The 129,041-nt window shown below is 34.5% G+C and overlaps 7 protein-coding genes and 4 long non-coding RNA genes across 14 annotated transcripts in view; 5 read left to right on the top strand and 6 right to left on the bottom strand.

The window, feature by feature from the left end:
• The first annotated feature begins 11,678 nt into the window (after positions 1 to 11,678).
• Positions 11,679 to 12,278, top strand: LOC144344479 (uncharacterized). Its single transcript, XR_013419191.1, has 2 exons — positions 11,679 to 11,778; positions 11,960 to 12,278. It is a non-coding gene; the product is annotated as an uncharacterized LOC144344479 (long non-coding RNA).
• Positions 12,279 to 19,187: 6,909 nt separating this feature from the next.
• On the bottom strand, positions 19,188 to 23,267 carry LOC102800870 (2-hydroxyacylsphingosine 1-beta-galactosyltransferase-like). Its single transcript, XM_085506128.1, has 5 exons — positions 23,239 to 23,267; positions 22,159 to 22,992; positions 20,971 to 21,190; positions 20,417 to 20,636; positions 19,188 to 20,286 (listed from the first exon to the last, which is right to left on the bottom strand). Exons 2-5 carry the CDS (start codon positions 22,960 to 22,962, stop codon positions 20,034 to 20,036), a joined length of 1,497 nt encoding a protein of 498 aa, XP_085362254.1. The 5' UTR covers positions 22,963 to 22,992; positions 23,239 to 23,267; the 3' UTR covers positions 19,188 to 20,033.
• Positions 23,268 to 29,219: 5,952 nt separating this feature from the next.
• Positions 29,220 to 37,971, bottom strand: LOC100371086 (L-lactate dehydrogenase B chain-like). Its single transcript, XM_006825837.3, has 9 exons — positions 37,884 to 37,971; positions 34,537 to 34,675; positions 34,000 to 34,117; positions 33,659 to 33,769; positions 33,134 to 33,196; positions 32,176 to 32,349; positions 31,309 to 31,426; positions 30,838 to 30,961; positions 29,220 to 30,389 (listed from the first exon to the last, which is right to left on the bottom strand). Exons 2-9 carry the CDS (start codon positions 34,660 to 34,662, stop codon positions 30,210 to 30,212), a joined length of 1,014 nt encoding a protein of 337 aa, XP_006825900.2. The 5' UTR covers positions 34,663 to 34,675; positions 37,884 to 37,971; the 3' UTR covers positions 29,220 to 30,209.
• Positions 37,972 to 40,422: 2,451 nt separating this feature from the next.
• LOC102802771 (2-hydroxyacylsphingosine 1-beta-galactosyltransferase-like) lies at positions 40,423 to 47,847 on the bottom strand. 2 transcript variants are annotated; one of them, XM_085506127.1, is made up of 5 exons: positions 47,785 to 47,847; positions 44,754 to 45,665; positions 43,265 to 43,484; positions 42,646 to 42,865; positions 40,423 to 42,494 (listed from the first exon to the last, which is right to left on the bottom strand). In XM_085506127.1, exons 2-5 carry the CDS (start codon positions 45,585 to 45,587, stop codon positions 42,242 to 42,244), a joined length of 1,527 nt encoding a protein of 508 aa, XP_085362253.1. In that variant the 5' UTR covers positions 45,588 to 45,665; positions 47,785 to 47,847; the 3' UTR covers positions 40,423 to 42,241. The 2 variants fall into 2 exon arrangements, with proteins under 2 accessions (XP_085362253.1, XP_006825899.2); XM_006825836.2 differs by lacking the exon at positions 47,785 to 47,847 and adding an exon at positions 47,368 to 47,444.
• Positions 47,848 to 67,605: 19,758 nt separating this feature from the next.
• Positions 67,606 to 72,146, bottom strand: LOC144363016 (uncharacterized). The gene is made up of 6 exons (XM_078013930.2): positions 71,894 to 72,146; positions 71,108 to 71,579; positions 69,901 to 70,177; positions 69,642 to 69,792; positions 69,294 to 69,429; positions 67,606 to 68,441 (listed from the first exon to the last, which is right to left on the bottom strand). Exons 1-6 carry the CDS (start codon positions 72,140 to 72,142, stop codon positions 68,290 to 68,292), a joined length of 1,437 nt encoding a protein of 478 aa, XP_077870056.2. The 5' UTR covers positions 72,143 to 72,146; the 3' UTR covers positions 67,606 to 68,289.
• A 9,041-nt stretch (positions 72,147 to 81,187) lies between these two features.
• Positions 81,188 to 82,689, top strand: LOC146735512 (uncharacterized). 3 transcript variants are annotated; one of them, XR_014931096.1, is made up of 3 exons: positions 81,188 to 81,402; positions 81,926 to 82,111; positions 82,571 to 82,689. It is a non-coding gene; the product is annotated as an uncharacterized LOC146735512 (long non-coding RNA). The 3 variants fall into 3 exon arrangements; XR_014931094.1 differs by having other exon boundaries at positions 81,922 to 82,111; XR_014931095.1 differs by having other exon boundaries at positions 81,188 to 82,111.
• A 329-nt stretch (positions 82,690 to 83,018) lies between these two features.
• Positions 83,019 to 83,468, top strand: LOC146735511 (uncharacterized). The gene has a single exon (XM_085505886.1). The coding sequence runs from the start codon at positions 83,019 to 83,021 to the stop codon at positions 83,466 to 83,468; it is 450 nt and encodes a 149-aa protein (XP_085362012.1).
• A 370-nt stretch (positions 83,469 to 83,838) lies between these two features.
• Positions 83,839 to 86,210, bottom strand: LOC146735510 (uncharacterized). Its single transcript, XR_014931093.1, has 2 exons — positions 86,003 to 86,210; positions 83,839 to 85,573 (listed from the first exon to the last, which is right to left on the bottom strand). It is a non-coding gene; the product is annotated as an uncharacterized LOC146735510 (long non-coding RNA).
• A 14,272-nt stretch (positions 86,211 to 100,482) lies between these two features.
• On the top strand, positions 100,483 to 106,246 carry LOC100372357 (sialate:O-sulfotransferase 2-like). Its single transcript, XM_078013934.1, has 5 exons — positions 100,483 to 100,541; positions 101,443 to 101,528; positions 104,050 to 104,205; positions 104,402 to 104,602; positions 105,879 to 106,246. The coding sequence occupies exons 1-5, from the start codon at positions 100,483 to 100,485 to the stop codon at positions 106,244 to 106,246; spliced, it is 870 nt and encodes a 289-aa protein (XP_077870060.1).
• Positions 106,247 to 120,333: 14,087 nt separating this feature from the next.
• On the bottom strand, positions 120,334 to 122,644 carry LOC144363055 (uncharacterized). The gene is made up of 2 exons (XR_013422662.2): positions 121,914 to 122,644; positions 120,334 to 121,662 (listed from the first exon to the last, which is right to left on the bottom strand). It is a non-coding gene; the product is annotated as an uncharacterized LOC144363055 (long non-coding RNA).
• A 2,250-nt stretch (positions 122,645 to 124,894) lies between these two features.
• LOC102802804 (UDP-glucuronosyltransferase 2C1-like) overlaps positions 124,895 to 129,041 on the top strand; it is a 10,023-nt gene continuing 5,876 nt past the window's right edge. Inside the window, exon 1 of the mRNA XM_085506126.1 lies at positions 124,895 to 125,059. Within this exon, the coding sequence (XP_085362252.1) occupies positions 125,039 to 125,059 (21 nt within the window). The 5' untranslated portion in view covers positions 124,895 to 125,038. The remainder of the gene's footprint in view (positions 125,060 to 129,041) is intronic.

Here is a 129,041-nt window from a genome sequence, read left to right as displayed (position 1 = left end):
TATAAGCTCAACTAGCGTACATATTCTGTGATAATGACATACGCAATTTGCTCACAAGGGCATATACATATATTCAGATAGACATGCAATAAAACAGCAAGGCATATCTATTAAACAATTTGAAGATAATTAGACATATGGGAATGCAATGAATCCGGAAAGCATATTCATTAAACAATTATTAGAAATATTCAGAAATTCATATATATGATATGCAACGTCTTACCTGGAGAGAACCTTGCAAGCTATCAAGTTTGAATGGTGACTTCAAAAGTGAATAACTGTACCTAGAAGAACGCGGATATTCATCGACAGAGACATTGTGTTACTTTTCCTATAGAGAAGAAAATGATATGTCTGATATTACTGTCTCCAATGCAGTTTCTATATAATCCTACGATTTCATTGTAGCGTGACGTCATTAACCACGTGAAACTACTGCTATATTTGCATGGCTCATCGACGATAGATTGTGATATCAATAACATACACATTTATTATTATACTCTAATTCAAATCAGTGAAAAATTATTCTAAAAAATACACTTTATTATCATTAAATAGTTATTTCAATTTATTATAATTCCAATTAATCATATAAATTTTATTCATGTGATACGTTTTTCCAATGTGGCAGAATTATTTTCATGTAAACGCTAAGAAGATATTAAAAAATATGAATCCCATCTATTCAGTGTGTATTCAAATACAACTTTGGATCGCCGATACACATATAGAAATATCCTAATTACGATAATGGATTGTGAACTATGTGAATATGCCCCGATAAATCAAGTTACACAACAAAATCCCGACTGCCGATTAAGTCTCTCCATTCCATCGTATTTCAAACGTATTGAACTTTCAATCATTTAATATGCAGATGTAATCAGGCTCCTCGATTTACTGGATACACTTTTTTTCTGAACGCCATCTCCATATTTCTAGAAGAAGAAACACAAATGTCCCTCTATACTCAATGATGGCAAAAATGCTTACCGAATTTGATTCACCTCGAAAGGTATCAGTTGTCTTTGTGTCTTTTACATTTTACATTTTAAAAGCAAAATGTAATAATTAGTTTTTCAAAAATGTACAAATCACAAGTATTAATTATTACATTTAAAATAACAGTTGTGTTAAATACATCGTCAACAATATTTATGACATTTACATACTGTAACAATATATGCCGCAGTCTTGGTTACATGTTGCTTTCACTGGTGAAAAAACAAACATTCACATTCTATATCTTCACCAATGCATAGAAAGTATATATTTTGTGTAGCTTTGTGTTTACTTAAGGAATAAATTGTCCACACTTATTACCAAGTATTAAAGGACACCGTGTATTGCCGTGGTGATTTACAAAGTGCTGTGCATCCATATTTATGAACATTACATTAATTTAAAAGGTTTCAGGCATGGAACTGCAGACATGAACATCATAGGCGTCATTTCAATCAATGTAAGTGATAGAAACTGAATATCGTATATGATTGGAATCAAAACTTCAGCTTCAATATATATTCGCGGAAATTTCCTCACCAATTTCACCAATCACCTTATATTCCTTGGATCGTTCAGTCCCCTACTTATGAATAAATGTTTATATCATCATTTCGTTTTCTGACCAATGATAGGCTTGGTAATATCCCATCAATCGTGCGCCTCCTTGCATTATGTAATGAATTTACTCTTAAACGTGTATACACAATGATTGCACAAATAGAAGTATAATGTCCCCACAGTGAATTGTTCATGGCTCAATATAGATTTTGTCACATGGAGACAATATATTGTTTGGCAATATATATTTTGTCACATGGGGACATTATTAGAGGTAATTGTATAGATTACATTAATAAAACTCAACTACATTTCACGACTATTGAAACTAATAGTAGTGGTCTACGTCGCAAAGGAATTATAGAAAACTGTTTCTAGTTATCCCCTAAAAAGACAGCGTTACCTTTGATGAAGTCAAAATGTTAATAAACATGTCATTTTATCTTTCAACATGGGTCACACATTACAATACATATGACATCGAAAATATTTCAATTAGTGGCCCGTCAACACCCATAAGCATGCGTTCCAATGTGATACGCATGCGCTGCATGTACGGGCATCACTTTTCCTTTTACAACAGATGTAATAATATTGTACCGCGTAACGTGAATGCGAATGGCAATCGAGTGACTACACAACGACGATCGCATGAATACTTGGTTTCACAAATCAAATGACTTTCTCTCTCATTTTAGGCTGTTTTCTGCAACCTGCACTGTGAGCACATGCTTGGAATGATGATATCACAATATGTAATTTGGCAGTGCAGATCGCAATCACCGTAAATACTTAGAGATAATATAATATAATAAATTGTACTTGTCAACATGACAGACGTACATACGTATATTCATCACAGACGCATTAGTAAACTACAGGGACAGCTGCGCCACCACGATATGTGGACGTTGTTATCGATCATCTGATAGTCTATCAATGCATAAAGGTTAATATTTGTGCGAAACTATTTTGAGTTGGTGTTGAAACATAGAGAACAAAACTTTAGTACTAATAACATGGAAGATCACTCTTGCCGGAAAGATAGATGTTCGTATCTAATAAATGCCGTTAACAATTTCTCGAGATGGGATTTGAATGTATTTTTTTTCCGTAGAAATAAAATATTGAATAACAATATTGATAACAATATCATCCGACCATTTCACACAACATTACGATTACACGTGTTGTTTTATGTTAACTGTGTACATGAGCGTAAAACGTGCGATTGAAGTGGAAATATAAAGATATACACATCCGTAATCAATATGAAATTTACAAATCCAAGAACACTAAACAAATCACTGCCAAACTATCCACAATGATTGTTGTTTAGTATAGTTAAATCAGTAAGACAAGTCTATGTGACAAATTGAAATTGTCTGTTTGAAAGATGTTACGGAACAGTTTTCCAACTCTTCTTTGAGTTATAATCACCCGTTATACATGCCGTAGTTATCCGAGTATAAACCCCTGCTCGAGTATAAGCTTCCAAATTTACAGCATTTTACAACAAGTCATTTATCCCGGTCTGGCAACGTTATTTGGTATATGAATAACGATTCCCTTTCTGAAGGATGTGGCGGCCCTGAAAACGGCCGTTTGATTTGTGTTTGCACAGTATACCAAAATGTTAATTTTCCTGCACTTTGAAATGCGTTCCGTGTAGTACCGGATTCTGCCGTAGATTTTTCGGCAGTTTTTAATTTTTTTTCAAATATTATGGCGTCATATCGTTTTCCCATCAAAATCCATGCCAAAAGATCATACTATAAACATCGGCAAATCTCTTTGCGTTGCGTTCAATAACATTAACATATTTAAATGAGCTATGGTAATTTGAACAAGTTGGCATCATCCAGCATTTTGATTGGTTAATAAGCGATTTGAGCTATTAGGTAAACTCCTGCAAGATAGAGAACATGGCGGACCCCGACAACATCGAGCGTTTATATGCGGCCGGAATCATTTGTTTACGATAAAACTAAGTTGAATTTTATTTGCATTTCATAACAATTCAACGAATTTATTTTTTTGTACGTTATTATAATCGCTACTGAGTATTATATTATAGCATTGTCAATACCAGTGGTTTTATGACGTCATTGGAGCAGATTATTCGCGATAATGTATCCCAATATTGAGCACCAAGGCCCTGTGCCATGGATATAATGTTGTTGCCATGGATATAATAATACAATGTTGTTTTCGAAAACGAATAAATGAGAAACTATTGAAAAAGAAGAGAAATTGCTAGATAACAAGTATTTTAATACTAAAATCAGCATCAAATAAAACGGTCAATTTCCAATAACAGCGGATTTCATTATCGAAATCAGACAATTTTGTGAGGGCATCGGCGTCTGCTCTGTACGTTTAATCTAGTACGCGCGCTTCTAGATCTCGCAACTGATGCCAATGTCCTAGTGGCCTCCCGATTAGTTCGCCCTATTGTATTGATGAAGTGAGGTTATCAGAGGGTGATTTATCAAAGCAAATGCGATAAAAGAAATGAGGGTACAATGTATATCTACGAGTACAGGATTTATTCTGTTTTTGTAATGAGTAGTACCATTCTCCCAGAGTTCTTTGCGGTTAGATCACCGAAAGTATCTCTGCCACCACACACCGCCATTTCGTGATGAAACACCACAAGACTTTTACTACGCCAATTATTTGTGTACTTTTGTTATTAGAGGGTTGTTGATTAATTCCTACTGATAAACAAGTTTTAAAATATTTTCATAGATAACTGATAATGATTTTTTTGTGAACGCACTGAAAACGATGAAATAGTTATTATTTACAAAAAAAATAATTCCATTGCGTAATAACCGTTACTAAGGTGTTACTCGGTTCATCAAACTTACCGTCCTGTCGATTGCCAGGCGAAACGAAAGCACTTTGTAGTATTGACGACTAAATCGTCCTACTACCACACCGTTTGTGAAAAAAAAGCTTCTAACTTTGAAAACAGGCAAAATCTGCAAACAACGCGTACACATTCGTCGGGTTCGAAAATCGAACACTTGCATGGTAATGTTTTGGTGAGAGTCTTTGAAAGAAGTACCACAAATCGACCAACCAACGACAATCATAAGATCGAATATGGTGTATGAGTATCATTTGTATTCATGCAACCAGTCAATGATGATATTTATATTACACATGAAGTTGTAAAAGACTTCTTTCCCCTTCTGAATTAATTCATAATTCAAACAGTACATTTGCTATTTCTCATATTAATATCCGCTCGTTAAGCAAACATTTTGCAACTTAAATAAACCTGTATACAAAAAAACTTCAGTGACATTGGAATATCTGAGACGTGGCAGATTAATAACCCCAATTTGTTTAATTTACCGTCATACTCTTTTGTATGCAAAAGTGAACCAAATATTCACCAACACAAATATGAACAACAATCCAATTTATTTTGCCATTATATATTTTTTCTACTTTAATTTGCTTGTCAATTTTGTTGTTTTCTTGTATGTTTTTTATTCTCACTTTATTTGTCTGTCTTTCTTTCACATCTGTACTGCATTTTATTCAACATTCTAGTAGAAATACGAACGCAATAAAGATAATTATTAAGATATATCGACTTGTCTGATCCGGTCTTCGTTGCAACAAACACATAGTTTCCCTCAGATACAGCACTAAGCTCTTTTTTTGATTGTCAGTAAGCTCGTTCACGGAGAAACAACTAGCAACACGTTAATTTATATATTCGATCATATTATACCAAGTAATGCGTAGTTTCTATCGTGAGTTATGATAGGGTAATGAAAATGAGCCCAAGTGAATCTTATAATCGTTTGAGGGCGTACGACATACAGTACATTGCGGTGAAATATGCCACTGGTTAATATTGATATTTTTATATATCGATGTCTTTATTGATACTCACACTATAGTATGTTGTATGTGATACAAGGTAACTTTTAATTTTGAGGGAGCCAGGGATCATGAACAGGAAATCGTATTTTTCTTTTGCGTTGTAGTTAAGATTAGGATTTGACGCGTCTTCATCTGTTCGCAACATTTTTGAAACATCATCATCATCAACTTTATATGATTATTTTGACTTTTAAATCGATGTTGATATTATATTATATTACACATTACATTATTATATTATAACAGTACAAAAACACCCTGGAACCCCGTAGACAGAAACACAGAACAAGTAACATAAAACATATATGCGCTGCTGTAAGTGTGTGCAATGATAGCCCACCAAGAGGACAAAACTCTTGGCTCCTGTGCGTGTGCTAAGTTTGCTAATACAATGATGTTCGTTTGTATCGATGTTTAACAACAAGACAATGCATCTCCCTGTTTTAAATAGATCATACCTGCCACAATTACAGTAGAATGCGAAGTGTGTTATCCTTGATTTTACATAGTGCATCCTCTGCCGTCCACATAATTTCAAATTCAGGCAGTTGGTTCGTGATCCGGGAACATTCATATTCTGTTTCAGGCCTCGACTTAATGTTTTGAATAAAAATTTCTAGAGGCTCACTCGAGCCTTTGTTTTGCCTTTCATTACGACGGCTGACATGAAGTGCAACCTTAGCCATGCACGCTAAGAAACAAATATACCTTGTGCCTTGCTCGACTTAAAGTGTATTGAGCGATAGGGTGGTAAAATGGTGAACCACCAAATAGGCATGCGAAAATCTGATTGAAGCAGTCGCGACGTGATGTTATTAAAATAATGGAGTAAGGCGCTATTTGATGGACAATCATAAAAAATGTGTTGAAGTGTGTCAACTTCATCACAAAAAGAATATTTATCAGAATTGTTCAAACGAGCTTTGAACAGAAATCTCCCCGTTGGAAAGGCACCATGGGCAATACGCCACTGCAGATCCCCATATTTGTTAATGACTGGTGTTTCATAGCAATCCTTGAAGTTGGGTTTAGCGCTTTCAGGCAGACTAAGGATGTCCCGCCAAAGAGTGTCAAGTTTTTGTAAGTGTTGTGTTATTGACTGGACACGTATTAGATATTTATAGATTGCGCCTTTTTCAAACTTATATAGTGGCAAATTTAGTAAATCAGAAAAGTGCAGTTCAAAGCTATGATGTGAAAAAGGTTGATTACACTTCCCGTTCCCTTTGAAGTAGGTGTTGATAGTATCTTTCCATTTGGTAGGAATAGAATCGCGAATGACCTTGATACTGAGATGGAGAATACGCTCCGAATGGATTTTAATTTTATCCGACATATCAGCGGCCTCCAACCAAGTTTTATTCGTTTCTGATACCAAATCACATACTTTGGTTATCCCCGCGTCAACAAAATGTCTGAGCGCAAAAGGCTAAATCTTATTGGATGTATGATGAGTGGGTTGTTAAACAGTGGCTCATTACGAATACCAGTTACGTTATTATCATTGAACTTACGCACTTTATCTACAGATTTCCAACACTGGAGGAGCTCACAATAAAATAATGGCAATCTTTGTAAAGGTGCTTTGATAGTGGTGCATAGAAGTTGACTTGCATATGACATATTACTCGCTTGCATAAAAAAGTAGTCTGTGAACTTAAAACAGGGGTGGTCATGATTATTATATAGATATCTTTGAATATAGGAAAGTCGCATGGTACTTATGCGTGTTGGAAGGTGTGTAACATTTTGTCCACCTCTTTCCAAGGGGAGGTACAGTGTTGCTGTTCCATTTGATATTGAGAGGGGAGTAGGTGATGTTGCGCCAGCTACCTACCCATAACCCTTCTGATTTTTGGAGATTGATTTTAGAGTTTGACGCAAGCTCGTAGACATGTAACCAGCGACTTAGTAAGCGTAAGCGGTGAGTTTAGAACGTTTGGTTTTTGCTGTGAGGTATAACCAACCCTTCAATGTTTTCATCATTCCTGATTTTATGAAGTAGTGGTTCAATGGCAATGACGTAGAGGGCAGTGGACATTGAACACCCTTGCCCAATGCCACGGGCCACTGTGATGGGTGTAGTAAGGGCGCAGTTAACGCGGACCAGGGACTGGGCATTGGTATACATGAAGCGAATGTAAGAAAGAAAACGGTCACCAAAACCAAAGGCACGAAGCGTATTAAAGATGTATCCGTGATGTATCTTATCAAATGCCTTTTCCTGGTCAATAACAACAATAGCCAGGGGTGAGTTAGTTAAGTTAGCATAGACAATACTGTCACGAAGTAGATTTATATTGTCGTGAATACTATGCCTGTTTGGTATGCTGCAAGTTTGGTTTGGATGAATAATACTGCCTAAAACACCGCGCAAACGCAATGCAAGCGATTTAGTGAACATTTTGTAATCGCTACATAACAGACTCACAGGTCGCCAGTGTTTTACGTTGGTAACGTCACCTTTTTTAGGGAGAAGAGTGACTACGGCCCTTGTGCAGTAAATACATCGCACAGATCACTTCCAATGATATGCCAAAAGGTTTGGTAAAATTCGTTTGGTATTCCGTCGATACCGGGAGTACGCCCATGGGGAAGTAGTTTGATCGTGGCACTCAGTTTGTCAAACGTGATTGGTTTGTCAAGGTCATCACGATCTGTTTCATTTAGTTTCGGTAGCCCTTCAAGGAGGCTATTTCGAGCTTTAATGTCAATGTTAGCTGTATACAGGTTATTGTAAAAGGTGTTTATGATTTTCTGTATTTCAGTTTGATTTTCAGTAAGAGTGTTATCCTGGTACCTCAACTGAAAGATCGCCTTTTTGGTCCCCTTCTCTTTCTCTAACTGGAAGAAGAAGGAATTGCAAACATCACTTTCATTTAAAAACTTATGTCGCGCACGCGTAGCACTGCCTTTGTGTTCACGTTGAACAAGGCATGCGAGAAGGTTTTTCTTTTCAGTGTAACTGTTTAAGAGCGGTGCATCGTGTGCAGTACAACGTTCGATGGTTTTAATTTCCATTTCCAATGCTTGTTTTTCGATTTTGTATTTATTTTGTTTGAGTGTGCAATACTGTTGTGTGAGTAACTTTATTTTATTTTTGCCAATATCCCACCATGTCTGTATATTTACATAATTATTTCGAAGTATTTGCCACTTCGCCCAAAAATCAGTTAAGATTGCCACATGCACTTCATCGCGCAGAATTTCTGTATTCATACACCACACTGGACTTTTGTTTTTACTGTCGCCAATAGCGATGTTGATGTGGACAAGAGAATAGTCAGAATAGGCTAATGCGCCATTGCTTATGTCAATATTCTTAATTTTCCCACGCATACATTTGCTGACATAAAACCTATCAAGGCGCACAAGCGTACCACCCCGCCCCCAAGTAAAGTTTAATGTGTTCCCGTGGTATTGGCGCCATGCATCAAACATTTTGTGATGATTCAGGACAGATTAGAGAAGCTTTTGAGTGCGCATGTCCGGTTCAGTCCCTCTATTACGGTCAATGTCGGGTTCAGTAGTACAATTCAAATCGCCTCCCATGATTACTGGGTCATTATTTAGAGAACTGACGAATTGTTCAATTTTAGTAAAGCATTCCACACGCTCAGCGCCATTAATAGGTGCACAGACATTAATAATGTCAACAAGATTTTGATTAATTTGAACATGAGCGTGCAACACGTATCCAGGCATGATCTCAGATTGTGATAAAATATTCACAGTTGCTCCTGGCGAAAACAAAATAGCCACACCCGCACGATTAACAGTGCCATGAGAAAAAATACCAAGGCCACGCCACACAAGTTTCCAAATATTTTCATCGGAGACAAGAGAGTGTGTTTCTTGTAACATATGAAAATTACAGGGATGATCACGCTTAAGATAATTGAACACACTGTACCGTTTGAGGGGTCCCGGCAACCATTGACATTGTATGTTGCGCATGTCATTGTGTTTGCCATCATAAAAGGGGAAATTAAAAATCAGCGATAAAGTTACCCGTTTTGATTTGCTGTTTAATTTTTTTTAATGAGTCTGTGCATGCGAGATTTATCAGATGTGTTCAACTGCTTGGTATTGCGGCAGTTTATCAGATGTCGGACCAATATTTTAAGATTGGGGCAGAATTCAAAACAGTTGTCTATAAATCTACGCGAGTGCAGTGTAGACGTTTGATATTGTTGAATCGCTGCTATCAGTACATGTTGAAACATCTGAAATGATAGACCCCTCATTCTCACTACATTCACTAGCAGTTTCCTCCATGTCATCAGCAATTTTATTTTGTGGCATAGGTGTACTGGAAAGGTCTTGTGATTGATCAGTTAAACCACTTAAATCAATGGGGAATTCGGATAGTGGCGAGTAGCGCGGGGATTAAACTGTGAACTCAAGTGAGGGAGATGATGGAAATGGGGTTGACTCTGTAAGCTCGGGCTGTGGTTTTGGATTACACACTGTTACATTGGCATAGACGTGGGGAAGGGGTTTGTGGGGTGAAAGGGGAGGCGATGGTGATGCAATGGAAGGGGAAGGAGGGGTTCGTACCCTCTCTTCATCAATCGGACAATTTTGTTCAACAATTTCGATTACATTTTCATCATTACGCTTTTTAGAACTTGGTTCACATATATTTTCGTCATTCAACTGGTCATTGTTTTGTTCTTCTCCATGATTTAGAGCGCGTGCGCTTTTTGCTCATATTTTTGGATGAATCTGTGTCCATTTCAGTTTCAATTTCAATGTTATCTGTTGTACCATCGGTCTCATGTTTGTTTATCTCAGTATCTGGTGCTTGGGTGTTAATTATATCAGTTATGTCATCGTCTTTGTCGTGCAATGTGTCAGGAGAATTTAAATTAGTTACTACATTCACCTGTTGAGAGTCTGCTGGAGTGCTATTTTGAGCACTATTGTTTTCACCATTCATCATTTGCATATTCGTTGTTTGAGAGTTTTACGAGTATGTCCCTTCATGTTACATGAAAAGCAAGTCAATTCGTCAGACGAAACGTAAATATTATATGTCCGACCTTGAAAAGTAATAGGTAATAAACCGTTGATATTGAGATCTTTTAAATATACATAAACTTGGCGGCGAAAAGACTTTACGTGTTTCAGTGCTGGTCTTTTGCACCCGAGTGGGATCGCTCGCACCGCGCTCATTACACGCCCGTATTTAGCTAAGGCATCTGTAATAAAATTGTCAGGTAAAAAAGGGGGAACATTTGATAGCACAATTTTTGTAAAGGGGCGGACAAGAGGTTCAACAGAAATATGGAGGTCTCCAATGTCAAGGCCAGCGGCAGAAACCATGTCGACCCATGTAACCTTATTTAAAAAGACAATAACCGATCGGTTCATACGGGATGCAGCCACAATATTACTGGCCCCGACTAAATCTGCAACCGACTCCACATAAGTTTCAACAGGAATGCCATCAATGTTTTCACACCGTACCGCATGGTTTCTAGTGAGGTGATCTGTTGGTGTTGACGGTGGCCTTGTGTGAGCGGCAGCCATCTTGGTTGCCGACCACCTTGCCAAGGCAAAGACAAAAACACTCCAAAACCACAATAATAACAAAAACAACAACTATAAATTACTCACGTAAAAGGTAGACACACTATATATACAACTGTGTAGAAACACGGGAACACAACGAACGCAAAAACGCAAAACAGGCAGAAAATCGGGGAGCGCTGAAAAGCACAGCGTTCACCCGATTCTATTATATTATATTATATTACATTATATTTTATTACTTAACTATGGCTGTAATCTTGAAATTCAAATTACGTCATATCTAGAATTCTTTGTATCTTAAACATAGAAGTTTCCAACATTTTTAATCTTTGATTATGTTTATGATTTATTTTATCTAAACTTTATAGGTCATCACAAATATATTTGCGAACGTTTATATGTCATTTGAGGAACATTTTTAAAGGTATACTTAACATTATGCTGTACGAGTTAAGTAATATGACGTTGTTACGATGTTGCACGCAGACAGTACAGCGTATCGACCGATGTGTAGCGGTAATAGTGTAGTGTAATAATCTTAATATTTCAATTTGTTCTTCTCAGGAATACATCATGGGAATGCCAAAATCTACAACGTTTAGAACAGATTTTTTTAAATTTTTTTTTGGTCAAGCTAAAAAATCTTGGGTACAAATATGTTGATGCGGTCGATGGAGTATTGCTTACAAGCTAAACTGAAAAACTGCTACAAGAAACTAATCTGCGCCAAACTGGATGAAACATCAATTGGGATTATTAAGCCAGGTGTGTATCTGTTAGCCAGCATGTATCATTTGTTCATGTGGAATGATTAACATAAACAAACAATACCCAATGTTAGTATATTGAAATATTTTATGTTTGTTCGCTTAAGTCAAAATCACACCCACAAAGCATCCCCCTTACTCTCCTGACCTTGCACCATCTGACTTTCATCTCTTCCCAGCCATAAAGTTTTTGAAAGGAAAGCGATTCCCAGATGATGCAGCCTTGATTTTTGAAATTACGACGTTGTTTGAGGACCAGCCTGGGCGTTCTACAAAAACGGTATCCAGAGCTGCATCAAAGATGGTGGAAACTCTGGGTGGTTCCTATGTAGAGAAGGATTGATAACTGTGCCAAGTTTCATGAATCTCCTGCTATGGGAAATGGATCAGGGGCATTACTTATTGAACGCCCCTCGTAGTTTACAGATTACACTGTATGTAAACTAAATCTGAATTATTCACATGTGAACTATGTAAAGTAAATTCTGGAATGACATAACCTTACACATGTTCTCCTGTAAATTGTATTTGCAACTTTTTTTCTTTGATTCAATCCGACGATTACTAAACACTATAATATATAGCCACACATTTAGTTAGAACAAATCTTAAACTAATTAAATGAATTACCTTTGGTTACTTTTTTTCTACTGTACCAAGGGACAAATATTTGATTAGTAAATCGAATAGGTTTTGGTTAGGCGCGTGACAAAAAGCTATTTGAATTGATTCGAAAATCAGTAATTCTCTTAGCTTTGTAAATAATGCTAGCCTCATCGCAATAGTGTTACATAACAGTAATCGACATTCATACCCGCTGATCGGTTAAGTAAACTATAGTGTACGCTATAGGATATTTTGGAAACGAACTCACAAACCGTGGGGTTTAGAAATATTCCCAAATTCGTTTGTAATTGTTAATTAGTCATAGATAATTCATTTACTCCTTATTTAAATCATATATTACACCCACTCCCATATATCTACCTGCAGTCTACTTATTTATGTTTCCATTATTGTTATTGCTTGTAATGTTTATGAAACAAATATTGCTATTTGAAAATGTGTATCATACACGGTAACTAACGCCGAATAGTATACAACAGCACGGCCATGACCCAGCGAAATGACCAGAACGTAGAACAAATATTTGCAGCTTTCACTGCGACAGCATCAAGCAAGTAATACTCGATAACAGAATAGTGTTTCCTATGAAGAATCAAATGTTAGATCACGTGTTCAATCCGGAAAACGGTGCCGATAATTCGTAGCTCTGTACATCGAACAGTTCAAATTAAGTCATGAACACATCACACTGATTTGTTCATTCTTTACCACTCTATAAATAGACAATAGTTGAGACACACAGTGGAACAAATCGCCCTCTCTCGTTAAACAGAGAACAATAGTGACCGTGTTGTTGAAATCAGTTATCTATATAATTTGCTTGCATGTAACTATTGCTAGTATTGACCATCAGCCAACCACAGAAGATGTCTGACTTAAATGGATTATCACTGTCACTGTCAGTAAATTTTATCATTTTGAAAATAGGATTCAATGAGAAGCACTGTTGTATGGATTCAATGCCGTTGTTGGAGCAGCTTGACCCATGCAGTATAATGGTTGATACCTACATATAAATATACGTTTACAATCATTGTTTTCATTTTTAAAATATTACACTAAATCTTAAGTAACAAAGATAAACAGAAAAATCACAAAGTCAATATTTCATTTGTGGAAGTACAGGTATGCACAGATGCGACACCAGGGACAGTATAATTGTCTTGCTATAGCATGTAGTGCTGACATTGGATAGCTTGGGTTGCGTCAAAAATACACCTTCCTTGTGTTCCTTTTGTAGATGTTTTTGTAGGTCATACATTTTCTACTAGATCAAAATGTTACGTCTATTATTAGTAGACAAAAAGCTGCTGTGAAATTGTGAGAACGTCTAATGAACAATTCATTAGATTATGTGGTTTAACGGCTAATTTGCCTAAAACTAAAATAGCTCCACTATTTAAAACCATTATATGACCTCTATGCAGATGCATGTGCCGTTAATAGACGTTAAGTATTAACGTACACCACTTCGTGAAAAGGGATTACACTACTTGCAAAACGAGTCATTTCGACCCAATAATACATTTGATTTGATAGATTTGAAGTGACATCAGAATTAATATCTTTATTAGCATAATTTTAAAGATGCATCATTATAATTGCATTTATAAATTAAAAACACCCGCAGCCCTAGAAAATGGACTCTCCCATAAATTTAATATGAATATATTATTTTGTATTAGCACAGTTTACAGTGGATACGAAGAAGGTGAAATGTTGTGTGTTAGCCGTAGTTGTACATGCAATCTTTATTATAGTTACTGTGACAATACAGATATATCTTATATCAACACAATTCAACACGAGTGATGACCCGCCCAACGCTAAACTGGTGAGTATTGTACGTCATAGTCACAATATTGATAATAAAGCAGTGGGATTTTCTTCATTGATATACATGTATACCAATTATTTAGAACAAGTTCAATAAAACATCGAGTTGTTTAACTATTTGTAATGAAATCATGTTTTATCATGTGAGTCAGATATGATAAACATCGACATGCAATCATACTGCAACTACCAGCATTTGGTAAATGTTATACATTTAGTATTTTCAACGTATTATCTTTACCTGTGCCTCCCAACTAAACCTATTTACATGTAGGTGTATATGTCATAAGCTTCGCAAACATTTCTATGTTGAGTCTATTTTTATTTAATTCTACGTTGAATTGCATTGCAGTTGCATTGCGACCCTATATAGAGTTATATAAAAGTTAATTATATGTGTGTCGTTACAACGATGGTGAGACGTGTATGTGCGTGCGTGTGTGTGTATTTCGAGTGTACATAGTGTTGAATCCCTAGCCCTGCAGATCAATTATCTAATTTACATAACTATACTCCAAATTTTCATCTTCTTCACGGCTTTGTCAATTACCGATTATTAAATTTAATGAAACGGGACAATTCACAGACCTGATTTGCTATGGGTTAAATCTATTCACAACTATCATAATATTCAGAAAATTTTAAACTTTTCTACTGTCATTTCATGAACTAATAGTAACATATAGTAACATTTTTTGTACATTGCTGCGGACTAAGATATGCAGCTAGCGCTATACCGGCGGCAAAGGCATATTAGGTTATGTAACCTTGTGCGAGCATATCATATTCATAGGAAGCAGCTCTAGATGTGAATGTTAAATAATATTTGAAATACAAATGTACCTCCTATACTCTCAAAGCGTTCTTTCGATGTTTTTAATATTGGCGCCTGCTGCGTGACGAAGAGCCTGTCTGCCAACAATCTCGAGTTGGAATCACCTATTTGGTCTCATATCGTCAAAACTATTTTAATTGCCTGCAGAGTGTAGTGCGATTGTTCTTAGACATTGCAGCAGCACACATCACTACAGTATTTTTGATTTACAAGCTGTATTAGATGACAAAGGAACCGGAATATCAACAGCAGAAAAGTGTCGGTACTTATGCAGTGAACGATACGTGACTACATTTGCTTTGGTGAACATAGAATGGAGAACCCAGGTAAAGAATGGATTATTTGGAATCTTAATGAAAGACCAGAACCTGAGTTGAGGTACATGTATTAATTTAATTTCCCTTTTTTCAGAATGACTTTCTCAATGACATGAAGCGAAGTGGTTTTACACTGACCTCTATCAGAGCAGAGGATCCACGGCAATTAAACATAGCAGATTCATCACTAAGAAAAATTGTGCTGCACCATTTGTTTGTCAAATCTAGATATATCCTGCATTTAGTATTATTTTACGAAAGGGGTGATCATTACTGGTGGCATAGACCAATTAACATGCACACTACATCGATGCTGGATTCTGACTACATAACGTTGTGATTGGACATCATGCAGGTACTTTCGATAGGTATGTATTAACAAGTTAGTAAAGTGAGAGGATCAAGTAAATGCAAATTTTGTTAGCACGCAATATCGACAATTTGGAATTAAAGTACAGAGTCTCACATGTGAGGAAATTAGATACTATAAACTTATTACAGTTTATAGTTAAGAATTTCAATGGAACATACAGTAAATCAAAGTGTTTTTAACTATGACATGTCGTTTAAATTTTGTATAATCAATGCAAGAAACTGTTAAAAAATACATATTTTTGTAATTGTAATACTAATTTTAGAATATTACCCCTATTACGTTGGATAGTATCATAATGAACATACCATCGAATTCACAGTCGTTTTTGGAGAAATTATCGAGTTCAAAATTGAATGTAACTACAGAAGAGCAAAACGATTCAGAGAAGAAAATGGGAACTACCCTGCTGCTGAGGCATCTATGTTTAGAAAGGCAGCAAAACATACACTCAAGAAAGGCAAGAAGGTATTGGATGAACTCGGAATTCGATTTTGGCTGGGCTCTGGTACATGTTTAGGTATGAATATCGATAAAAATATATTATTTTATTACAATAATACAGTGCGTTACTCATTATTGACGCAATGCGTTCTCAATGATACCACATGCAACCTTGCGATGACTGTTCGGTGATTGAGGTTATTGCACGAATATCAAACATGAATGGATATGGATTGTGAACCAGCCATATCAATCTGAAATACAAGAGTTTACGATGGACATGTTTTCGAATTCGTCATCCAAAAAATACAAATAAACGTATCTTTCGATATTTGGGCTTACTATAATTAGAATTTGTCTCTAAAAAGCACGCTCCACTGCATCCCGCCCATTATCGAGCCTGTCCCTGCCAAGTTATCACAAAACATTAGTCTACACTTGTAGTCCTAAATTAGTTTTAATATAATATAGTACATCAACATTTTCTAATTTAGAATGGTTTCGAGAATGCGACACAAAAGGATATGACGATTATCTAGATATTGAAATGTTAATTAAGGATTACAAGCCACAAATGACACATGCTTTTGAAAACCCTGGCTTTTGTCTCTTTAATCGCATTGGTAAAGTAAGTATACTTTGGAAATATTTCAATACTAGTCATCTGTATATATATATATGTTACGTTTAGTTATATCCAGGAGATTGTCTTTACCAACCGTTGTGAATACATGCTAAAGTAGTAATTTGTGTCCGTGACACTGGGAAATATGTTATGTTTGTATTGAAACTGGTGGAAAAAAGATATGCAATGTTATTTTGATAGTGACTTCTTTTCATTTTATTGTTTTTGCAGATTGAGAATGGCTTAATGTTGTCATTTCTTAGTGATGCACAACTCGACGTATTTTTTTACTACGAGGAAGACAATGGAATGTGGTACTCGGTGCCCTTTTTTCTATCTTCTCACGTAAATTACAAGTATGTTATGCAGTCAAAATTATGATTAGGTTTTGGTCGTTTATGTTTCGCTGAATATTTCAATCATATTTTCCAGAACAGAAATTAATTGAATGACGTTGTTTAACGTATGGAATGCGTTTGTCACCCACAGGAAATTGATTCTGCTGGACAGAATTCTTAGGAATGAAGGTCAGTGTACCATGCAACACTCAAGAATATATTGAAACAATGTATGACAAAACCTGGAAGCAGAAAGTGGAAAAGCGGCAGCTTCGATATAATGCATTGGGTTTTGTGAAAGATGGACAATGGAGTGAAAAAGAATGGGATACATTTGAAATACATAGCACATGCGAGGGGAATCATGTGTATCCTTGAATGTTGCTATTGCTATTTATTTTTTAAAGGATTCACCACAATTGCACTAAATGAATTACTCAACAATAACATATGTGAATATTGATTGCGACATAAAGACAATGAAGGGGCGGGTTTCATCTGTTTGCTATGGTCAAGAAGTGTACTCTCCGCAGGATGCACGAGTTGTGATCTATGACTTGCACGAAATACTGATGTGTTGTCTTTCGATGAAATCCAATTACCCTATGATTTACCTAGTTAAACCATTGGTACCGTTTTGTGTTTATTTGTGAAACGATCTAAATATCTGTCTCTATTTTGAGATGCACTTGTTGCTATGTGCCATTTTAAGAAGATTGTCCATTATATTACAATTAATGTGGAATCTTGATATTTAAAGCACTTTGATGGGATATTTTTTCAAAAACTTTACTAGCGGTAATACCTACCATAAACTATTTCAGCGCATAAACGAAGCCGAAAAATCAAACAAACAAACAATGTTTTTACTTTTGAATCTTAGTTTTTCAGTCGATTTACATATGACTCGCCAGAGTAACAGAAACAAACGTGTCGATGACTTCACGTGTTTGAAACGGGCACTATACTGAAATAAACGCGTGAGTTTTCGGCGTTATATTCTCACAAAATGCGTATTTTTTTACTATTTGACAATCTTTCGTATTAGTACTTCTTCCTGGTGTATTAAATTGTAGAGTGATTCAGAACTAACCATACACAAACAATTATATTTTATATAATCAGATCGATGTGTTATCATTTACATATCATGAACAAAATGTTTTATTTAAAAATAAATAATAATATTGTATCGAAGTAAACTTGTTGGTTTGAGATACTAATACATATTTTTTAATTTATTGCTATACAATTTTCGAAAAAGTCAATGTCAATGTAATGGGGCTATCGAGGCGATATTTATAATATCTACTGATATGTAAGATTTTGCTGCAATAATACATAATAATGCATTTTTGGAACTCAATCTAAAAAATAATGGTTGGGTTATGTTCAATATACTCGTCTCTCTTTTCATAAAATACTACTAAATGCACGATATATCTCAATTTGGAAAATAAATGGTGAAATGTCCCTCGGTGATGAATTTGTAATGTTTGATTGGCGTGGCTCCTCTCCTGTTATACAGGCCAGTGTAAACCACCTTGTTTCATTTCATTCAGAAAGTCAATCTGCAAAAGGGAAATTGAATTAATACATATAACACAACTCAGACTCTGGTGGTCTTTCATAAATATTCCCATTAATCCATTTCAGTGCGAGATTAATCTTTACCTGTTTCCACGATTCTGTGTCCACTAAAGCAAATGTAAACCATTACACATGCAAAATTTCATCTTGATCAGACAACTGGAAGTGGGTCAGAGGCATTACTTATTGAACGCTCCTCGTAAGACGTCATTTCTTACAAATATTCAACCTCGATTTAAACAATAACACTTTTTAGTTTTGCATAATTATGATTGAATTTGAAAAATTGACATTAACAACAATTTATAAATTGCATGCATGATATCATATAGAAGCTATCGGCCTTTTATCACTAAGGATGATTCACTGTTGCATTTATGTCATTGTGATTGCACGTCATTATGAAACAAAAGGTAGAAATGCTTGTATGTTCATGCTATCATAAATGAGCCTATTTAATATTGATTCTTTGAAATATATTGAACAGTTTGATTAAAGACATTTGAAGAAGAACGATAGCGAGACATTCGTGGTGGGGTGGTGAAACTCAATATTGACTGACAATTAAAAACAAGAATGGTATGGATGAATTGGCTTATACAATTCTAAGCAAATGTATTCAAATATTAGCTTTTATAATAATAAATCATCCACGGTGACTAAATTTATCATTATTTCATTATGTGATAACAATTGTGGCAATCGGACTGATTAATGCAAACAGATTGGCCTCTTGACATCATGGCTCGCTATGGCTAAATAAGCTAACTCAGTGATTTTACAAAATATTTTTGAAATTAATTTGGACGTCCGGAGGCGATATTAAGACTTCAACTTCAGCTTCTTCAAGCACATGATTTTGCCACTAATTTCCCAAATCGTAAACATGGTGCTGGCCTCCAAAATAACTCTATTTCATAATTTATTTGCAAATTAGCCAACACACTGCAGGGATACTTGAGTACGCGTTACAATCTCTGCGTTAGTTGTCAGCCTTTACACTCATGTTGTGATTTACGTTTTTAAGTGAAAATTTTTACATTGTTAAATAAACAAATGAATAAAGCACGTAAACAGAAAAAATATGATTTAACAATTTAGGAATAATGTAAAATTCGTCAGATTTCCAGATAAATGTATCCTTTTCATTTAAATTACTTTTTCACTCCCATATATACCTTCATCCCACATATTTATGTTTCAAATATTATAATTGATTGTAATATTTATGACAAAAAAAATATAATTTTTTTTGTCATTTCAGTTGACTAACGCCGAATACCACGCAATAACACGGTCACGAACCAGCGTAATGACCAGCCTGCAATACACATGATTGTAACTATCACTGCAATCACATCAAGCAAGTAATACTCTATAACAGAAAGATGCTTTCTATGAACAGTCAAATGACTGACACCATATTTTGTCACGTGTTCAATCCAGAAAACGGCGGTTTCTGTTGCATTCATCGGAACATCTTTTACAGCGGCTGACAACTGATTAGCTCTGTCACTGTACCTGCAACAAATTAAAGTAATTCATGAACACATCACATATTGATTGTCTCAGTCTTTACCACTGTATAAACAGACTATTCAGACTATCCTATTCAACTGTATTTGTACATATTATATGATAGAGGACTTACTTCTTATTCGATAACACCTCCACCATGGCTTCGTACAAGTTCTCATTATTCAGTGACTTCATTTTGACGTATGTGCCAACCCCGTTAGATACAATTTTTGCAGCAGTGTCAAATTGATCTATCATTAGTGGTATGCATACCATTGGAACACCATGATACATAGCTTCACGATAACTGCTTAATCCGCCATGAGTTATGAATAATCGTGTTTTCGGATGAGCTGGTGAAAATACAGATCATAATTACATATATATATGACACTTGTTCGCATGATATATAAATAAAATCAACGTTATATTCAAATAACCAAATCTTTTGTAAAGATATTTTAATTTCCATTTTTTACAATTTTTCAAATGAAGTGATGGTACATACTTGAGACATCACCTTACGTAATGATTAAAATGTTGGATTTCTGCGTTATATTCAAATAACCAAATCGTTAATGGTATCATGTAGTCTCAATTCAATAACACAACACATATAAATATTACAAATTTATCATTATGAATTACGTTGTTTACATACCAGCATCACATACTCACATAGCTCACCTAAAACATCATTCTGGTTGAACCATTGAAAAATGTTTATGTTATCACCAATATGTCGAGGAGTTGATCCACTGTAACTGAATATTATTTCGTGGGGAAATCTGGCAAGTGTCGTGAGTATTGTGTCAAGTGTTTTGCTTGGAAGAAACGTTATAAATGACCCAAGTGCTACCACTATGACACCCTCATCGCCAGAGTTCTGCATTAATTTATTCAAATCCTGAAATATAAATAAACTCGTGTTATTCTTTTCATTCCATTCAATGCTTACATATAGTTGCACTGAAATGTAACAAAGTACTATGTTTGGTTGAGAAAAACAGGAAAACGTACGTTTTTAATGTTGAACTGCAAAGTAATATGATGGAACAACAACAAAGATAATTTTAGGCAACATTCTTGGATATTAGTTGATATTATATTAGTTGGTCTTTCTTAGCGGTATTTTATTTTGTTTATGCATTAGTGTATAAATCGATTAGCACAACACTCATTTCCTTTATATTCATTGTATACAATGGACGCACAATTTAGACTGCAATAAACTTCAGTTACAAACACAAAATAATATACTCAATGAATTAGAAGGTTTTATATTTGACTATATACTCCTAGTGTCAATAATGGAAACGTTGACTTCCATTATACTGGTTATTCTTGGCTATTATGCCACTCGAAAATCAAAAGCTTGGAATGGTAGTCAATAAAAAAAATGTGGAAATAAAATCAAGCCAATATGACTGTGCATGACTTTATAGTTTGAAATATATAGTTTAATTAATAAGGTGGTTCATACACGCATAATGTAAGTATGCTATAAATACAGACAACAAAAAGTATCTCTCATTGGAAAAATATATTCATATGTAATATTACTAATACAAATAAATATCGGGCATAAATATTTAGCAAACTAGCCAGTGTGTCGCTACTTCTTGTGAACTTAGTTCAGTTTAATATATAATGATTGAAAACAATCTTATCCTGTCTATGGATCAACATGTAATATAATGACATGCTATATGCTGAGTATTTTCTATTCGCAAGTGTGTCATTTAAAGTGAGTTGTCAACCATTTGAAGCTTATGAGTAGTGAGCAATACATGACAAATTGCTATAGTTTATTAAAAACAACGTTGTAAATATTTGCTAGTTGCATCTAAAGCTGATTGATATATACATACTCACCGTCGGCAAGTTGTTAGGATGTTTGACAGTGAGCGGTCCAACTGGAATGACATTAGGAACTAAGGGATGAACATAGCCAATAGCAAAGTCTGTCACCAGAAGATGCAGGATTGCTTGTTCAAAAGGATGTCTTTCTGGAGTAATGTTGTGTTGGTGATGCAGCGTGACATATGACATATCCATGTTATTTGGTAACGTTGATGCTAAAAGGTTTTGAAATCTCGATAAAAACGTCATTTCATCTGAAAGCATCATGGTTGTCCGTTGAATGGGATAGTAAGATGCAGGTGCACCCACATCGGTTATGTATTCAACATCTAACGCAGTATGTATAACAACATACGGAATGCCAATGTATTTTAATAACATTGAGCAACAGTAACATAAAGAGTCTGTAACTGCTATGTTGTAGGTTTTCAACGAATTTCGAATGTATACTTTTTGATGGAGAACTGCATTACAATAGACTCCATGCGATTCACTTATTTTCCTGAAAAGCACGTCATGGGTCATGTCATTGTTGTAGTAGTCGGAGAGAAAGTCTTCGTTGACAAAATTTATGATCACTGGTTTCAAAGTGTGTATACCCAATTCTGTGTACACGTTATTGAATTTGTCTGTCGAGAATGTTAGTACATCGACCGAGTGACCGTGCTTGATTAGCCCTTCTCCTATGTAGGCTATATTTTGAGCGTGACTTTTAGATCTATGGAATCCATAAATAATTATATCAGCACAAAGAAGTTCCTGGAATTTATGGGTCAATATAAATAAAATGGCCAAAGTCTGCAGATATCTCCTCATTTTCCAGAATAACTTTGCTCTCCAGGTATGCTGCTCATAAAAAGAGAAAAACGGAAACAAATTACAGTGTGATAATCAGTATCAGTATTCGTTTCCTCGTGTTCAACCACTGAAACCAGCTCTGAAATAATTACAGCACGATTGATTTTTTGTCCAACCAAGCATTACAATTGTTTGCAAAAAAAAAAATTCCAGACGACTGGTTAATCCAGTAAGCAGTAAATACAAGTACAATTACAATGTGTAGTGTAAATTCAATGTTGATATGTTACTCACCAATCGAGCTTATGTTACGTCTTCCTAACCTCTAATGTAAAATAAAATAGTACTGTTTACCACCAACAATGTATTTTGTGTAGTATATTTTAAAACGTTATGATCACTCATTCATAAAACAGGATTATTTGTAAAATATAATACACGTCTGCTGCAATATTTTGAATATTTTTTTTTTGAGACAATGCACATAACATTACTCTATATTACTAATGAAAATATTAATTACACTGTAACACATCAGTACACTCCGAGACAATATTCACATTTGTACAGTTCTGATTCCCACATGCGTGCAGCAGCGAATGGGGATTATCTAAATACGGTTTATTGACTATATATATATATATATATATATATATATATAAAATAAAATGTAGGAATGAATATGTTCGTATCGATTGAATTGACAATTTGTCTGATATTACTGATGAACTATGTGGTATGCGCTACAATAGGTGACAAATGACTAGATTACAAAATAATTGTTTTCGCAATAGGTGTGATCAAATTGATTTAGTATAGAACATCGGCCAACTACAGAATACGTCCGACATAATCACGTCATCACTGCTATAGTCTGTATATTGCATTAGGTAGCACTGAAAAATGTATATATATATATGTTATTCATATGCATACATACATTCCGCAAAGCAATATGGCAATGACGTCACTGTAACAATGTTGACTCGGCATATATTACATTTATTAGTATCGTTAATAACAGTGGCTCCATTACAATTAAAATATAAGAAACACAACAAACCCCAACACCGTGAGTCATGCAGGATCTTTTCAAGTCAATAAAGCATAAGAATGAACTATATCCAAAAAATGTTAAAAAGTTAGACCCATGTGTTCAAAAAAATATAACTTGCACCAAAACCTCTGTAAGTAGTGAATCTAAAACATATTCCTATTTAGCTCAAGTGAGTTAATATAAAAACAAGTCTTCAAACTATGGGAAACTATGAATGAGTTGACTAGAAGAGCTAACACTCTATCACGCTAAACAAAATTAATGTAACAACATCAAAAAAATGTTCAACCAATATTGATCTTTTGATTTTACTTCAAAAAATCAAATCCTAGTTCTTTCTTTCTTTCTTTCTTAGTCCCAATGCTGCAATAATTACACCATTCTATAATCCCTCTTATCTTATCAACTTATATCCATTCTGTCTATTTTCAGCAATATAATTAAACGTTGAAAAATTAAATATTCTCTATACAAAACAATATGGATATCGTAGTAAAAATACAGCACTGAACTCGCACTCATTGATCTTGTCAACGAAAAGCTTCACAGCAATGATAAAGGATAATTCATTATGCAGATTTTCTTTTGATCTGATCAAAGCACTTGATACTATCACTTATAATATTCTTTTGACAAAATTGCAATTATGTGGTGTTACTGCACTGGTTTGTAAACAATGAATAAACAATGAATATCGTTATGCCACTCTTCCAGTCACCTATGTTGTACCCCAGAGATCTATACTGGGACCTTTATATATATATATATATATATATATTAGTGTCATTCTTAGATGACCATTTTTGCTCTTTCTCAAATAACATGCTTCTCATTCGTAAGCGAAAGCTAATCTCAGTAGATTATTTTCTCTTAATAATCTGGTTTTACACCTCTAGGGGAACATCTATAACACCACTCCCACCCTCACTGCACTTTTGAAATTTTTCAGCAATATCACCAACCTAAGGATTATCAAAATACGTGTATGCTACAAGATTCGTTTTTTATCTAACTATAATTATCCCACTAAATAATCTGCTAATTAGTTGTAATTTTACCATTGTGTTATTGATGATTTTGTTATGATGATTTGATTATGCATTGGTTTTTTCCTCAGTATACATTAATTCAAAAAAACAAATTCTACTTCCCAGTCATATCTGCATTATAGTATATTCTGTAATATAACTTTTAATAACATATTAGTCTTGTTTGCTGCTGTTATTAAAATCCGTGCATTCTTTAATAAACCGATTTGTTCACGGTTTGACATTTTATATCGACAGCTAAATTGTGAAATAATTTTAAACGTGCATAAATCTACTCATGTTATAGATTTTAAATACCCTTAAAATAGTATTATTCGAGTTTCATTGACAAAGAATGAAACATTTCCGACACTAAAAGATACAATTTGTTGTGTCCTCAACTCGACGACCAACGCCCTTTCATTGCCTTCATGTCATAGTCAATACTGCGAATATTAGTGTTGTGTAATTTATTTATTGCAGCTGTGACGAATTTAAAAAAAGAATGTATAAAAACATTACGGTATGAAGGTTAGCCACAATTTTCATGTCACTTTGTTCATACAACTGCTTTAGTTAATAATGTGCCTACAGCAAACCTAATTTGCCATAGAAGTAATTACAATCAATTACAATACATCAATTTTCCAGGAAACGCATGTTATCTTTCACATGTGTTGTGTTTTACAAATGTATCCTATTCTTGTTGACTCCAATGACCATATTTTTCTAAATTCGATGCATTATATCGAAGCTGCCGCTTTTCTATTTTCTTCTTCCAGGTTTTGCCATATATTGTTTCAATATATTCTAGGGAGTCGGATGGTACTCTGACCTTCATCCCTAAAAATCCAGTCAAGCAGAGTTTCACCCGTGGTATGATTATTATTAATCATAATATTTACTGCATACATACTTGTATTTCACACGTGGAGAATTCCAGAAATGTACCGATTACAGTTTTGTTCTGTAAATAAATCTGTTTGTGCACCACTAACAAAAGATAACATTAAGCCATTCTCCATCTGCAAAAACAAGGATAACCCGAAAACGAAAATTAGTCACTATAAAACCACTGTGGGAAATTAAATATGTGATTCCACGTATCATATTTCATAACAAATAAATCTTTGGATTCAATTCACAGCAGTTGGTAAATAGCTTTTATGTTCATTTTTGCATTTTCACCCAACATATACACATGAGTCTAGTTTTGAAATGTATCAAGCTTTTTATTTACAAATGCTATTAGGAGACAAAAGCCATAGCTTTCAAAAACCTGTGTAATCTGTGGGTTGTATTCATTAATTAAGATTTCAATAAAGAGATCATCGTCATACCCAATTGTGTAGCATTTATGAAACACCCTATATTGGAAAATGTTTATGTACCATAATATATTAATCTAACAAACACTATATTCAGTCATTAGAGTTTGATGACTTGCAGATTATTGCGTGATATAAAAGCAAGTGTGGAGAAGCGCTCAATAATGGGCGGGATACAGTTGATCCCATAATTTATGCGACCAATTCTAATTATAGGAACCCGAAATGTCAAAATATATACGTCTATTTGTATTTTGAAAATTATAAATCGAATATGTAGTATGTGCATCGTAAACTTTTGGCTGATTCACATATATTCTCGTTGATATTCGTGCGATGAACTTAATCACAAATCATCCACGACTGAACGTGATATCTATCACCCATTGCGAAAGTGGCGAGTCATTAATAAGCATCACATTTTATTATTATATATACTACATTTCTATCGATATTCATACCTCAACATGTATCAGAGCCCAGGTATAATCGAATTCCAAGTTTATTAAATACCTTCTTGCTTTTCTTTAGTGTATATTTCACTGTAATTCTAAGCATGAATGCCTCAGTAGCAGGGTAGTCCCCATTTTCTTTCCTTCAATGAATTTTGAGCTTGATAAATTCTCCAGAAATGACTGTGGGCTTGATGGTATATTCATTTTAATACTGTTAACAGGGGTAGTGTCCATTCTAAGATACAGTGGTTGGGTTTTAGATCGAGAGTCAATAAATAATAACAAGAATAACGACATGTCCTAGTCAACAATCTAGGTATAATAGTAGCTGCAAACATTCGGATTCACTACAAACTTCATTAAGTTCACATATATGACGCTGGACTAAAGTGTCGATATTGCGTGCTAAACAACATCCGCATTTACTTGACCCTTTTGCTTTGATAACTTATTAATACATACCCATCGAAAGCGCCTGCATGATGTCCAATGACATCGTTTGTTATGTGTTTCCATGTAGGAAAGATGTCAAAATCCAGCATCAATGTCCAATGTCATAAAATACTACTAAATGCATGATATACCTAGACGTTGAAGAACAATGCCCCTTTGTGATGTATCTGCTATGTTAAATTGGCTTGGATCCTCTTCTGTGGCAGAGGTAAATGTAAACCACCTTACTTCATTTCAGGGAAATTAAATTAATACATACAAAACAAATCTAATTCTGATCTTTCATGAAGATTCCCAATAATCCATTCAAGTGCGAGATTAATCTTTACCGGGTTTCGCCATTCTGTGTTCACTAAAGCAAATGTAGTCCTATCTTTCATTGTTTAAGTACCGACATGTTTATGTTGTTGATATTCCGGTTCTTATGCCATCCATTACAGATGGTAAGATACAATCTTGTGTGCTGCCGCAATGTCCAAGAACAATCGAACTACACTTTGCAAGCAATTAAAAGAATGTTCAATATACGAAATCCATGTTGAAATAATACAAGATACGCAGTAGTAGAAGTCCAATAATGGCCAACTCAACTAATTTGTATGTATGATATAGTGTTATTTAGTCTTGTTTTTGTGAATATTTATCATTGTCTATAAAAAGGTCGTCGGACTTGAATTCGTTGTCATTCATTACAATACCTCGCGTGGTCTGCAGGTGTGTCAAGGTTCTGGTGTCGCCATGTGGCGTTTGAAATTGCGTGCTCATTCACCACCTGTACTTCAATACCGCCTCGTTAACAACGCTGTAGTTCTGATATGTGTCTTTCCGCGCTACCGTAGCCAGGTATTTTTATGGAACTGACTGTGTTCACGAACTGAGATAAAGTGTTTGCGTACATATTTGTAATTATATTGAATCCCTATGATTTGTATTTGCATGACAATATATTGTAATTCCGAGATTATTTTGGTCTTTGAATAGAGTACTATTTGTTGTAGTGATTATTGTGGTGTTTCTGCAGCCACTGTTTAATTAGTTGAATTGAATTGAATTGATTGTAATTGAATTGGAGTTTGTTGTTGTGAAACCCAGCTGTAGTCTGGTGTTAGGATAATATATTCATGTGATTTTCCCAACGATTTGAATACGGCGTGAATGCCGGTGATATTATGTATATTGCGTTTGACCAATATTGAAATTATAGTACTTGATTGTATGTACCTTTTCATGTACTGTACAATCCAGTGCTATCTCATTCGAACACTATATACATTAATACGAATACAATATTTAGTTCTGATAACAACGTGTTTTTGTGTCGTTTCTTGTTGCGATTCCCTTGTTTGAGGTGGGGGTCAATGGAAAGACCCGTATCTGACCATCATTCAACTTTAGATTCAAACTCGGCCGTAACAGTAAAATAAATCGACTATTGTCCATTTAAATAAACATATTTCGTTTTTACGCATTTTGATTGATATTCCGTGTTATGGTGCCTTCATTTGGCGAATGTGAACAAGAACAAAATCGTTGAATTATTGATTTATATAAGTTTGCCTAACCTTTTTCAAATAATAGTTTTTCTTAAACCTTTGATAATGTATAATGTTTTAAGTATATCCCGGATTACATGAACTATCCCAACGAAAAATTGTAGATGTTCAAACTAATTGTTGTCTAATTTGCGGATTTTAAATTTATGAGTAATTTGAACATCGGCCTTGATTATGCACTTATATTTGCGCACGGTTTATTCCCTGCTAGGTAGAAGGAAGTATGTGTCCGAGGCGTTGCAGTGCTGGACAGATGGACGGTAATAAAGATAGCTATATATTTATTTGGAGCAACACTCCTGTGTTTCCTTTGATGACGTCAATGCAGGTAATGGTAAAATACAGTTCGCAAGGAATGTGAGTGTTGAAATCTGAAATCAAAATGTTGACGAGACATTGCCTGAGTTTAGAATAATTTATTTCTTTAATTTAAGTGGATATATTAGCAGCATTATCCCATTAAAAGTCATTATTAAATTGAGATGTATGTTTGCGTTAAGCAAATGTTAACATCTCCATCGCTTAAACTGTTCTATTTGTTACGATACTGTTTGTAAATCATTCAATTTTGTCTTGTCTCTTCATACATTGCCTAAGATTGAGGGTTGATAGAGAGTGTAAGATTCTGGACTACTTTTGTTTATTTCACATCAAGAAGAAATGACCAACCGTATATTGAATATAATAAAAATAAATAACTTTTTTTTTGTATTCAAAATTTAATTAAGCATAATCGTAACAACGTAACAACGATCTAGACCCATCGTTACATGAGCTTACCTTAATCAGTATAATGATTTAGTGTTATCCTTGTTACGAGTTTAAGCCAATAATTATACAAACTATACGACATTTATTCATGTTACGATATAATTTATGCAATAATCTAAATCATGGTATACAATGTATCCACTTGTATCAAAGTGAATGACGTCACAATGAAATGCAAATAAATCGTGTTATAACAATTGCATGTATTTTGTTCTACCAAATTTAATTCTTTTTCTAAAAGTTTAAGTAAATGTTTTTGAATTATTAGGTGTGTTTATAAAAGAATACATTTTAAATTATACAAAAGTTACCTATTACTGTTATTACCTACGATTTGATAACTGTTATGATATAATATTATACATAAAGGGGAATTCCACTATCATCAAACTTACTAAGTTCTAAAGGGTAAGTAAAACAACCGCTAGCTAGTAGATCTCGAATAAAATAAAGATAAGTCAACAACATAATGTCTTCAATCCAAAATTAAAATTGCGGGAATTTTGAAATTGATATAAATATCATGAATAATTTAAGAGAAATCGTGAATATTTATGAGACAAACAAAACTTATATTGCCCGATGTAGAACAATGATTACATGCTGTTGCAAACGCTCTTTTACTTTTCTGGGGTTTTAATGTCAATTCTATTTTGCAATGCAACAACAATCGATACACTATTTTTCAGCTTCTCGGCTTCGTCTTGAGATAAATGCTGGTTCAACACTCCAATTACACCAGATGAACCAAGTATACATGGCAAACTGATGAATGCTTGGTCCTTTATTTCACGAAATCCCTAAATAAAACAAACATTGATTCTAAACATTTCCATTTAATTTCATGTTTGTCAGTTCTGATGACCTAATTGTCTGAATAAAACACCTATTTCAACAATGCATCTTTTGTAATACGAACAATACGCAACAATACAATACTCCATATTATTCAGATTATCAAAACATGCTAATTCGAACATTTAAATAAAAATAAATAATTAAAATTAAACAAACAACTATCGCTTGTCGAGTTCAAGAAGGTAGTTTTGAGAATGATAAACACTCAGTATGTATGTGTATGTGCCAGTGTGTTTTTTTGTTTTGTTTTTCTCTTTGTCGGTAAGGGCGTTATTCAAATTATATTGTTTCTAAACGAATATAGTTATAGTACTTTACAAATATGTTTTTAACATAGCACAATGCTGTTGCAACTGACAGAATATATAGTGAGATAATGGAATCACATACCTTAATCAATGTAGACACGGCAAAAACTTTGTTTTCATTTCTCAAAATAGATTGAATTAAAGTTGCCACGCTAAGACCAATGGCCCATGATGTATACCCTTTCAGATGAATAATCTGATATGCGCTGTGAATATATTGAACGGGTATATATCACTTATTAAATGACAATGTGCTTTAGATTACAGCCTTTTTATTGCAATGGTTTAATACATCACACACATCCGCACAGTCTCTAGTATAGTGTACAGTTTGTTTGTTTTACTCGATTTAAAAAACAAACATATTCGTCTCAGATGAAATGTTACACCATCTTCATTACGTATTTTTGGACAAAAGGAAGAATGTGCCGAGTAAAACTTCGTTTATCGAATAACGTGGCTTACTAGAGAATTCAACATATTTGACATTCACGTATTACATTTCAAAGTATTTTACTAGATAAATGAATACAAAACACTCATCCATACCAACCTATCAAAAACTTTCTTATGCAGACCATCCAGTTTCCTAGCACTAGCATCGATTCCCGCATCAGCATTTAAGGATTTCAGTAATGTACCAGCTACATTTACCCCCGACCATACTGGCACTGTGAAAATCAAGAATTCAATTAAAAAAACCTATAAGGTTTGAAAATCAACAATTAACATCCTGGCTCGGACACTGGATCTTCGGGATAAAATACTGTTTAGATATAAAATGCTGATTATTCGTCTGACATGTGAAAAATGTGAGAAATGATTTTGGGGAAAAATCATACAGGGTAAATTTGTTTCTGGTTTTAATAAAATCAGTGCAGTTTTTCTTATGGACATCTTCGAGATATCAAACTATATTATCATCCTTATGTTTAGGAATACTACTTTTGGAAAAAAAATTATGCTTTTCTCATTTAAGACGGTACCAATTAATAGCAATTATTCAACAAAATTATATTCAGAAATTATATTTTCAGTTTTTACATTAAGTTTACCTCTAACATATATAACGAGAACGCTGACATAATTATGTCATTGAAAACATCCATCGAAAAATGGATAAGTGAAATTTATATTTTATATTTGAGAGTAAACATCATTGCCTAATAATCTACATCTGAACTCATATCCCGGATAAACAAAATAATTACACAAAGCGGACCGAAATCTGAAGACAATCAGAGTTGTAAGATTATACACGCAAGATTTTTTTTACTCAATTTAAGATGGTAACGTGTTATGTCAGATAGTTGTAGTTGTTTCCAATGAGCCACTGGCGTTTTTTTCAAGATTTGTCATACAATATTTGTAGAACATATATAAACTAAATAACAGATTGAACTGTTCATAGAAGACTCACCACTTGAATCTCCATGCTCTCCAATTATCCACGCGTGACAACTAGATGGCGCTATTCCTAATTCTTGTCCAAGAATGAATCGGAACCGTGCAGAATCAAGGTTTGTACCGCTTCCAATTACGCGATTATGAGGCAGTCCACTGATCTTCCACGCCACATAAGTCATTACGTCAACTACAATTAAAAAAATAGTAGATGTGAAAAAATAATTTACAGCATTTCGTTGGTTCTCGCCATACAACGTATATCAACAACATACACGATATTGCCCGTCAATAAATATGTAGTGTTCAATAATGAATGATATGTGTATGGTTTAACTGGATGTAAAGATGAATATGACTTGTTTTAGTTGTTGTTAATTCACAAACAAATTTACATTCCATATAAGTTACGCCAGGAACAATGCGATTATATGGCGTAATAATGACGTATGTTGATGAAACTAATGTAGTTCTTAGTTGCGAATGCAGATGTTTATCATTCTGAATATTTTTTTCAAAGCATTATTTTTAAAGATGGACATCTACAGATCAAAACAATAGAAAACTTGACAATTCCAGTCAACAGTGTCCGTCACAGAAACGCGTCTCCACTTTAAGACGCGACATATATGAGATGTGTATTGCACTACATATATTGACATCCATCGAACAAGGAAAGTGAAAGTAAACATATTGCTACTCACACCCGTACTGTTACGTGGACATGTTGCGTTATTGTTTAAATCAATTCATTGTGTTCAGTTTGAATAACCCGTAAAGCATCAACCATTTAGAATACGTCATGCAATATATGACGTCAGGTATTGGATTTGTAACAATAACATAAAATGTACAATAGCGCGTCTTTATCATATGCGATTGAAACATGTTGAGAATGTTGAGATTGAGGTTTGGCAGTCATACTTATTTTCAACAATTGTGAATCCGGATTGTCAATCCGTAAAAGTTCATACCTGGATTGGAAACCACCAAAATGATAGTTTCTGGACTATACTTAACCAATTGTGGAATAATAGCTGTGAAAAAAATATCAATATAAATAAATCTCATTAAATTTGCTACTCCTAACTTGAATACACTACATATTGTTGAAATGAGAGATGAGAAATAAATGACAGAATATGAATTTAAACGGAAGTATAACATTGTTATTCAGTACTTTCAAATGTAAATGTGTAAAAATAGCTGACAGAATATATGCTTTTGATTGTTCTTGTTTGACAGTAAAACAACATTAATTTTACACATTTACATGTGTTAAGCTTGGTTGGGGGTGATGTGTCACATCTTTAAAATGACAAAAAAAGATGGAGGTACATTTATGCTAATATATAATTCTTATTTTTATGTCCAGGTCATGCTGGCCAATACATGATAAACATGTTGCTAGTGGCATGTGACAATCTTTTACACTTGATGCAAAAACTAAAACTAGAAATTGCAAAATTAAAAGACTTTGGATTTTTAACAGTACTTACATTTGAATATTTCAACATTTTTGTTAACAAGATTGGGTCTGCTTTCTCCGACACGTTGCCTAACACCCGCAGTGACAATACAAACTTTAGAACCAGCAGTTACTTTGTAATCTGAAGTACAACAAAAACAAAAAACTAATCCTATATTAGTTCGGAAAAATATGTGCATAATTTAGGCATGTCTTGACGGCATTTTGTATTTGGTTTTGTACATTATTTTGACCCACCATGGAATGATAAAGCCTGAAATCTCGTTGATGATATGACTGCTGATGTGTAATGTTTTCAGCTCTGCCTTGTTTCAAACTGTCAAACAAGGGCGTAACTCATTCTCGACTCACCTGTATCAGCTACAATATTTACCGGTTTTACAAAAGCCATGCTATGTTGTAAATCCATCATCTCGCCTTTCAATTTGTCCTGAAGTATATCAACCAAGACAAGGTCTGATACCAACCCCTAAGATGAAACAACATGTTCCTAACTTAAATATGACATTTTATTAAAAAAGCGATTGTGAATAAGAACAATCATCATATACTTGGTTTTTCAATCTACCGAGGAAATATTTAGATGTTTATGCATATATATGTTGTTAGTTATTTTCAATAAATTGTTACAGTCAACAGGAAAACAAATCAGATTAAACCCCTGCTTTCAAAAAAACGGCTAGATTGTGATATATATACCCTTACCAAACGTGTATATCTACTTTAAATTTGTTTGTGAATGTCCAAGTAGTTTCTCTTGTATATAAACATTATAACTACTGTAGACATGCTACTAATAACAGTAATAGACTAGATAATCTTGTAATCACAAAGGCTTTATGTTTCAGCATTATATGTGCTCAAATAAATACATACGATTCTTCTCACTTTTTGAACTAGAGTAAAAGCACACGCCATACCGACGTCCCCAACTCCAACTATGCTAACTTTGTTCGGGGACGATGTTAGTTCTTTGTCGGTTTGTATCACCAATTTGTCTTTGAGTGTCGACATGCTCGCAATTAATCTATAAAGAGACACAATAAATATTTGTATCACTGTCAATGTTCATCATGAATATTAATATCATTTCTAAACACTTTTAAGTACTGTTTATTTAAGTTTATTTCAAATGTTTCATGGTATTTGTTAGATGTCGGTATCTGAACTAACCCGGTATTTACCTAACTATTACATTCCACATTTGGTGACTTGCAGCTCCCGGAACACGTCTGCATTTAAAGGAATATTATTCCTTATATGGACGTGATCTGTTTATGGACCCCGTAATTGTTTTTCTTACAGAACGATCATCGTCTTTTAGATATGAATATACATGGGTACAATCGTAGGATGTACTGGTTATTTATAAACATTACCTATAAATATGCAATGTATGTGAACTCCTAAAAAGCAGGGCTATTTACCCATAGTCGACAACGCAACATTTAAAACAGAAATTGAAACAAGTTGTCAGATTTTTTTAAGAACAAATGGTGTGCAGCACTAGTGACTCATGAAATATTCGAAAGTAATTGATTGGCCCAATAGAAGCAATGAACTGTTTAGTGTTGTTAGCATCCTTTACTCTATGTTTTTATATTACCCAAAACCCTTCAAATAGAAGTGTGCATGAAATCATGGAAAGAAACGGTGTGCATCGCAGTGTGATAACAGGTCATACTTGCTTACAAGTCTGGAAGAACAATTGGAATCTACCAGGCGTGCTTGTGATTTACATAACAAAGGATATTTACGATCTACTGACTTGTTTAAGTGAGAGCCTGCATGTCATCGTGAGACTGCTGGTAGCTAGACCACATTTCTGTGGAAACCCAGGTGGTGTACCAAAATCTGGCCCATTTATATCCTAAAAATAGGCTAGACTGAGGACAGTTGTTGCCCACCATTTCAACTGAGTACCCTGTGTGTTGCTGTTACGATATTGTGAGACAAGTGTGCAGGCTTCCATCGTCATTCTGTGAGACTTGTATGAACTGCACTGCGATCCTCTGCTTTCAGTAGTGCTCTTCGGTATAACAGCGTTCCTCTGCAAGCAAGACTTATGTATTTCTTCGTCACAGAAGCCATTGACTGCCATCAATTTCCACATCCTGGAACTGTGAGTTACCATTATTGCGCACATCGCTATAAAATCCCCTATTTTAGTGATTTTAACTTGTTCTTTTGGTGTATATGTATTCCAGTACTATTGTTTTGTTTACCCCATTCTATCAGTGAATGAACCCCCTGTCCAGTGTGAGTCATGTGGTTGCCCCTCTTAATTGCAATAAGCAGGCCTTTCACTATGACAAGTGTCAAGATATAATATAGCATATTGTGTTCTTAACCTAACAATGTACATCTGAGGCCGAAATAACAAAATCTATTTTTATGTGGAGAGATCAGTGCCGACATTATTTGTCTTTCTTTATCATTAAGTTATATTTGTTATTCATTATATCATTGTTTTTTCGTGGTTCGATTTTCTTTGTTCTGAACATTTTTTTTGTATAACAGTGTCATTCAATGTTTAATATCGTATCATAACATTTCTTCACTTTGAGATAAGGCTATATCAAGCATTTACAAAAGTTCCACAGCTTCATTTCAAAGCCAATTTGTGGTATGTAATTTCAAATCTAGGTACGAACCAACTTAGCAATCACTCTTGGTCAGCCTTATTACGCCCTGGCGCATGGTTATAACTTACTATTATCTGAAAAATGTAATTCACAACATCCCCAGGTTTATGCCTTTCATTGTAATTTGCTAATACCTGTTACCTGCAGTAAGACCATTCATCGAGCGTGTCGTGTTGGTGATACTTTATTTTTAATGCGAAACGATGAATTAAATGTTATCAATATTTTGAAAGAGACAACCTGATGTAGGTGTATATGAATTTATTATTCATCGCTCCTTTGTCTCATCCACTCTACATGCTATTGAGGATTTACCTCTGGGACCGAACAATATTTAATACATTGATACCACTAATAGAAGTATAGCAAAATTAAGCAAAAGGTTGCCAATGTGTTGCTATCACCAGAAAGATCACGACAGCTCCATAAATAAATTATAGTTTAATAACAGGCGATCAATTGACGGTAAAGCTGTGTTTAAGAAGCGGCGTTTCTGTATGCAAATGAATCTGAAGCGCTGATGAAATTGAAAGCGCCCACACAAATAACAAACAGTTGCGAATCGGAAAAAAATTGTGACCTGTGATATCATATTTATTAAACTCGTGTTGTAATTTTCATATGTTAATCATAAAAAGGCTCACGCCACCAACAACAAAATCATTCATTCATTACTGACAACCCCCACCCCCGCTAGCTCTCATCGACTGACTTTCGATAAAATTGTATACACGTACGGTCAAGGAGACATATCCATTATGCTCTGCTTCATTTTACTTTTTTTCCTCTTTTCCCTATCATGAACGTTAAAAAGCAAATATTTATGTAATATAAAATATTAGTGAACCACTAGTACCATAAAATATACCCCAACCACTAGGCAGAATTGCTGTTGGTTGGACCAGCAAGCTGGAGGTAAACATTAGCCATGTGAAGCGAAAATATAGCGCGGAGTTGTGGGTAGCACGTCTACCTGCAGTAGTTAAGTCAATTGACCTCTAGTTTGAATTCCGGGCATTGTCTTGTAAAGTATGTGTGTTATTTTGCATGTACAATTATCCCTATTTTTAGAGTTTAGAATCCTACTGAAGCAATGAATTTATATTGTTTATATATTCTGGCAATAATTTTATATCTACAAAATAAAAAGTATTACTGAGACTCTTCTCGTTGTATTTCTATATATTATGTTAAGAACGACATATACCCAAAAACAGTCGCGTGGCTACCTCCTTTATCTTACTCGATGATTGGTATCAATTTGACCAGAAATAGCCTCAGCATTCTGCCATAAAAAGCACTAGGATTAATGCCACACACAACGCACTCCCTCTGATAACATTTGGTGAAATCAAACTAAAATAGCGCTCACATTCAAAATAATACGAATTAGTCTAAACGTCAAATCACTTGGCGTTCGATAGTGTAGTATACCACTGAGTGTTTGTTTAAATCCATGCAATTCGTCAAGCAAAGCTGTGATTCCATTGTCCCTTCGGTGTTCTTATCGTCTGACAAATGTATATTATAGAACTAAATACCACACCATAACTCGGAAATGTCAAAAATAGTAAGTGAGAAAACACTTACCATAAACAATGCCTGCATGGGAATAAGTGATAAACAAAAGTAGATTGACTGTCGACTCCGTGTCACCCAGTGTGCACACAGGGAGGGAATTTGTCGTTTGGATAAAAAATAAAAGCTTAAACAACCAGCATAACAATAAATATGAGGTTATTTACGCCCGAGTTCATCTTACATTAATCTTTCCGTAGAGTACAATGCACTATAATTCCGGTAGTTTTTGAATGATAAGATTGTTATACGACTTTAAAGGTTAGCCGCAGATTATTGCGCGATAACAGGGTGAAAACATTGAAACCCCAATAATGGGCGACACGCAGTTGAGCAATTACCTCAATCATTGATCGGTTACCGCCTGTTAACAGGGCTGCTTATATTTCTTATCATCCATTGAGAACACGGCCTGTCATTAATAAGCAGTAAATATATTCTCTACCTAAACATATGCCATGTTCAACCAAAATCGACTTCCAAGTCTATCCAATAGCTCCTTATTCTTTTTGAGTGTATATTCCACTGCCATTCTCAACATAGATGGCTCATTAGGTAACTAATATGAACGGATTTTAAACAAAAACTAATAAAGTCTGTGCAGAATCAATTTGCTATTCTGTAATCACATTCAATGGATTTGCTCGAATAATTCTCTAGAAACGATTGTGGATTGGATGGAGTATTTATTTTGATACTGTCTAACGTAATAAGGGTAGGATCCACTCTAAAATGCAGTACTAAATTTACACTTTCCTTCAATAGTTATAAAATATTTGAATTATTTAAGTTATAGTCTTAGAGACAATAAATAATAACAAAAATAACGATATGCCCTAGTCAACAAGCTGGACACATCAGTTGTATTAAGCATGTGAAATCACTGGTTATTTTATTGAACCACCTACAAACTTCAAATTCATATAATCATTTTTTCTTACAGATATTATTCCACACTTTAACTTGAAAGCAGTGATTTCGTGCTAACAAAACCCACATTTACTTCATTCTTTCACTTATATAACATGTCCATATTACTGACTTGTAATTATTTTGTAATTGTTTTGACCCCTTTTCAAAAAGTGATTTGGGTCAATAATAGCAGTCCTAGTGTAAATGTATGGACCTAAATAGAGGTCATAAAAGCTTAAAAAGAATTCGCTGTGTAAACATACATCTTACATGTCAAAAGAAATTTGTCTAATGATTATAAACAAAAAACTAGTTTTCATCCAGTAGAAAATGTATCACCCATAAAATCATCTACATAATCCGAGAACCTAAAAAGTAAATTTTTATGTGTCCAACACCAGCAAAATATATGTTTCGCACGGAATGAATGGAGTCATTCAATGTTAAAGCTACAAGCAATAGTCAATGTACCACAGAACACTTGATTTGTTTGCCTTATGCTTTATATGTCATTGTCTTACTAGATACCGCCAGATAAAAACAATATCGACTTCACATATGTGACTTGTCTGTAGATATTTGTGACTGAGGCATTGCAGTTTTATTTAGAGAACGAAAACTATGATTGTAAACATATAACTATATTTTCGTAGTAACCACTATACTGTATGGCACAAGCTTTTCCAACAGTTATTTTTGTTTGTTGGTTGGATGGTTTAAGACTAGGATAAGCACAGGTTGACAGTGGATAAGGAAAAAATTAAATGGAACAGAAATGCTTTATTGTTATTTGCTCATAAATTCTGTTAGGGCCATATCAGAACGAGAAAAAATACTATCATGACATTACCATTAAGCATTTCTGTGCAACTATCTTAGTCCGAACCAAACCAACCATCCAAACAATAAAACAAACAATACCAGTATATAATACAGCTAGCTGTTTTAAAATGACATTCGGGTTGAAGCACTGTGTGAATTAAAGGCCGTTGTTGAAGAAGCTTGAACCATGTTGTATAATAGCTGCTACTAAAATATACATATACGTTTACAATCATTGCTCCCAGGTATGCATAGCTGCGATTAATTTAATTGACTTGATAATTCTTGTAGTTTCAACATAGAACAGTTTATTCTGCTTCAAAAAGGCAAATATTCTGTAGAGAAAGCATTATGTATTGTATTATAAATATAGCAATAACCTATCACTCATTATTCTTGTGAACGAAATCGTTCATCATAATCATAACAGATATTTTCTTCTGGACATTTTTTTTGATCTGATCAAAGCACTTGATACAATCACTCATAGGATTCTTTTGAGAAAATTGCAAAAGTGTTCATAGTACCCCCTGTTCTGGTTTAAACTTTACCTATCAAATTGAAAATAATTGTTTATGGATACATTTCTAACACCTCTCCACTCACTTATGGTGTACCCCAGGGATCTACATCCGAACGGGTTCTTTTCCTGATATAGACTAATAACATTCGTTTCCTTTTCTTACCATTTTTTAATTCCAAACTATTTGCCGATGACTCACTCTTTCTCAAAAAAACATTTTTCCTAATCATGACCTGCAGCTAATCTCAGATGATTAAGTAATTGATGCATTGGTAATAAAGTTACAATTGACAATAAAAACAAACTATGTGATTTTTATTTCTACTCATAAAAAACTTACTAATAATCGGGCCTTACACTTTAATGATAATATAATGAAATAATTGGTTTCCCAACCATCTTGGAAACCCAGCTTTAAAAATGTACTCACACAAATTACTCCACTTATTTGTCTGATTGGTAAACTAGGGCACTATCTTCCTAATGCTACACTTGTTTGTTATTGTTGTGTAATTTATTTCTTGGAGGTGTCAAGAATTTTTAAAAAAATGGATAGCAAAAAGATCTAGATCTTTTCCAAAATTGAATTTGATGATACTTTCCTGAAGGTCAACCACAATGTTCATATACATTGTCCATACAATCACTACCGATAAACATTTTCGTGCACAAACCAGCAAACCAGAGTTGCCGTAAGTGTAATTACAATCAATACAGTGATTACAATCAATCACACTGCGTTATCTTTACCCAGACTGAAGGAGTAGTAGCAGAATTTGTCAATATTCCAGGAAAAACATGATATCCTTCACATGTGTTACCTTTTACAAATGCCTCCCATCTTGGAATTTAGAAGATCACTACATTTATATCCTTTTTGGATATTTATGTACTTATTTTTAATTTGTAGTTGCACGTGAGAAATATATGTTTTAAATTATTTACACAATAACACAATAATATCCACATAAAAATGAAAAAAAAAAAGAATTTATAATCCAAGAACACCAACAAATATTTAATAATATTCCGACAACATTCAGATAAATACAGTTGAAGTATGGCTGAATTATACCTATTTTGTATATGCGGAAATATCTATTTGAAATAGACGTTGTAAATCACGCAAAATAACCATTGTCAATATACGTGTTGGTGGATGGAAAGTACAAAGCAAGTATATCTGAAACAAACTTTATTTCAAAAAGATGTAATCAACAAATAATCAAGTATATATTAGGGACAATTGTTATATACTTGTCTTTCAGGAAATTCACTTTAAGTATATGATTCAAATATACATAAAATACATTTCTTGCGAATGTGAATATGTAAGGGAACGTGTCTCAAGATGTTACGTATTTTGAGGTGTATAAAAATAAGATTATTCACAAACTACCGGAATTCTCTGAAGGTTATGCTACGATATGATCGGTGTTCGGTATAAATATCCTCATAATGAAACATATTGTTTTATGTTCTTTCGCATGATAAAGAAACTTACACGAAGCTAAATACTTTCTATCCTTGAGTATTCACATCAGTTTAAACAATCTTTCTTGTATTATTTTTAAATATTCCAGAATTTGTAATAACTGTTCACAGGATAATATGCATAGCATAAACTACAAATAAATTAACAATGGGTCACTTGATCTGAGTCAGTGAATATGTCTCAGTCAGGAGTATCACCTCATAAGTTTGTCACAGATTGCGACGACCTTTTGAATTGACACGAAATTTAGTATTTTAGTTATTTTACTAATGCGTGTTCCCCAAATCGATCATAATATATTTTCACTTGCCCCCGAGATAACTATTTCTTAATTGCAATAGGTTTACCTAACGGTAATTGTCATTCATGCACGGCGATCAATTTTGCAAGTCAGTCCCAACGTTAAAGGCTATCCCAACTTCACTTGTATGGTTTTAGCCTTCACACTCGTGATTGAACATTCCCACACTCGTTTAACACATTTGGCATTGTTAATTGTATATTCAGACTACAAAAGTGTGAAACATGTGAACTGCAATAAATTATACAATTATACTTGGGTTTTAGAAATATTATATCATTCATTTGTCACTTATTTAATTAATTTCTTATTGTTTACTAACACGTAATACCACGTACTAACATGAAAACCAGTCTGCGTAATGACCAGCCTGTAATACACATGATTGTAACTATCACTGCAGTAACATCAAGCAAGTAATATTCTGTAACAGAAAGATGATTCCTATGAACAGTCAAATGACTGGCACCATATTTAATCACGTGTTCAATCCAGAAAACAGCGGTTCCTGCCGCATTCATTGGAACATCTTTGAGATCAGCGGATAATTGTTTAGCTCTCTTACTGTACCTGAAACAGATTTAATTGAGTTATGAACACATTTTGATTTGCTAATTCTATACCGCTCTATAAATGTACAATATTTTCTACTCGACTGCCCTTGTACATGAAACATATGCACTATGACGTACTCAATGAATATTTATGGTAAAATACTTACTTTTCATTCAATAACACTTCCACAATGGCTTCGTACAAGTTATCATAATTCAGTGATTTCATTTTGACATATGTACCAACACCTTCAGATTTAATTTTAGCAGCCGTATCGAATTGATCAAACAAAAGTGGTATGCACACCATCGGAACTCCATGATACATAGCTTCACCGTAACTGCCTAACCCGCCATGAGTTATAAATAAACGCGTTTTGGGGTGAGCTGATGAAGATAACAAATTCGAAATTACACATTTATTTGATACTTAATTTGATATTATAATTAATATTGATTTTTTTGCTCAAATACGTAATTACCTCGCTCAAATATGATTCGTGACGGTGCACTGTTACCGTCATGTGCATACAAATATGAACGAGCCTCAGAATGTTACAATGTTTTCAATCAACTAATGGCATGATATAACAGTTGTGTATTTTAGTGATTATTATTCGACACAACGGAATAAAAACGTTCCAGATTACACTGTAAGCCAACCTTATCTATGTTGGTATCTCCTCTGTTCAATAGCATATCATTGTACACATATGTAAATAACACAAGTTCAGTGTTCAGAATGACGTTGTTTAAATACTAGCATCACATACACAAATAGCTCACCTAAAACATCATTCTGGTTGAACCATTTAACAATTTTTATGTTATCACCAACATGTCGAGGGGTTGATCCACTGTAACTAAATATTATTTTGTTGGGAAATCTGGCAATTGTCGAGAGTATTATGTCAAGTGTTTTGCTTGGAAGAAATGTTATAAATGTCCCAAGGGCTACCACTATGACGCCCTCATCGCCAGAGTTCTGCATGAAATCTTCCAAATCCTGAAATATATTTAAACTCCTTTTATCTTTTCCAATTCATTTCACGCTTACATATAGTTGCACAAAAAGTGATAAATTAGGTTTAAGCAGAATAAAAAAAGGAAACGAAATCATTTAAAAGAGAGCTGTTTCAACCATATTGGATTTTGCAAAGGATTATGGGCTGAAACTACGACCATAGCGACACTTATAAGGTGGATCTATTATCTTTTCTATACGCACCTGTACCAACACTAGATGTGAACCTTTCCTGCTTTCAGGAAACATCGTTACTGTTTGTTAAATTGTGTTCTTGATTTGCGTGGTTGTATTGTCGGACTGTAATTTCATTGGAAATATTGTTATAAAGATTTATTACTGTATTTACCGTTGTTTTGCACTCAAAGCTGTCTATTTGTAGAAACCTTAGGAATAAGTAAGTGTATTTGATTTCCATAAATTCTATGATATGTTGCATTATTTTTCATGACAGTGGAAATAAAATCATCTAATTTAAAATCAGTTTCAGAAGACATTTTAAGTGTGTGGTAACAGTGTCTAGAATCAAAACAAACATTTTAAATATATCAAATGAGCTAACAATATGAGGTTTTCCATTGCTTTTAATTCTCGACACTGTCATCAAGCACTTAAAATGTCATCTGAAAATAACGAATATATAGAATGGCATACACATCTCTCACGTTCCTACTGATAGACAACATGGAACCAACTCTAAAATCCTAAAAAAATGATAAAACAATCATTCCAACGGAATTACATTATAACCAGATAATTATAAAATAACTAACAACGCTGAATGAAGACAAGGCGAGGGTCACAGTTGACGATAGCACGGGGCTGTAAGGGGAAGATATGAGACCCCCCCCCCGCCCAAGTAGTTAATTTTTAACTTGAGTTGTTGGATAATTCAATATGGTGGAAACGAACCTTTACACTTACTGTTTATTATTTTTGCAGGCAATTCACACGTATAAAACAAACAAAATGCGACGTTTCATCGAATAATTACTTTACCGAGTTGATATACACATTATGCATATGAATGCTTTTCTGTCAAATAAACAACTTCAATGAAGAATACTCATTACAGATTACAGTTAATTGTAATTGTTAATTGTTCAATATTTATTGCTCTCTAGTTTTGTCATTTAACTTTTTCAAACAAACATTATCAACTTATTTATTAACACCGGTTAACACTTGGCATTATTCACCCATATGTAATTATACATCCTCATAATAATATAAGCATGTATACATACTCACCGTTGGCAATTTGTTAGCTGGTTTGGCAGTCAGCAGTCCAATTGGAATTACATTAGGTACTAAGGGATGAACGTAGCCAATAGCAACGTCTGTCACCATAAGATGCAGGATTGCTTGTTCAAATCTATGTCTTTCTGGAGTAATGTCGTGTTTGTGGTACAGTGTGACGAAAGCCGTATTATCAATGATATTTGGTAGCATTGATGCCAACAAGTTTTGAAATCTGGCTAAAAACGTCATTTCATCTGTAAGCATCATGGTTGTCCATTGAACTGGATAATAAGAAATAGGTGCAGTCACATCGGTTATGCATTCTACGTCTGACGCAGTATGTATAACAACATACGGAATTCCCATGTATTGTAATAACATTCGGCAACAGCGACATAAAGAATCTATAACTGCTATGTTGTAGTCTCTCAGTGATTCTCGAACATATGATTTGTGGTGGAGTACTGCGTCACAGTATGATGCATACGATTCGCGTAATTTCCTGAAAACCTGGGCATGGGCTAAGTCATTGTCGTAGTAATCCGAGAGAAAGTCTTTATTCACATAATTTATAACCACTGGTTTCAAAGTGTGTATACCCAATTCCGTATACACGTTGTTGTATAAGTCTGTCGAGAATGTTAGTACATCGACCGAGTGGCCATGTGTCATTAGAGCTGCTCCTATGTATGCTATATTTTGGACGTGACTTTTAGATCCATTGAATCCATAAATAAGTATATCGGCGCAATATGATTCCTGAAATCCATGAACCAATACAAATAAAACGGCCAATGTCTGTATATATGCCCTCATTCTCGGTAATAGCTTTATTCCCCACATATGCTGCCCAATAAACGAGGAAACACAACAATGCTAGTGTTGCAGTATCTATCAGTATATAGTCTACCATATACACACCTGTTGAAAAAATAAATTACAATACGAATGATGTTTAGTGAACAAGAATTATGATTGTTTTTATTCAACTTGTCGACACGACGTGCTACTCATTCAATCAAAAACAAATTAGAATTTATAGTGTGGGTTTGGTGTTCAATATTGTTATGAGTGCATTTCATGTTTATATGTTACTCACTAACCGACCATATATAATTTTATTGCGAAACTTCGTGTGTTTAAACATATGAATCCGTCTATAATATCGCTAACCATTAGCAATGTATATTTTAGTACATTACAGGGCGCATGAACATTGTAGTTAAATGAATTATACAAAATATATTTTATTTCTACCCCTCTCGTATAGTGTACTGTTTATCTTGCCAATGACGTCTGCCATCTAATTACAGAATGGAGTGCTTATATATAGACTGTTGCAATATGTTGAACACATTTCTCGTACGGGAAAGTACACGACTACCTAACCCGAATACTTAATAATAATGAGAATTTGATATACACGTTGACGCATCAGTGCACACAGTGACAATAGTTTTCACATTTCAAAAACGTTCAATGTCTCAAGGATTATGTAATTCATCCATTGTTGGTAAACGATATATAGTAAAGCACGTTTGAATAACATTATACTGTAGGAATGAATATCACTGTATCGAGATAATTAATATGTCTGCCATTACTGATGTACAGTGTGCTACACATACTCACACTGAGAGGCTTCACAATCATATGCCACAATTGGAACTATGATAATTGACCACGGAGCATTTTCTTGTGAATAAATGACGCAATACTTCAATTCAAACTTCAAACAGTATGCACATAGTATTTGCATGGTGCATGGAACAATGCAGACAATTGTTCGTTTGCAACAAACTGCCTAATTTCCAAATACGTGTAAGTATTTTATTCAACATTTTGTACAGATTATATAAGCAATGTTAAACCTGTAAATCATTCATCTCGGAATACAAATATTATAAAATACTGTGAATATTTGGCTGGGAGGCTACATGAAAGCCTTGAAAGATCATTCTGAAATAAATATATTGTTTGTCAGCTGTAGGGCCGAAATTCTGCAAAATTTTGCAAAGTATTTGTTTTACTATATCAGCTGCTTGTATTGCACCCTTTGAATCCCCAATGTTTTTATCAGTAATGCTAGTTTTACACTATGACATGTTTTTCTTTATTTTATCAAGGCAATAAACCACTGCGATTGGTGCATTTTAAATGTTGTCACAAAAAGTTGTTATCAACATTGAGTAAACATTGTCAGTCGACTGCACTGAAACCTTGTATATTGTCTATTTAAAAATTACATCTCATTTTAATATTTACACTGTTTAATAGCGCCGAATTTTGTAGTACTAGTGGTATTTCGTATGTAGCAAAATATGTCAAATGTGCAATAAACAACCAGCGTTTTTTATTGGTGTATTATATATAGAAGCTAGGTTCACCTAAATGGTTGGTGCTAAGCTTTTATCCATGCATATTGTTATAAATATATCCACTCCGATTGCACGAGTGCTGAACCTACGAAAAATGAAACACATTTAAAATCAATCTGTATAATTTACCGATTTTAATTTCAAGAGTACCTAGCTAAATTAATTTTCAGTCTTAAATTGCCGAACATCCTTTTCTGGTGCTGTAATTTCAATTTCACTTTGTAATACGATAACAGAGGGTATACCTTGTCCAGTTCCCCGGTTGTATCTTGAGATAAATTCCAGCTCAACACTCCTATTAAACCAGATGAACCAATTCAAAATTCTTCTGTATTTGCATGTGTCTGTCTGTCAGTACTATTGACCTGAATGTCCAACATAAACCTATTTAAAACATGTATCTGTGGTTATATGCTAATTCGAACATTAAATAAAAATTTATCATAAAAAATTAAGAATCAACTATCAAATAGCACACTAAGGTGACAGTCATACAACCATGTTCAACAGACAGACTATATAGTGTAATAATGATTTTTTCTCGGTTGGTCATTCTGTTCTAATTAATAGTTAATATTCATATAACATTTACATAATATAAACTAAATAAAGTACATAATATTTTGATGTATCGTGGTTTTATCTGCATGATATACACATACCTTAAAGCGGCAATAACAATAATGCGTGACGATAACAACACACGCTAAAAATGCAAAGGCTCATGGGAAGACGCTTGTTTGTAAACAATGACATGTTTGGCCATCTGACGAATGCGCAGGCGACGACTACCCGCTTTAATCAACGAAGTAGAAGCTGTTTTTCTCTGTATTTGTTTTCATTTCCTAATATAGATTGTATTAAAATAGCCACGCTAAAACCTATGGCCCATGATCCTTTCAGATGAATAATTTGATATGACCTCGAAATATAGTGAACGAACTTAAATCAGCATGAGGGGAATTTATTGACAAACAATGTGCCTTTGTTGAGCCTTTGTCTTCCCAGTAACGTGGCTCACATGTATCTAATTCCGTGACTTATCATACATTTCAACCTATTTAAGCAAATTATTAACAAAACCTAAATAAATAAATAAATAAATAAATAAATAAATAAATAAATAAATAAATAAATAAATAAATAAACCCTTCATGTAAGCCTACCAATCAACAACGTCCTTATCTATCTAGTAATATAGCACTCGCATCTATTCCCGCGTTTGCATTTATGATTTCAGGAATGTTCCAGTCACATTTACCCCTGACCGAGCTAGCACTGTGCAAATCCATAAACCAATCCGCCTTTGTTTTGATTATAGGGTTTGGCAGACTATATCTAACAGTCTGATTCATACAATGGATCTCCAGGATAAAATATTGTTTAGGTATAAAATATTGCGCACGCGTGTGAACACAGATGGCGCTATTCTTAATTTCTATCTCAGAGTGAATCGGAATCGAACTCAATCCAGGTTTGTACCGCTTCCAATTACGCGATTATGAGGAAGTCCACTGATCTTCCACGTCACATAAGTCATTACGTCAACTACAATAAAAAGAAATAGAAAGTGTGAAAAAATTATTCACAGCAATTCGGTGGTTCTCGCCATACAACATATATCAATAAAACATACGATTTTTTCGTCAATATATATGTAGTGTTCAAAAGATTGTCTCGAAACAATGCGATTCCGTGGCACCATAATGACATGGACGAATCAATGCCGTTTATTATTCAGTACATTTCTCAAAATATTATTTTTCATAAACGGGCATCTACAGACTAAAACAATAACAACTAAGTCAACATTATTCTGCGACATATATGATATGATATGTGCATTGTACTACATATATTTATGTCTATCGAACGGGTATGTTACATTTGAATGTCAAACTAGGTATAGTTCAGCAGGTTAAGCTTCCCCTTATATATTATTGATGCAGCAGGTATGAATTGATGTACTATGTATGGACATTTCTTTTATTTTTATATTTTGCCACATGTAGTGATGTGCTGTTATTGTCACCCATTCGCAATACTTGGCAGCAACCAGTAATTAAGTAATTACTATTTGGCTGTCGCTTAGACGAGCGGTGCGTTTCACCACGTGGCGCTGTGGACAACGTCTATGATACAAACCGGGTTCAGTTCAGTTGTAGGAGTCAGCGGATTCTGCATTTCTGGTGGAGATTATGTGAATAAAGCTTGACTATTTCATAGTGTGTGAAGAGGGTTAGCAGGTCAGAAATTTTCCGTGAGAGCTGTGCATCTTGGGCTGGTCAGGACCATGTACTAAATTTTCATTTGCCACTTTTTTCAATGTTTGACTGAGATGTTGAAACTTCGCAATGACGGGATTGGAATTCTGAAGGTGACGGCATGCTACACATAGAACATACCAAAACCTGAAGACATTACGGTAGTTTTCGTGCTATGCGACTATCAGAAGCTGGAAAAATGTCATCCATTTATTTTGTGGCTACTCTAAATTTTAATTTGGTAATTTGTGTTCTCTGAACGGTATTACAGGTACAATTTAGAACTATATCTAGGTCAAGCCTAAGTTGGCATATGAGGTTTTAGAAAGCCAGTGTAGTTTATATACTACGGCCTGTAAACAGGATACACTGTGAATTCATTACATGTTTCGAAAAATAAATGTTTTGTTTCTATAATTAATTAAGTATATTTAGTTGAATTTTACTTGAATATATACATTAGGTAATGTTAGACGTAATACGTCGTCAAATGTGTTCGTGTGCCTTGTTCACGTGACAGTGTGCACGTTATGTGACTTTTCAATTTGAATAAACTGTAACACATCAATCAATCAGAACACGTCATACAATGGATAACACTAAGAAGTATTGAATGTGTACCCATAAAATGTCGAATGGCTTGTACTGAAACAATAGGATTGAAAAGAGTTCAGAATATGAACCGAGGTCTAACAATCATGTCTATTACTTAACAATTGGTAATTCCTCAAATAGACATGGTTATGTTTGTATTTGTATTCATATTTGTATTGTATACCACTAAGACTATGATTTCTGGATATACCAATTGTGGAATTGAGAAAAAATGTAGTATGTATATAAATCATAACTGGTACCATCCTCTAACAAATATATATACACAACGCAATGTTGAGATGGGGAATGAGAAATAATCATAATACGATCATGAACGGGTGTATTTAATTGTGGTTATGATTATCAAGTTATAAAAGCCTTCTGCACAATACAATGTGTGAAAAGGTTAAAACAAGATATACTGTAAAATCTTTCACAATACTCACAATGATCCTGGTGAGAAAATACAATGTTGTTTTACAGCTGAAGTCGAAAGTAAACATAGAAAACGTAAAACTGAAATTTCATGTTATTTGTTCTTTGATTGTTACTTAAATTTTGATATTTCAACATATGTGTTAACAAGATTGAGTCTGCTTTCCCTGTTGCGTTATGTAGTACCTGTATCGACAATGCAGACCTAAGAATCAGCAGTTACTTTGTTATTAAATATAGATCTACACTGTCAGACAGGAACGTCAGTAAATTACTATCACAGGCCTCTTTATGCTAGGCTTATGCATATTACTTATAACTGTACTTCGTACGTTTACCACATTCTGAAAAAAAATCTATAGCATTTACAGTTGTAAACGCACTGATATATTAAAAATGCAGTACAATAACACTTGCTGATCATTCCGGAACTGGATCCCAGACATGCATGGACGGAATGGGTTACAGGCGGCCATTTTTTCAATTAAAGCGTTTTCCGAAATAACTGAACAGAGTAAGTCCAAACTTCTTGCATTTTTTAGAAATCATATCGATCAGACGTATGAACATCATATCCAAAATGGCCAAATGGTAGCCATCTTGTTTGAATTTACAGCCATATCCCATACATGGTTATCGCTATTAGGTATATTGCCTAAATAATAATGCGATATTTCATGTCTATAAAACAAACGAAACTATTCTTCTATTAGTAACTAACAATTTATGTTCAAGATATGTGAATAATACAACACTTCATTATGTGTATATATGATACAATTGTTTGTATATAATTTCTATAACCATAAATAAGTAATAAAATACGTAGAGCCTTTGTTGGAAATAATTGCTGCTTCAGTTTTTTTTGCACTGAATTGATCTCATATATGAACAAATAAATGAAAGTGAACATTATTATATTTTATATCATGATGATCTGTATATTATCTTGAAATAACATTATATTTTTAGGAAAAAATTAATATTCACTACAATCTCAATGACTAGACTTATTATAGGAACTAGTTCACTCTACTGAAAAAAATAACAAAAAGATTACCATATAAATAGGCCTCACGTTTCCCATTTTACGAAGGTAAAATAATGGTGATTCTTGGTAATACAGCGGATGCTGGCGACATGTTCTACAGACAGCTGAATCGTTAAGCAGTTTCAAACTAGCTTAAATATATTCATGTCATATTTTCTAAATATTCTAAAATAGTATTATTCAATTTTTGGATACACATCCTACTTCTATATTCTGGGACCATTTCAATGACAACGAAAAACAAATTTTCGATTCTAGTAATGTTTTCATTGCACGTATACATGTATTAATTATCAGGACACAATATAATTTATTTAATCACCATAACAAATGAACACAGTATATAGCGGAATTGTAAGACTAAACTGTAAAATATATTTCACTTCTAAAGGTTAAAATATGCGTAATGGTTGTCTTTCTTTCTAGTAATATCATGAATACTATGAGTTTACCGTCATCGTAGCATCAGTATTGCACCATGGACGCATACTGCGAATAACATGTGTGTGACTGTAATTCGTAGCACTCAAAAAGATTCACAATTCAACATCCGGGTCAAGGTGTAGGTTCATTCAACCATACCGCTAAATGCCTATCGGTCGAAAAAATTCAATTCTCCTCGTCGCAGCATTGCAGTCCTTGGACCGCGAATTTTTAAAAATCAACATGAAGTGATTTTAAAATGCATTTCGTATCGTAGCTCCACGTCATCTTATATACGTATAACTTATTGAGTAAATAAACGAGAAAACATTTTTCAAAGTCGATTTATTTTATCGTACTTTCAGTCCTTTTTCCAAGTGTTGTAGAAACATTTAATTTCGTGTGTGTTTTATTTCGCGGTTTTGAGCTATCCAACCTTTTCGCGGTGTTTTAATATCACGGATTGTCGAAAAAGTAAAAAAGGGTCACAGCACATGAAGCAGTCAGGCAATGTCTTGTTGATTTCCGACACGTGCAACCTCCAACACAACGGGTATGTCCTGCACGCGTATCAATAATATACAATAACAACTATTTGCAGCTCATTACAGTGTGACACTTAGTCACTGTAGTCTTTATTTTAAATACTAAATAAATGACGTGTTTCCAGACAGTCGAAAAAGGTATACCAAAATATTTATCAGAAAAGTGTTTTTACAGGAAACGATATAAAAACATATACATAAACATATAAAAAACACCGTTTTCTCCACACAAATAAAAAAAAACTTTTTAATGTAATATCCATTTTTTTATTTTATTATTAAGAAAAGTGAGGTATATTCTAAATACAGTTTAAAATAAAAACAAACACGGATGCGTTTCTTAGTAACAAATGATCACGGTAGCGCAATCCGGTCATGATGCGTTCCACAATTGTTATGAAGTGCAAGTAAAATTTAACCCAGTTTAATCGTAAGCGAATGATTCCTGTCACATGTAAATGCTCGATGCTGCGAGGGTATCCGCCATGTTCTTTCTCTTGCATGAGTTCACCAAATAGGTCACATCGCTAAGTTAACCAACCAATGAAAATGCAGGATGATGCCAACATGTTCAAATTACCATAGCTCATTCAAATGTACGTAAATGTTAATGAACGCAACACGAAATAGATTTGCCGATGTTGTAGTAAGATCTTTTGGTTTTCATTTTGATGGTAAAGCGGCATGATTTTTTTTTTTTAAATCAGGAAATAAATAATAACTCGAAAGTTAAATTGAACATTTGAAGAATAATTTAGCATCATTTACGGTGATAATAGGCCTACTAGCTGTCATTCATCCTAGTGTGTGAATTGTCGGGTGTGAAAGCACACATTGTGGTTCTTTGTCGTGCGTCTTGATTGACAGTTGTTTGCGAGGACTGGGATGACTAGTTAAGTACCATCTGTTTATTTAAGTGATATCTCAACTGTTCAGTCTGGTACAGTTAATCCCTTGGCGCGTTTTTTTTGAAAAGCTGTGTATCGAACATATAGAATTGTTTTAATTAAACTTCTCAAGTCGACAACGAAACGCTATTATTCAAATTAATTAAGTCCACGCATGGCAATGCTAACAACAAGTAGAATGTGATCAATATTATTTTAAATAAATCAACTAATTCACATTGATACACACTTAACATTTCATAAGTCAGCTATTCTTCAAGAGTTAACCACTTTTTCACCAATATCGGATCTAAACTCGCGTATAACATTTCTGCCTGGGCGACTTTACTCAATATTTAACTGGCAATTATTGCGACATTTTTTTTTTATTTTTGACCTGCAAATGAGAGAAATATAATCAATAAAATCATTGCCCTAGATCTTGGTAAATCAGTAGAACATGACATGTCTCCCCTAAACTAGTAAAGCATGTAATCAAGCCTTATCATGTCTAACCCCTTGCCCACATTATCAACTGTTCACTTCGCCAAGCTATCACAGTGCTCTTAAAATAATGGTCATTCTCATCTATAAAAAAAGTTTTCGCCAATGATGTCAAAAACAACCGTTTACATGTCTTGAGCAAAGTATATGAATCAATTGTTAATTAGCAATTCATACATTTCTTGGGAAAAATCCTTATTCATTAATACTCAATTTAGCTTCAAAAAAAAACGTGACAAACTGAACCTCGGCCATATTACTTATAGTACTTTTATTGATCCCATAAAACACCTTCGACAATATTAATCATGAAATTCGGGCATGCAAACTAGAAAAATAATGTATTAGAGGTCTTCCACTATTTTGGTTTAAAAATACTTTTGTAATCACCAACAATTTGTCAGTATTGAAAAACATGTCGTCACAGCCCGCCCGATTCTAGACTCAATCTTATTTTAATCTATATTAATGATATAGCCAATTCTACCAATATTCTTAATTTTTGACTCTTAGCAGATGATACTAACCTATTCAAAATTATTCAAAACAATAAAATCAATCTCAGTAATCAGTAATCTATAATGACTTTCAAAGGGTTCGTGAATGGTGAAGTGCTAACAAAGTTGTAATATTATTCCTGAAAAAAATTACCTTGGCGTCTCTGTTGACCAGAAAATGTCATGGAAAGCCCAAACTGATAAAATTATTGCAAAATTATTGCACCAAACAATTGGATTAATTTTACAACTACTTCATTTTGTACCTAAGCATATCCTTATTCTATTATACAACTCCTCAATTCCTCCATACATTAAATATTGTCTAGAAATTTGGGGTAATACATATGAAACTTTACTTCAACCAATAAATCTCGTATAAAAAATAGTATGCCTCATTACTTTCTCTAACTCGTTTTCTTATGCTGCTCCACTTTTCCAAAAACTGAGAATACTACACATTTTTCTCTTTGCAAAATATAAACCTGTTTATTTGTCTTTGATCTCAGTAGTAACTATTTCGTACATTTACAACTATTTGAACAAACTCGCTTAGTCTGTGGCTTGAATTATTATACACCAAAACTGAATCTTACACTCAACCAACAAGGTATAAAATACTCTGCAAAAACACATTTAAACTCATTGCCTGAGTTGGAAAACTATTCAATATTTAAATTGTAAAATTATTCTTTCGTACGAACATTTGTTGGATTACGGACCCGACTAGTTCTGATGAACTATATATGTAATCCCCACCAACAAAAGAACGTACTCTAGTTAGAATTCATTATTTATTTATATATATAATTAATATAATTATAATTATGTACAATTTCTACATTTAATGTTGTCCTAACATATTTTGTGACATAAATATTTGGTTATAATTTCATCTACCCTATCAATCTTATCTAGTTACTCTAGTGATTTAGGTAATGTTCAAGTATTTGGCTAATCCGATGTTTTCAAATATTTAGCATTAGCACCCTCCATCAGTCACATGAGCCTATACCAGGGAGCTACTAGTATATAGCTCCATGCATATACTAACTGAAATTTGAAATGGCTAATGTGATAGCCAAAATAACTAGTCTATAGGCAATGCATGATGTAAGGAAATATTATCCTCTATAAAACAGGATACATATATGATAATACATTTTTTTTCATTCTCAATAAATTCAATTGTTATACACCTGTCACCATAACGCCATAAGTTTCTGCGTGTCCTAATTTGGCGGTATTGCACCCGGGATTTTTATTCTACCATATCAGGAAACGCGAATTACAAATATCAAACGATTACGCACGTTCACGTCCTCTAAAAACAAACATGGCTGCCCTCGAGTTTGACCGGATCCCACACAAAGAAGTTCGCTATATCTGTTCTAAACGTTTTGGATTTCGGCATTCCCATGATGTATTCCTGGGAGGAAAAGATGTATAATGATAAGGTAATTACGAGGATATTACAAAGTATGCACCCAGGCAGTACGCGTTCGCAATACATTGCAGTATCCTCGTAAAATCCAATAATATTACAATTTATATGTTGCTAATAATAACTTAATGTGGCATCTAACGTAACATGCTTAGTCGTCACACTGACTAACGATTGTCATGACCTAGCGCTAGTGTTAGTTAATGTACCATCAATCTGACTGTGACCGGAAGAAGCTCAGGGCCTACAACATGTTCAAATTACACGGAAATTTCTGAAACAAGTTAACACGGGTCAGTGACAACCTTATCATTCGCGATTTGAATATCTGTAAGCGATTTGAACTCTGAAAGACCTGTTCTTTCCACAAAGCACAAGAAACAAACGTACTAGTACTGGGTGTCGAGCAAAATTGTCTGCCAGAGAGCAGGCACAGAACTATCGGTTGCACTTTTCAGACTTTGGCTTAGGGAATCGCCAAAAAACACCATTCATATAATATTTGTGCTGAATAAGAAAGTCATGAGGTTGACAACAGCAGGCCAATGACCTGTGAGATTGACCTGTGTCGCGTAAGTCAACTGGTTGTGAAGGTGCATGAATCGTAGACACGCGTCATCTCAAAGCTTGTGGTAAATGGTTCATTGCTGACAGTTGCAGTACGATTGCAAGCAGATGTTTGTCGTATTAGACTAAGATGATAAAACGAGGTTTAATTACAAATAGTCAAACCTCTCGATGTTTTATTCATTTTGTTGTAAATAATAGATATAAATGCTATTCAAAATAGGATATCCCACTGTTCTGCTAGCCATATTGTAACTATGACGTGCACTGCGCAACAGTTTTGCGTTGAGTAGGTCATCAATCGTGTCGGACTGTGTTGAGATACGATATACATACATTATAACAGTAACTAAAACGAAAACTGCAAATAAAAGTACAAATAAACTTAATTTTACCGTCTTCACGTTCACTGTAACCTGCTACTACGCTTGAGTTCAAAATAACATATAATACTGATTTCATGGGAGTGTCCATTTGCTACGGATGCACGTGACATTTTTTTTATTTTTATAAATGCAATAATAACGATACACCTTTAAAATTATGTTAATACAAATATTTGTTCCCTTGCTACGTCAAAGCTATACTGAATAATTTGCAAAGTACGTATTATTGGATCAAAATGACTTTTCGCAAGTGGTGTTACCCCTGTGTTATGAAGTGGTTTGCGCCAATAAATACAGTTCTATTAACGGTGCATGAATCTAAATATAGGTCATGTAAAGGCTTTAACTAACGGAGCTGTCCTTCATCTGTAAATAAAAAAAAATACAATAGTGACTCTGCGTATGGAAACATTTCAAAACGAGCCATTTTTAAATGTTGCGTGATGGTATTAGGTTACACATACATGCTTGTCTTCACCAACTGTTATAAAATGACTCCAAAGATTTATTTGTTGTTGAAACTAGTACGTATATGTTACATGGAATCGCCTTCTCAGAATGTTGTTTTAATAGTGACTAATTTTCGTAGATGGAAAATGGCTAAATTTTATCCTTTGTTTGTTGTGCACAAATCTATGCATTTATAGATTGTGAGGACAACAATGGATTATGGCACTCTCCGCGTGTAAAATACAGGTAGGTATTGCAGTATATATTATGTTTTTTTGGGGGGTTGCTAATTATCTTAGTCATGTCGTTCAGAACAGTAAATTAGTTGAACGTGAAAAATAATTTTGTCCCCCACAGGCAATTTCTACCACGAGTGACACCCTGCTTGACTGAATTCTTCAAATTATGAAATGCTTGGAAGATATCAGCTAAACATAAATAGTGATAATACACCCCAACGTTTAGTAGGCAACATACTACATGAAGTGGCCAAACAGCTGATGTCTGCCTCAGTATTCCTGATGCCGCCAAGATTCCTATGTGAAAATTGCAAAGATTAGCTCATTCTGCATTGAGATCTGAACCAAAAGTTAGTAGAAAAGTTCGTAGAAAAGTATATATACACAGCTAAACCCCACCTCTGTAATTCCAATTTATTTGGAAGAGAAGTTAAAAATAGCGCAATCTACTTTTCACGCGTGGAGAGCATTGAAATTGAAGTGGTCTGTCGTCTATAACACTTGAATCAATTGTTTCGTTTCTATATTTTTTACATATATTTTATGACAAATCGTGAAAAACGTATTTGCCTTATTGAAAACAACTACAACAATTTGCCCGAACACGTTGCGAAATGAGATTCAGAGAAACTGAAAAAAATTTATCTATTGTTTTCGCTTGAAAATTTGTAAATTACGTAGTATAAATATATATAAAATTGATTTGTGCACATGTTTAACTGTTACGTAATTCACATTGACAGAAGTCGTCGTTTGCGGCTATAATGATGTAATGACATAATATGTAATGCCCGGTGTTGCTTAAACCTATATTTGTTTCATACAACTCTACTATTTTGAGCTAGAAACAATTAGTATTCATGATAATTCACAAGGGAAAAAATACACATCATCACTACAACGAAAGTAAAAAATTGTGAATATTAGGCGGTTTTGTGTTACATGATACCCCAAGATATTTAAATCGCCCTGGGGTAATTACGCTTTGAAAGCTATTGTGAAAAATATAAGGAAACACAAATAAGTGCCATTTCGTTTGAATAATTGTAGACTAAAACTCGTCACAATGTTAAAACCGAGGAAAGCAAGCTTATTTTAACGAGGAAAATAAATTCGATGAGATATGACAAAATCGAATGTGTTACAAACAGTACGGTAACAATTATACATTGTTTTATTTTGTGACAATTATAACATATGCGCCACACATACACATACATTTCAATTTAACAATTGTTTTAATAGGGCACTGCAGTTAATATAATCACATAATAAAAAGTATAAATCATCCTCAACTACGGTTAGTGTGCCTAGAATTCAGGAAGGCCATTTCTCGTCCTGTCAAAAGACACAAATGGCGTCACTGAAAGACTGGATAACAAACGCTCCTAATAAACAATTCATTATAGCATCAATCTGTCTGACAATGCAGAGTATCATACAAATACTTATACATTCGTATATAGATACAATTTAATGAGTACATGAAAAAAGCCAGTGTTCAAATTTACTTTTCAAATAAAAATCGGTAAATTGAATAAGATTTTTTCTGAATATCATTAATTTTCGTAGAATCTGTAATCGTGCAATCCAGGTCGGATATACTCAGAATATTGAGAAATATCAAAGGTTTGGTGGAAACTATGATGACCGATGGTCTGTAATAGTTAAACATACAAACCAATCTCATTGATCAGCTATTGCGAAAACAATTATTGTGCATTTTTTCCAATAAAGAGGGCGTGGTTGTGATCTAATTTAGTTACATTAATGACAGACTGATTGTTAGTTCTTTCAGTGTGAACAAGGTTACTAAAGGTGTGAATCTGTCTAATCCCTCAAATATGCGTTTCGCGCTGTGTAAGCCATCTATCGCTTGAGATTTCAAGGCCCACCATTTTGTTTCTTTTTTGTGTCGGCCACTTGATGTCCCGCGAACTTTAAATTTTCAGCTCGTTTTCGATAGAATATCCACGTTTAGTGCACAGGCTCTACGAAGACCTATACGTAAATTTTGAATGAGTACCCTTTGTGACTTTGATAACATTCAGAATCGAGAATCGTCATTTATCGTTTTCACTGTTGTCATGAAAGTAAGTTTGGGTCCCAGAAGAAAAAGTTACAAAAATTCTAACCCCCCAAGTCATCATTTTAAAATAAATTATTTTATAAAAAATAATATCAAATAAATTTAAGTATACTTCTGTGTGTACTTATGACGGTTGTATGCGATTCGGAGGCTTATTATAGTAAATGTTATCGTGCTTTCGCGTCACTGTATCAGACACTTTGTTTAAAGTCTACACTTTTTTGTAGACGCCGTACAAATCGTTAAAAATGTATTCAACATTTTCCGCCAGTTTCATGAAATGTCTGTTTAATTGTTCTTATCTGTCTTTGTTTCATTTTTTTGGCAAATTTTTCATGTTGCAATTGAGTTTGTATTGAGTTTAAACTGAGTGAGAGGGTTTGTCAGGATTCACTGGGACAACTACACTTTAGCATCGACAAAGATAACAAAATAAAATGGCGTGCAGTTGTTGATTGCAAAAATGAGGTAATATTTACGTGATTTCCTGTCTACATTTTATGTTAATGATTAGCCTAGCTTTATCACAGATTAGTACGTCTTTTGTTTCAAATGTTTACTCGTGACATGCATCCAATGGAAAGAATATGGTTTGTGTCATAACCGTTTTTTAGTAACCGTGGTGTGAATATCTACCAGAGCGCATACTATATTGTGCATCAGTAATTGCAGAGAACATAGCAATTCTCTCGATACGGACATATTCATCTCTATAATATAATTTATTTTATTCAAATATGATGTCTATATATAGTTTGTCAGAAAACCCGTATTTAGATAATCCCTATTTGCTGCTGAACGCATGTGAGAATCAGAAAAGATAAATCGAGTAAATAATATTGACACCATGTGAACTGCTGTGTTACCGTGTATATAACATTTCAATTAATATTATGGAGTAAAGATAAGTGCATTGTCTCCTAGAAAAAATATATTCAAAATATTGCAGCAGTCGTGTATATAAATTTTACAAATAATTCCATGGCTCTTTTGCGGGTCGCTAACGATGTACTATGCAGTATTGATAATTCTAAGAATTCAGTTGCTCTCGTACTTTTGGATCTTTCAGCCGCTTTTGATACTGTGAATCACAGGATTCTCATCCATAGGTTGAGATCAAATTTTGGTTTAAATGGTCTCATCATCAAATGGTTTGAGTCGTATTTGAGTAACCGCATTCAAAAAGTGAAAATTGGAAATGTATTTTCTGATATGACGTCTATATTAGAAACCGGTGTTCCACAGGGCTCCGTCTTAGGGCCATTATTGTTCTCAATGTACATGCGTCCATTGGGCGAGTTATTGCGACGTCACGGCGTAAAATATCATTTTTACGCCGATGACACACAGATTTATTTATCGGTTTCTGAAGATGATCAAATTCGCGCACGGGTGATACTTCAGACATGTATTCAAGATGTTAGCGATTGGATGTCTTGTAATTTCCTACTTTTGAATGTGTCGAAAACTGAATTTGTGTGCATGTCGTCTCGGAGATTCTCACAAGACTCGTGTCCTTTGTCTAGTATCGCAATTGGTGAAGAATTGGTTAGTGCTTCGTCAAGTGCTAGAAACTTAGGTGTCTTGTTTGATTCGCAGCTATCTATGGAAACACACATTTCTACTATTTGTAGATCTGGATATTCCCATCTAAGAAATATTAATCGTATTCGTAAATCATTATCCCAACCTGATACTGAAAAGTTGGTACATGCTTTCATATCTTCTCGCTTAGACAGCTGTAATTCATTATTGTCTGGTCTCCCTGTAACTAAGATAAAACCTCTTATTCGTATACAAAATGCAGCAGCCCGCCTTGTCACTCGTGCTCGAAAATATGACCACATTACAGACATTTTTATTAAACTTCATTGGTTACCAGTTGTACAAAGAATCAATTTCAAATTACTTTTACTAGTGTATAAATCTTTGTATGGTTTTGCCCCAAATTATCTATGTGAATTAATCGAATTTTATGTACCGAGTCGTAGTTTAAGATCTGAATCGAAGTTTCTTATTAAAACTCGTCAGATGTGTAGTAAAAAGTCCAAGGTGTTATACAAAGACCGTGCTTTTGAAAATTTAGGTCCTAAACTGTTTAATGAATTACCTCTGTCTGTTCGTTCTAGTCTTTCAGTAGATATTTTTAAATCCAGACTGAAAACGCACTTATTTAAATGTGCTTTTAATATTTGGCTGATTGTTTATTGTATCAACGCCTTTGATCTTCATATGTTGGAATTGTTGCGCTTAATTAAATAAAGTTATTATTATTATTATTAATGTGATCAAAACGTTTTTAAAAAATCATTGTTGATGGTAAGCGGTATAATAAGCAGTACCATTTTTTATATACGAGGTTTCTGAAGACGTATGTAAGATCGATTAGTAAGTAACATATAAACATTGAATGTTTCCATAACAATATTCAACACTAAACATACGTTATATATCATAAATTGTATATAGTTTATAAGATAAAGTTATTGTTTACAAGCAATTGGGTTTACATGTTGTTACATACAAACATAATGAATGTTTCACTATTTCTGATCGAATTTTTGTGTTTCTCTTTTTGAGCAGTATACCAGCAGAGCATTCCAGAAAATGGGGAAATATCTGCAGACGTTGGCCATTTTATTTGTATTTCAGGAATCTTTTTGTGCTGAAATACTCATTTATGGATTCCATGGATTTAAAAGTCACACCCTAAATATAGCATACATGACTTTTTTGTACTAACATTCTCGACAGACTTATTTAACAAAGTGTATACTGATTTGGATATACACACTTTAAAACCAGTAGTTATAAATTATGTTAAAGAAGCATTTTTCCTCGATTACTACGACAATAATATGGATCATGATGAAGGTTTAAGGAAATTAATTGAATCTGATGCAGCGCACTGTGACGCAGTGCCCCACCACAAAGAATACATTCGAGATTCTCCGAAAACCTACAACTTGGCAGTAACATACTCTATTTGTTACTGTTGCCCAATGTTATTAAAATACATGGTCATTCCTTATGTTGTTGTTATACATATTGCGTCAGAATACATAACCGATGTGGCTGCACCTGTATCTTACTATCCTGTTCAATGCACAACCATGATGCTTACAGATGAAAAGACGTTTTAAGCCAGATTTAAAAACATCTTAGCATCAAATAACTGTGATATAGCGTCTTTTGTCACACTGCAGCACAAACACAACATTAGGAAGATATCCTTTTGAACAGGCAATGCTGCATCATTACGTGACAGATTTTGCTATTGGTTATGTTCATCCCTCGGTTCCTAATGTCATTTCAATTGGGCTGATGACTGCTAAACCAGCTAACGATTTGCCTATGGTGAGTATGTATATATGCTTATACTGGTGAATCATGCTAAGTGTTAGCTGGTGTTAGTAAAATCTAACTGGATTATTATGTTAGAGATATTAAATAACTCAACCTGAGAACAATAAACATATAACTATTGAGTAATTTTGAGTTTTATATCTATTTGCATACTGCTCAAAAATGTCAGTTGGTTATAAAATATGTAAATCAATTAATTTGCATTTAATTTGCATTTAATTTGCATTACACGTATGAATATCCCTGCAAAAATGTTCAATCATATGTGTGAAACAAATTAAGGTAGCGAGACTATTATTTGTGTTGAAAATTACGATTTTCACATTTATTTATTAATTGATGAAATGCACTATAAACTTTCATATGATAAAGTCAACATAACATAGAATGTCATGTAAGTTGGTTAAAATGTAGATTTTCTGAAGGGAAGCAAGGCAGCCTCAGTAGTGTTTTCCAAAATCAACAACACAGGTTTAATCTGTGTGCCTATAATTTAGATAAACTCAAGACAAAGCAATGTTAGGATGCGTTATCAGTAGCTATCTGACACACAATGAGTGTTTCCAAACATTTGAGTGGTTTGTCTCCGCCCCTGTTTGTTTCACAGATTAGTCATTTGCATATGAATGTGTCAGACACAAGGTCACACAGCCACTGAAAAAAATCATTGATTTTGGTGTTTTCATATGCCGAATTTATCCAATTATAGCTATCCCATTCCTTTATTTTGTTGGTTTCCAATAGCCTTACACATTTGGATGTCCCTACACATGGTAAAACAAACCTTGATGGGAAAACAAATTGATTGTGCCGATAAACAAGCTTGAAAATCTTTGCTGTTACTTCATGGACGTTTTCTAGGAGTTTATGTTTTTTCAAAATACAAGGTCTTTAACAAAAAATAACGTATACTTATTGTCGTCGGATTAACACCAAATTTTCACAGCTTTAAGGTGACAATGAGAGGAACTTGAATGTGTCCAGACAAACTATTTCATCGATTATTTACCAACGAGTTGTGGTTTGAGTTGGGGGCAATGCAGTAATTGAAATTCAGGACACTATTTTTTAAAATGCGTTGCTTGAATAAAACTAACCAGACACATTCAATTTACCAGACTATTGAACAACTAGGAAAAGTGAAAAAAATACTTCTTATCGCCAGCATAAATGCGTATTTTTTTTTTTTACAGAAAAAGTAATTTTTCACCTTTGATTGAGTAACGCGTCGTAGAATGCAGATACGGGCATGCAAAATACACTTGTGAAAAGCTTGAAGTCTGGCGATTCTAAAAATATATACTTTCCCGGGTCTATTTGTAGTCATTTAGTCACAATTAGAAGATGAAAACAAGTATGCAAATAATAGTCCCGCTACCTTAAATCAGTTTTAGATAAAATGTTCGTTATAACATTAAAATTGTTAAATGGTTCAATCAGAATGATGTTTGATGTGAGATATGTGTCAATCATAACGGTGAACTTGGGAAAGTGTGTAATTTATATTAGCTGTAAACAATTATGTGTTATTGAATAGAGACTATATGATATATTTAAAACTAGCTAACGATTTGGCTATTTGAATAAATGTAGCAACCCGTTAATTTATTCATTATGGTCAGGTGATAAAATAGTAGTTCATGCATATACCGTTTTTTATTTGAAACATTGCAAATTTCTGCTTACGCTTGCATAGATGTGTATGCATAAGGTGCTGTTGGTGCATCCTCGTAACCGAAATTCGAAAGAGGTTATGATATATTAAAAACAGGATTTCATGCAAACAAGAACCCGGAAACATTTGATTCCATATTAAGTTGAGTTACATGTATCAAATATATGTATTACAATCTGTAATTCCACCAGCTGACTCAAAAACGCTATTGTTTATAACTCATGGTGGGTTAAGCAGTTATCGTGAAGCTATGTATCATGAGATTCCAATGGTGTGTATACTACTAATGATGAACCAATTTGACACCGCCGCTAAAATCGTTGAATGATGAAAACTTGTACAAAGCCATGGTGGAAGTGTTATCAAATAAGAAGTGAGTAATTGGCAATAAATACTTCTTGTTTGCTTCATGTTGAATATGTTACCTCAACTAGTGTTTATTGGTATAGTATTTTAGAATGAGCAAATCAAAATGGGTTCATAACTTAATCTGTTCAGATACAGTAACAGAGCTAGAAAATTATCGGATATCGTCAAAGCTGTACCAATGAATGCTACAGAGACCGCGGCTTTCTGGATTGAACTCGTGATCAAATATGATGCCAGTCATTTGACGTTTCAGCGGAAGCAACTTTCTGTTATAGAGTGTTACTTTATTGGTGTTATTTCATTGATATTTGCCACCATTTGTGTAACTTTAACGTCATTCCATTGGTTAGTGATTCCGTCAATGCGCGGTATTAGGCGTAAGTCAACTGAAATGATAGTTTATAATTTAAATATTTTTTTTCACAAATTACAAGCCATAATAAAATTCGAGACATAAATAGGCGGAATGCAGATATATATGTGGGAGTCGGTGTAACATTTAAATGAAGGGGCTAAGAATCTGACGAGTTTTAGATTATTCTTAAATTTTTTTGTTTGATTTTTGTTTAATAAATAATTAAATAGAGCACATAAACAAGTGTAAATAAATTCACGGGAATCACAACATGTGTGTAAAAGCTGAAAACTAACGCAAAGATTGTACCTTGTAAACGCGTATTCAAGTAATCCTTTAGCGTTGTGGCTCATTTGCATAACATGTCTGGTTGCACGAACGGTGATTACTGTTTGCGATTGCAATTATGAATTAGATATTTTGGAGCCAGCACTCTATTAACAATCTAAGAAATGCGGTGGTCGTTTCGCTATAAGTGACAAAAATGTGTATGTGGCTGTGTATCATACACGCGTTCTACCCGACATCTAAATTAATAAATTGTTCAAAAAAATATTTTGTAAAATCACCGATATCTTGATTCAGCGTATCTAGAAAAAGGCAGGGATGATGGCAGGAGGCCAATATTTTTGCATTAACCAATCTGATTGCCGAGCTTAATATCACATAATAAAATAGTGATAATTATATTATACCAGTATATTGATGGTGTTAATCCATTGATTTGATTGGTCCAAACACAAAATTTGCATATGCAATCCATGGTATATTGGCTGATAATGCATGGCTAAACCAAGTGACCCTGGAACATGAATTGGCTACGGGTTTAATACGGAAATACATAAAACCGGTATTATTTGATTTTTAGGGAAATATAGTGATTGAATTTTGATTGTCGTTCGTCACACAAACCTAAACCACCGTCCCTCAACACTGTGAGGTGCCTAAACGAACGCCAGAACGCTGTGTTCTCCGTATTGTGACTTTGAGATGAATTGCGAACCTCCAACAAAGAAAACACGATCTTTAAGTACTAGATAAGATTGAAGGATCATTGAAGGACAAAAAAAATGCAAAAAAAACTACGAGTCACAGGCAAAAATGTATGCCACCAAATACAACCAGTGTCCAGTAGCGGTGTTCGACAAAATTGCAGTGAAATTGCACCCGGGTAATTGCTATCTGTTTCAAAAGACAGGAGACAACGCAGGATTCGACGACGATATATGGTATTGTAATTCTCCACTATGGGTAAATAAATTACAAGAGATGATGAAGGTAATTTCAAAAGCTGCAGATTTGTGCCGAGTGTACACCAACCACTGCATTAGAGCGACGGCGTGTAATGTCTTTCTTTCGGCCGGAGTTGAGACAAGGCATATCATGTACGTGTCACAAAAACGATGCGAGAATCCGATCTTACACCATCAAACTTACCCCAGAACAGCGACAAAACTTGTCAGTCATACTGTCACAAAACTTTGGTTAAACCAAAGGTATCCAGGTCAGATGTTGGAACTGAGGTCGTGTGTCGGTCGCCGTACATGATACACCGCGTCCCGCAGCGTCTCAAATTTTGGTCGAACCATGGAACTATAAAGGGGTTTATAGTTCCATGGTCGAACCAAGTAACGCTGAACGTCAAATATCCACAGTTGCAAGTACATGTAATATGACGAGTCACAAAACCGGTTTATTTCACAACTGTTCTTTCAATGGGCAATTACAGTCCAAATTGTACAAAAACCGGAATGAAAAATCCATTGATTCAATGATCCAAACTGTACACGACCCTGCATTTCAAATCGCGTCGACGCAGTCAGTAAAAGGTCATCTTTTGTTATGCTAATTAGTGGATACGTTTCTTTTTCATGCGAAATAAAAATTAGTTTGTATTCAATTTGAACTGTGTGGCGCATGTAATTTTTGTATACATTCAGCGTACAACTACATACTATTCTTATAAATATTCAAGTTCAAGGGCCATAGTCATGATCTTTTAGTAGTTAAAAAGTAAACTCTTTTTTTTACTAGTTTTATCGAATTGTCAATATACTGGTATAATATAATAGCAATAACTGCGGCTCGTGCATATATGTCGTGAATTGTGCAATATCTCGTGGTATACCCGCCTTCGGCAGGGGGTTATTGCTTAAATATATAACGCATGTTATATATGCCATCGTTAATGATATAATATTATAAGAGGTAATACTTCAATGCATTTGTTTCAAAAAATCAATGTGAAATCTGCTCATTCAATACACACAAACATTTCTAACTTTCACAAGAAGAACAGCATTGAATGACGTGCAGTAACAAAGCTATGAATACCAATAGTACGTCATCAATAACCTTTACTGATTTAAAAGGCCTAACTATAACTATAACCATCAAAACATAGCACAGCTGGCAATTATTTATGGCTTAATCATGTTAGCATATATACAATGTAAAAATGGTTGTTCGTGTAATTTTGTCAACAAAAAGAAAGTGTTATTGTTTAGCAAACTATACGGACAACCCAAACACACCATTGAGCATGTTTTCTGGTTGGTAACGAAATAACAGACCCAATACATAATATTACATACAGCAATGTAAGTGAAGTACTCGGCCATGTGCCAGAAACGCCAATTGCGTTAACTCTTTCAACAAAAAACTTAACTAAAGCTTAACAGTTATATGTCGTAATTCCCAATCTACATGCGTTTCAAATAGAGACACTAGCAATAATACAGTTTACATGGCCGACCACTAACATATGTGTGTTGTATTTTGGACAAGTATTATGACAAAAAAATCATATCTATCATAAACATATGTAATTCAAATTCGATAAGCTTCTATCACATGCAATTCAATATTGGTATGTTTTTCCCAGCTATCGTGATTTATTTAATTTGCGCCTGTTGTTTCGTTTTTCAGACGATAATCTATAATACGATAATCTGCTCGCCAGGCGTGTTATAAACGATTCTATGTCTTTCAGTAGTATCAATCAGCAGTCATGCTCTACCAGCTTTACTTTATAAGTTGTAGACGATGATTGAGTAGTTCTTGAGACAAATATGGTATTTCGTCGAGTCCTATAGTTTTCATAAGTCGCAAAGATCGGGTATATTCAACATAAAATGACCAATTGGAAGACCTTGAACTGATAAATAAGGGAACGCCTGAAACGTAACGAAAACCGTGTAATAATTAATAAAGTGCCAGTCTATTTCAATAGCATTGTATGTAGATGTGTAAATCACTTTACATACTATTTGCAACTTTATTCCCCTTTACAAAATGTATAGTATTTATTTAAGATATGACCACTCAATGTTATTTAGTAATGTCTTTTCAATTCTCTAAAGTTAGCCTAAAGTACGTGTTCGTAGCACACATTGTACTACAAAGTGGCTAGTTGTCACATCTACAGACACCTTTACAACATACACACTGTATGACAGTTAATAATACCAAAAACAGATAGCAATGCCTGGAAAAGAAACAACGTACTTGATGACAAACCGTTATTATACATTATTTGCATAGTCTGAGCAATGATTTGTCATTACATTGGCACGTGGGACAATATAGAATTATTCTATCATCCGCATAACATTCTCAAATTGCCGTTACTTTTAGAAAAGTTCAGAATACTACTCTTAGATCCAAACGCATATACGTTGAAGAACGTTAGCGTTTTATACAATATAAGGCAGGTTATTGGCTGATTTAGTATCAGATAAGGATTCACAACAGACAACGAACACCATCAAATGTCTTATAAATCCTTAGCTTTAACTCTATTGCGAAACTATTGCATCATATTTGGCAGTCCCGTAGGATATCATAATTTCGATTTAACGTTTTATGCATATATATCCTGGCTTCATTCGGTCAATAACATATGTCCACCAGAGCTTCGGGCGTTTGAGTTATCCACAAAATCAGTCAAAACCTCCTCGGGAAATATACTGATTATAACCAGGCACATCAGGTACTTAGTTTTTTTTTATAAACAAAATGACACTCACGTTCAGATATTTCTTGTTCCACGAGTGATAACACATAGTTGTCCTTCTTATAACTATTTATTTCTGCATTCAATTTAAAGATGCTTTCAATTGTATATATGTCCAAGGACGTCTCATGAAAACGACTGACGATGCTCTGAAACGAATAAAATAACGGCAATGACTTCGATAGGTCAGCAAGGACGAATAGAGTGATGCCAAACGTGGTATACAGCAATGAGCAATATCACTTATTTGCTAAGAAAGTAGAACATTTTGTAATAACAATTTTCAAGTGTTTAGAAATTTTTATACATTTGTGATTGATAATTGTGTTTATGTAGCATTTTTGTGAATGTATATACGCACTTGTTCATATTTCGGCTTCGCGATATAAAGACAGGTTATATTGTGAGATATCATTATATTGGTGACACCATCAACTATTTCCGGGACAGCGTGATTCACTAAACTTTCCAAAGTATCTCTTTGGTTTTTCGGGCAATCGAATATATAGCACCTGAAGAAAAAAAAGTCGTGTACGTTTTATGTGTGTTTAACAAACAGTTTTTTGTTAAACAGATACAACGCATCGGAATTATTTCATTAACGTTAATGTATAACAAACCTTTCTCCTGTTTTATTCCTCCAGTGCATGACAGCAAAATGCCCATTACAAATATTATTAATCGAGTTCTCTGCCATGTTTCGAATGTATCGTGCACGGATTAAGTATCTATCAACCAGCTCATTGACAGCAGACATTTTTTCCACATCCATTTCATAAGGAATAAGTCCGATGCATGGGCGGCTCTTGGGTATCATGTTGACATCCATGTGTTGTATACTGATTATTTTTCTTGACATCGAAATGTTCAGCAATTGGTTATAAACGGGTAACCTATCTGCATCAGTTTATAGTAAATAAGTCGACAGAGAAACAAGCCACATGACGTCATTGGATATATTATGTCAAACAAATGCGGCAAATCGTTGTTTGACATGTGCAATTTTGCCCTGAGCAGGTATAAATAGATATGCAGATTCGTAAAAGTATATTTATATGTATATTATTAAACAGCAACTTTATTTCATGCATATGCACACACTGTACAATTTCTACTACAATTCTTGACAATTTAACCAACATGAGTTTGTCCGTGACATTTTCTCGGCCCGGCTATAGTGAACTAAATCAGTATATCAAAAGAAATGAGACCTGTTCATGCTTTGAACGTATCATATTATTTTCGATTACGTGGCGCAATATTGATTCCATATTATTATATGTGCAACATAATCACCACAAACAATTAAAAGACAACGAGCGTATTAAGTAGCGGCCGAGAACTGTAACTAAAGTACAGTACACGTACTTTATAAAGCGTGCTCGGTATTGTTATGGAATAAGAATATATATATTTTGTCGAATTACTGAGTCAAAATATACGAGTGAATGTAAAATTTTCTCAGTTCGCACAAAGTTCCAAGATACAATTTGAATCAACCAAGACTGTTGAAATGCGAACCTCACAGTATTATTATTATTGTTGTTTTTTTGTTTTTTGTTGTTGTTTTTTTTTGCCAAAAACAATTATCGCGTTTCGGAATTGAGCGGAGTGAAACGATTTTTTGGCGTAGTCACCAATGACGCATACAAGCTGTGCAATTGTATAACTACAATAAAACATGTATGTATTATACTCGCTTTATTGCACACGGTAATATTGTGTCATACGTTCTTCTGCATAAATGAACAACTATACTCTCGCATACTGCATCTGTTAAATATAATATATATATATATATATTATACAATATGTTATTTTACTCACAATCGAGATTCTTTATCAAAGGGTACTTCTTCAGAACATCGGTGAATGTATTCCGGACTTTCATTGATATGAGTTTTTTTCTAAGACTGCCTTTACACATACATTCGACGCTTGCTGGTGAGATAACGGGGATAAGCTCGCGAAGACGATCCAAATCAAATGTTTCCTCAAATGTCCTTGAGGTGTTCACATACTCTAATGATTGTGTCCTGTGGTCCAAAGTTGGTATTGCAACAGTACCCATGTGATAGTATAGGGCAAATGCAACAGTCCATCGAATTTTTTTGTAGGCAGTGTTTGGACCGGGGCCAAACGCAAAATGTGGAATAACGTACGACACGTTATGGAATTCATTATTTGTGCATCGTTCCGTATATGTTGGCACTGTAATTTCTTTCCAATGTCTCTTTGTCAAATTCATTGATGAACTTATAGACCCATACGTGTGTTCATCATCAGCGTTCATATAGTGCTATTATAAATGAAGAAAAATAATTATAGTTTAGATTTTTCGAACCAATGATTGGGTTTTGAATCATGGTATATACTGGTGATGCTGTAAATTACACATGATCCAACAATCAATAGTTTGTGAAATATATAAATTACTGGCACTTATGAGAACATATAAACACGAAACACTAGATACTCTTAACTACGGCGAGTGCATTTGTAATCCAACGCGCTGCTCAAAAAATATCTTGAATAGTATTGTGGTGAACTGACTAATACACTTTACAACCGCTAAAACGGAGAACACACGCTTCATAGACAATACTGTGTTACCTTAGGCGATTCTGAATAGACATCAACAATCCTAGAGACAGTGTTCTCATCCATGATATTATTGTTATATTCAGATATGTTCGATCCTGTCAATCCTTCGTGGTAAGCCTGGTTTTCAGAAAGCCACATGGTGCCGTTAATGTGTGCAGCGTTACGTGGCATAATATTTAAACTTATCGATGTTAACCAGTTATACATAACAACAACGGTAGACGTTAAAAGCCCAGCATACAACACCTTTATTCTCATTGTACGCCTGTAAATATATAAAAATCTCATTCTTAACCTATATTATGCAGACTATCCACTTTATGTATCGATGATGTAAAATATCTAAATAAGCTTGGTTAAAACAGACCGATTACCCTATGATAACGAGTGTGCTTTGCCATTCATTTTCCAGCCTTACTTAATATGTGTATATTATCATATGGCGTATTGCAAAGGTTAAACGTATTAACAATGCATATTTGAAATTCGTACAAATGTTCAAATGAATCGATAGACATTGCATAATACAAAAATAGTCTCCAATATATTCGCTAGGAGCAAAATAGACGCCGTTAGTCGTGATTCAGCTCCTGAAATAATGTGGCAATTCTCTTCCGTCATCGCGTCCACTGAGATCCAGATACCATGGTTACAGTGAAGTTCAAAAATATTTGAGGTGAGTAATAGGAGATGAGTTCGGCTATCCAAATAGCTTCTCTGTGATAATATATAATCATTTGTTTGCTGTATATTGGCTAGATATTATTACTTATTTCACTTTGCCATGGGCGTATTGGAACATTTTGACGGATGGGGTGAGTATAATAACATGGTGGCTTTCTATGTGGAGTTTTCACTGGGAGAGTGCTAGCTTGCACAATATTTCCAAGCCATGATTGTATGCATACATACATACATACAGGCAAGTACTTGTAAATATAATTTTCACTCTGGTCCTATTATATAATGTAAAAATGGTCTCATTAAAATTAGCCCTGTATTTTTTTGCCCGAGTTTAATGAGATAACTATGTTTTTACGGTGATTATTTCTGGTCACTTTCTTTCAATGTCAATTCTGAGATGAGTGTGCTGTTCTGCATAATGTCTTAAATACGACGATGTACTCCTGACTGAACTTTGAAAATGTAACTGTTATGTGTTTTAAGACTATTTGTTTACACAAATCAGCTGTCAATGTGGAGATGTTTACCTACATGCAAGCTATTTTATTGTAGTTTATTGTAATACTTCTTCATTATATCTAGTGAGACACATAAACGGGTACAAGCAATGTTTTACTGTAATTTTAAATAAATACACATTATCACACAAACTCATGAAATCCGACGGCATGATTTATATCCAGTATACGTGTTATATGAATAAAACAGTGGAAATGTGAATAATATTCCTACTGTGCCATGGAGTTAATTACCATAACATTATCGCAGATTGACATGCAGCTCCCCTCTACCCAAATGAACCAATGCCAGTCGCTCTAACCGTACGCGATGGTTTGATCGGATTATTCAGTAATGAGCGTTGATTATTCCATGCACATGTGTATCGTGAGGGTTGATACAATCACGTGACTGTAGTTTAAATTGTGTTCACCCAGAATTATCGTACAAATACAGCGATGGGATATTAAAAATAACTTGAATAAAAATGACACGCATACCGTAATGCTATATAATATGGTTGCGGATTCGCGTATATAATTATATCTACAGACTCATTGATCCGCAGATAACTCACCAATACTAATGATAATCCTTTATTTAGACAGATAACGTAAATACCATTTTAATGAAGTAACAGTGACACCAAATCAATGTCAATGGTATGTCTAATATACATTCTATATGAAAGAAACTGTCAATATTAATTAATGATTATGTGTTAATCATCAACGTTAAACGTGCTTACGAGGACACGCAAAAATATTATACAACGTTCTATATGTTTAACTGTTTTGTTCATTACGCACACTTAGTTTATTTCATTCGAACAACAACGAGTGTTTAATGTAACTAGTGTAAAGACATATTGCATTTGTATAGTGTTTACGGTCGTTATTTTATGATAGAATTATAACATTTACCCTAGTGTTCGGGCAACGGTTCTGATTGAAATTGTTTATACATGAACTGTAACGATCGCGAATGATAATGTGTCGATAAATGCACACTCAAATACGTATTAATTTATTATTGAATCCACAGCTGTTACAAAACGTGGTAATACTGAATGCACGACTATGTTTATAACATGTTTTTTAATTACGAAAACACACGAATTCAATTCACAAGGTTAATATAATGTACGGTGTGTGTGGATATAAACTGCGACCGACGTGATAGTTTGGTATAGCTAACTCATCTGTTATGAGATATAAGTTTAAGTTCAAACACTTGTAACAAGGCTCGGTATAGGCATAGTTAGAAGGAGGCTTATTTCAAGCGTTGATTGTCGGCAGTACTATATAACTCCATGACTAGTATTATTATTTATTTAGCTCGCAATCAGCTATCAAATTAAAATCCTTATTTGACGCAGTATGAATATATATATATTATATAGTTACGTTACCTGACAGAAGGTGTGCTACTAGTACTGAAACATAAGCCATATACGGGTAACTTGTCGATGCAAAGAATAGCGTTGACGTAGAGGATCTAGGGAAATTGGATTTAATTTGAATATGTTAATCATCAATTAACCGATGGTGGACAATATGTTGCTAATCTGTTTGTGTCATCGCTTTTATAAACATTTGGCAAAACACCCACCAACAACAAATAGACACCGCCTACAAATGGAAATCTCTGACAACAGACGGAAGACAACACAGTGTTAACTGCAAGACAAGTCACGAAAAAGCATATTAAATTAATAAATATGTAATGTACGAGTGTTGTTTACGAAATATAGTTCGCTCATTTTAAAGTCTTCTTGTCAGGTCAATTTTTAAATGTCTGTAACCTAGAAGTAAAATTCACCGAGCGATCTAGACAGGACAGAGAGATAGACAACCTGACCGACCTTGTAAGAAACAGAGCGTGCATAATGCAATATATTATAAAGACAGCTCGTCGTGAAGTGTTGTGTTTTGTTTGCGCGCAATAATTACCAGTTCATGTATATGCTGCCCTGCTACGAGAATACATTGATACGTTTTAGAACAAATATAGCAAAGAATCTTCTAAATTGACAACTGTGGCATGTAGTTGTATTGTTTTTTTCGAGAGACATTTGAAACATGTTCACAATGGTACAAAGTTGACTACAGTATCACGTCAGCAGACACATTGAAAAGTTCGTTCACAACTCCCTACAGCTCCTATCGCTCCATCCTTATGAGCGAATATAAAAAAAAACACCCATGCATGGTCCTTTCGATACTACAGTAAAATAGGGCCGTATATTGATATACGACAACTTGTAAAATGCGGAAATAAGTTTTCAGTAATAATAAGTTTTAATTGCTATCACTACACAGTTAACACACTCAGCCACGATGTGTTCCAGTAGTACAACTGTTTATGCTCACTGATCGACAACTGTGTTTTTATTTTACATGATATATACTGGCATTCCGCGATCTACTAAGAATAAATAATGCCATGAAAACAAACATGGCTTGATCGATAACTAAACAACAGAAACTATCACACCAACTTGAGAACTGAACTGCAAAAGCTACTGTTTAGTATTCACTTCTATTTGCATACATTCCCTTAATCGCACATGTAAATTCAAACCACAGATCAATGTGCAGCTCGTTACCAAATAGCTTACTAAAGGTTTTAAGTTTTCTAAGTTTAAATTTGAATAAAAATGGTTTTCAATCAACTGTTCCATGAGATTTGACAAATACACGCGTGTCTGTGCGGTGCTCGCAGAAGGTGCTATATGCACGCAATATGTTTAATATTTTTTGTAAATTATTTTTATTTTCAAATTTTATATGCCGTTACTACCCCATGTGCGTTCCAAATTTAGCGGGAAAGGGCGGTGTATTTTACCTCCTGAAGCGGGTCCGCGCGGGAGGTAAATATGCCCCTTCAAAATGCTAATGTCTGCAATAGGCCCTCAGGAATAAACTCGCAGGGTTGCTGCGCCCACTGCAGGCCCCCTTGCAACAACCACTCACATACACCGCCCTGGGCCCGAATGACATCAACAGGTGTTGCATACACAACAACCATAAGTAGCTTGTTTGATTTGATCACACTGCACTTGAGGGCAAAATAAAAACGGCAAAGGATTCTCGCAATAGGGGTAGGATGTTCTCAATATGTATCTGTAGGGGGTGTTTTTTTATATCTGCTATAGGGGTACTACATTTACATTTCGTCCGCTAGAATGCACATGATGTAAGGTTTTAATATAGGGTCATCCCCCTGGGGTAAGACCAAACACGCGGTTTCTCCCAAATGGTCTCAACATTATTTAAAGTTAGGTAATATGTATGCATATGCACTTGGTTACCATTAACAGTCAATAGAAGTATTTCTAAAGACGTCTTATTCGTTTTCCTAATAACAATATTAGTTGTTAGTTGAATTAATGAACCCAGTTCTCACTTTTGAGCAATATGACACATCGACACAGACCTTGATTTACTTCGATCGGTTTTGAATAACAAAGTAATCATTGATAATCACGGTTCGTAATTTCCTAATAATAATATTGTTAGTGTTACATGTTGGTAATCTATTCAATTATGTAAATTTATTCCTATGACGTTTATAATTGGAATAACCTTTGAGCCTAACACAGTTGCCCCTTTTGTTTATTTCGTTTAGAATGTCCTTTGTGACCAATCTTGGTTGCTTAATTTAACACGCTTAGTAATTGGGGACCGTGTTTATCTAAAATGTCAATAAAAGTTGAATGCCAAATACTCAATATTCTGTTTGTATCGTTGATACCACCGAAAACTGGTTACGGAGCTGGCCATAATATCTTTATTGGACAATTTCGTGGACCGGTATTTACTAATTGAGTGTTGTTACATAACATTTAACATTTCACCGCCACTTTGCAATCTGCGAAGGAATTCAAAAATCATAAAATTAAAGTCGCCACGGTTTATTCATATCTCGGAAGTTGTAACAGGAGATTTAGGACCGTCAGAAGCAAAACATGTGAAGACAATGTACCACTAGTACCATATATTGTGACCACTATTAAACAAAACTACCTTAGTTTGAATGAGCAATGATTTGCACCTGACCTATAGTTTCATATAGTTAGCGTCACAAAGTTGAAAAAATCAATGTCAGTTTAACATGATAATTATATGGCTACATAAGGCAGATATATGTCCACTACTCTGTGTACAGTCCAAAGGGCACATCTCATGTATCAAGCCAGTCAACTTCCTTCATAATGAGGCCCCATTCGCCGAATTTTAACTATTGGCGTCATATCGACTAATGAGGGCGCCGATTCATGGAACAATTTACCACTTGAGCTACTAATAAATATTAAATTATTTCGGTTTGATCGATTGGTGTCATGTAATATTAGTCAAAAATCTGATTTTTGACCTCTGTATCCACGTACATCATATTTACAGCCGAATGCAAGTGGCGTCAACTTTAATTGTTGAGGGATGAGCGATGTATGACACATGAATGTGTCGTATAATGACGATGTTATATTAACCGAATAGATGCGCTATTGTTTCTCCAATTTCATCACCAAAATTACGCATCCAATCGGATCACTTTAAATAATTATTGGGGTATTTTTACTAACACGCATTTGTGATATGAAGTACAGTGTTGGTGAGCAAAGTGATAACTTGGGACATGAGTCAAAGTATAGAGCATAGCGTATTTTATCAACACGCTATTTAAATGCAAAGTAACGTACATTTCACTCAGCAACCTTTCCATTAATAAAAAAAACAGTATTTTGCAGTATAATAGTAAATTTATCAACCTATCGTAACAATCAATTTTGCTTCATGACTTAGTTTGCTAACATGTCAAGTAAACAATTGGTTCAATTTTTGTCAATCCTTTCAAATTGTCTTCTTTTACTGTTAAAAATGCAATCATTATAAATATCGATGAAGCACCCGAGCGTTGTTTTTATTTGGTTAAGGCCATCTGGTACAAGTCTCCTGATAAGCTGTGCTGGGTGACAACTCAATGAATTGTTTTAGCGATTTTACTTTCGGGGTAACATGCAAAGGACTGCGGGAAAGTTATATGGACACAGAAATTTTATTTATTACTGGTATTAAATTAAAGACCCCGGCGAACTCCACGGCAAAGCGACCTGCACAATAGTAATAACTCTTTTCGAATGTCTGTTGCAAATTTTCTCAATAAACCGAGTAAAATTGTATACCAGTTAGTTGGAAATATGTTGTCACTAGATTGAATCTATGTTGGGAATAAATAATATACAGGATACATGGAACTTGTTGCGTGCTTCTAGCACCTAATGCAAGCTCCACAGAAACACGCGAGATATTGGCCGAAACTCATTGAACAGTTAATTGAAAGCCATTTTTATTCAAATTTAAGCTTACCATTGTTGTTTATGATTGTGTAAAACCTTTAGTAAGCTATCCGGTAACGAGTTGTACATTGATCAAGGATTGGGTTTACCTGTGTGATTAAGGGGATGTATGCAAGTAGAAGTGAATACAAAGCGGGAGCTTTCGCAGTTCAGTTCTCAAGTTGGTGTGATAGTTTTTGTATTTCAGTTATCGATGTTTGTTTGTATGTCATTACTTATTCTCAGTAGATTGTGAAACGCCAGTCAGGATATATTATGTACAACAGATACACAGTTGTCGATCAGTGAGCATAAACAGTTGTACCACTGAAACACATCGTGACTGATTGTGTTAACTGCATAGTGATAACAATTAAAACTTATTGAAACTCGGGTATTTCTCGCACCAAGTCCACCGCGAGATATTTCGTTTTACGCAAAATGGAGGACGTGGATAACCGGACATGAGCCCCGGTACGAATTTCCCAATTTCATAAAAAATAATCGTATTCGAATCTCAGGCTAGCTAATTTGGCGTGGTGAGGAGCATACAGGCATGTATACCGCCTGGGGAAACGAACAACTGACTTGTCAAATAAAAATAAATAAAATACAAATGTAAAGTAAATAGATTTAATATTTAAACTAGTAATTCACTCAATATAGAAACGCCATAGCAACAACATGTCTAAGTACAACGGCAATTTCTGAAATTACAAAATGCGTGCTTTACAGAAATTTTACAGTGAAAACACAATAGCTTTACCGCTATCGTCAGTTCTCATAAAATGATACATAACACAATAATAAACTCATGTCAACAAAATCGCCAACCAGTTCACAACGTTCTGTACAGTCCTGTACAGTATATTCGCTGACCACGAGGCAAGCATAATCAGCGATGACGCAATGGCGTCGCCAGAGAACACGGTCACTCTCAGGAAATCACAACTACTCCTGATGAATCTAGGCTCCTCGATCTGATGTACGTCAAGTTCCTTGAGCCGTACGTTGCAAAAGATCACCCACCGCTCATCGATCAGTTCCTGAGTCGCATCAATTCGGTCATCGACGACACAGTCCAACGCTGTACGTCCACAAATTTGGTGCAACGCAAGTTCGACAGTCACTTTGGTTTCTTCGCAGTACGGGAATAACATAAACTCGTCCGTGGGCTGCAACACCCTGAACTCAGTTCTTTCCAAGCTTTTCGTACGCTGACTTGGTGCTTTCCAGTACACGTTCGTGTTCACGGTTCCAACACAATCCCGTTTTCGGCTGCTGTCATCTTTGTCTGTGTCCTGCACCTTCTTCTCTTGCGCGCCGAGTGGCGTGATATCCCGGGACGCACCAATCAGTGTAGCGCGTCTCGACAGGCGTCGATCATGAGACCAAAACTGTTTCATGACGTCACAAATACGGGTTACCATAATAAATAACACACGGGCCCGTAGTAACAAGAAATATAAAGAAAACTACATAGATTTAAAGAAACAGTGAAATTACCCTGGTTTCATTATTATTAGTGAAAACTTATTTCCGTATTTGACAAGTTGTCGTATACTAATATACGGCCCTATTTTACTGTAGCATAAAAAGGGCCACGCGTTCTACGTATAATAAATAGTAAAATGTTGTACGCAGATTTGATGTATAATCTCAACTCTGTATTACATGCATGGTTGATTTTTTTTCATATTTGCTCATAAGGATGGAGCATTAGAAGCATTAGAGAGTTGTGAACGAGATTTTCAATGTGTCCGCTGACGTGATACTGTGGTCAACTTTGTAGCATTGTGACCATGTGTCAAATGCCACTTGAAAAAGCAATACAACTAAAAAACAGTTGAACAAGCACATGCCACAAAATGCATTATTTTAAAAGATGCCAATTCATAAGATTCTGTTGCAATATTATTTGTTCTAACACGCAATATCAATATATTCTCGTAGCACGGCATCATACACATAAACTGGTAATTATTGCGTGCAAACAAAACACTACAGTTCTCGGCGAGCTGTCTCGACGAGCTGTCTATTGCATTATGCACGCTCTGTTTCTTACAAGGTCAGTCGGATTATCTGTCGCTCTGTCCTGTCTAGATCGCTAGATGAATTTCACTTGTAATTGTTACAGACATTTAAAAATTGATCTGACAAGCGGGCTTTTAAATGAGTGAAATATTTTTTGTAAACGACACTCGTACATATTTATTAATTTAATAAAAAGAGAATTTTATTTTGCCTTTTCGTGGCATGCCATGCAGTTAACACGGTGTTGTCTTGTGTATGTTGCCTTAGATTTCCATTTGTAGGCGATGTATCTTTGGGGTTGCTGGCTCTTTTGCCAAATGTTTATAAAAGCGATGACACAAACAGATTAGCAACATATTGTCCGGCATTGGTTAATTGATAATTAACATATTCAAATAAAATCCAATTTCCCTAGATCCTCTGTGTCAACGATATTTTTTGCATACTATATATATATATATATATATATATATATATATATATATATATATATATATTCATACTGCGTCAAAATGGAATTTGAATTTGATAATAGCTTGCGAGCTAAATATATAATAATACTAGTCATGGAGTTATATAATACCGCCGACAATCAACGCTTGAAATCAATCTGATTAAAATAAGATCCTAGTTTGGGCTTTTTTTTTTTTTTTTTTTTTTTGTTAAAATAATATCATTCATATTTTTTTCATATATTCTATTTTTTTTTTTTTAAATTTATTTGCTGGTAATTTTTTAAGTTTTGGTAATCGCGAAAGCCCACAAGGATCTGACCAACTACCTATACAAATCGCGTTCAAGTACCTCTCCGCTGACGGGATTAGTCAACCAATCACAGAGCGCCTTACGAAAACATGGTGATGCACTTTGCGCGTGCGCATGAAATGATCACAAAAAAATTAAAATGGCGGCGTTTACCGGCCAATCGAGCGAGAAACTCAAACAAATAATTGACCACGAGGTGAGTATTTGTTGAATATGACATGTTTCCTATTATGATTGAACTATGTCGGGTATTGGTGGCCGTTTAGTCAAGTAACAATATTTATATACGCGAAAATGCGTACTCGTGTGGATATAAATGAAAACACCAGTGTTATTCAAAGGCGCTCGGAACGTTTCTTGGACCATGGATGTAATTAAGTACATCCATGCTTGGATAATAAAAAAATGACCTAAAGTAGGATCGGCACAGTTAGTCAGTCGCCTACCACTCATGTTAGTCACATTAACAAGGATACAAGGAGGTTGTGTTTTAATATTGTCGCCTCTTGTCCCATTAATGAAAGACCAAGTCCCTCTATCCTCTATAGAGGGACTGTGACCAAATAAATGTTTTATTTTATAAATGGTAATTTACTTGCACAACAGTACTGTCACTGGAAATTGTTTAATTTGACTGGTTCATCTCATTTCGAAATCTATATTTCCTGTTATTATTTCAATATCTTGGTGATTGATTAATTGGTAATTCTTCCAGATAGACAGTTTGACTTTGTTGGGATTTAGTGCAAAAATGGCCAGAGATATCCAGATTGATAGAAAGTCGCCAACCTATATATATGGTACCCCAGGGGAACAAAGCACACCTTCATAGACATGCTACATCAACATCATAGTGATAAGATTGTATTATTGGTAGTTGATGAAGTTCATACTATTCCGAAGTGGTAAGTATATTGCTTGTATGCTTGCTTGTAAAATTGGTATGCATGTTATTTCCATAATTGACACTAGAGGCATTTTGAGTCGATCTGTAATTCTAAACCACCCACTGCATTATGGGAAAGAACTGCCATTGTATATATAATCTGGAAACTGACTATATTCTTGTGTAAATTTTATGAAATTTTTCAACAATATTAGGATTTGTATCACTATATTAATATACAATTTTTTCATCCTATGTCAGATTTTTTGAGAAACAAGTGGAAAAAAAAACATTATTACCATATACATGTACCACATTTTGGACTCTTGTAATCTCGATTTTTATTTTATTTTGAGTATCCTGATGATGGCCCAGTACCGATAATGATAAAACTATGACAAACATGACATAATCTTGAATTCAACATGAATCTCTTTAACATCTAAATTTATCATAATTTTTTTGATCAATTTAACAGGGGTGAAAAATCTGATGCAAGTAACAAAAGCAGGCGAAAGGCACAAGAAGGGGCATTCCGAACTGGGGAACTGAGATCGTTTTTTTTCCTGGTGTCGGAGTTTTGGCATTAACAGCAACAACATCAAAATGTCTGCAAAATCAGATTAAGGAAAGTTTAATTATGCAGACTGCAAAGTTGTAAATGTTTGCCCAAACAGAGATAACATCAGACTATCATCATTTTATTGAATGGTCGACAAGCTATGAGAAGATCTACATGAATCCCTTAGGACAATAGTATACTGTTCATCTACTGATGCAACAGGAACACTTTATCATTTTTTTAAGGACGAATACCCTCAATCACAGCGAGACGGATAATACAGTCCAGGAATCGCAGTTAAAAGAGTTTACTGAATTATCTACTTTTAATTTTGAGATTATTTTTATGTACAACAGCTCTTGGTATGGGCATTGACATGAAATCAACATACCATGTACTTCACTATGGGCCATCATTTGATCTCGAGAGCTATATACAAGAATCTGGCAGAGTTGGAAGAGATGGTAAATCATCTCATGCCGTGTTATTTTATCACGGTGGAATGTTACGCGACATTTGTCCAAAACTAAAAAGTTATGTCAAGAATGATACTCTCTGTAGGAGAGTTAAATTATTTGAAGATTTTACATCCAGTAAAGACTTAAGTGTTTTAAAAAACAAGGAATCGCATCACAACTGCTGTGATATATGTGAACGGAACTGTTCTTGTAGTAATTGCGACTCTCATGCTAACTGTGTAGAAAAATATATGGTCCATTACTGTGCCAATACAGAGAGTGATAAGTCATCAGATGACACGTGCAGTTTAGAATCGGATGCTGCATTGGCAGATTCATCAGTCTTCATATTCTAATGAAAGTTTGGAAGCAGACCAAACTGAATAAATCAATGTACATGTACATATCACTTTGTTGATCATGTATGCATTTAAGTGAAAAAAAAAACATCATTAATGTAAATAAATATTTTTTTATTACAAATTATACGATTCATTTTTAGCTCAAATGTGAGTTTAAGGTGTGTTCCAGAAAATTATCTTGTGAACAAATCAAAGGATTTGCACCAAATTTGATAGGGATGTATCTACATGGCATTACTGTTGGGGATAATTTACTAGTGTAAATTAGCTAGTTTGCAAATTATTTTTACATCATGAACACCTTCAATTTGTATTCTGAGCTTTTACAAGCTTGTCATTAAAACCCATACAAATCACACATATGGATGATAACAAAAATAACAAAGCTTTTTATTTCTATAGCGCTAAATGTGACATACAAAAAAGAATTACAATTACAAGCAGATATAACGGCTATAGAAAAGGGGCAACAAGAAGCATTGCCACCTGTATACATTGTGACTATAGGGGATGTGATGATTTTGGCATGGCAAGGTCCTGGTTTATTTAACAAACTCTTTACATAGAGGTGTTTAAATTTTGTTTGACTATTGCAATATTTAATATAATTTTTGATATTACTAGTATTCCAAAGTTTGACTCCATAACATGACATACACATTGACTTGAGAGTAGTTCTATATTTTATACAGAAATCTAAATGTTGTCTTGTACTATGGCTGTGTACTTTATGGGTATTTGTAAAGTACTTCAAGATGTTTTCTGGGATTTTTTTATGATAAACATTATACATTACAAGCATGGTTCTTAAGGCCAGACTTTTTTTATTCCTTGTTTCTCAAGTTTTTATAAGGCAATTTGAGGAGGGCGGAAAAGAAATAAAATTAATTCTTTTTTCCCATTAGATTTGTGTGATTCTCAAAGAATTGTAAGTGAGATCATTGATCGGAGCAAAGAAATGGAATAAAATTTTATTCCATGTATAACCTTGTTGCTCATTTACTCCCACGGAAATGCAGCTTGGATTTGTTATGCGGCGGGCGGCATAAAAATGAAGATAAAAATAATATATTTTTTAGCATTTTTTTGCGCTTACAAATCGGCGGGCGCGAGAAATTATGCTGAAATAAAATTTTATTTTTATTTCATTTTCGGCTCCTGTTCATTCGGCGGGTTCGCGAAACAAGGAATAATAAAAGTCTGGCCTAATTCAATTAGATCATATACATTTAATACATTTAGTTTATAAAATAATGGTTTTGTATGGCTAAAGTATACCTCTTTTGTAACAATTCTTATAGCATTTTTTGGAGTAAAAATAAACAATTTAAAGTAGTTTTATATGTATTTCCTCAACAATACACAAGATATGGCAATATAAGGGTTAAATACAGATTTTTAAGTACAGATGAATCTAACAGGTATTTTAATTTGTAAAGAATACCTAAGTTTTTAGCAACTTTAATCTGAATATTTTTCACATTTTCTTTCCACTGGAATTTACAGTCCAGTTCTACACATAAGAATTTAGTATGATACACTCTTTCAATATAAACATCATTGATTGGATGGACACTGTTTACATTTTTACAATAGAAAATCATGTAGTTAGTTTTAGAAATATTTAAAGATAATTTGTTAGCCATAAACCATAAGTGTAACTTCTTCATATTCTCTAGATAAAAATATGTTAGTATCATCTGCATATAGAATAACCTTTAACAATTATGATACATTACAGATATCATTTACATATAGTATAAATAAAGTTGGTCCAAGAATTGAACCTTGCGGAACACCATGAATTATACTCATTAGATCTGAGTTAATACCATCAATACAGATCTGCTGTAACCTGTTACTAAGATAGCTACTCATCCAACACCTCGAATGCCATATTTACATAATTTTTGGACTAGGATTTTGTGATCTATAGTGTCGAACGCCTTTTTTAGGTCGATGAAAATACCAACTGTATACATAGTAGAGTCCATGATGGTAATTGTATATCTTGTAACACATCACATAAGATATCTGGATTATCATGGAACTTTAAATCACAAACTGCACACAGGTTTGTTTGGGTTGCCATGATTAATCTGTGTGGACAAAATACAAAACCAATTATTTCCACAATTACTAGTAGTATAATGTGTTACTGGGACGTGAAGTTGACGATCTAACATATGCGGTTGGTTGCCGAAGTCTACTAGAAAATATTGTTTATAAATGATAAAAGACGCCCAAAATTGACGCTACTACGATTTAAGCCGACCCTGTATAACTAGTGTCATTTATAAGCATTATTTCCTGCTAGATTTCGGCAGAGACCTTTTGTTTTTTAAGTTCTAATGATTTCGGCAACCAACCACATACTAATATCGCCTATGATTGTTTCGTTACGGCACGGAAATCTTACAATCAAATCAATAATTCATAACGTTAATCATTTTCTAAACTAACTAGTAAATGGCAGCTTAAAACACAAGGCACGTGAATAGTTACTGAAATCGATAGCGATAACTTACGTATTTGCACTGTTCAATGTAACTTAGCATACGTCTTCCGAAAAAATACAGCAGAAAAACAAGTCCACCATTGTTCGTGTGTTTGTTTGTTGTGTCGCTTCTCCTGCTCTAGAAAGTGATTTGTAACACGAGTTCTGATTGGTTGCAGATACTACGAGACTTGAACGCGACTTGTATAGGTTGTTGGTCAGATCCTTGTGGGCTTTCGCGATTACCAAAACTTAAAAAAATACCAGCAAATAAACTTTTAAACAAATAATAGAATATATGAAAAAAATATGAATGATATTATTTTAACAAAAAAAACAAAAACAAAAAAAAGCCCAAACTAGGATCTTATTTTAATCAGATTGCGCTTAAAATAAGCTTCCCTCAAATTATACCTATACCGAGCCTTGTTACAAAGGTTTAAACTTAAACTTATATCTCATAGAAGATGAGTTAGCTATACCAAACTGTCACGTCGATCGCAGTTTTCAGCCATACACAATTTACATTACATTAACCTGACCAATAACGGTGAATTGAATTCGTGTGTTTTCGTAAAAATATACCACTACCTATAATGACATAGTTAATCAAAACCAGCAATATGTAACATGTTATAAACACAGTCGTTATTTTAGTATTACCATGTTTTGAAACAGCTGTGAATTCATTAATAACTAAATACGTATTTGAGTGCGCATTTATCAACACATTATCATTCGAGATCGTTAAAGTTTATGTATCAAAATTAAAATCAGAACCGTTGCTCCGAACACTAGGGCTATAACGCTATAATTCTATCATAAACTAACGACCATAAACACTATACACATGGGTTATTTCTTCACTCTAGTGACATCGAACACTAGTTGTTATTCTAATGAAATAAACAGTTAAAAATATAGAACATTGTATAATATGTTTGCGTATCCTCGTAAGCACGTTTAACGTTGATGAATAACACATAACCATTATTTAATATTGACATTTTCTCTCATATAAAACACAATCTACATTAGATATACCATTGACATTGAATTGGTGTCACGGTTACTTAATTAAAATGGTATTTAAGTTAGGTCGAAATAAAGGATTATCATTACTATTTGTGTGTTATCTACGGATCAATGAGTCTGTGGATGTAATTATATACGCGTATCCGCAACCATATTATATAGCATTACGATATTTGTGTCATTTTTATTCACGTTATTTTTAATATTCAGTCGCTGTATTTGTAGGATAATTCTGAGTGAACACAATTTAAACTACAATAACGTGGTTGTGTCAACCCCCACGATATATATATATATATATATATATGCATGGAATAATAATCAATGCTCATTACTGAATAATCCGATCAAACCATCGCATACGGTTAGAGCGACTGACATTGGTTCATTTGGGTAGAGGGGAGCTGCATGTCAATCTGCGATAATGTAACTGAAATTAACTCCATGACACAGTAGGAATATCATGCACATTTCCACTGTTTTATTCATATAACACGTATACTGGATATAAATCATGCCGTCGGATTTCATGAGTTTGTGTGATGATGAATATTTATTTGAAATTATAGTAAAACATTGCTTGTACCCGTTTATGTGTATCACTAGATATAATGAAGAAGTATTACAATAAACTACAATAAAATAGCTTGCATGTAGGTAAACATCTCCACATTGACAGCTGATTTGTGTAAACAAATAGTCTTATAACACATAACAGTTACATTTTCAAAGTTCAGTCAGGAGTACATCGTCGTATTTAAGACATTACGCAGAACAGCACACTCATCTCAGAATTGACATTGAAAGAAAGTGACCAGAAATAATCACCATAAAAACATAGTTATCTCATTAAACTCGGGCAAAAAATACAGGGCTAATTTTAATGAGACCATTTTTACATTATATAATAGGACCAGAGTGAAAATTATATTTCAACATCTCCACGTAGACAGCTGATTTACGTAAACAAATAGCTTTATAACACTTAACAGTTACATTTATAAAGTTCAGTCTGCAATACATCATCATATGAACACCGTTGTGTTTAAGACAATACACAGAACATCATAATTATCTCAGAATTGACCTCGGAAGATAATGACCAGAAATAAGTAGTCGTTGTATAAAATCACAGAAAAACTTTAATTTTATAGACCTTTTATACATTATAAAATAGGACCACAGTGAAAATTATATTTAAGAGTACTTGTCTGTATTTATGTATGCATACAAACATGGCTTGGAAATGGCACACAAACATGCATACAAATGTATGTATGCATACAAACATGGCTTGTGCAAGCTAGCACTCTCCCAGTGAAAACTGCACATTGAAAGCCATCATGTTATTATACTCACCCCATCCGCCAAAATCTTCCACTTCGCCATGGATCCATGGCAAAGTGAAAAGTAATAATATCTAGCTAATATACAGCAAACCAATACCATCTGATTATCATAGAGAAGCTATTTGGATAACCGAACTCATTTCCTATAACTCACCTCAAATAGTTTTGAACTTTACTGTAAACATGGCATCTGGATCTCAATGGACGCGATGACGAAAGAGAATTGCCACATTATTACAGGAGCTGAATCACGACTAACGGCGGCTATTTTGCTCAAAGCGAATATATTGAATCTTTGTATTATGCAATGTCTATCAATTCCTTTGAACATGTGTACGAATTTCTAATATGCATTGTAAATACGTTAATATTTGTATATTGTATAAACCTTTACAATACGCGTATATAGCGATATACACCTATAAAGTAAGGTAGGAGAATGAATGGCAATGCACACTCGTTATCATTGGCGATTACACAGCTTTTTTAACCAAGCATATTTAGGTATCTTACGTCATCGATACATCAAATGCACAACATAGGATAAGAATGAGATTTTTATATTTCTTACAGGCGTACAATGAAAATAAAGCTGTTGTATACTGGGCTTCTAACGTCTACTGATTGTTATGTATAACATCGATAAGTTTGAATATTATGCCACATAACGTTGTACACATTAATGGCACATTGTGGCTTTCTGAGAACCGGGCTCACCACGAAGGATTGATAGAATCGAACATATATGAATATAACAATAATAATATTATCATAGATGAGAACACTGTCTCTAGGATTGTTGATGGCTATTCAGAATCGCCTAAGGTAACACAGTATTGTTTATGAAGCGTGTGTTCTCCGTTTCAGCGGTTGTAAAGTGTATTAGTCAGTTCACCACGCACTATTCAGGATATTTTTGAGCAGCGTGTTGGATTACAAATGCACTCGCCGTAGTTAAGAGTTTCTAGTGTTTCGTGTTTATATGTTCTCATAAGTGAGAGTATTTTATATATTTCACAAACTGTTGATTGTTGGATTCTGTTTAATTTACAGCATAACTAGCATATACCATGGCTCAAAACTTAATCATTAGTTCGAAAATTCTAAACTACAATTAATTTTCTTTCATTTATAATTAGCACTATATGAACGCTAATGATGAACACGCATATGGGTCTATAACGTCATCTTTGAATTTGACAAAGAGACATTGGAAAGAAATTACAGTGCCAACAAATGAAAAATATGCGGCACGATGCACAGATAATAAGTTCCATGAAGTGTCGTATGTTATTCCACATTTCGCGTTGGTTCCGGTCCAAACACTGCCTACAAAAAACTTCGATGGGCTGTGGCATTTGCCCTGTACTAATCACATGGGTAGTGTAGCAATACCAAATTTGGACCACAGGACACAATCACTAGAGTATGTGAACACCTCAAGGACATTTGAGGAAACGTTTTATTTGGATCGTCTTCGCGAGCACATCCCTGTTATCTCACCGGCAAGCATTGAATGTGTGTGTAAAGGCAGTCTTCGAATAGGCCTCATATCAATGAAAGTCCGGAACAACTTTACTGATGTTCTGCATAAGTACCCTTTGATAAGGAATCTCGATTGTGTGTAAAATGACATTATGAATAAAGTATTGTAGGCGAGAATATAGTTTATTTATTTATGCAGAAGAACGTATGACACAGAATTACCGTGTGCAATGAAGCCGGTATAATACATACATGTTTTATTGTAGTTATACAATTGCACAGCTTGTATGCGTCATTGGTGACTACGCCAAGGAATCGTTTCGCTCCACTCATGTGTTATCTGAAGTACTGATATTGGCAATAAAATTGTTCCGACAAGCGATAATTGATTTTGGCAAAAAACAAAACAAAACAAACTAATACAAGAGGACTCTGTGAGATTCGTATTTCAACAGGAGAAAGGTTTGTTAACGTGAATGTAATAATTCCGATGCGTTGTATCTGTTAACAAAAATAATTGTTGCGTCTGTGACCTTCATTCCCATGTCGAAAGTGGTATGTTTTCATAGATACAATTAAATTCACAGAATGTTTCAGTTGCCCTGATACAACAAAATGTTCACAGTGTGTCTGATACTAAGATATTCAATACCATGCATTATATTGTATAAAACGGGAACGTTCTTCAACGTATATGCGTTTGGATCCCAGGCCGCGTCATTATGTCTAAATTTATTTTAAGATTAGTATTCTGAACTTTTCCAAAAGTAACGCCACTTTGAGAAAGTTTTGCGGATGACAGAGTAATTCTATATTGTCCCACGTGGCACTGTATTGACAAATCATTGCTCAGACTATAAAAATGATGTATAATAACGATTTGTGATCAAGTACGTTGCTTTTCAGGCATTGCTTTCTGTTTTGGCATTATTCACAAGCGTGTTGTATCTTAAATATTCCACATGCAACTGCCATACAGTGTTTGTGTTGTAAAGGTGTCTGTATATGTGCTATCTCGCCACTTTGTGCTACGAGCACGTACTTTAGGCTAACCTTGGTAAATTGAAAAGACATCGCTAAATTCATAACATTGAGTTGACATCTCAAAAATGTCTGTTAATAACGTATGGTATATGGTATGTAAAGTGATATACACGTCTACAGACAATGATACTGAAATAGACTGGCACTTTATTAATTATGACACAATTTTTTGTTACGTTTCAGGCGTTCCCTTTTTTATCAGTTCAAGGTCTTCCAATTGGTCATTTTATGTTGAATATACCCGATCTATGCGACTTATGAAAACTATAGGACTCGGCGAAATACCAGATTTGTCTCCCAAACTTCTCAATAATCATCTACAACTTATAAAGTGAAGCTGGTAGAGCATGACCGTTGATTGATACTGCTGGAAGGTGCATAATCGCTTATAACATACATGGTGATCAGATTATCGTATCACAGTTTATCGTATGTCAAACGAAACAACAAGCACAAATTCAATAAATCACGATAGATGGGAGAAAACATAGCAACATTGAAATTCATGTGATACAAGCTTATCGAATTTTATATTCTGCGAAATGGATTCTTAACAATCTCTAATTATTGGATACAAAATATCACACTATTTTTTTCTCGAAATAAATACATAAATAAGGTATGGAGGTGCAGGTATAGAACTGTCATGATTTACACTCTTGACTATTTTTTAAGTTTAAAGATTACAGTAATTATATACTATATGTGGATTTCTGGATGAGTAAATCCTGAGTAAAAGTATTGGCCTCGTGACATCATCGCTGGCTTTTCTAAATAAACTAAATCCAACAAAATATTTTTTTTGAAGAAATTATAAATTTGGATGTCGGGTAGATCGCGTGTATGATATCAAGCCACATACATAATTTTGTCATTCATAGCAAAACGACCGAAGCATTTCTCAGATCGTTAATTGAGTGCTAGCCCCAAAATATCTGTTTCATAATTGCAATTGCAAACAGTAATCAGCGTTCGTGCAAACAGATCTGTTATGCATATGAGCCATAACGCTAAAGTTACAATATCTGCGTTAGATTTCAGCCTTTACACACATGATGTGATTCCCGTTTTTAAATGAATTTTTTTACACTTGTTTATGTGCCATATTTAATTATATATTAAACAAAAATCAAGCAAAACAATTTAGGAATAATCTACAACTCATCAGATTCTTAGCCCCTTCATTTAAATTATATTTGCTCCGACTCCCATATATATATACCTGCATCCCACCTTTATGTCTCGAATATTATTATGACTTGTAGTTTGTGAAAAAAATATTTATATAATTACAAACTATCATTTCAGTTGACTAACACCTAATACCGCGCATTAACGGAATCACTAACCAACGGACTGATGATAAAATAAAACAAATTGTTGCAAATATCACTGCAATAACATCAATAAAGTAATACTCTATAACAGAAAGTTGCTTCCTCTGAACCGTCAAATGACTGGCATCATATTTGATCACGTGCTAATCTAGAAAACCGCGGTCTCTGTAGCATTCATTGGTACATCTTTGACGATAGCCGATAATTTTCTAGCTCTGTTACTGTATCTGGAACAGACTAAGTTATGAACACATATTGATTTGCTCATTCTAAAATATCATATCAATAGACACGAGTTGAGGTAACATATTCAACATGAAGCAAACAAGAAGTATTTATTGCCAATTACTCACTTCTTATCTGATAACACCTCCACCATGGCTTTGTACAAGTTCCCATCATTTAGTGACTTCATTTTGACGTATGTGCCAACACCGTTAGATTTAATTTTAGCGGCGGTGTCAAATTAGTCCATCATTAGTGATATACACACCATGATACATAGCTTCACGATAACTGCTTAACCTGCCATGAGTTATAAGCAATCGCGTTTTGGAGTGAGCTGGTGGAAGTACAGATTTGTAACACATATATTTTATATATACACATGTACTCTTTCGAATTTCGGTTACGAGGATGCACCAACATCACCTTATGCATACAAAGCTATGCAAGCGTAAGCAGCTGTTCAGAATTTTACAATGTTTCCAATAAAAAAAGGTACATACTTGAAATACAATTTTATCCCCTGACTATAATGAATAAAATAGCGGGTTGCTAAGTTTATTCAAATAGCTAAATCGTTAGCTAGATATCATATAGTCTCTATTCAATAACAACAACAATAATTGTCTAGAACACATATAAATTACACCATCCCAAGTTCACGTTCTGAATGACAAATAGCTCGCCTAAAAGATCATTCTGATTGAACCATTTAACAATTTTAATGTTATCACGAACATGTAGCGGGGTTGATCCTCCATAACTAAATATTATTTTAAAGGGAAATCAGGCAAGTGTCGACAGTATTATACCAAGTGTTTTGCTTTGAAGAAATGTTATAAATGCCACCACTATGACGCCCTCATCGCCAGAGTTCTGCATAAATTCTTCAAGATCCTGAAATATAATTAAACTTCTGTTGTTCTTTCAATTCCATTTGACGCTTACACATAATCTCACAAAACAGCAATAATTATGTTTTATGATAAAGAAAACGGTATCCATTTTAAACATTTGAAATGCAAAGGTGTATTGGGAAACATCAAAACAGAGGCGTATAGGCAACAGTAGCGGGTAACGACTTTGAAAACCATTTGATGCATTGAAATCATGAGCATTGTAAAAAAATAGCTATATTATAAAAAAACGTTAGCAATGACCTAATATAAATAGTTGTTGGTTTTATCTAACACTGATTTGTTAAACATTTACACTAAGATTGAACATTTTTGCAGGGTAATTCATACGTGAAATGCAAATTAAATGCAAATTAAATAATTATTCAAATATTTTATAACCAACTGACAGCAGGATGCAAATAGATATAAAAAAAACAAGATTACTCAATAGTTGGATGTTTATTGTTCTCTGGTTGAGTTATTTAATTTCTCTTACATAATAATCTAGTTAGATTTTACTAACACCAGCTAACATTTGATTCACCAATATAAGCATATATACATACTCATCATAGGCAAAGCATTAGCTGGTTTAGTAGTCAGCAGTCCAATTGGAATGACATTAGAAACCAAAAGATGAACATAACCAATAACAAAATCTGTCACGTAAAGATGCAGCATTGTCTGATCAAAAGGATGTCTTTCTGAAGTAATGTTGTGTTTGTGCTGCAGTGTGACAAAAGGCATATTATAAAAGTTATTTGATGCTAAGTAGTTTTTAAATCTGGCTAAAATCGTCATTTCATCTGCAAGCATCATGGTTTGCATTGAGCAGGATAGTAAGATACAGGTGCTGTCACATTGGGTATGTATTCAACATCAGACGCAATATGTATAACAACATACGGAATACCCATGTATTTTTATAACAGTAACAAATAGAGTCTGTAACTGCCATGTAGTAGGTTTTCAGAGAATCTCGAATGTGTGGTGGAGCACTGCGTCACGGTACGCTGCATCCGATTCAATTAATCATGGTTCATGTCATTGTCGTAGTAATCGGGGAGAAAGTCTTCTTGAAAATAATTTATAACCACTGGTTTCAAAGTGTGTATATCCAATTCCGTATACATTTTGTTAAATAAGTCTGTGGAGAATGATAATACATCGACCGAGTGACCTTATTTCATTAGAGCTGCTCATATGTTTGCAATATTTAGGGTGTGTCTTTTAGATTCATGGAATCCGAAAATGACTATGTCAGCGCAGAAAGATTCCTGGAATACAAATAAAATGGCCAATGTCTACAGATATTTCTTCATTTTCTGGAATGCTCTACAGATATTCTGCTCAAAAAGGAGAAACACAAACATTCGATCAGAAATACTGAAACCATCATTATGCTTGTATGTATCTAACATGTCGACCCCATTGCTTAAACCTGTAAGCAAAAAGTTTGTCTAATAATCTATATATAATTTATTATATATAATGTATGTTTAGAGTTGAATATTGTTATGGATGCATTCAATGTTTATATGTTACTAATCGACCTTACATACGTCTCCCGAAACCTCTTATGTAAAAAATGGTACTGTTTATTATACCGCTTACCATCAACAATGATTTTTTGTACTATATATTTGTAAAACAATTCAATCACTTGTGCACCAAATAGGATTAATACGGGATAATTCGTTTCGTCGAATACTGCCATATTTTGAAAATATTTTTCGTATGAGACAATGCACTTTGTCCATTAAACTAATGACGAACAAGTTATATGCACGGTAACACGGCGGTACTCACGATGCCAATATTATTCACGTTATTCACGTTATCTGACCAACGCGTGTAGCAGCAAATATGGATTATCTAAATACACTGTTTTCTGTTATTATTTGTTGAGTGCTTCTTTTTTGCAAAACATTGGTAAGCATCATAGGAACCAGTATCAATGATCATAAAGAACAGCTGTATTAATTTAGCAGTTAAGTATATCTTTATTGTTTTGTATGCAATGCTGTTTACATTCCCACAATAACTATTTATAATGAATTGTGAGTCTGTTTAGTTAACTTTTGTGTCTAGTAGTCGTTATGACTAGGGAGACTTATTTTTCGCGTTTAGTGTAGTAATATTCAGTTGAGCGATATTTTAATTAAGATAAATATTGAAATCGTTACATTTCGATAAATACATTTCTGGTTAATTTTGAGTGAACATGCTCCTGCGAGACAGTTTAATGTATTTAGTACCCCCCATCAAATATAACAATTAGAGATTTATGTACTGGTATGGTGTCAGGGTCGTTTTATTTGTTTTTCATATGAATTGTCTTCGACTGTAAATTAAAAACCAAATAAAATATCATTGGCAAATTTGTGTGTAGACCAAATTCTGATGTCACCATTAAGTGTGTTGTGGATATTGTTTCTTTAAATGGCAAACATTTTTGTCATTCTGTCAATTATATTTTAATTATCTTGTTGACTGCTTGTTTATATAGATTTGTATGCTTACTTTTATCGTCATGAATAATATCTCGTCTGCACGGGTTGACGACATTGTTTAGCAAACGGGCTGCCATTAAATTGTATTTAAATGTTGCATTGTCAGAGGGCGGAGTTTATGTCAAACTTTTTCAGAATAAATAAAGTTATATTCCTGTATTTAGGCAGTTAAACAGGATTTGAATGAACGGGTAAAGTTGCGACGGGCGTTGCTGGGAGCTTAGGCCACTAGTTCAGCCAAAAGCATTTTGACCTTTTAAGTTGTGTAAATAAAGAATAGATTGTACTAACTTTGACCGAGTGATCCGCCGACAGACAGTTTAACAAAACAAACAGCGCTAGTCAACCGAAGCCATGATCATACAAGCACATAAAATACTGATCACTGCTTTCCGATTATTAAATACATACATTTTTCAGGATATTTAAAACATTTCTATTTTAGTATTTATTTTACTGAGAAACCAACTTCATTGTCATCAAGGTGAATTACATTATGTGCCATTTTGCCGTTGAATTCTTGGAGATAAAATACGTGAAGTGCATACGGCACACGCCACGGCTCGTCCTTGGCGCGGGTACTTGTGGTAATTTGAAGAATGATCACGGTTTTATCTTATTTTGTGGATATATGTCACACATCCGCCATCGTCTATATCGACAGTATAATAATGTTCATCACAACAGCGGCGGGGATACTTTGGCTTCACCTCGGTTGACAATGAGCTCTCCGGGCCGCTAAAACTGTATGTCCACCGCTTTTAGGGTGATCATTTGTATTATTACACCGAATAAATTACTCCATCATGACAGTCTTCCAGGTCACCCTCGTAGTGCCGAATAAATGTATATGAAAAAAATGCATTATTGTATGGCAAACACAGTACTGATTTGCAGCAACGATAGCCGAACGAGATGTAAGCGCCCAGTGATTTTCTGTTACGTCGGTCAAATATAGTGCGTCCTCAGTTTTGGCAGTGTTTGAAATTGGCTGTATTGCACGAGGCGTCTCAATTGTGTTGTTAGAAACAAATTACGTTCCATTTATAAAGTGTTGTACACAAGATATGTAATTATGTATTTAATATAATAGAAAAAAGTAATAACAGATGTTCATCAGAAGATGGTTTCATAGCGCTCAGCGAGGCGTATTTGACACTGCACGAACAGTGAAGGTCAGTGTGTCACGCCTTTAATTCACTGAATGGGTATCTGGGTGTTGAATGTTCGTGTCGTGGTTCAATTAATAATTGACGCAATAAACCTGATGACGTCATGGTGTCCTAGGGTTGTTGCTGATCGTTATCTTGTCCACTGGAGTCCAAGCTAGTCAGGTCAAGCAAGGCGTGATCCTGAAATATGGCGAGCAGATCCACGTACTATCATAGCTAAACCCAACGGTAAACATCGGATTCCGAAGCCAAACAGGAGAGAAAGCCCGGCACCAAGGTTGGGGAGGTAGAGTTCGACGATTCAATTCGTGAACTTCAGTCGCTGGTTACGTGCAATTCACCGGGCGATTGATAAGAATCGCCACACGTCGGAAATGACAGGTACCGAACATACACATGTGATTCATGGGCTTTCAGTTATCATACTAAACTTGTAACTTATATAATTGTTATTTTCCTGGCCAGTTTATTTCTGTGATATTATACAAATATGTACGCCACATATTGGAAAATCGTTCCTCCCTCTTGTCGCAGGATAGTTGGCCTTCAATTTAGAGTGCCCTTTCCAGTACACTCAAACGTGGTTTTGGGCTATGTAAAAACGTATACCACATAGAATTTTATTTCATCACAGTTTCATGACTTTAGTTCATTATGATGGGAACTCATACGCGCAGTCTTAGCCGTATTTAAGGACCACTATTAGCTGTCTAGACCGACTCTTTAGTCTATTATTCGTAGATTGTTCAAGGCCGCAAGATAATTGACTTCATCGACCTTGCTGTGTTGGTTTGAATGCCTAATTTTGTAATTCCCTAATTCTTACCAACTGAGTATCCACACTGATGCGTGGTGTAGGTCGTGTTTGGCACTATACTGTTACCGGAGACGAGAGTCGAACATAATAAACTATGGTTTCAAGTAGTTCATATGTGGCTTTCTATGTGACAGGTGTGCATTGTTGCTTCCAATTATTTATGTATATAATTGTATTTAACTCCATTGATTTCCATTAGTCTCGATTAAACCCGAGTTACAACACGAATTGTGTAATTTTAAATCGGTTATAAATCAGCCCCGAGGTGGTTGATTGAATATTTTTGGGTAAGCACTTGACCTGACCCAGTGACAGGCCAGCTACCATGATACGTTATAGCGATTTTATATTTGGATCGCATTTTTGCAATGAAAGTGAAAATAAATTTAAATGGTAATTAAATATCATTTGTATGGGAGTTAGAGGGGGTTAATGTAATGTATATTACATCCCTCTATGTCATTACATCTGTCACACAACTAATCGCGTGACGTAGGTCCACTCAAGGTGCATGTATAAGTGCAGTTGCTTTGGTAGTTTACAAGAGTAAGTCAACATTGAAGCTGCATCAGTGTAGTCCAAGCGGAAGCGGCTTATTTTATGAACTGATAATATGATAAGTAGGGCGTATGCATTTTAGGTCAAGTGAGAGGTTATTTGTTGTACAGTGTCACAGATAAGCTATTGCTGCATGTAGTTATTTTGAAGTTTAAGAAAACAAAGAAAACTCAAAATTGCGGAAAGTGACTGATTAAATATATTTTGAGATTCTTAAACAATTAAACATATTTAACTGTTTTCTGTGAGTATTTGATTCTTATGGTACTATTTATTAATTTCAGCAAGACGTAACTATTATTGCAATGGTTTAAAACATACGTGATGGCTTATATCTTTTGCGTTCATATCAGTAAATCAACCAATGACAATATGTAATGGGCGATGCCAAATAGTTTTATCAGCCTTTAAAAGCAACAGTAGTTTTTGGTCTGGGGATTGATCTTTTTTATTCATGGAGCAGCTCATTTATCCTTTTTCTTATTTATTTGATGGTAGTCATGTGACCTCAGCCTTAAAATTGTGAGCGTGCCAGACAATCTTAAGGATGACAGTAGTTTTCGTCGTTGTCAGATGGATATATAAATATATAGTATATTATATTATTATATTATTATACATCTGTCACCAAAACGCAATAAGTTAAAGCGTGGCGTAATTTTGCGGTATTTTACGGGGCATGTTCATCCTACCATATAAGGAAATGCGATTTCCAAATATGGAATGCTTACGCGCGTAAACGTCATCTAATGATAAAAACAAACATGGCTGTCATTGGGATTTCACATGGCTCCACCCAAAGAAGTTCGCTGATTCTGTTCTAAAATATTGGATTTCGTCGGTCGATACTTCAGATCGACTGTCATCGTGCATACTTTGAGGTTTTCTCGTAATAATCTCATATTATAACCAGCATATTAATTGTGAAAATAAATCGACTCAAAAAAAATTTCGCCTATGGAATAAAGGGTAGTACTTGATAATACACAAGTGTATTAAACGAAAGGGCCCTAGAACATGAATTGACTACATATTTGAAAAAAACGAATTAAAATTATCTGGAAAACTATAAAACCATATGATTGCTTTCAGACTGTTAACATTGATATTAAATTGCTGAGTGTCGGTAGTTGTTTGCTAGTCGTTCACCACATAAAGCCAAACGAACGCCAGTTTCCGCAGAGTGTGTCGGTGAAACAAACCGTCTTGTCCTCCATGTTTACCTTTAAAATGGATTGCGAACCTCAACACGATATGTCAGTTGAACTGTTGTTCACCTAGATGATATTGATTGATTAAAAGATGAAAAAACGGATGGAAATTAGGAATTATGAAATGTTTCTTGCTTGTTTCGTTTTCACCGGTACGAACATAATGTTTACAAAAAAGTCGGGTGATGACTACGAGGTGCAGACAATGCATCTTAGTATTTACCCCACACTATAGGTACACTTGAATAATTATGAAGCCACAATGGCATTCGTGCATAAATTGGGATAATATCTATAAAAGGAAGTATGAACATGACGCCACAATAGATCGTGTGCATTAGTCAGCATATGTTATTATAAATGAAATTTGGATGATGACATCACAATGACATGCTGTGAATAAATGTGCAAAAATTAAATATGTTTAAATCGAGAGAGCAATGAGGTCGTCGTGAATAAATTAGCATAAATTACTTGTTTTTATATTTTTAAATTGGACGAGCAATGGTGTCACGTGGAACACTAATGACAAGCCAGTTAAAAATAATCCTATGCGGTCACACTTAATTCAGTCTCGTGATTTAGTGCAGACTGGCATTAATGGAGAGAGTATTGGAGTACCCAGCATTCTTCGTATCAAAAACATATGATAGTAGCGGGATGGAACCCATTGCGCCACTTTCTGTCTGAAATACCCCTGCCACAAAGAATATTTTGACTCGTACGGTTGTTATCACGCGGAATTTAAGAGATTTCACGAAAGAGGATCCATAATTATCGCACACTTCGATTTCAAGCATCATTCTCTTCTGTATGTGTGTGTGTTTAACCAATACGTCCTGCATTATTGTGCAAATATCGAGGAGATGACTCTTTCACGAAAAGGTCCAACTTGGTCTACCGCCGTTGAATCTTTGGCAAGGAGGCGAGTTTGGGAAGGTGATCTAATCAGCTAAATATATAGCATGTAATAGTTTGACTCATACGGTAGTCCGCCATTACACGGAGATTTTTCGAAAGCGACGCCCGTACGTGACTCGACCATACTTCGCATACTTCAAGCCTCATTCTATGCAGCGTGTGTGGTCAATAGTCTTCTAATACTTGTTGAGATTGACATTTAAATGACGTTTATGTGATCAGATATATCGAGAATTTTACCGGATTCAATCTATATCTGTTATCACATATTTTTTCTTACACAGTTTTACAAGCATACTCATATTTTGAAATTTCAAACAAGAACATATATTTTTTACCGTCTTTATATAATTATCAGATGAGCGATTCTGATTTTGAAGAAAAAAAGAGTGACTGAATAAAAAAGGTGTACAGACGGTGTTACTCATTGGAAGCTTAGACAACTAGTTCAACAGACTGGCAACGTCTATTGTTCAAGGTGTTGATCAGCTTAATTGCATATGCTGTGTGTGCTACGCTCGGTAGTGTCGATATAGACACCGTCAAAGTTTACCGAATATTCTGCACATTTCGCGTTTCTTCGGAAATTGCGTATTTCTCGTAAAAAAGATCCAGACATTTTCAAAACAACGGGAGATACGTTCTGAACATTTTGACACTTGCAGCTGTGTAAGAATATTAAGAATCGACCAACATTTAGGCGAGTTACAAGTAACTGAATGTCTTAGTATATACCTCAAATAGGTTTTGAATATATAATTAATAATATATAATCTTTGAAATGATATTTATCGCTTTTGCGGATTTTCGCGGAATGTTTCTGACATTTTATCGGGAAGAGCATATCACAGCGTTTTGAGCGATCATACCACTTTGTGTGTTAACAGTTTTGTTGTTGTTTTCAGGGGTGCCAAAACATGGGATAGCAGGTTTCTTATACATGATATCTCTCGGCGTATCAGCGTAATCCGTTTATTGGTAAAAATGGAGGGTATGTTATTTTGTTGCGTTGTTCGTAACTATCGTCCTCAGATTCGCTGAATTCTTCTGTAAATGCCATTTTCGAATTACGGTGCGGTCATGGTGGTAACCAGAATTACCTATGTCTCGCGATAGTTGATTGGAATATGAATTGATCGCGCGTTATTTTGTGAGATCTAATGATAATCTTGTTGCTCCGCAACGTTTTCTAGATATGATAAAAACTAATAACCCAAACAAACGTGGCACGCATTACTTCAATATAAAACGCCGCGCTGCCAGTCTGTTATTAGTTGTCTGTGTTGAGAAAAAGTAAGAAATGTACAAAAAATTAACAAAATGTTTATATGTGAAATGTATTATTTTTTAGTGATCACTGTTTATTTTTTTATTTTCTAAGGTTTTTAAATGGATTGTTTATGTACTCGTATTTCTCGTGGCGTTAGAAAGAAATATTTAACAAATCTATACATTTACACGCTATACAACTATTTTCTTTACTCCCATTGTATTTTTTTCCGTGGCGTTAAAACAAACTCAACCACGCCATAAATATATACTCCTTGTAAATATTTCATCAATTTTTACACTTCTTTCATGTAAAAACTCCGGTAGTTTGCAAAATGCCGTGTATTGTTTTTCACTTAAGCAGAGTGAATGGTTGTGCGTGCGTGAATGTGATCGCCATCTACGGTTCATTCAGGAAATTGTTACGTCACTACTCAACAAATATAAAAAATATATGCTAATTTATGCTAATTAATTTACGACGACCTAGTTACTACCTCAATTTAAACATATTTAATGCATGCAAATGTATTCACATCATTCATTGTCACGTCATCATTATTCAAACTACCCTTCACGCTCATTTATGATAATTTATTCTAATTAATGCACATAAATTCATTGTGACCTCATATTCAGAATTCATTTTATAGACTTTCTCATAATACCCGGTTCCATCTACCAACTAATTATGATAATAAACTTGGCATAGATAATAAGTATTTATTGTAAATTTGAGTTGGTGCTGGCATGAAATGTTATTTAGTGAATGTATTGAATTATCTAGCAGGATAATAATTATTCAACTAAAAAAAGAAAGAACACTTTTAGTCCACTGCGCAACATGTGGGTCAAGGTTCGATTCTTTCTGTCTTTTTATATGTTAAAATATCTGTACAATATGAGCGATGACATTGAATTTTAATTAAAATATCGCAATTTTCGTAAATCTGTGTTTGTTATTTTACAAGCTTAGGCATACTCCACTAAATATAAAGACATAATAACAATAAGAACTTGTGGGGAGGTCGGTCGATCGGCCGGTTGGGTGGCAATTATTGATTGACGTACATGTGGGGAGGTCAATGGAAGGTCAGTCATGCAAAAGCAGACATACTGAAGAATGTTGAAAGCTTGTCGTCACTTATGTGCACTTTCAGAGAATAGAGTTGTGTTTGATGTTCACTAATTACTGCGTAAATTGCATTGTTATTCATTCTTCAGATACGTGTGATTCATGTACATTATGGTGTCGTCTCTAAATTACCGCTCTGTAGCCATCTGTCTGACATGTCTAATATGTGCAATTCTCCTATATGCTGAACAGCGCAGTCGTACACAGTCATTTAAAGCCAATTACAGAAATTACATAAATGACAGAAACGAAAAGAATGAATCAAAGAACGTGTCTTTATGGAAAACAAATGCCCGTAAGTACAAATCTCACTTGCTGTTTAATATGTATTACACCTCAACCAGATTCAAACTTGGATATGTTTTTAACAAGTTTAAACTCTTAGATGATATAAATACCTTCGAATTGTTTGTGATTTGCATGTACAAGTGCATGTATAAACAATAATGATGATGTTTACATGACCAATTACTATTCAAGATTTGTGGCTAGTGCGTGCACCAGATCGCTAGTTTCAGATACATGTTCAAGGTACATTTGTTACAATTATGCTATAATTTGTTCTTGTAGTTATAGGCGATAGTTAGCATTACACCGAAACAGTCTGTATTCGACGATACTGGGGAAACAAGTGTTTTTACTTTGTTGTGAATGGATTGACCTCTGAAAATTCGTGCTGTGTGATAGGAATTTTTGTTTTTCATTTATGCTTTATGATTAAGGAATAATTTCCGATGAATTTCAAAAAGAATGAATAAAAAAGAAAATGAAGTCCCACAGTAGTGATCTATGGATAATAGGGTAGCCCAACTGACTTATGTTATGTTATGTTTGCAATTCGTCAATAATCAGCAACAATTCTGGGTGCAACAACAAACATTAACAAAAAATAGTATAGTCCTTGTAGATTTCTGACTGACAATATGTTCAAAAAGGGCATTCATTTTCAAGAATTGAAGTCAAAAAGAAAGTTGCCACAAGAACAAAAATAGCGACTTATACTGATAATTGGATTGATTGCACCTTCTATGCATTCAACTACAGTGAAACAAACCTCGGGACAGGCGACTCTACCAACAACATTTGTTTTTTTATATTTCAAAAATAGAATGCGATATACAATTAGCTCCAGAAAATAGTCTACCGATTGTGGCGTTGGCTAGTCGACCTGGTTGTGGCAACACATGGACGAGACATTTACTTGAATTGGCCACTGGAATATACACTGGGAGTGTTTATCGTAATATGATGCTGTTCCGCAATGGTAAGTAATGTTTTGTGACTTTTAGTTTGCCACAATGAGAAGACACTATTGAAGCCTAGTTTTCTATGTTATTTTCATCAAGGCAAGTTTGGCAAAATTCACATTTGGGGATTGCCAACTTATAGAATGGCAAGGGTAAAGTGACAACCGGGGACTGGGGGTACATGACATGTATTATCTTATGCTCTATTTTCAGGTTTTCGTGGCGAGACAGAAGACCTCAAAAACGGCAGAACTGTTGTTGTCAAGACACACAAGTATGACAAAACGCATATAAATTTGTTTGAGAAAGCCGTTGTATTGTTTAGAAACCCATACAGTTCTATCCTAGCAGAGTTCAATCGAGAAAAAGCGAATGAGACAAGAAACGCACCAGTCGAATCATTTCTTGAAGAAGGTAGGTTATATTTCTAGTAATTGCAATATTTTATTGTAAAGTGGTATGTATTATCTAATGTTAGGAGACCAACAACACAGGGTTGTTTTAATCACTTCCAGTTGCACCTAAGGCACTATTTGTATCTTAGAGTAAATGGCAGATTTGAAAATTTCGCACACATTAGTTCTGTAAATTTAAGGGCTTGGTCCAAATGCAAACAAATGTGAATAATGTCATATTTGAGCAATGCAATTTTGAAGGTTGGTTAAAATATTGCCAGTACTAGGTTACTTAACAATAGGTGATTTTCCGTACAATTGCGAGATCTCGCGAGATGCATGAAAGACGCACGTCGAACGTCTGCCGCAAAAATCGAACGATTTGATTTTGAACTAGAATTTCTTTATTTCGTAGCTTACATTGACCGGCCGATCTTCGACAGAGGAATATTGCTTCCGAATACCCTTACTTAATCGAAATTGCCTATCATCAAATGTGGACAGCACATTATTAAGCATGGAAATGTCCCCGAAATACTTTCGCGTTTGTCGAATCCCACGCGATGTTTGACGCGACTACGACGCTATGACCATTGTTTGTCCTGTTTTTACGTTCGATTTCACGCTTAACGCGTGATTCTCGCAGTGAACGGAAAATGGTCTATTGTTCTTCATCATTTCAAAATGTTGAATTGGGCGTTCGATTCTCAATATACTTGTTGTCTCATCATTAAGGAATAAATGCAGGTTCATAGGCGCTCGGATCCATAACATGCATTTTTATTTTCTATATTATTTATACATGATTGTTTTGTTTTTGACATTGTATACGTTTTGATCATTAAGTTTGTGAAGATTTAAGGTTTTAAACCTAAATAGCTACCTGAAATTGTGTAAATTGCATAGAAGTTCACATTTGAACTTTATTAACAACACAACACAAGTAAGTCATACCCCCTGTCCGGATTGTACATACAGTTTTATTGTAGTGATCACAACACTCACATAAACAGCTCGATTACTGTTCTGCCAAATAATATTTTCGTTCATTATTAATGCACCGACTTGAAGTATGTTTGTACTTTTTAGTATGTTTCATTAGTGATAGATCTCTAATAGTTCAACATTGTTAAACCTTGCACCATACCTTAATGAATCTTTTTTTTCACGGGTTGTTGTATGTAATAGTCATTGAACTAGGATGCTTACTCTAATTGATTACTCATCTGCTAGCAATTGACATCACATATATGTGTATGATAATATTAAATTTTAATGTATTTTCTCTTTTGTAGGCTGGTTGGTACACGTCAACACTCAAGTTCAATGTTATGAAAAATTTGCAATAAATTGGTTAAAAAGCAATGTGTCGATACTGGTAGTCCAATATGAGGATATACAAACCCATTTACTTCATGAAGTGGACAGAATGGTTACATTTTTAAACGTTAGTTCAAGTCATTTGAGAACTGATTGCATTCTAGCAGACACTACGGGTAAATTCAAGCGTTCTAAAAATGATAATTTAATTCTGAATATAGATCCATTCACTAGTAAAATGCACAAGGATATAGATGATCTGATAATAAAAACAAATTCACTGCTCAGAAGAAAAGGCTTTCCACTAATACACACAAATGTTACTGCCTCGCTAATATTGTAAACATGGCGATTGTATAACTTTGTGGAGAAAATTAGCAATATCAACTTCAACCGTCATTATAAAGAACGGAAATAGCTCATAATAACATATCAGTCTGCAACATACGGTTTGTACAATATTGAACAATATGTTCGCGAAGCCATATTTTATTGAGACTTTTTGTTATTGTTATTTTGTATATAAAGTGTAATCTTCACTGTGAGATTAAAATAGCAACTCTAGGTAATCTGACTAAAAAAATAGTTTGTTTCATTCAGTTGATTGTATTACCAAGGTGTATTTTGAGATGGTAAAACCTGGTTAATTTAAAGAATCATCAACTGTCAAAATATACCAAATAGTTATCTGACATAAATAAAACTCGATTTAAATTTAGAATATTGATATTCATTCACTAACGCCAATATAGAATAAATATTATAAGATTCATATAGTGTATAGTTGTTGACATCATGTAGACATTATTATGTGTACAACTTATTGTTAGTTTAATTATGTGGTTTCACACACGGTATTTATTAAAGTTGTGAGAAAACATATGTACACGTTCCTTTAGTGGACGGCTATCAAATTTATTTATTTTATAACAGTTTTTTCATCTCTATTTTTAGCGAATTAATTTTTGCTCAACAATTATATTGACTTCTGCCTCTAAATTATCATCTCAATTGCTATGATACTGTGTATGTAGGTGCCATGGACAGTAGAAGAGATTTTTAACCAGAATTAATTGTAGCAATTGTAATTGCCATTGTAATAATCATACACATGTGAAAGACTCACGTCAACCTGGTCGCCAATATCCGCAATCCAGTATACACTACTGAACGTCAAACAAAAGAACACAACCAGAATATGACAAATAAGTGACACTAGTAAGTTCATAACCAACAACACAATAATCATTGACCGTTAACAGGAATAATATTACACATCAGTCTACAATATATATTACAATAAATACTAATATATTTATTAAATAAAGCCGCAAGCGGCGCCAGTCGGGCCCAAGCTAGCGGACATATATTCCATAATCAATGATTACAATTGGGGTAGGTTAAATGATCAGTACCATGTGGTTAAAAAACAGTTGGTTCCATGTATTATATCCGGTTTGGTTATCGAGATATGTTTTTCAGAATATATAATGAGCCATGCGTCCATGCATAATAATGAGATTATATCACTATATACAACCATCCGTAATCTTTTGTTTCCTGCCTTCATATCCCATTCTGCAACAGTGTTTCAGATATGACAGTTATTCAGAGTAATGAGTTCACAAGACCATATGCGATCATCTGGTATTTTAGTCAGATCTAACAGTTATGTATATTAATGAGGTTAGAAGCGTCACACCCTGTGGGCGCCCAGGCGCATGTCCTAGCCATATGCCATTCTGGTGAAAGAATGTATATTTGAGTAGGAGTAGAATGCACATAGTACATTCGGACCAATACAACACATGTAATTGCACAAGTTCCGTTTTCACACATTCTAAAATGATGGCCAAACCAAGAGACTTATTATATTTAGAACACTTTTCTTGCAACAATCTATGGCTTTTCATGTTATATATACAAAATATCCATTTGATTGGTTGAAGCGCTAACGAGAAACAAATGCTCAAACTTTTGGTCATTTTTGTCAATAATCCAAGATGGCGGTCAAACTATGTGCCTCATCGATTATTTTATTTTTCTCGTATATAGCTATGATCAAACATGTTATGTGCAATATATCAAGATGATTGGTTGGAGCGTTCAAGACAAACAAATGTCCAAACTTTTTGTTATTCATTACATGTAATTCAAGATGGTGACCACAACATGTGACTGATCAAAATTATATTATTATTTTTATCATATGAAGCTATGAACATACATGATATATACAACATATCCAAGTGATTGGTTGAAGCACCTCTGGGAAACAAATGCCCAACTTTTTGGTAAATTTTGCGCTAAATCAAAGATAGCGCAAAAACCACGCGACTTAGAAAGTGGTTACTTCCGTTTTAATTCCATTTTCAAAATGGCCGCCGAGCCAGTAGTCCAATCACAATTCTATAAGTCTTATACACCAGTTCACATTAGGGACAATCAGTATGGAGTTTTCTCAAAGGACTTGACGAAAGCAATTTACATGAGAAAGAAGGAATAAGAGGAACCCCGACGATAACAATAGGAACCTAGCCCTCCAGGCTTCGACCCCTAATAATAATGACAATAATTAGTCAGTTTAAAATCATCCAATCAAAAAAGCACTTTATTTTGAGTGAGTGGTGTGATGGCTATTGTGAAGTCACGTAAATGCATGCGCATTATGGACTCATTTCAGTTTGTTGAACAGCATTGGTTCTTGTTAAGTGATATAAAAATAAATCCGAGCCAGCGGTTAAAACAGCGAGGTACTAAAAACAAAAACGAACAAAAACGAAAACACCAGACGTCCCGGGTCACCATCCTGGAATTGTTTGACACAGTGTTGCTTCGCTTCGAGAGAAATATTAGTGTTCTCCCAAACTTCGTAAATAATTGCCCCCAGTCCATCTGCACGCACGAGGCTATTGTGTGATTTCGTATAAGATCATATTTTCAAATAGAAGACAAAGAGTCCAGCTCAATACAAACGATTTATATATTGTGAATGAAAGTAAGTCTGCATAAGTCTGTATCTTATTTAATACTAATACGAGTGTGTCTTGATTACAATAGCCATCCATAATTACGACTAATTTCCTAAACTACAACATATTTCCTCAATTATGATGTTGCGATCCCATTACACTAAAAAGAAAAATATATAAACACGCGGCATGATACTTTGTCAATCATAACAATCAGATTACCATGTATTGTGTGTGTCGCATGAACTAGAAGCTTTGTATGAAGAGAGAAGGAGAAGTGTACAGTGAGGCGTTACAACAGCTGACCATTTGGGTGAATAAAGCTGGTTTGTCTGTAATAAAATAATATGTATTCCATTAAGTCGAAACTGACACCTACACGTGTAAGTGTCATCTGCACGCTCGCCGGAGTCCCCCTACTTCAACGTTTTTCTGACAACTCTGTTTTAGTTTGCTTTTAGGCCATCGCTTTGCGGTATGCCTGGTAATTGAACCGAAGATGTAATTTGATGTATACTGAATTCTGTCTTACATGTGGGATAGCACATCACATATATCTGAAATGCTTTCGAGTAGCAATATATGAGCTCAGTGATATTAATGGGTAAATCAAATTAACAACTATCTCCTGTTTTTCTAATTTTCGCGAACATTGAGCAAAACATGTTTAGCATTCGAAAGCTTGAGAAAAAAGGGTCTGAATACTGGTTGAAATTGCCAAAGAATAAATAACTATTGAACAACCTAACGATAATCAGATATACAATCAACCCAGAAAGCATATTCATTAAATGAAATTTTTAGAAAGATTCTGAAATTCGTACACATAGAGTATGCAACATCGTACATTTGAAGAACCTTGCAAGCTATGTATACTTATGTACGCCGATATTCATCGATATAGATATTGTGTTGCTTACCCCGTGGAGAGGGAAATGATATGTCCGACAATGTTGCCTCCAATGTAGTTTTAAATAGTCCAACGATCATGTTGTAGTGTGACGTCACGAATCACGTGCGAGTACTGGTATATTTCTCACCACTAACAGTGTGCTTTCAATCATGTATTAAATTATTAATAGTGCAGCTGTATTTCAAAACGGTGGCAAAAATATTATTGAAAAAATGACCATCAAACATAAAATAGTTATATCATTGTATTTCTATTGTTTTCCACTTGAAAATAAGTATAAAACATTCACTATAAAATATTGATTAGTTGAAATCTTTTCTCCAGTGTGTCAGACCTTCAATCGTGAAAACACTGAAGAAATATTTTAGTATTAAAGAATATTACTTTTAATTGTTCACTATGTACCCGTCTATATCGTTCACATGCAACAGCATGGTTGCATTTTGCGTTCACTCGTACACAAACATACGCTAACACATTATATATGTTACATCACCCACTCATATAAGTAAAGCGATATTTTATGTAGCCCTTTCGTACGCAGTTAATAAATATATTATCCATACACATTATCTATTGTTAATTAGACACTATGTATTGACGTGATTTACCAAGTGCAATGCGTCAAACGTTATGTACATTACATTTAAATCAACATGTTGTGTGCATAGCGCGGCAAATTTGGGCATCATAGGCGTCATTTCAATCAATGTAATTGATAGCAAGGGAATAACGTCTATTATTGGAATCAGGACTTCTGACGTCATATTCATATTCGCAGAAATCTCCACACCAATTTCACCAATCACCTTATATTCCTAGGATGTGCCTCTTTGCATTATGTAACTAGGTTTGCAAGATTTCCCAACACGAAACGAATTTACTCTTAAATGTATATCCACAATGATTTTACAATTTAAGTATAATATGCCCACAGTGATTTGTTCATGGTCCTATCCCTTTGGCAAAATAGATTTCATCACGTGGAGACATTATTAGAAAAAATTGTCTAGATTTCCCCATGTACATTAATAAAACTTAACTACATTTTACAACTACTGAAACTAATAATTGAAGTTTACGTCTGCCGAGCATTCGCTATTGAATTTATAGAAAACTTTTTCTAGTCATCCTCAATGAAAGAAGCGTTATTTTTTTGATGAAGTCAAAATGTATTACGGGCGTAACTTTTCCTTTTAAACAGATGTAATAACAATGTATCGCGTAACGGGAATGGGAATCGACTGACTAAACAAACAACGACGATCGCATGAATACTTGGTTGCACGATTTTTTTCAAATGACTTTCTCTCTATCATTTTAAGTTATTAACTGCAACCTGATGCTTTGAAAAATGATATCTTCATATAAGTATGCAATTTGTTAGTAGAGATAACAATCACCGTGAATACTTAGCGACAACGTAATATAATCAATTTTACTTGTCAACATGCCAAAAGTACATACGTATGTCATCACAGACGCATTAGTAAACTACTGGGACAGCTGCGCCACCACGATATATGGACGTTGTAATCGATCATCTGATAGTCTATCAATGTATAAAGGTCTCATGGGATACATTCGTTAATATTTGTGTAAAATCTGTGCGAAACAATTTTGAGTTGGTGTTGAAACATAGAGAACAAACTTTAGTACTTATAACATGGAAGATCACTCTTGTCGGAAAGATAGGCGTGCGTGTCTAATACATGCCGTTAACAATTTCTCGAGATAATATTTTAACGTATTTTGTTTCCAGTAGCCATGAAAATAAGGTGATAACAATATCATCCGACCATTTCACACGACAATAAGGTTACACGTGTTGCTGGATTTTAACCATGTACATGAGCGTAAACCGTGCGATTGTTAAACAATGAAATCGTTTGACATTTTCACATGTGAAGTGGAACTATAAAGATATACACATCTGTAATAAAAATGTAATTCACAAATCCAAGAACACTAAAAAAATCACTGCCAAACTACCCACAATGATTGTTGTTTAGTATAGTTAAATCACTGAGACAAATTCTATGTGTAAAAATTGTCTGTTTGAAATATGTTACGGAAATTTGTTTTTAACTCTTCCTTGAGTTATTATCATCCGTTATAAATATTGATAGATTACCTTTTTAAATTGACATTCGATTTTCAATTCTTTTAAAATATTTACATCAAATCAATAAGTTGTGTTTTGATATCAGAATAGAATGTAAACAGCATATTTATAATAATGACTTATTAGCTTATTTGCTGCCCAGAACTTTCAAAACAAAGGTACTGGAAAGGGTGTTATGATATCATTATACCATAAGTAATTCTATGTCTGTTATCTTATTCATAACTTTAATTAACCATATATTATTGAAGATCTGGATCTAGAGGGACACATTTGAACATACTTGCTAGTCAGTATATAAGCGTCGCGCTAGAAACTAATTGCTGGACATTTTCTAAATGACTAACTCCACTGACTTTTTTTAAGTAAAACTGATTAGACAAATAAACAATCAAATATATTCTTCATCTGAGCCTCTTAAAAAGACAAACATTTTGCAAATTCATAGCAGTGCTCGAATACCATCATTAGGAAATTCAGATTTTTAAATCAAATATAGTGAATCAGCAAGGTTAAATAAGATCTATGCCAGAAAAAGCCGTGGATTACCGAGAAATGTAACAGCTACGACACAAATCAAAATGTGTTTATACAACATGTGTAACGCTATCGGATGCAACTGTTGTTAATATAAAAATATAAGTCTCCAAAGCGAGAATTATTCTCGTATGTACCCTTTGAAAATGAATCACGATTGTGAGTAAAATAACATGTTGAATAAGGTACTTATCAGATATAGTAGGCGAGAGTATAGTTTATTTATTAATGCAGAAGAACGTATGACACAAAATTACCGTGTGCAATGAAGCCGGTATAATACATACATGTTTTATTGTAGTTATGCAATTGTACAGCTTGTATGCGTCATTGGTGATTACGCCAAGAAATCGTTTCGATCCGCTCAAGTGTTATCTGAAGTACTGATATTGGCAATTAAATTCGTAAGATTCGTATTTCAACGGTCTTGGTTGATTCAAATTGTATCTTGGAACTTTGTGCGAACTGAGAAAATTTTACATTCACTCGTATATTTTGAGTCAGTAATTCGACAAAATATATATGTCCTTATTTCATAACAATACCGAGCACGCGTTATAAAGTACGTGTACTGTACTTTTAGTTACAGTTCTCGGCCGCTACTTGATACCCTCGGTGTCTTTTATTTGTTCATGATGATTCTGTTGCACATATAATAATGTGGAATCAATATCGCGCCACGTAATTTAAAATAATATGATACGTTCAAAGCATGAACAGGTCTCATTTCTTTTGATATACTGATTTAGTTCACTATAGCCGGGCCGAGAAAATGTCACGGACAAACTCATGTTGGTTAAATTATCAAGAGTTGTAGTAGAAATTGTACAGAATGTACATATGCATGAACTAAAGTTGCTGTTCAATAAGATACATAGGAATATACTGTTTACGAATCTGCATATCTGCAATGTATACCTGTTCAGGGCAAAATTGCACATGTCCAATAACGAAAACAATGTCTATTTTGTTGCCGTCATTGCCGCATATGTTTGACATTTGACGTCACCAATGACGTCATGCGTCTTGTTTCTATGTGATAGGCTACCTGTTGATAACCAGTTACTGAACATTTCGATGTCAAGAAAAATCAGCATACGACACATGGATTTCAATACGATACCCAAGAGCCGTCCATGGATTGGAGTTATTCCTTATGAAATGGATGTGGAAAAAATGTCTGCCGTCAACGAACTCGTTGATAGCTACTTATTCCGTGCATAATATATTAGAAACATGGCGGAGAACTCGAATAATAATATTTGTAATGGACATTTTGCTGTCATGCACTGGAGGAATAAAACAGGAGAAATGTTTGTTATACATTAACGTGAATGTAATAATTGCGATGCGTTGTATCTGTTAACAACAATAATTGTTGCGTCTGTGATCTTCATTCTCAAGTCAAAAGTGACATGTTTTCATAGATACAATTAAAACCACAGAACGTTTCAGTTGCCCCGATACAACAAAATGTTTTCAGTGTGTCTGCGTCGTTGTATATGTATATTCCATACCACCAAAGTAGAATGATAGGTAGTGATTATGTTAGCACTGTTTGTTAAACACAAATAACACGTACACGACTGTTTTCTCGTCAGGTGCGATATATTCGATTGCCCGAGAGACAAAAGAGAAACATTGAAAAGTTTAGTGAATCACTCTGTCCCGAAACTAGTTGATGGTGTCACCGATATAATAATATCTTATAATATAACCTTATAATATAAGCTTTATATCGCAAAGCCGAAATATAAACAAGTGCATTCATTCTCATAAATGCTACGTAAACTAAATTATCAATCACAAAAGCATAAACATTTCTAAGTACTTGAAAATTGTTACCACAAAATGTGTTAATTTCTTAGCAAAGTAAGTGATACATGCCTCATTGCTATATACCACGCTTGGCGTAATTTTATTCGTTCTTGTTGACCTATAGAAGTCATTCCCATTATTTTATTCGTTTCAGAGCATCATCAATCTGTTCCGTAAGATCTCCCTGGATATATATATATATATACAATTGAAAACTTCTTAAAATTGAATGCAGGAATAAATAATTATAAGAAGGACAACTATGTGTTATAACTCGTGGAACAACAAATATATGAACGTGAGTGACAGTTTGGTAATAAAAAAACTAAAATAATTAATGTGTCTCATAATAACCAGTATATTTCCCGAGGCCGTTTTGACTGATTTTGTCGGTAACTCAAAAGCCCGAAGCTGGAGGTGGACATATGTTATTGATCGAGTGAAGATCGAATATGTGTATAAAACGTTACATCTAAATTATGATATCTACCAACCGCCAAATATGACGCAATAGTTTCGCAATATAGTTAAAGCTAAGGATTTATAAGATATTTGTTGATGTTCGTAGTCTGTTGTGAATCCTTGTCTGATACTAAGTCAGCCAATACTCTGCCTTATTTAGTATAAAACAGGAACGTTCTTCAACGGATATGCTTTTGGATCCAACGCCGCGCCATTGTGTCTAAAGTTACTTTAAGAACAGTATTCTGAACTTAAGTAACGGCACTTTGAGAAAGTTACGCGAATCATAGAGTAATTCTATATTGTCCCACGTAACAATGTATTGACAAATCATTGCTCAAACTATGCAAATGATGTATAATAACGGTTTGCGATCAAATACGTTTCTTCTTTTTCAGGCATTTCTATCTGTTTTTTGTATTATTTACTAGCGTGTTGTATCTTAGATATTCTACATACAACTGTCATAGAGTGTGTGTGTTGTAAAGGTGTCTGTATGTGACAACTTGCCACTCTGTAGTACAAGTGTGCTACGAGCACTTACTTTAGGTTAACCTTATATAATTGAAAAGACATCACCAAATAACACTGAGTGGACATATCAAAAATGAATAAAATATATATTGTACATGTGACATACACATCTACAGACAATGCTGTTGAAATAGACTGGCACTTTATTAATTATTACACAGTTTTTGTTACGTTTCTGGCGTTCCCTTATTTATCAGTTTATGTTGAGTATACCCGATCTATGCGACTTATGAAAACTATAGGATTCGACGAAATACCAAACTTGTCTTAACAACTTCTCAATCATCATCTACTTATAAAGTGAAGCTGGTAAACATGACTGATGATTGATACTGCTGGAAGATATATGATCGCTTATAACATACATGGCTAGCCGATCATCGTATGACAGATTATCGTATGACAAACGAAACACATGAGAAAATTAAATAAATCAGGATAGATGGGCAAAATAATAGCAGCATTGAAGTGCATGTGACAGAAGCTTATCAAATTTTAATTACATTTGTGTGATGAAAAATATGATTTCTTTTTCATCAACCAGTATCGAAAATCACGTGGAAGATACTGTCGATTTAATTATAGTCATGTCAACGAAACTATAGTTATAAAGTCAAGATCATTGCAATGTACAGATCTTGTAACATCCTCATTCATTATTACTAGACGTTGACTGCAATTATTATGCGAAGTGGAATCTTAACGATATCTATATTCGAATTAATAGAAAATCACATTTTGGTGTTGTATAAGTCTAAGTTCATACAAAGCAAAACTGGAGTTGGAAGAATAAATATTAAAGGAACTGTCGCAATATAAAAAGACCATATTGATACGTTGACATTGCTATACGTTAGTTTTGTGTATAGTAAGGTGTATGGCAACGCGATTTCGAATAGTGTAAGTCAATTTCTGTAGAAACAAGGATGGATGGGATGCAAAATATCACACTTATTTGTTGCTCAAAATAAATACATAAATGAGGTATAGATGTACAAGTATACAACTATCATGAATTATAGTTTGTATATGTTACAAAGAAGAAGGTTACAATGAGATTGCGACAGAATAAAATACGAGATATGAAGCATAGATGAATAATGAACCATGATTAGTTGGTTAACATGTTGAATAAAACACAACAATACAATAACATTAATTTTCTTTATTAGAACTAGTTTCTTCTGTATTGAATTACGTTCTTGAATACTACAGTGTTTATGTATGTGGATAACTATATGTGGATTTTTGTGGATGAGTAAATCCTGGAAACTAAACATCAATACAAAAAATGATGATTGCATTTATTTCTTCTGTTTTTAGAGAAAGTTTCTAGTGAATTTGCAAGAATCTAGAAACAAATCTAGTTAGTGATTCAATCATTCAAGTGAATTGTTAGCATCCTTTATTTCATGTTTTGTCATATTACCTCAAACCCTGCAAATGGAAGTGTGCATGGAATCATGGGAAGAAACAGTGTACATTGTGATAACTGTCATAAAGGTGATTGCCAGGTCAGAATTACTGTTACAATATTTTTTTGCAATTTTGAGAAATGTAAATTTATTGGCAGTTGATGTTGATTAATGGATTGAAAATGTGCCATGTTCAGTCTTAATGAGGGGGCAATGTCAGCATCCTTTATTTCATGTTTTGTCATATTACCTCAAACCCTGCAAATGGAAGTGCGCATGGAATCATGGGAAGAAACGGTGTGCATTGTGATAACTGTCATGAAGGTGATTTACAGGTCATACTTGTTTTCAACTATGGAAGGACAGTAGAATCTACCAGATGTGCTTGTAATTTACATAACAAAGGGTGTTTACACCTTTGAACGGAGAATTGGAATCTACCAGGTGTGCTGTTATTTGAATAACAAAGGATGTTTATGATATACTGATTACATTCTGATTGGCTCATGTGGAAACCAAGGTGGCGTCACTGCCTCTAAATTGAACAGACTCAGGACAGTTTGGGCCAATCATTTCAACTTGGTGTCCGTCATTTAAACTTGCTTTCATGTGTGTTCTGCTACGAGATTGTTTTACAAGTGATTCATAGGCGTAATGCTACATGAGCAGTACCGAAGATGGTCATATAACTTGTCGAAGATGCAACATACAGATATTAGTGGTCGTGCATGTAAACTTTATTATTGCTAGTGTCATTGATGAGTTTTATTTGAAACGCATGTAGATTGGAAAGTTGTGTTTTGGATTTACGTGTCAAAGTACACAAAAAATTAATAACTGACAACTGTCGGCAAACAGATACTACACAACAAAATAACTGACAAGTACACGATATCATAAACATTTCTTGTGTAGTATGTCAAGTATTGTAATGCTTCACTGAGGCGCAATGGTTGATTAAGACATGTTTAGACTGTTTAGTTTTACAACCTTCATCTCAATTATGTTTGCACCCACTCCCATATATCTTCCGGCATCCCACTTATTTATGTCTTCAATATTGTTATTGCTTGTAATATTTATGAAAAAAATATATTTAAATTATAAACTGTCATTTCAATTGACTAATGCCTAATACCACACAATAACACGGTCACAAACCAGCGTAATCACCAGCCTACAATACACATAATTGTAACTATCACTGCAATAACATAAAGCAAGTAATAATCTATAACAGAAAGGTGCTTCCTATGAACAGTCAAACGTCTGTCACCATATTTGATCACGTGTTCAATCCAGAAAACCGCGATTTCTGTAACAATCATCGGAACATCTTTGACGATAGCCGATAGCCGACAATTTCATAGTTAGCTATGTTACTGTACCTTGAACAGATTACGTTATGAACACATATTGATTTGCGCATTCTAAAATACCATATCAATAGACACTAGTTAAAGTAACATATGCAACATTAAGCAAACAAGAGGTATTTATGGCCAATTACTCACTTCTTACCTAATAACACCCCCAACATGGCTTTGTACAAGTTCTCATCATTCAGTGACTTCATTTTGACGTGTGTGTCAACACCGTTAGATTAAAATACTTAACCCGCATGAGTTATAAACAGTCGCGTTTTGGGGTGAGCTGGTGGAAGTACAGATTTGTAATCACACATTTGATACATGTAACTCAACTTAATATGCAATGATTGCATGAAATTCGGTTTTAATATATCATGAACTCGTTCGAATTTGGTTATGAGGATGCACAAACAGCACATAATGTACACGTCAGCCATCCGCTTGGTCAGAATGTTTTAAATCAAAAACTGGTAATACTTGAAACACTATTTTATTACCTGATCATAATGAATAAAATGGCGGATTGCTACATAAAAATTACACAATCCCAAGTTCACCATTCTATTCTGAATGACGTTGTTCAATATAAAAGCACATATATCTCACCTAAAACATCATTCTGATTGAACCATTTAACAATCCACCGTATCTAGATTATTATGCCAAGTGTTTTGCTCGGAAGAAATGTTATAAATGTGCCACCACTATGACGCCCTCATCGCCAGAGTTCTGCATACATTTTTCAAGATCCTGAAATATAATTAAACTTCTGTTATTCCTTTCATTTCATTTGACGCTTACACATAATCGCACAAAACAGTAACAATATGTTTGAATGAGATACAAAGAAAGCAGTGTTCATTTTGAAAATTTGAAATGCCCTTGAAGCAAATGCAATCGGATGATTTTCTTGAAGTAATGCTGCTCCGATTAAGTATATGGACGCATCAGCTGTAACAGTTAACTCCTTGCGTGGATCATAATAACTAAGCACTGGTGTTTCTGTTAATTTTGTCCTGAGCATTTCTGTTGCTTTCTTTTGCGGTTCATCCCAATGCCAACTAGTGTCTTTCTGTAGTAATTCACGTAGTGACGCATTTATTTGAGACAGGTTCTGATGCACGGCAAATGTCAATAGCTTTGTCTAAATCCAGGTTTCTTTCTATCAACAGTCTCTCTCTTATCTAATTTTACCTAATACCTTGTACTATACGGTCTTTGATCAACGAGTTAGACAGTGTTCCGTACTCACATGTTTTCACTTTGTTCCGTAGATCAGTCAGAAAATTGTCGAAAGTTTCACCTTCTAGCTGTGTTCTTGAATTAAACACATGGCGTTCGAATGTCACATTCTTCTGGGGAGAACAGAATACTTCAAATTTACTTACCAGCAGATCATATTTATTTTTTCTGCTTGTGTGAACGTGAAGGTTGGTAAATTTCCACGGCCTCCTCGCCAATACAGTGGAGTAGCGTGGCGCAGTGTGGGCTCTCGCCCTTTGACTTGACGATACCATTCGAATTGCTGCAGCCACTTTCTCCAGTTCTCAGCAACGTTACCTTCTAATTTAAGAGATTTAGGTGGACGGAGGTCTTCCATATCCGCAGTAATCAGCGACTTCTGACACCATGTAAACTATAAATAACTCAGACAAGATGGTTTCCGGTTGGAAAGTGTCTTCATTGAGCATGTGCAGAACGAATACATATAAATTACAAGTATAAACTGTAGCTGGCGCTATAACACCATGACACATGAATCCTGGAATACAAATAAAATGGCAAATGTCTGCAGATATTTCCTCATTTTCTGGAATGCTCTTCTGATATGCTCTTCAAAAAATTCGATCAGAAATAGTCAAACCAATTGACCTTACATACTCTTCCGAAACCTCGTATGTAAAACAATGGTTCTGTTTACCATCAACAATGTATTTTTTGTAGTATATTTTTAAAACAATTTGATCATTCGTGCATCAAATAGGATTAATACGGGATAATTCGTCTCGTCAAACGCTGCCATATTTTGAAAATATTTTTCGTCTGAGACAATGCACATAAAATTACTCCATAAAACTAATGACGAACATGTTATATGCACGGTAACACAGCGGTACTCAGGAGGCCGATATTATTCACCTTATTCACGTTATTCGCCTGATTCACCTATGCGTGCAGCAGCAAAAAGGGATTATCTAAATACAGACAATTTTCTGACAAACTAAATATAGGCATAACGTTTGAATAAAATGAATTAATTATATTGTAGAGATGATTATGACCATTTCGAGAGAATTAACTGACATGCTCATACTGAGAAAAGATAACAATCAGCCTGCCACTATTTTAACTAAGATAGATGACAACCACTCAACATCCCCCACCCAGTCATACCTGCTGCATCATTAATATCTGGAGGAAAGTCGCACCAGTTGAATTCTACCTAGCTTTAAATGTGACGTACCCGTTCGCTTGATGTAAGTATATGTAGTGCAATACACTAGATATGTTGCGCCTTGCAGTGATGGCGCGTTTTTGTTACAGACAATATTTGTGGCAGGAATGGTGTTGACTAAGTTGCTAGATGCTAGTTTATAAAAAAAATAACATTTCGATAAATGTACTATATTCTGAATAACAAACATCTGCATTTGTAACTAAAAACGACATTGATTTGTCCACGTCATTATTGTGCCACGGAATCGCATTCGAGACAATTTTTTGACTACATATTTATTGACGGAAATCTCGTATGTGTTATCGATACACGTTATATCGCGAGAACAACCGAAATGCTGTAAATGATTTGTTCACACTTTCTATTTCTTGAAATTGTAGTTGACGTAAAACCTCATAATTGGAAGCGGTATAGACCTAGATTCAGTTCGATTCCGTTTAATTCTGGGAGAGAAATTAGGAATAGCGTCATCTGGTTTTCACACGCGTCCGCAATTAAAGAGCATGGAGATTCGAGTGCTTAGCCTGCTATGCACAGTTTTCATATATTTTCTACATTTTTTTTTACCAGGAAACTTGAAAAAATTGTATTGTTTTATTGGAAACAATTACAACAACCTGAAAGAACACGTTGCCATCTTAAATTGGTTATTATCATAATTGGGGTCCTTTCTTTCTTTAGGTTTAAGCTATTCTGATAATGATATATAATATCAAATATCGAAATATAATATTCACTTATCCATTTCAAACACAGAATTATACTCCTCGTCACGCAAATCGTCTTTAAAATAACATTCCCAAACAAAAATTGGTGAAGTTTCTTGCATTTTTTACATGTCAAACAAATATCGAACCCATCCCCGTTATCGACAGAATATCAGAAATTACACTCCACTTCGTCTCGTGTAATTGTATTACATCATGACTGATCATAATTATTACATTGATTTGAAACGAACAATGAAATCAATCGATTTTTAGATATAAATATTGAAAACACAGTAGTTGCAATGAAATGATTCATCTTCATTTGTGTCGGTTTTCATCTTCTTGGAAAATTAAACGTTTTGATCTGAACAAAACGATCTGGCACCATTTAAAATATTGCTGACTTTCTTCAAGCTCTGTGACGATCGTTTATAGCTACGAACTCCTATTCAAAAAAGGACACAGTTAGTTCCCGTACAAGATTGAGATGCTGCCACCCCCACTATACGACAATACAATACAAATGTTTGTTTATTCTATCCATGTCATGGGAAGTTTCCCAGTATCAAAACTTCAACAAAATAGAATCGTTGCCGAGACATTTGACCATTTCATTTTTAAAATACGAATGTAACTGGCGGTGCGTGAACCTGGCAATTGATAAGTTGATATTCCTTGTAATACAAGTGTATTTACCTTCAACTGAACGATGTCCTGTACGTTCCATAATGAGCTGTTCATCAATACCACTGTCATAGAGACTAGTAGATGCTGTAGCTCGTAAACTGTGGCTGATAAAATTTCCATCTACCCCCGCTACTTTAAATAACTTCAGTACAACCAGTTTCATTGAGTTGTGGCCTGGTGGTTGTTTGCTGAACCGGATTTTGAACGGCTATCAGTAATTTCGGAGGGCCTGCAAATAAAATCCCTTTAAATTCCTCTCTTTAGGCCACAGTGACACTACTTCTTATAAATTCTAACGTGGCAGCGCACCGGATCAATAACGTTTGCGTAATGCTTCACTTTCTTACGACGAACTCTTGGTTAGTTTTAGAAACATCTTTAAATACGGGCCGTTTCACCAGGTGGTTCAAACAATGTTATATGAGGATTGTTGAAACGCAATGAGCGATGCTCGATATCACTTCTCAAAGTAAAGTTAGTTCCATTTAACAAAATTGTTCATAGTAGTACACAAGGTGAGTAGTTGCCAAGCAATTTCATTTTCCATAAGGCATCTATTTGCCCTCTTGAAATTGTTTCCGCTTGTTTATTGTTAGTTCCCAGTCCTGTACGCGATAATCGTTTCATTTCGGAATCTAACACTTGCCGAAAACCGAAATTCGACATCAGTTAGGAAATTAATATGTTGTTGGCGTTCATAGCCCATGTAACTTTGTAATCCTATAACCAGTAACGGTAATGTTTTGGGAGGGTAGCAATTTCCATCTCCCTTCCTCGCCTCTAAAATAAATTTAGTCAACCAATGAGCCACATCTTTTATATCCATTACATCGAGACTTTGCAGGATTTTCACGTGTTTGTCGGAATTGAGTTTCATACTCGTGTTATTGCGGACCATGGCCCATTCGTTGAAAGCACGAAGTGCCCACATGTTGCGTCGCTGTGTATTCATAGGAAGTGCTTTGTTAGCAATTTCTCCTACTGTCGAATCGGTCACAGGGTCAGAAAAGCGTCTACGTGGATGTCTCTGAAACAAAATAAATAAATGACATGTCATTCTTTTTTTTATATCTTTCATAAAACAATAAACGGTGTTCGTTATTATTAATTATAATCAATGAGCACCATATCACGTACCTTAAAAACATGAAAATCAACATTTTTCCAAGCCGAGTTCATTCAGATACTCTGCAGCCTGGGTAGCCTCGGTCAACTCGTCCTCACTGGCGTCTGAAAATACAGGGTAACTAATTGTCACAACAATGCTAAAAAGAAAGAATATGCTTCCTACCCCTCGATAGCGTGTTTGACGAATCACATGACTTTTAGAATCACCTCGCTTATATTTCAATAAATCTCATTGGTTGAAATCTGAATTATTTGTCCCAGATGTATATAACTATTCTATGGAAATTGCGAACAATAGGGTGAAACCATTTGTTCTGATATCGACTTGGAATGAGAATACAATTGATTTGGTGTTATTTCATTATACAATAAGGGGTGTTTCTCTGCAACTCATCGATCGGTGTGTATGTTAGATATAGCACGACTACCTCGGTGATTGCATGAATATGGACCTCCGCCTTTGGTGTCGGTCGATATTATGGCTATCGCCTCGGTAGTCGTGCTATATCTCACTCTTACAATCTCTTCACAATTTCAATTAAAACTAAAAATGTATTTAGCTAGGTATTCTTTAAATTAAATTCGGTAAATTAGACAAGATTGATGTTGAATGTCTTTCATTTTTCGTAGGGTCAGTACTCGTGCAATCGGACCTGATATATTTAGAACAAAATGCATTATTAAAAGCTTAACACAAACTATTTAGGTGAACCTAAAAAAATGCTGGTTGTTTATTTCACATTTTGCTACATACAGATTACCACTACTGTACAGCATTCGGCACTATTAAACAGTGAAAATATTAAAATGAAATGTAATTTTTAAATAGACAACAGGCGAGGCTTCAGTGCAGTTGACTGACAATGTTTACTCCAAGTTGAAAACATTCCCATTCATAAGATTAAACTAAAAATGCACCAATCGCAGTGGTTTATTGCCTGGTTAAAATAAAGAAAAACGTGTCCTAGTGTCAAACTAGCATTACTGATAAAAACATTGGGGTTTCCAAGGGTGCAATTCAAGCAGCTGATATAGTAAAATGATTCCCATACGATTATAGTAATATAGTTAAAAAAAATCAGCATTTCGGCCCTACTGCTGACAAACAATATATTTATTTCAGAATGATCTTTCAATGCTTTCATGTAGCCTCACAGCCAAATATACACAATCTTTTATAATATTTGTATTTCGAGATGTATATTTTACATGTTTAACATATATAACTGATATAATCTGTGCGTTAAATGTTAAATAAAATACTCTCACGTATTTGGAAAGTAGGCGGTTTGTTGCAAACGAACAATTGTCTGCATTATTCCATGCACCATACAAAGACTGTGTGCATACTGCTGGGAGAAAATGATCGTACATTTTTTTCGACTTGTTCGATTTGCAGTCAAACATGTAAACAGGAAAATTAAATATATTTAAATATATTCTCGGTCTAACACATGATTTTCACATGACACGCACAATCCAAAATGATGTTGCCAATTTTATCACAGTTGAAATTTCCAAGTAATAATAATGCATGATCTAAATTCAGTCTCTCACTTAATCTTGTTTGTTTCTCGTAAATATATTTAACCAAAACAATTGAGTTTTGTACAGCTGATGAGAAATACAGTTAGAAGTTAATATTAATATATTCAATTGGCAACGTATAATTTATGATCCTGACAAATCATAGATTCAATTAACACTTACACAACGAGCTATAAAAGGCTCGTGCATGAAATATTTCTTCCATCGCGAATGCAGGATTTTTAGTTTAGGAATGCAATTTACAAATGCGTCATTGCCTGAATTGCATTGTGGGTACATGTATTTGAATATCGAATTAAAGCGGAGCGCTTCTCTAAGTTTTTCATATCGTCCGAGGGTGACTAATAGTCAGTTCTAGCGACATGCAAAAAGATTGGGTTAATCACAATTGAAGTATTGCGTTATTTATTCACAAGAAAATTCTCCGTGGTCAATTATCATAGTTCCAATTGTGGCATATGATTGTGAAGCCTCTCAGTGTGAGTATGTGTAGCATACTGTACATCAGTAATGGCAGACATATTAATTGTCTCGATACAGTCATATTCATTCCTACAATATAATGTTATTCAAATGCGTTTTATCATATATCGTTTACCAACAATGGATGAATTGCATATTCCTGGTGACATTGAACCTGTTTGGAATGTGAAAACTATTGTCACCTGCTTAACGTGGTCTTTATCTATTTTTTATAATTATATTTTTACACATGTGTGTATACATTACTGAGAGAGAAAAGTCACACGGTGAAAATAATACATTTCACATTTTTTTTTTTACGATCTCAATTTGAGCTCAGAGAAAAACATTTGGTACAAATTGACCACTGGTTTGCTTTACATTTTAAATTTTGCAGCAGGTTCATAGTATTTACATTACCATGGTTATCAATTACATCGCTTACAAATTTGATGTTTGAATTGACCCATGATTTGTAGTTAAGGGATTCACCGTGGAACTGTATCCATTTATTACACCATAATATTTGGTTTCCAATGTTTTCATTTTTATTTATTGAGGTACCACCTCCAGCTTCGTGCCAGGCTATAATAGCATTTTTGTAGAAGACAGGTAGGTTTAAAATTTCAGGGTAGTACTTCGAATCATTAAAATCATTCGAAAAAATAAGTTATCGATATTTTGAATTCCTAATTTCTGAATCAGGAATAACGGGATACATTTCCAAGATGGAACACTATCTGCCTGATTAATACTCAAAATGCGGGTAATCCAAGAGGCCAAGAATGCTTTATGCTGTACAAAAACATCAAGCATTCTGATACCACCTTGACTTTAGTCACCAATTATAGTATTACGTTTAATTTGATCGACTCTCGAGCCCCAAAGGAAGTTAAAGAATAACGTTTCTAGACGTTTTAGTGTAACATTTGGCACGATACAAACATTAAGAAGGTAGGCTATTTTCGCAGACGCCAGTGACCTAATTACTTCAATTTTACCATATAAAGTGATATTTCTATGTGACCATAGAGATAGGATATGTTCTATGGCATTTAGAGTTTTGTTTAGAGCGAGAGAAATACCCTCACGAGTGTCATAAGAGAAAAATGTACCTGGAGATTGTATTGGCATCTTTGGCCGTCTTCTACCAGCAAAATCATCGGGTCGTTTGTTACGTGGCTCAATCCAAATGCCCGATGTTTACCAACGTTTGGGGATAGGCCCGACCCTGAGCTAAATGTATTCAAAACATTGATTACTCTGGTTATATAATCTGTATTTGATACAAAATCGTAGTATCATCAGCTACCTGAATTTTTTTTTTTATTTCTCTAGTAAATATAGTATCGAACGCAACAATGCACTCCTTTGCGAAGTAGACAGCATACCTTTATGAGGGTGCCAACGTATTCCCAGAAAACTACCTAGAGGTATATCGTTTGCAAGTTTCCGAACGATCTTGGTGCATTTTTCATACGTTATGGGAGAGTCAAGTTTTATTTTTTCTTGTTTGCAAATTAGATTTTCTAGATTAATGTATTGTAAATATTTGTCTATATCATTGTCATTTACATTTACATTATTTGACGAGAACAGCGTATTATAGAACTGACTAGTTGACTTAAGAATTTTTATTAGCGTGTTTACGTGTTTACGATTCTCTCGCCGACTTTTAATTTCGTGTATGTCGTTTTTCGTGCTTCTTTTTTTTCTAAATTGAGTTAAAAATTGTGTAGGTATATCACCATCAGTGGCCTACTTAGTTCGAGCTCTAATTTTCGCTCCCTGCTCTTGATCGGAATATAATTGTTCGATTTGCCTTTTAACGTTTTCATACTCATTTAGTATATCTGTATCGAGTGTATCATTTATTTTAAGTTCTAAAAACTAATTGTTGCTCCAGTTTGGATAAAAGCTCACGTTTTTGACGCATACGGTTTTTGCCAAAATTTATTGAGAATTGACGGCAGCGGGATTTTCATAATTCCCACGTCACGTCAGCAGTGACATCAGAACATTCCTTTCTTGTATTTCGAATTATAGATATGATACCTTCTTTATAATGGTCACTTTGTAGTAAATTAAAGTTCAGTTTTTAAACACCTGGTCCTCTTTGATGTCCTGAACTTTTAACCGATATTAGAACTGCGCGATCATCGGTATGAATAGCTGGTTTAACAAAGCAGGAAGTCACTGAATTACAGGCGAATTTAGGTTGCAAAACATAATCTAATCTGGTTAGAACAAGCGGGTTTTGTTGACGATAGGTGAATTTACGTAGGTCAGGGTTCATAAAGCGCCACATATATAACTTTTAGTGTTGAACAATAGGAATTAAAGGCGGATGTTGAAATTTAAATAGATCTTGCAATCCGATCTTTTTTGTTATTGAATTTATCCACAATATAATTGAATAATTAGACTGTGAATTTCGTGTGAAAAAAATCCATGCAGCATATTCACGTAGAAACGTGTTTCGAATATTAACAATAGACATTAACGAAGGAGCACAAGTCGTCAAAAAATGGTTCTGCCATCAGATGCTACGTTATAAGATATTTCATTTATTTCTATTTTGGGACGACAAAGTATGGCTACCCCTCGACTGTTATGAGTGCCAAAACAATTGAATGCTTTACCTTTCCAATCACGGTCAAAATGAAGGACTATCTCCTCAGTCATGTGTGTTTATTGTAAGAAATAAGCATCCATTGTTGTTTGAGAAGCCACTGGAATTGAATCATTTACTTTTATCACAAATACCTTTGACATTTAGTGTCAAGCATGTTAATTCTACCTTGATAGTTTAAGAAATGCGGGTTACCCAATTTATCACTGTCTGAGTTATGGTGGTTTGTCTCTCGTTGGTGATTGTAGAGCTTCTAAGGGTGAAGTGGGTGGTCTTTTCTTACTTGTATTTATTGATTTTGTTGAATTACGATATTCCATATTAATTGGAAAGAGCTGTTCTTGTCGGTGAGAGCGTAAAATGCGACGATAGACGATTGCGAAATGGATTCTAGTGATTTGCTGCGTCGTAACGAACCTGTATCGGGTGCATTTGTACTCGAAATTTCAGTTGATGGTGCTATGTTAGACGTAGCTTGTGCTTCGCTATCCGATTTTTTGTTGGATTTTCTTTTCTTTTTATTCTTTTTTCTCGGTTATTTGATGGCTTTGTCAAAAACCGTGTTTCTTCGGACTTCTAATCAATGAACATTTCAAGATCATAAAATTAATGTAGATGGGGAAGTCGGTAGTTGTTCCGTATGACGTGTCTCTGGTTCGTCAGCGGAGGAATCTTGCAAATATGGACACTGGCTTGCTCCAATGTACAGGTATTAGATGTAGTCGTCATATCATATTATGGGTTGAATTGGCTTGGTTTTGCTATGGAGTTTTTCTGCATTGTAGTCATCGATTTGTTGTTTTTTTCAAGATAATATATTTGTATTTTGATATTTTTTTTCCAAGCTGATGTTATATGTTGGAATTGGACGGGCAAACGGTTTCCCATAGACAAAACGGTTGCCGGTATAGCACTGAATCAGTTTTTCACGTACATGCAGTTGTTCATGTGAGATACTGGTTATTTCACATCCGTACTTTACATGTAAAGCCTCAATTAGCGAATCGTCCGCTGAAATGAGAAGCCCTTTCACAGTGAGACGAATACCGCCAGGGTGACGAGTGAAAGGATTGTGCTCCTCAATTTGAATAAGTGCATTCCGCAGAACAATACCAGATGACATCACTTGCATGCGATTTTTTTACCGATGATGTAGATACAACAAAGTCCGCCGGCAGACTGAATACAGCGTATGGAACACGTGGATATAACATTACTGACCGCAATAAAGATATCTTCGTGGGAGATGTAGTCGTAGATGTAGTGCTTATTAGGTAGCACGTCTTTCAGGATCAGGAACACTGGTCTGACGTCATCACTTTCTTTGTTTTCAGTCATTTTTGAATTCATGATAGGAACAACATTGA

This window comes from Saccoglossus kowalevskii, chromosome 12, assembly GCF_978046115.1.
Source record: "Saccoglossus kowalevskii chromosome 12, keSacKowa6.1, whole genome shotgun sequence".
Taxonomy (NCBI): Eukaryota; Metazoa; Hemichordata; class Enteropneusta; family Harrimaniidae; genus Saccoglossus; species Saccoglossus kowalevskii.
This window is presented reverse-complemented; position numbering and strand designations above follow the sequence as displayed.

Excerpts from the sequence above, each read along its gene's own strand:
- LOC100372357 (XM_078013934.1), top strand. The coding sequence starts at position 100,483 with ATGACTCTTTCACGAAAAGGTCCAACTTGGTCTACCGCCGTTGAATCT. Across the intron at positions 101,529-104,049 it reads TTTATTGGTAAAAATGGAGG|AATGCGATATACAATTAGCT; the intron begins GTATGTTATTTT and ends TTTCAAAAATAG. Across the intron at positions 104,206-104,401 it reads TATGATGCTGTTCCGCAATG|GTTTTCGTGGCGAGACAGAA; the intron begins GTAAGTAATGTT and ends CTCTATTTTCAG.
- LOC144363016 (XM_078013930.2), bottom strand. The coding sequence starts at position 72,142 with ATGAGAATAAAGGTGTTGTATGCTGGGCTTTTAACGTCTACCGTTGTT. Across the intron at positions 71,580-71,893 it reads TCTATTCAGAATCGCCTAAG|CACTATATGAACGCTGATGA; the intron begins GTAACACAGTAT and ends CATTTATAATAG. Across the intron at positions 69,430-69,641 it reads CGAAGCCGAAATATGAACAA|AGCATCGTCAGTCGTTTTCA; the intron begins GTGCGTATATAC and ends TATTCGTTTCAG.
- LOC146735511 (XM_085505886.1), top strand. The coding sequence starts at position 83,019 with ATGGGCATTGACATGAAATCAACATACCATGTACTTCACTATGGGCCA.
- LOC100371086 (XM_006825837.3), bottom strand. The coding sequence starts at position 34,662 with ATGTCGACACTCAAAGACAAATTGGTGATACAAACCGACAAAGAACTA. Across the intron at positions 30,962-31,308 it reads CATAAGAAAGTTTTTGATAG|CGCATATCAGATTATTCATC; the intron begins GTTGGTATGGAT and ends ATATATTCACAG. Across the intron at positions 30,390-30,837 it reads CCGTGTCTACATTGATTAAG|GGATTTCGTGAAATAAAGGA; the intron begins GTATGTGATTCC and ends TGTTTTATTTAG.
- LOC102802771 (XM_085506127.1), bottom strand. The coding sequence starts at position 45,587 with ATGTGGGGAATAAAGCTATTACCGAGAATGAGGGCATATATACAGACA. Across the intron at positions 43,485-44,753 it reads CAGCTAACAAATTGCCAACG|GATTTGGAAGATTTCATGCA; the intron begins GTGAGTATGTAT and ends AATATATTTCAG. Across the intron at positions 42,866-43,264 it reads CAACCAGAATGATGTTTTAG|CTCACCCCAAAACGCGTTTA; the intron begins GTGAGCTATTTG and ends TATCTTCATCAG.
- LOC102800870 (XM_085506128.1), bottom strand. The coding sequence starts at position 22,962 with ATGAGGAGATATCTGCAGACTTTGGCCATTTTATTTATATTGACCCAT. Across the intron at positions 21,191-22,158 it reads ATCCTAACAACTTGCCGACG|GATTTGAATAAATTAATGCA; the intron begins GTGAGTATGTAT and ends TTTATATTTCAG. Across the intron at positions 20,637-20,970 it reads CAACCAGAATGATGTTTTAG|CTCATCCGAAAACACGATTA; the intron begins GTGAGCTATGTG and ends TATTTTCACCAG.